The 106001-nt window shown below is 46.7% G+C and overlaps 1 protein-coding gene across 1 annotated transcript; it reads left to right on the top strand.

Moving 5' to 3' along the window:
* Positions 1-4309: 4309 nt before the first annotated feature.
* On the top strand, positions 4310-104574 carry LOC118123160 (glutamate receptor ionotropic, NMDA 2B). Its single transcript, XM_035180344.2, has 16 exons — positions 4310-4439; positions 5048-5155; positions 26431-27078; positions 57729-57872; positions 58927-59197; positions 64446-64638; positions 74403-74517; positions 78318-78526; positions 78908-79079; positions 83765-83918; positions 85124-85249; positions 88212-88441; positions 88539-88699; positions 89220-89407; positions 92973-93211; positions 97495-104574. Exons 2-16 carry the CDS (start codon positions 5129-5131, stop codon positions 99775-99777), a joined length of 5160 nt encoding a protein of 1719 aa, XP_035036235.1. The 5' UTR covers positions 4310-4439; positions 5048-5128; the 3' UTR covers positions 99778-104574.
* The last annotated feature ends 1427 nt before the right edge of the window (positions 104575-106001 follow it).

Here is a 106001-nt window from a genome sequence, read left to right as displayed (position 1 = left end):
TCTCTCTCTCTCTCTCTCTCTCTCTCTCTCTCTCTCTCTCTCTCTCTCTCTCTCTCTCTCTGTTGCTCTCTCCCTCCCTCGCTCTCTGTCTCTATCCTCTCATTCCCGCAGACTGACACACACAAGCACTCAAAGAGAATGGACTAGGACCACAAAAACAAAATACCTGGCTTCATCGTCCAGAGGATTTTTTCCCTCCTCTACCATAATTTTCCACTTTTTTTTTTATCACTCACTTTGCTTCAAGCTCTAATCTCTTCACATCACCTGTTTTTTCTCCATCACACCCCCCATTCTTAATCAATCCACTCATTGATGTATTTGTTGTTCAATTTTTAATTTGCCATCTAAAAAAAAAATGTCATGTCCTCACTTCACACGTCATTGACTCGCCTGCATCAGAGAGGAGTTGCTTTTTTATTTTGCGTCCTGGTGACGTAGTGATTTTCATCCCATTAGCTGGAATACGAGAGGCAGGTTGTTCATGAGCAATCTTTTGCATTTTAAGGAAAATAGAAGATAGGTTGAGTTGGAAGCAGATTGCAAAGTAACTGAGTAATTTGGAGTGTGTGTCTGTGTGTGTGTGTGTGTGTGTGTGTGTGTGTGTGTTGGCTGTAGAAAGGCACAACGATAGACAGATGCATAGCAAACCACACGACTCATTTTCCTTGCTCATCTCATCTTTTATATTTCCACGTTTTTTTCCTGAAGGAGATTTAATGCCTCTCCTCTTCATCACATGAAGATAATGGGAAGTGGGACTTTTGAGCAGCCGTCCCCCTGATAAAGCCACTCTGGATATAGCTGTTTTTCCTGTGGAATTACCCTTTAAATCCTGGATTTGGTTCCAAACGACAAAAATAATTAACAATTGTCAAAAACTGCTCTAAATTCGGGACCTTTTTTCTTTTTTTTTTCTCAACATTTTTTTTGTAACGGACTAATTTCAATATTTCTTTTCCAACCATTGAGTCTTAATGGGATTTTACTAACGCGGATTAAAGACTCAAGCAACATCTTTGTCTTAGTTGATGTAATATCCGTGATCTTTACAATTTCTCCAGCCCACAAAATTGATTACATTTAATATTTCTCAGTGTTAAGGGTTAAATAGGTGAGTACAGTGCTGTGCATCCATACATGCTGTTGCTGTTGCATTGATGATTATACTCATGCAGATATTCACTTTATTGTATTTGGTCATTGACATAGTTTTTACATGATGTGTGTGTGTGTGTGTGTGTATGTGTGTGGACCCGTCATGGACGTGTGTGTGAGGTCAGACAGAATTCAAATGGGAAAAATGACAGATTTTCACAACTCACTTCACCGTCATTCATCCTTTTGAGCTTTTAATTTCATTACATGCTCACATTTCATGCATTTGAAATAAAAAAAAAACCACGCTTGGATATCTTGAGCGTCCGATAATTTAGTTCACGTTAAAGGGAACTTCCACACTTCACCCTCAGCTTTGCACTGGAGCCAGTGTCCGGCTGATGTGAGGAGCCACTTCTGTCCATCACATCTGCTCAGTGCTGCTCCACGCTCTCTAGTTAATGCAGTGGAGTGTGTGTGAGAGGCATCTCTATGTGGATCAATAAAGTAATCTACATGAAGAGACGCTCTCTACGTTGCCCTCTTCACGGTGTAATTATTTTTATCTGCTGTTTTTCCAAAGATGCACAAAACGCTTCGCGGCGGGAGACTGACGGTAGAGCTCATCTCCTCGTGGAGTGTTGGAATTTGAGTGTGTGTGTCTGCAGCAAAATTCACACCCACTCTCCCTCTCTACTCTTTCTCTTTCTCTCTCACACACACACACATACACACTGACACTTGTCCATCTATCCATCATAGGTGCAGCAGCGATTGACCCCTTTTCTCTGATTAACTTTCGTATCATTTGGCTGACAGCGGTTTGAATTTATGTGTCCGTGTGTGTGTGTGTGCGCGCGGTGCACGGTCAAGGTTACGGCTCCGTACCTGCGAATTCCACCTGGGACCCGCTCTCGTAACCCAGAACCATTACCCGTTGTGCTCGGTGCTCTTGACACACACGTGACCCCTGCAGCCGATCCACTGATGAGCACTTAAACCCAGGTAGTCTGTCAAAAGCTGTCACAGCTGCCACGCTGCAAAATGGACGTCTCGGGTGCAAACCGCCTCTGACACATGGCTCGCCGCTGTTTTTTTTCTTTTTAACTTTAATGATCACAAAAATAGGACGTCAGGTGAAAGTCGCGTACATCTCGACTGTGTGGTGGAACGAGGCCGCGGCTGAGCGGACACTGATGTCAACCGTATGTGCCACTTAGCTGGGAAACGGCAGTGGATACAGGGGATTCGACTCCTGGAGGCTGGTCCTGATTTCACCGGTTCTCTCAAGCGTCGCTCGGGTGGAGAAGTGAGAAGTCACTGTGCAAATGAGCAGTTTGCAAGATGGATACAGTTGAGATTTGTTGGCGATCATGGTGGGACCCAAGCGCTGGGTTGTATCAGTTACCGACAAGAATACGTATATATTTTGAATCGCTTTTTCCAATTAACTCGCTTTACAGATTCCCCTTGGAAAGTAGAATCGTATTTAGTGTTTTGCTAAATGCTCGTTAATGCATTGCTCCATTTGTTCTTTACTCTAATTCTAAATTTAAAAACACACCTTCATTCAAAATCAACGATGTGTGTAGCAAATATTATAGAACAATAAATCAGCTGTTAGTTGATGACAGATCTCAAGCATCCAGTCTGTGAAAACGAAGCCTGATAAAAGTCTTCAGACATTTCACGTGTGTCTTCAGTCGCCATTGATGAACAGGAGAGGAGCCAGCAGGGGCCGAGCAGATTCATAATCCCATCCCTCCTTCCTCCGGACTCTCTCTGTCTGCCTCTCTCCCCATGTGCTACCTAATGAGACAACAGTACAACTCCCGCGTCTGGCTCTGAGCTCTGCATTAATGAAACCAGCAATAACACTCCATTAGCTGTTTTATCTCCAGCTAACGTCCCCTCCGTGCCGTCCAGGGTTCGTTGTATTCCTGCCGCACGTCGGTGTGTGTGTGTGTGTGTGTGTGTCAGAACCCTCAGACCCACATTGTGTCTGACGCCGCACGACAACCTCGTCCATCGTCTTGTTAAAGAGTGAATCAGTCTGCGGAGCTCCATCTAACGCTCGTAACGTTCTGCAGCGTGTGTGTCTGAATCCCGCTCGGCCATTAGAGAGCGAGCAGGACGCCTATGTGGGGCGACTTTAAAAAGTACATCTCAATTTTTATTGGCAGCACATTCACATCAAGCGAGCAGAATATGGGTCATGATCTGATATAAAAAGGCTATTCAATAATTCATAGGCGCTGATTAAGAGGACTCGTATCGACGCAGACACCGTCCATGACAGGGCCGAGCGCCGTGTGTGCAGGAAAAGCAACATTTAGGCCCTTTGTGGGATTAGTGGAGGCGAAGAAACAAGCTAAAAAGAGCCCGGGTGTTTCCACCGAGCAGCGTAGGCCTGCGTTTGATGTTTTAATCTACTGCTCGCTCAACCCGCCGGTTTCACGCGTCGACCGTGAAGTGGCGGGCGTACATGTGATCGGTGTGTTGGTCGGCCGTGTGTACATGTTGTGTGAGGCCCATCAATCTATTAAATATGAAAAGTACAATCTGTTACCCCCGCAGAGACTGGTTTATTATTCATCAACATATTTGAATTAATCATTTATCCACCTAAAGTGTGGCCCATGCTCTCCCCTTCAGTTTAGGCGTCATTATGGACCCGATGTGTTAATGATATATGATTTATGTATAATCAGGATTAATAGAAGCTATTTATTAGTCCTGTTGAGGCAGAGGCAGTTTAGCAGCACAGCACATTAGGAAAAAAGTACATTATTTATCATGTTGGGCTGGATTCTTTTGTTTTATCCTGGTACACACACACACACACACACACACACACACACACACACACACACACACACACACACACAGTTGACTAAAGGGAGCTGTGTGATGGATTTAAACAGATTAACGACGGTCACATTGTGTTTTTACGGAACAGAAATGGCCTTCGCAGTAGATTCGGATGATAAACAATTACACAGAGCGCCGCATATAGATCACCATTTTAAGCTCGGAGCTGTGCATTTTAAATTCCCCCTCATTTCATCTTATCTCACTAACTCCGCGGGAAGCGGGTCATGGGTTGCACACGGTGCCACAGCACAGTTTGCTTTTATCAGAGTGTAAGTGCCTGTGACCTGCTGCTAACCCTGTGTCCTCTCTGTTCCCTTTGCAACAACAGACTGGCAGACGTCAGAAAAACAAGAAGCGCCAAACATCTCTTCGGAGGAACAGAAGTGAAGCTGCTCCCGTGGAGCACAATTACCTCCAAACTGCTGCGTTACCCTCCTGACCTGTCGAGGATTTTACCTAAAACTGCTGTGAGTTCACCGTGCCCCCCCCCCCTCTCTCTCCAAAAAGGAAAAAACTCTCCTTGTTCCCAATCAACACAGAAAGGATTATGACGAGGGAAAGAGACACACGCTTCTCAATTCATGAACATCTGCATTTGCTTCAGTAAATCCCACACACCTAATGAGGTGGTGGAGTGAAATTCAATTAATCACCAAGGCCTAAAACGTGCCTATTCGATAAAGTGCGGCTGGTTGGAGCCAACGAAGCTGCTGGTGGAGTGACACCTGAAAATGATAAGGAATAGTTTACTTCCAGCACCATTTCATTCTGCTTTTTTGGACTTAATTAAACTCATCTGTCTTTTAATTGGCTAATTATGTTGCCGTGTGGTGTGATTCCAGGTGATTAGTCTTCTCTCCCTGTGGGAAAAAAAATTCCTCTAAATTTAAATTCTAAAGTTTCTATGCGATGTACGTGGACGTGATAATGGCATCGGTATAAGATCATCACCCTCAGGGACAATAACCGACACGAAAAACACGATTATTCAGTAAAGACGTGAAGAATCTCTTCATTTACAGCCGCTGCTAACGGATCAATAACCATGTTGTCTTTTGCCCGGTGCTGGTTGCAGTTCAGCCTCCCTCAGTCTGAGGCTATGAGAGGGAGAGAGGAGTCCCAGGCCGCACCATCATGCTACTTCTGAGAAGCTGGGATGAGTCTTTGGCTGCCGAAACACAAGGTAAGACAATGTGGACGCACGAGGCTTCTCTCCGGCCCGAGCTGTTCTTGGCTTTCTCTCTCGCTGTCCCTGTAGAGAGCAGCTCGCCTTATCTCACCTGTGTGTGTGTGTTTGTGTGTCTAAGTGTGCGCCGCTCCTAAAGCTCAGTGATGGATGATCTTAAACTTCCGCGGGCTCTTTTGCTTTGTATCTCACGTCGGGTTTGCTCAAGGGTCAGGATAATGGTTCAAGGTGGAGCCTGCAGACGAACGCTTTAATCCTGGAGTTTTTAGCGCAGTGTGCACTTTGATCAATGGCAGGTTCGACATGACCCGGCGCCCATCGACTATCGGCTTCATTTGCATGGATCTACAGGCATTGATCAGGCAATTAAAGGATCCGTTTGTGTCAGCCGCTCATCAGCTGTGTGTGAGTGTGTGTGTGTGAGTGTGTGTGTGTGTGTCTGTGATAAGATAAAAGAAGATATAATTCTCTCTATGTGTTCCAGGACCGAATTACACATAGAAATTGTATTTGCCACAAGGGTCCATGAGAAGCACATTCCATCGTTTTCTCACACACTCGTCTCCTCATTCGTCGGTTCTCGGCTTTTTAAATTGCTCATAAGTTGTTCACAACCTTTTTTTGACCACCTCCCTCCCTCTCTCCCTCCCTCCCTCTCTCCCTCTCTCCCTCTCTCCCTCTCTCTCTCCCTCTCTCCCTCCCTCCCTCCCTCTCTCCTCCTCTCTGCCCATGCACTATTAATCAGCCGTGACGTTTAAGAGACTCAGCCTCAGTGCAGAGGAGCAAGAGTGAGAAACTAAATTTTTTTGTGTGTGATAGGAGACGGTGGTTGTCGGGTGGTGGCGGTGGTGGTGTGTTGGGGAAGGGGGGGGTGGGGCTGTGTGCACGGTGTGTGAGCGCACTACAAATGCTTCCATTATACAGTTACTCCTGTTACTTGTGGGGGCGACGGTGCAGCTTGGTAATGAAGTGCCTCGGCCTCGGCCTTCTGTCGTTAGCTGAAAGTCACACGGCCGGGTCGGTGAACGCTGACGCTGCACCGCCCCTACTGTCGTCCTACGTCACACGGCATCACACCAATTAGCAGCGATGGTGAATCTCATTAACGACACGGCCTCGCCGTCATTGAGTGAAAAATTACCATTTATTAGTCTGTTTCCTGCTCTTACATAAACTGTTAAGAAACGAGACACAGAATGATGGTTAATATCGGAATAATAACGAGTTTCGTTTTCCTTCTCGAAAAGCTTTATCTCCCGCCCCTGTGTAACAAACCTTAATGTGATTTTGGCCGCTCATTACATCACCAGCGCTCAGCTCCATTAATTAAGGGCAACACGGCTTTTCCCTCAAATCCAATTAACACCAGACCCTCGCTTCAACTCTGTCATCGTTCAGGCTCAACGCACAAAACTGGTCAAATATATTGAGGCTGCAATCTTTGAAATACGGTGTGAAATATTTATCCGATGACTCTCGTCCTACAGAGCAGTAATTAACAGCAGATTTCTGTATCGCAGCACAACACTGGGATAGATGAGCACCTCTTTCTCCTCCAATAGCCAGAACGCTCATCAGCTTATTTGGGGATAATATTCATAATTGGCATTATTATTCTTTTTATGCATTTGTTTATTGGAAGTCAAAGGAAGTTTTTCTGTCTCTCTTTGTTTTTCCTTTCGACTAAATTAGAGCAAATTCAGGAGCTGGGGAGTTAGGAGGCATTTTGGTGAAGAGGAGGAGAGGAGAGAAGAAACAAGGAAAGGAGGTGAAGAGAGGAAGTGTTGTTGTTTCTGGGGACGTGAATTAAAAAGAGAGAGAGAGCAGCTGTGCGTTTTTTCTCCGGGAGACGATATAACTTCTGATGTCTCTCCTGTTTTCTCAGCACAGGCAAAATTACTCAGCAGAGTGTGGCCCCGTCTCATTAATACGACAACTCCAAAAGTCTTATTTAAAGAAACCTTTCAGGCGCGTTTCTCACATTGTTCGAGGCCGTCGCCGCTGCTGTTCAACTATCGTGTGATTGAATCGACTTGTAAGATGCAGAATCACAGTCACACACTCTGCTGCAACGGGGATCAGTTCATGTTTATCAAGTCCTGGGGCCTCATGTTCTGGGCTTGACCTGAAAACCCAGCGAGGATCTGCGTGCTGGCATTGATTGGCTCGCAAAGCAGCAGATCAATGCGCCTCCGTTCATCCTGGTCTCCGGCAGCGGAGCAGTAACATAAGTCACCTGGAAAAGGGCCCGCAGATCCAATCATTAGCTGAGCGCTGCACTTCCAACATTTGCTTTGGTGGCATCTGTTCTTTCCTGGCTCGTCCTCAGATGCTGCTGTGAGGAGGCTCCAGGTGCTGTCGCTGTTTGTGCTCCAGTTGTTAGATGGAGCCGACGCTCAGACAACGACGTGTCGGTTTTTTCTGTATTTTTTGCTGGTTTGTGTGTCTGTAAGCAAGATTCTACAAAAACAGCACAAAGGATTGTCACTAAACTTGGTGGAAGGATGTGGGATCGGTCAGAGAGGAAGCCAGAACATTTTGGTGCGTGTCCGGATCAGGGTTCGGTTCCAAGAACATTTTGCTTTTCAACATTTTCCTTGATTTATCAGAGAATTATTCATGGTTCTTGGTGCAGATCCAAATAAAAACTTGGATCTAGTGAATTTAAATGTGGTTTCATAAGGGGACTGTTGGCGGAGGTATGAACTTCTACTTCATACAGTATTTTTACACTTGTGTGGATGCTTTTCACGATTATTTCGTGTTTGTGGGTTTGAGTATTTGTGTTAACACGTAGCTCACCGTGTAAATTTGTGTGTTCGCACGTATCTGCACAACAACCCTCGACTGCAAGCGTGCACAGGGACGTGAGCGGCTGCCTGGGTGAGCAGCCGCGCGCTCCACTTCAGCTGACTTGTTGTTTTCCGGCCTCATCAGGAGGCTGTGTTGTTGTTGAAGCGGATGAATGATTTGTTTCAGTGTGTGCATGCTACAGGTCAGCATCTTTTTACGCAGCCGCGATCGACTGGAAACAGTGGCGCTCGTGCCTGGAGGACTAACAGAGTGTCAGAGGCTCTTAGTGTGACTGCAGCTGAATAATAAGAAATCAACACATTTCTCCATTTCTATACGCAATTTGTTCTGTAATCTGTTCTTCATTTAAATCAGCCGGATCACACTGTGTTGTTCAGAAGTGGCACAGACTTTATATACTTTATATGTACACCCGGGCGACTTGCTGCTGTCGTCCCTGATTTAACGGCAGCTCCTTGGATCCAGCTTCGGAAAAATAACACTTGTGTCATAGTGCATGATTAATTTTATACCTACAGAATCTGATTAATGTCTTGTTGCATAGAAGCTGCGACTGAGTAATGCTACTTAAACTTATTTTTGTTCATCTCCGCTCCACTAAGCTACATTTTTCTTTCCCATTATGAAAGCTGCGCTGGACTATAAATCAGTCCATACCATAAAAGGGATTGCTTTCCCTGATACCAGCAGCGAGCTACGCCCCCCTGCAAGGAGATTGGATGGCAGTGCATCATCAGCTGAGCCACACACACACAAACACAAACAAACACACATGAGCGCGCACACGCAAAATCTCCAAAAGTCTGTTTGTGATGTTGCAAAGATGAAATGGTCAAGCATGGGCAGTGACCCTCGACCATCCCCCGAGTGCACGTTCCTCCGAGTGGAGCTGGAGATAACCCGGACACGAGGCAGCGTCTCCTGGCTCTGCTGCCGCTGCTGAAATGTCAGAGCTAATGCTCACCTCGCTCCAGTGGCCCCAGCAACGCAGAGCATGCTCCACGGCCTGCTCTCGGCCTGCCTGCCGTCTCGCAGGCTCTCGTGCTGCCTCCCGCAGCCTTCTCCCGTGACGCTTGTTTGCCGGTAGATAATATTAAATGCTATTGATTGGGTTGTGTTAAGGAAAAATGCCCATGGGGAGTGTAGCAGAAGAAGTCCCAGCAGGGGGGCCCATGGCTCCCTGAGGGACCTCATTCACGTCCTGTCAGAATCTGTGATATGTGGCAGGGGAGCGAGGGAGAGAGAGGGAAGAGGAGAGCAGGTCAGTCTGTCTTGTATTGAACAGAAAGATGGAGCAGACAAAAGGAAGAGAAGGGAGAATGGGATGTGAGCTATTGTCAAGCGACTGTACGAACATAATAGGTTTGTCAAAGTCTGACCGATCCAACTCTCAGACTCGAATTCACTTTGTTCCTGTTTGCATCTCCCATTGATTTGCGACCGAACGGAACCAGAGCGGCTGAAAACTGCTGAGAACGATGTCGATGTGAGATTGTTCGTTTGTGAAATGTCCTGACAAACATTTCCGTGCTCAAGAGAGTTCATACTTATGGATTAATTTCCCCGACATTGTCTTTTGTGTCAGTGTCTGTCTGGAAATGCTGGAGAAACCTATAGTTTCGTTTGAGTGATCTCTGTTTCCTTTCACCGTACTTTGTTTACAGTCTGACGAGTTTCTTCTTTTGCACGAGTCAAATGTTTTTCCACACAAAACACACACGGACGACATTTTGGCTCATCTCCATTAACAGCTATCTGCATATGGATGAAGATAAATTTAAAAAGCCGATAGACGATGCTTTGCAATGTTTACTCGCTTTAACATAACTTGTCAAACTAGAAACGAAATCCAGAAGCTTTCCGGCCCCAAATTCTCATCCCTAACCTACAGATTCAGTTGTAGAATCTGTTTTATAGAGATTCGCCACCATGCTGCTGTGGAGAGAAGTTGTGAACACAGTGTTGACATATCATGACAAACTTGCTCTTTAGTTGCAGGAATATTTACTTGTAGCCCAAAATGAGGACGAGAGTGATGAAAGCAAAACAGCTGCAGGACAGAAAATAACCCTGAAAACGAGCTGGAACTGAATCAAGAGGCTGAGAGGAGCTGCACATTCAGGTGTCGCTCCGGAAGCTTCACGACTGAGTGACCGTTCTCACTTTGTCACGTCGTCGACACATTATAAATCTGCTCTCCCGTCAGAATAATGAATATCTCGACCCGTGTCGCTTGTTTTTCAAACAGTCGTTTAAAGGTGCTAAACACTTTGGACCCGCGCTCCTGTGTTCTGTGGTAAACACCGACAGGGTAACCGGGGGATCAGTGCACATTTCATTTATCATAAGCAGAACGATGGGGGTGTTGCTGGGTGACGGAGCAATACGGGAAAAGTATGAGAGGGTGCGGAGTGAGTATGTGTGGAGGGGTGAGTCCAGGGCAGGGAGAGAGTGAGAGAGTGAGAGAGTGAGTGAGTGTGTGTTTGGCAGCGATGGGACGGGGTGTAAATAACAGCAGCACTAGAGGAGGACTGGGTGTTAAATTAAACCTGAGCCCGAGAATGTGCCACCGCGAAAGATGAGACAATTAGAACAGACTCACACAGCCAGACACTGATAGCACCCTCATTAACTGTGTGTGTGTGTGTGTGTGTGTGTGTGTGTGTGTGTGTGTGTGTGTGTGTGTGTGTGTGTGTGTGTGTGTGTGTGTGTGTGTGTGGAGGTGTTTGTGAGAGAGAGGCTGCGACTTTTCAAGTGTTCATATTCTGTTTGGAAGCATCTTGAAACCGGTTCTTCTTATAGGATTTTCATTAAATCCCATGAAAACACAATAAATGTCAAAATGACAAAAAATACATTGATTTTATTTCTTTACTTGACAGAGCGATAACGATAATACGTCAGGTGACCTGAGCGAGACCTCAGGATATGTTGCGACTACGTGAAGTTGCACGTGGGAGCTCCGGGTCACCGGGATGCTCCATTAAACACGTAGTTAACAATAAGTCAGTGGAGGGGAGAGAGGAGGCAATCGGCCTTAAAATGAAATGTCCCGTGTTGGTATGTGTGTGGGACGTTTACAGACCATATTAATATATCCAGGACTGAGCGTTTAACACAGGATTCAAGCTGCTTGGGATCGCAGGCGCTCTTGATCTTTACATAAAACAATATACCCCCTAAGTCAAGTCAGTTTAAGTCAGTTTAAGATAAAACAAACAGCAATAAATCCAACAAAACATAGTAAAAATCAAATAAACCCACACAAATGTAAGTTTTGACCAGCAACTACTGCTTCAATCTGGTTCTGTGGACCTCAGCCATCGTGTGTGTGAGTGTAAAGTTCAAAGATTAGAGAGACAAGGAGGCGCTCGACCCTTCAGAGCTTTTCAAAACAAACAATATCATTTTCAAAATCAGTCCTGGAATGAACTGGGAACCAGCACAGGTGAGACATTACCTCGCTTCTGTGTGCCTGTTAAAATCTGGCTTTATATAAGTTGTGTTTATATATTTCATGGAAAGGTGGTAAAGATTGACACAGTCACGTCGTAGAACTTGTTGCGGCACCGTTTAACATGTAATAAGTGAAATGGAGAGTTGCTGGACATTAATGGGAGCTGAAAAGTCTCATATTTAAACCAGTGTTCAAACAAAAGGATAATGGCTTCTTCCTTCTTCCCAACGTGTGAAGGGCGAGCTCTGTTTTGACACCCACCCCATAATAATATATTTCATTTTAAGTCGGCCGGAATTATCATATCTGTCACGATGAAATTGCCTTCTGACATTATCTGTAACTGCTGCCCAAGCATCTGATTTCTATTATGAAGTGGGGAAACCCTCGGGGTGACATAAGATACCGTCTCCTCGGTTCCACAGCGGAGCGTTGGTTCTCGTGTGTGTGTGTGTGTGTGTGTGTGTGTGTGTGTGTGTGTGTGTGTGTGTGTGTGTGTGTGTGTGTGTGTGTGTGTGTGTGTGTGTGTGCGTGTGGTGTGACAACATGAGCATTTACGCGTGGAGAGAGTTAAAGACTTTTTATTTCACACATTTTTCTCGTTTCTTTCCTTGTTGCGTTTTCACCAGGGCTGGATTTCATGGGGATTATTGCGACAAAGATAATTTTACATTGTATAATAATATGCATTGAAAGCTCAAGCTCTTTTATTTTTTGAAAAGATTGAACCCCCTTTGCCTCACATGGTTTGGTCCACGTTCTCCGAAAATATTATAGATCTGCTTCTTCGATAACATTAAATCTAATGAGTGATATTATCTATAGTTCTATTAATAAGTGTTTATCTCTGTACTATCATGCAAATACTGGACTTATGAGTAATACATATTATAATTGTCATAACTCTATTAATAAAAGATAATGTCCCCAAACAACAAGATGGTTTTAACACGTTTAACACGAGCTACACTTTGCTGACTATGTGGTGCAGATACACGTCTGGGAAGCTTTTGTTAAATCTTCATAATTTCCCATTCTGCTGACACTGTAAGGAGATGTTATTAATTATAATTATTTATCTCCGGATTGGCATCTACATGCTCTTTTTTCCCCCTGCTACATCTTTGTATAAGTGTGCGTCTTTTGTGCCGCATCAGTTGTGTAATTGAAGAGCTGCCGTGGATGTGCTTGAACGGTCGAGAGACAGCGTCTGCATGTTCATTACTTTACACTGAGGCTGAGTGGGCCTTCTGCGTAAATGGATTATTTCATAGTAAGTGTATGCATCATTCAAACTGATGCAGGCTCCTCCAGTGTGTGTGTGAGTGAGAGCATGAGGTGGGTCTGTGTGTGTGTGTGTGTGTGTGTGTGTGTTGTGTGGTGTGTGTGTGGTGTGTGTGTGCCTTCACTTTGGTTTCTGTCGTGATTGCGAGTGAGCCAGACCACAAAAAATCAATCAACCAGAGTGACAGAGAATGGGAGCGCACAGAAGGAAGCAAAAACACATGCACAGATGCACATGCACCCACACACACACACACACACACACACACACACACACACACACACACACACACACACACACTGCTGTGAACATAAACTCCAGAAAAGTAGAGACACACTGTGCTTTTTTTCACTTTTCACTTCAATGCAGCTCAAACTCCAACTTTCCACTCATCTCACTCCTGTAATCACTCGTTCTCTTTCTCCATCTCCATCCCTCCTGTTTCTCTCTCTCTCTCTCTCTCTCACTTCATTCCCTGCATCATCTGATGCTCCCTCTCTCTCGCTCGTCCTGTTTTCTCTCCTGCTCTCTCTTCTTTTATCTCTCTCTCTGTCTCTGACACACACACACAGTTTTTTAATTAAAATCTCTCTGTATCAAGGGATTCTGTTATGGTGGTGATTTAAATGGAGGGGCTGACATAAGCTTAACATTACTGTCAGACCAACGCAAATTCCATCAGCCCTGGTTAAATTTGCAGCGCTGGCCATTTTCCAGAAGGCTTTTTATTCTTCAGCCAAAATCTATACCACCATCTATCTATCTATCTATCTATCTATCTATCTATCTATCTATCTATCTATCTATCTATCTATCTATCTATCTATCTATCTATCTATCTATCTATCTATCTATCTATCTATCTATCTATCTATCTATCTATCTATCTATCTATCTATCTATCTATCTATCTATCTATCTATCTATCTATCTATCTATCTATCTATCTATCCATCTTATCTTTCTATCTTATCTGTCCATCTTATCTGTCCATCCTTTTTCTCACAGATATTCCCATATGCTGTTTTTAAGTCTTTAGTGTCAGGTCAGCGGCATCATGACGTGTCGCGACTCGTGCACAGACTCCAGTGCACACGGCGGTCTGACTCATGTTCGGTCTTTTGAGGCTGATACTGATATAAAAAAAATGTGAGAGCAGAGGCATTGACATGCGAGTAACATGGGAAATAATTGTGAAAATTGTCAAAAGTATATTTTATTTACGGCGATTTTATCTGAATATAAAAGCTACCTGAAACCCCGATACTGAAATCAACCTGTGATATCGACCGTGTTGATATATTTGCTGGGTTTGTAGCAGACAGACCTGCACATATGCTCGTCACACACACACACACACACACACACACACACACACACACACACACACACACACACACACACACACACACACACACACACACACATGCCCTGACACACTCCACACAGAGATATGCCCCCAGTGCCAACCACCTTGCTGTGAGAAACGAGACACTTCCTCCCGAGTGTTAGCCCCCCCCCCGCTCCCATCCCCGGCCCGCCTCTTCCCTGGTGAACTCACTCTCACTGGTGGTTGGGGGCGGGGAGCCCATCGTTTCGGGTCTTCATAAATCAAGATGTTACCACCGGCACTATGAGGCTACTTTTTAATTAAAACTGTGAATCAGTCTGCCGTGATTATGAATTGTTCTCCGCTGCTGCTGAATAAAATATACAGGGCTCACTCCTCCCCCACTGACTCCTCTGTCTCACTTCCTCGCCGCTCAATTTTTCACCAGAAATTGAGAATGTCCACACAGGCCTCGGCCGTGCACGGATACTAACGGCTGACAGCGTTGTGAAATAGTCGAGGGGCTTAGCGGTTGCATAAATATAATAACTCCACACAGAGGGGTCTGGCGCCACTGGGGTCAACACCATTATATCACACAAAACAGCCCGGAGGTCAGGAACGCGCAGCCAAACGCCGCGAGGCCCGTGGACCCTGTTTACCACATTACCGCTCCTTTAATTGTGTCACAACAAGTGGAATGAGTGGCTGAGCTGGATGATCGTATCAGAGCAGTGATGAGTGAGGAGTCAGTGTTATGATGGCAACAAGAGAAAGCTTTTGTCCGATGGTCGGGTCGGGTGAGTGGCGGTTCAGATAAACAATGAAAATGGCTCCTGTTTTTGTGTCACTCATGGCGACGGCGGCTGGAAGAGGAGCGGCGCTGCTTCGTCCGCTTGTTACCGGCGACGACGGCAGCTCTATACTGTCAAATGAAATAAATAAAAACCCACATCTATGAATACATTTATATGCAAAACAGTGAGTTTTAAAAGCTGCTCTCAGGAGTCGCACCAGGTTTAAGCTTAAGAACTTGTCTCCTTCAAGGGGCCTATTGCTAATTTATGACCTTTGCGTGTCTTGCAAGCACAACTGACACCGTCCTGGTGGAGGCGGTGGGATGAGCCAGGCCTCGGCGGAGCAGAAATTAGCCCAATGGAGCGCGGCGTAGGTGGAACGGAGCACGGGGCCGTCGCTGTATCGCTGTAGCGCCGCCGCCGCCGCTGCTGATGCTTCCCTTTACGTTACATCAGCGTGCAGGTGCAAGGAGGACGGGCTAACTGGAATTCAATCTTACAGCTTTGCACAAACAAACTCATGAATGATAATGGGTGGCTAATTGAAGGTACTGGAGCGACTCGCTGGGAAAGAGTGCGGCGCTGCAAATGGAGTGTCTCCCCCCTGGTTGTCATGGCGACTGGCGCAGAGAGGCTCCTGACCCGAGCTGGAGTCAGATCATCTTTTACGCACGCTCCCTGTAATCAGTGCCACCGCTCGGTTTTATTTGCAGCCATGAATAATTATAAGTGAACTGTTGGCGGTCACCGCGTCACCGAGCATCACTGAGCTGTTTGAAAAGTTAGATGAAGTGTGGCCTCGTCGATACGTCTGCGTCTCACACAGGAAAACATTGTGATGACTTTATTTTTCATCCACATGACTTCAAGTGGATGCAACTGAACAATGTCAAGATTGAACATCAATGTTTTTGATGGTAAAACAATTCTGGACACGTGGACAGTTATTATCACTTCTGCAAAGGAGGTTGTGTTTTCACTCCTGTCCGTTTGTTTGTATCATTTGTTTGCAAAATTACACAAAAACAACTCAACGCATTTCCACAAAACTTGGTGGAAACTTGAGTTGTGGGTCCGGGAAGAAACCATAAAATGTTCCAGGCATTTTTATCCCTTTCTTTAACATTGTGTGAGACATTTTTATTCATTTCCTAGGAAAGAATTCATGGATCTAAAAATCAGGCACATTTAAGACATAACATAACTGATATTTTTAGCTTTTCCCTTCTAACATCCTAAAAAACATAATTTCTTTGCAATGAGGAAAAAATGACTCCCCAGCCGACGCAGGTTTTATTTGCCTCTGGCTCCGATTGTGGTGGAAACGAAACACCCGGGTGAAGGCGCTAATTTGGCCGGTGAGGTGAGAGAGCTCCTCGGCGTTTCGTGGGTTTGTGACGTCGGACATGATGCACCGGTGGAAAATCAAATTCTCCTCCACTGGCAATGGGAAAGATTGTATTTAAATAAACCTGCATGTACCTGCGTGTGTGAAATTTGCTGCAGCTTTGACTGAATTGAAGTGAGTGAGTAACATTCTACATTCATTGGTTTGTAGACCGTGTTTACGACGCCCTCGACCGTATATTGGCTGTTTTTATGTTTCCTCTGTAGTTTATCTGTATCGACGATCAGTATTGATGTGTACTCTAAACTATATTTCACCCCTGATGAGCATGTTAAAGTGACGTGACCCAGTAAATACTCTGTGTCCTCGAAGCATCGCTGAGTGTTTTGACCTGTGCTTCCTTGAGCGACAGCCGCTTGGAGGTTGTTAACGTGCAGCTGACCACTCGTGCTGACCTTGTTGTGGACGGAGCGATCCCTCCACTCGTAGCAGGTGCTTTTAAAAGCTGCTTTCATCCAGGCGACGGTTTATTATCAGCTCAAAGAGAACCTGCACCCGGCTTCACAGAGGAGGTGTAGTGTGTCTGCAGCAGACATCCTGTCATACTGCTCTGGGATTAGAGAAGCCGTCTCAGCTCGGAGGAGGCTGGTTTCTACTCCGGTGCCATCCACAATGCTGAAGTGTTCACCTGTGGCAGTGTTTTGTTCCCGTCTGCTTCTGTTGCAGCCGGTGAGCTGGCCAGACTGACTAACTGTCTCTTTGTGTTGCTCAGTGGCTGCCGCCTGTTGAACTGGCAAATCTGCCCGTCCGTCCGTGTCTGTGTGTAGCGCTGCTGCTGCTGCTGCTGCTGCTGCTGCTGCTTCTCCGGGGTGAGCGTTTGGAGGGATTAAATCGGGGGACATCCGTTGGAGAGACGCTCTTAGATGTCATTATCCCTGTGGGGAGTCTCATCATCATCCCGTAGCCGAGAGGCGCTCGGCACTGCGGCCCTGGGAAGGATGCAAGAGAGAGACAGCCGTGACAACCTTACGTCTGCAAGAAAATAGTGATGATCGTGCAAAATAAAATAAAAATAAAAAACGAGCATCCAAAAGAATACTGGAGATCCGTGTTTCCTCTGCTGTTAAAGCCAGTGGAACTGGCAGTTATCAAGGCGCGGGTAGTGAACTCCATCCATGCGCAGCTTCTAATCATAGCAAGGCCCATGCAAGAATACCTGGAGTTAATTGAAATGTGTAAAATTAGCAACAGAATTGATAGCTGAAAATGAAAGTCATCAGTCAATATTCCGCCTCAGGGGAGAGTGAGGAGATAGGTTTCCTGCAGCGTGTTCGCCGAGGTGCTTTGAATTCGAGGAGGTCTGTGAAAGATTATGGGCCGGATGATTTTATTTCACCTTTTTTTGTCATTTCCCGTGGACCCTTTAAATCAGGGGATTAAAGAATTTTGCCAGGGCAGTTATTGCTTACAAAATAATGAACATGTGGCCAGATGTGAGATGATGTACAGCATTTAACTGAAGCTGGATTAGACTGAAAAGTTCCTTAAATGGAATGGGATCTATTTGGTTTTTTCTGTTTTGGTCTGTGTCCCCCGTTGCAGCGGCTGTGACGTGTGCATTGTGCCGGCGGACACGGCGGACACAGAGCAGCAGCGGATTAGGCCGTGTTCTTGCTTAAGCATATTTCAGGGATCGGGTTTAGATTTATCCGAGCGTACCCATGAGATGCCGATTTCCACTTGAAGATGCAGATTCTGAGCGAGCAGCCACACTATCGTCTTTTTAAGAAACCGATCCTGCACCACAGCTGCTTGAGATTGCCCCCACAATGCAGCGTGGCAGATACCTTCCTCTGTGTTGTTTCTCACGAGTACGCACACATGCACACACACCCCCCACACAGAAAAACAAAACATCAACAACGACCAAAAAAACCAAAACTCTTGCACACCTACTAATCCAAAAAGGCAGAATCCTGGTGCCAAAAATAACAGCTTGGAATGAGATGGATGGAGGAGGACAGATTATTGCTGCTCTAATCTGTGAAAAGCTGACAATAAAACACATTTGAAGTGATTACAGCGCCGTTATTGGCACGGGGGTCACTCCATGCAGCGCGCTCCTCCTATCCCTCACTCTACCTTTCTGAAGACAATGTGGTCTCCAGCAGAACTGCACGCATATAAACACTCCTGTCTCTTACCGTGACTCACGGACTGATGCTGATGAAAGGCAGCTGAGGAGAGGCAGCGAGCAGACAAACTGAGGCAGGAGGAAAAGTAAGAGAACGGGAAGAAGAGTCAGGAAGGAGGAGAGAAAAGAAGAACGGAGGGGAGAGAGAGAGAGAGGGACTTTGCTGCAGAAGCCACAAATCAGGGAGAAGATTAAGCGTCTGTTCTGCGAGGCGGAGTAGGTGTAAATAGAAACGTGTCCCTAGGAGAGATCCTAGAGACCAAGTGCTTATCTCCTTGAGTGTTGTCAAAACACATTTGTCAATCTGAAGTGTTGAGGTGTCTTAGTGTCTATGGGAGACTTGATAAGCAAAAAACAACAGCTGACGGTTGATGGAGGACGGTTAGCGGGAAACACTGAGTCCACAAAGACACAACCCGAACACACACACAACACCTGAGACTAAAAAGAAAGACTGAGTGTGGACGAAACAAGCTGATTGTCCATTGTCCTCGTGTCTGACTCCTGCTGCAGGACCAGCACGTCATCAAACAGCTGCAGGCGGGTTTACCTGCTCAACAGCTGCCACATCTCAGGGAACCAGGAGAAAATGCCTCACACTGAAACCCCGACTGTAAATGAGCTGAGGCTGGGTTCGGGTGTGAGGGCTCGGAGGGGGGGGGGTCAGTGGCCGGGAACAGCTGCTCGGAGCTCGGGCAGCACATCTGCTTCGTGGATACTCAGATTATTGATATCATGCATGAAAGCAAGGACAACCAGTTTGTCTCCTGCACTTCCAGTTGTGGCTGTGACTGTCCGATACAAACCAGCAGCCCTCCATGAATGAGCAGAAGTGACTAACTGCTTGCAGATAGAAATTTGTTGCAGATCCAATTTATCATTGAAGCCATTTTCAGAAAGTATCTGACCTGTTATTCCACATCTGGACATTTTCCTGCTGTATTCTCACTCTGACATTCTTTGGACCTTTTGCTTTTAGAACGTAGATCCTTGTAAAAGAAATGTTTTCAAAACGATACTGAAAATACACTATCAACAACGTGCCTCAATAAAAAGAGGAAACTTTTGATTTCAAATTATCTAAAATCAATAGTTTGTTCCAGATGTTTGCCTGAAGCACGTTAGTCTTAAGTCTTAAGTTGGCTCACGCTGGACTCTTCATGTTCATCGTGGCTGCAACGATCCTCAAGAAGAGACACGGACAAGCAGGGGAGCTGTAGAGCGACACACACACACAGACACACACACACACACAAACTGACTCTCGACTTTTAAATAAAGTAGGAAATGTGTGCAGGGGCGTAATCATAGACCCTGTGCAAAAGGAAACTGACTTCGCCCCCCTGCCACTTTCCTCCTGCCATAATTATTCCATATATATAACAAACATCTGTACGTCTAATTATCCGCAGCCACATATTCATTTTCTGATCATCGTCTCCGAGTGTTGAGGGACACTTCTGCTTCGGTCTGTTTTATTGCTCGCAGCCTTTTTTTTGCATTTCAACTGCAGCCAATTTCAAAACCGTAAAAAAAAAGAGAACGAACCCTACAAATTATTTTTAAAAAGGCACTTGAAGGCAGCGGCAGCTCCGTTCCTGTGTGATCAAGATTTGTACGCTTCTCTGTGTTTCCCCTTCTCAGCCCCGTGTGACTCCGCTTGTTCTCTTTCTCTCTCGGTTACGCCAACACACACCCACAAAGTTATCGGACATATCTGTGAACTCAAACTGAGTCAAAACAACATGTTCTGGTCTTTGCAAACACAAGCGATGGTCGTGATTATCTCCATGTAGGGCAGGGAGGTGAAATCCGATCAGCAGATGTGACAGGAGACACATTCAGGATGTTTTTTAACGCCGGGTGTGAACACACAAACCTGACGCTGATCTCTCAGGACAGATGTTGATACCAGGTCTGAACGGGGCCACTGCCAAACAACAGCACATCCTGATCCTTGCAGATCACTTAAAGTCCACAGATGAAGTTTCTCCTTGTTTTCCGTTCATTCCATACAATGAAATCACAAGTATTTGACTCCCGAGAGGCCGTGAGTGTGTGAGTGGGTTTGACATTAGGGTTTTCAAACTCCTGGTACTTACTCTGCTGCTGTGAGCCTCCCATGACATTCTCATTTCAATTAAAGGGAGAAATGAAGCCACTGCAGCACGCCTGACTTAGCGGGTTAAGATAATGTACACGCGCCACAGATGTTTTGAAGTCATCCAGAGAGATATGGGCAGATTGTCTCTCTGGGCCATCTTCCGCTGTCCGCCTAAATATCAAACCGGGCAATGAATGTGAAAAATTGCCGGTCGCCTTTGTCCTCCCAGTTTTCATGCAAATAACACCATCGACCAACCTGACACTTACCACGTAATGAGAAGAGGGCGATGAGAGAGTGTGAGCGCGCGAGAGGGAGATAAGTGGGAGAATTTAGAGGAAGCATTGTTCCGAGAGACAAAATGATGAAACGGAGAATAAAAGAGATAAATAGAGTTAAAAATGGAAGAAAGAGAAGGGGGGGGGGGTAAGGGAGGAGGAGAGCGATGGATGGTCCCCTCGTTTTCTTGGGAGTAGACGCCGTCGTGACAGTAGATGGATCCTGGATCCTTTAGGAAAAACGTGGCCGCAGAGCCTGGCTGGTCTGCTCTGGTGAGGGGGCTGGTGAGTGGCTGATTCAGAACATCATGTACAGACACAGGTCCAAACACACACACACACTCACACACACTCACACACACTCACACACACACTCACACCACCTTCCACCTCCACAGCAGGCTGCACAGACAGGCTGCATGAATATGTATCAGAGCAGTTTATAACGACTTCTCACATCAGAGCGCCATTTCTTTCACGCTCTCGCGTATCGTAGGTTTGGCAGCGATTCCGGGATCCAGCTGATCTCTCTCCGCTCATCAGTATGCGGCGTAGTGACCCGCGATGTTGGCCCGGTCACATCCCGCAGGGCGGACAGAGGGGGGGGGGGGGGTGCTCGCCTCCTCAAAATGCAGCCGCGGACTGAAATATGTTTTTAATATTGTCGTGCGTCGTCCAGCGTTGAATCAATTTCAAATCAAAGCCGTCTCATCGCTGCAGATTAGCAGTAAGGTTACATATTTCTGCCGGCTTTCATCGGAACAACACACACACAACAAAAAAAGAGCCCATAAATGTCAGTTTCTAAAAATGCATTAGGGAGAGAAAGCCACTGCGAGTGCTGTTCACAACCTTTCAAACTATATTCATCAAATACACACACACACACACACGCACACACACACACATTTCCACTGCCCACAAGCACACAAACCGTTCCCAGCAGTAATGTTTCCTGTCCTGTGCGGATTTATTACCGTGAGAGCAGAATATGTTGTGATTGGAGCAAAGTGCTGCTCACTCACATACATTAAATACCAAACCTGGAACAATACGCTGCCTGTTGCTTCACCTCCAAGGCCACGGAAGGTATTTTTTGATGGACTGGAAAAGCGCAATTTGACCCAATCGTGCACGTGTGTTTTGCAGTTAGCGTTTAGACCACGGTGCGACCTGCCCTCTGACAGTTAGTGTGACGCGTGCACAGACCCGCGCTGGACCCCTTGCTTTGCTGTAATTGTGTGATTTATCGCTGACAAAAATAAAGAGGTGAGCCAATTGCAGAGCTGTGCCATGCCTCATATCTCCTGCTCTGTCAACTTTCCACCACAGCAATATGAGCCATGCCAGCCTCCATGTTCATTAACGACTATTACCCCATTTATAGTCCATTTGGGCCCACTTAGTACCTGGTTTTGTTTGGTCGGGGCGGGTAAGTAGCTGAAACACTTTGTTCTTACCTAATTGGCCGCTACCTTGTTGCATCTGTGCAGCAGCAGAGGCTGAAGCCGTCATAACCAGGGAGTGGGGACATTTAATCCTGCGGCATTAGTCAGAGTATTTTCTGCGTCTCAAAGTAAACACGGCTCCGTTCAGATCGCGTTGCCTTAATGGTCTCGTTTGAGAATTAGCCAGGCACCGACGTTCGGTCGTTAAAATACCGTCGTGCCAGCAGGAATAACGCGTGTGTTTAATACAGCGTCTTGCAATCAGTCGCGAGCAATAATTTCCAGAGCAGATCCAGGGCGACACAGAAAGAAAAAGGGGAAACGGTGCAACATGAAAAACTGGCAATAAAATGGCAAATAAAACAGCAATTGATCCAGTGGTTTGTTTTCTCAAACGATCAGTGAGCTGTTTGGTGGATTAAAACGTCGTTTAGCAGCACATGATGCTTTGTTGGCCCAGAAAATATGTTTTCTCATTTAACTTCTAACTTCTTAGCTTCTGGTCAGGTTTTGTCTCACTAGAGTTTAAGGTGGTCGGGGCTCAGTTGCAGAAAGGTGGTTGTATTAGGTCGCATTAAGAAATTGTCAAACATCATCCATCCATATCTTACTATGCACTGTAAATCATATCCTATGCTGTATATCTTACATATTTGACTTATTAGAAAGTTGTAATAACTGTCTTACTACATAGAAGAGTAAGAAACTAAAAAATAATGTTTCTCTTTACGAAGCTGGAACATTTTTGCTGATGATTAACCAAAATAGTTGATTCATTATTGATTAATCTGATTCAAATTCGACTGAAGCTTTACACAAAAGGATCGCATTCTTAAGTGTCCAAACAACACATTCAGTAACTGTCAATTATTGTGTCAAACGATCTGCGATGAATTAGCCTCTGGGGGCAACAATCAATATTTCTGGGTTTCCAGGGTAGACAGCAGAACTCTTCCGTTCACCGTTCACAGTCCGATGAGTTTCTTTTGTCACACGAGTCGAACGTTTAAGGTCCAGGCGACATTTTGGCTCGATAGCCAGATTCCAGTCAATGTGTTCTGCGTCTTCTGCTCTTCACACGAACTGTTCACCTGCAGTTGGTCGAAGCAGAAAACGGAAACCAGAAGCTTCCGGCCCCGAGGTGTCGTCCTTCTCTGATTCACATGTAGAATCCGTTTAAAGAGATAAGTGACTTCGTGTGTCAGTGTGTCAGTGTGTCAGTGTCCCGCAGATGAGCACACGATACTGACAATAATTGAATCGTGTACGTTCACATGGATTTCTTTGCATTTTCTCCGTCCACTTTCTAAAATACACACTTGCACAATTACAAACGTTCAATAATCCCTTGTTGAATATGTTTATAATTCACATTCAGTGTCATTTCTGAAAACCTTCACTCTTAACAGAAGCTTGAGAAGCAGCAGAACCGTGCGCGCGAGGACCTGCGGGTTCCCGGGCTGGAGGAGGCGATCTGCCGTCCACCCGTGTGTAACTGATACGGCTGCTGTGTGCGCTGGTGTGGCTAATAGAGCAAATGGTGGGTGAGACGCGGGGGGGCTGGCTGATGGGCAAACGGGGTCATTAATGTCATAACCTCGCTCGTGCAATCTACAGTCTAACACACGCCTTTTGTGTTTCTTTATGAGACGTGCCGCCGACTCACTGTGGGACTTTTTAATGGCCTCATCTTTCCCGAATGATCACTGGAGATACACAGTGCGTCGGCTAATATAATCTGTACCCTGGAGGCGTGTGTGTGTGTGTCTGTGTGTGTGTCGAGTGTGTGTGCATGTGTGTGTGTGCGTCTGCCGGCTGTGTGTGACGGGGTGAGATGGGGAGAGGTGGCAAGTTTCCTGGATGCATGAAAAAGAGTGTGTGTGTGTGTGTGTGTGTGTGTGTGTGTGTGTGTGTGTGTGTGTGTGTGTGTGTGTCTGTGTGTGTGTGTTCATGTGTAAAATGTGTCAGAGGTCTCTATGCTAATCTGTGCGTGAGAGGAATCGGTGTGTGAAGTACACCCACGTGAAGGATGCACAGCAGAGTGAGGCCTGTGTTAGACGACGACCCCGCATTAACTCGATCAATGCTTATTACAACGTGTGTGTGTGTGTGTGTGTGTGTGTGTGTGTGTGCGTGTGCGCTGGACTTTTTGTGGTACGAACACTGATCTTGTTGGGACGTCATGGCGACTAAAGCTGAGGTGAAGGTCAGTGTCGGCTCGTCCACGATGAACGCAGGTCAAAGCGACGTCCTAACAAGGGTAGTTGTGCGAACTATGGTTGTGTGTGTGTGTGTGTGTGTGTGTGTGCGTGAGTGTGTGTGTGTATCTCCGTGTCCATCAACAGTGTCTGTATGTGTGTGCATGTAGGCCTATTTTAATTGTTGCCATGGAAACAGAGTGCTGCCAGAGAAGTCCAGATTCAAAGAGGGCATCTCTCTCTCTCTCTCTCTCTCTCTCTCTCTCTCTCTCTCTCTCAGTCTGCGACTCGCTCTCCTCCTCCCTTTCGTCTTTCGTCCCGTTCTCCCTCTTCCCTCATCCCTCCCTCTCTCCTCCGTTTCCTTTCTTCCTCCTCTCCACGCGCTCTTTCATCTTCCTCTCCGCCTCACCGAGGTCCTCCTTGGTTTTACGCTCTCTCTCTCGTCTTTCTCCCGCTTCCTCCCACCCCTCCTTTTCCTTTTTCTGCCTCTTATCATCCCTCCCTCATTCCCTCTCCCTCCCACCTCTCTATCCTTCCTGGAGAGTGGTGTGCAATTGACTATTAACACAGGGACCTGTAATTAGAGCTGACGAACCTCCAGCAATTAGTTTTCCCTAAAGAAGTTGTTCTGTCATCTCTGCATTCGTCCCTTTATCCCTCTCTCAATCTCCTCCTGGCTTTTTCTCCCTCTCTGTCATTTCCTGTCTTATTAGCTGTCAGCTTCATCGGCTGGTTTATTGTTTTAGTGTTTTTCTTCTTCTTTGTACCTTCCATCTGCCTCGTTATAGGCGGCCACGTATGAGATATACGCACAATACACCACTCACAGCAAGTTTGTGAGCAACTACTCCCCCACCGTCCCGGGTATCTCTGCCCACAAAACCTGAGTGAACATCTATTCCCACTGAACGTACACCCACACCAGCTATATGCCGATAAACTGGAGAGGACACATGCCCTCCCACACACTCAGATGTAAACACACAGAGAACACACACGTCTCTCTCGGAGAAAGATGCGGCTTCTTCTTCATGTCTGCCGTCGTGGCTGTTGCTGCTGTCCCACCTTCGTCACCCTCCGTCGTCTCGCTGTCTTTTCCTTCATCTCGCTTTTTATCCCCCTCTCTCCCCTTATTCTCCGTCTTCACCGAACCCACCTGGCCCGTCCCTCCCCTCTGCGTTGCCATTAATGAAAAGCTCTATAAATAAGCACAGGGAGGAGGGAGTCGCGGAGAGAGTTATGGTCAAGTGGAGTGTGGGAGGCAGGTGGAAGGATGGAGGGATGGAGGGATGGAGGGATGGACAGCAAACGACTCCGAGTGCTAAACTAGGCCAACAGGGGTCGAGGGAGGAGGGCGGGAATCATATCAAAGTCTCGCCAATTGCTCCGAGCGGCTCCGCTGTCAATCACGTTATCAGTTTTGGCGTCAGTGCGTTTGTCTGCGTCTCAGGTCGGCGTGTCACTCATCTCACGCCAGACACTTTGTCAGTCATCCATCTTTTTCTTCCCTATGACTTCGCTCTTTCCGTCCCTCCCTCCTTGTTGCTCCCCGACCTCACCCCTCTCCCCCGGTCCTCCCCCGTCAAAGATGCCAGAACCTCATCTGGAGGGAGAGTTTATATTTCCTCTGTAATGCTGCTTCTGAGCGTTTCACATGAAAGATTTATCCGTGTGCGATAATATGTTAACCATCGTTCCATGTATCTGTGTGTTTATGCACTATTCATGTGTCAAGTGTGACCCCCTCCTCTCATCCCTCTTTGTGCGTTTAAACCCTCGTTTCCCACAAGGCCTCCCTCTCCCCCTCCGTTCGCTCCCTTCATTGCCCCATTTCTGTGGACAGACATTGATATGCACTGATTCATATGATGCATGTAGCCGCTTGGCAATTCAGTGCTGTGTTCAATCAATGTTGCATAGTGCTATGTTAACCTCGCTCTCTTTCTTCCCCTCTTTCTTTTCCCCTCCTGCTTTACCACCTACCCTCTTTCCTCTCTACCTCCTCCTCTATCTCTCCAGGTATTACTCTCCCACTCCTCCACCATGCCCGTCTGCGGCTGCCGCAGCCCCTCCCCGCCTCACGGCCACGCCGGGGCCTCCACCTCCATCCCCTCGGCCGCCCAGGAGCAAGAGAGGCCGGTCCGACCCCTGCACCCTCCTCCGCCTCCTTCGCTTCACCGCCGCTCCAGCGCCTCTCTCTGCCTCTCCCTCCTTCTCCTGCTGCTCTGCCTTCTCCACCTGCCCCCGGCCTGCCACTCGCGGCGAGAGAAGGGCGGTGGAGGTGGTGGTGGAGGCGGCGGCCACTACGTACCCATCCCCCAGCCCCCTCCGCACCACATGGCCCTGCCCAACATCCTCCGAGGCCTCAGCATCGCCGTGGTCCTGGTGGGCAACTCCAGCGAGGTGGCGCTGGCCGGGGCCCGGGAGAAGGATGACTTTCTCCACATGGCGCCCAATGTGGAGGTGCTGACCATGAATGAGACGGACCCTAAAAGCATCATCAAGAGCATCTGTGACCTAATGACCGAGCACTGGCTGCAGGGCGTGGTGTTCGGGGACGACACCGACCAGGAGGCCATCGCCCAGATCCTGGACTTCATCTCGGCCCAGACCCACATCCCCATCCTCGGAGTCCGCGGGGGCTCATCCATGATCATGGCTGCCAAGGTAGGAAAAGTCCAAATATGTTAGAGAGAAAGTTGGTCTCATTTTCAGTAAATGATCATTAAAATGAAAAGGGGACGGTGGAGGGAGAAGCATCACTCAAACACACGTCACTCCATGAAACATTTAATTTGATGAAACTTCAGCTCCACTTGAGTTGTGTAGTCTGGCTCCTCAAAGTTCAGCAGAGACACCGGACCTTCGTCTTCAGTCGCCGCCGTGGCGTTTGATGAAATGCCGTTCGGTTCGAGCGAGGCCGGTCTCCACCGCGACCTTAAATCTCTGCTGGATTCCATTTCGATTGGCTGCACTTTGCTGTCAATCATAGCTGTAGTGCTGTCACTGCTGTGAAATCCTGTCACGGATAGATTATGCCTCTATTCACAGAGATTTTTTCAATCAACAAAAGATAGATGTAAAGACTCTCGCCCTGTATCCACAGCTTCAACCACCGCACAAGGTTTGTTGTTTAATTGTGACTAATGAGTCACTTTAGTCCGATATTAGTGAAATGTAACTGCTGGTTAGATTTTGCATCGCTCTCCCTCACACTGAAGCCAGACACTCAACACTGTCACGGGCTGTGATACACTGGTGTGTACTCGAAGGTGAGAAAATGTTCTTTGGAAGTGCCCTGCGACCTTCAACTGCTCTCTGCTGCATCGTCCTCTTGAATGTCAGCTCGGCCCAAAGCAAGACACTTTGATCGGTTTGACGCTTCGGAGGTTTTTCTCAACTCTTTCCCTGCATCGGTAGTAACTCAGGAGACAGACAGAGACACAGAAGCTGCTCTGGACATTCTCCAGATGGGCTGTATCTGAACTCATGGGAGAAAACAGCAGGAGATGGCATGATGGTGACTGACGCAAAGCAGAAAAAAACTAAAAGAATGAAACTCGGGAGAAAGTCCAGACGCATAACGTTTGGACATTCTCTGGAGTTCATGTCTGAAAACGACTAGACAGACACAGACAGACACAGACAGGCACAGACAGACACAGACAGACACAGACAGACACAGACAGACGGGTTGAGCTGAACTCCAAAGACAAACAGAGCTGACGCCAGTAACAGGATAAGCCGAAGCTTGCACCAGAACAGAGAGCTGGATCTCTGACTGTTTCTTGCCTAATGAGATAAAGCAATCTGCTGCTGCTTTATCTGCGTCCGCCTGGGATCCGGGCTTGGACTCCTTTCCACAAAATCAGCCCATTCATTTGAAGCTTCATACACAAATCCAGCTGCATTAAATAATAACTGGCTGAGGACAAAGTCTATTTAATGAAACCTGTGTTCAAACACTTGAGGAGAGTTGCCCCTGCTGTCCGGGAACCTGCTGCTCGGCTGTTTGGGCTGCGGGGCCTCGGCGTGTTAGTCTTTTGTCAGCCGTCGCTGTCCCGGCGCCGTCGTCCTCCAGTTTGTCTGCTGACCCGCTGGTGCCAACAGGTCGTTGTACCAGCGGAGACATGAGTCGCACTGACACGGCGAAGCCAGCGGGCACCACAGACGCTCTTCTCTGTGTTCTTTCTCATTAGAGCGCTAAGGAGAGAAATGGCTGGGAACTGAAGACGTCTGTGCCACACACACACACACACACACACACACACACACACACACACACACACACACACGATGCTCATGCACCCACACAGCTGCCTTTTCTTAAATTTCCATTCTCTCTGCCCGACCCGGTGACCACATCTGTCTTACACCCCCCCAACCCCACTAATGGCAGTTCCTAAAAAACATATAAATCCCTGAAAGCACTTCAACTGCCCTCCTGACGCATGGGTGGCTGCATTACCTGTGAGAATTTATGTTTGTGTTTTATTGCATGGAAGAACGCAGGGATGTGAGAGGAAGAGGGAAGCAGTGGGGGGTAGTTGAGGAATTCATGCCACTGTGCATTTGTGTGTGTGCAGAGACGCTATCATTCATTAAGCACATGTGCCCTAAGTGCAGCAGGCAGCAGGAAAGAGCAGCGTTTTGAGGCGGAGGTTTAAATGGATTTCCCCCGGCCACAAGCCAGAGTCTGCCTCCCCCGAGAGCTTCCTCCTGGCTGCACCGGGGCCCAGGAGAGCGAGGACGGAGCTGCGCCGAGGCTCAGTCTCCAAACGGATTTGTGTCTGCTTAATGGGCTGAGACAATGGAGTGGAGAAAATACGATAGAGAGGGATCAGAGGGAGGGAGGGAGGGAGGGAGGGAAGGGGCGAGGGACCGGGGAGGGTGGAAAGTGGAGAAATCGAGATAGCGACGATGAGATCGCGCGGAAAGAAATTCTACTTTGAGTGGAAGCGGGAAGTGTTTGAAGGGTTTTGGCCGGATCGGGAGGCGTTGGGAGAGAGAGCTGTCTGTAGAGGTGATGGACAGATGAGGGTAGAGGACGAGGGCTCAGCAGCAGCAGAAGAGGAGACAGAGTTTGACACTGCTCTGACTGGGAGGAGAAAAACATCTGAAAGCGAGTGGGAGATACGGAGAGAGATAGAGAGGGAGCAGGAGGGAGAGCAAGACGGAGTATGGACAGCAGCGATGGAGGAGAAGTGATGGAGAGTAATTGTGTAAGATGGAAAGAAAGGTCGAGGTAAAGAGAGAGAGAAAGATTGGGCTGCACAATGTGCCTCTGAGCGAGCGTCCATGGAAATGCAGCGACAAAGACACGCAGGGAAATGGGGATTGCAATATGAGGTGTTTATCTTCCGCCCTCACTCCAACACACACAAAAGCATGCACCCATCAAGACTGAAGGCCGACCGCCGCTATTACAGTTGGCAAGACGACCCCCTCCTCTTTCATTACACATCCACGGAGCAGATGAGAACAGGGAGCGACACACAGAAGGCAGAGAATACAGCAGTTAGATTTTTAGTGCGGGCTGAGTAGGGAAGCATTGTGGAGGAACGGTACAAGATAACTCCATAAAATGTTCCCTCTGGAGTGGACGAGCGCCGTGCCGTGTGAAGAGTCGGGTTGAATCACGATCACAAAAGCTCCTTTCTCCTCACATATGCACGCACATGCAGTGTTACCGGGTATTAGGGTTGTAAAAACAAGCGTTATGCGCCGATGGCAGATTCATGCAGTCCCGGCGTCATCACCTGAGACCGCTGCAAACACACCTGTCTCTGGATCAGCCGCACACCTCCTGTCGCTTTCTGACGTCTGCAACAAAAACAAAACTGAATCATTTTAAATATTTCCCCTCGGGGACGGAGCGAACCTGCAGCGATGAAGAGGCCAGAGCTTCCACAGTGGTTGCATCTGTACGTAGACTTTATACGCCCGGGAAACACTGGTTCCTTGAGCGTCGCTGAACATCCTGCTTTTCATTTCAGGTGTTTCTTCATGTTGGTGAGCTGCGCTGCGTTAGCACATCCTCCCACCGTCCCGTAGGTTTCTGCGTAATCCTGCTAGCTAACAGACAAACACACGCAGACCTCGTTAAGGGAGGTACTTAGAGTTTCTGTTGACCGAATCCATTTATTTATCATAAGAAGGTTTTTATCGTTGTCATTGCAGCACTGGGAGATGCCAGGCTTCATATATAGGCCTGCTTTTATTCGAGGAATTACAGTAGTCATACTAGAAACCTCAGGTAACTGGTGGGAAGTGGCTATGTGCTGTACTTACTTCTAGTGCACTGAAGTAGTGAACTTGAAGATTGAAATTCAGCAGAATTAAACAGATGAAGGGGTGGAAGGAGGAAGTCGGGCAGCTCCACAATCCACGAGGAGTGAAGACGAGTGCAGAGGAGGAGGGAGGAAGAGAGAGATGGATGGAGGCAAAGGGCACTCGCATCTGTGTCAATGAATAAGATCAGTGAGGGAGGGCTGGGCAGTAAGTAAGAGGATGAGAGCAATGGGTGCACGGCTGAGAGAGAGAGGGGGGGGGAGAGAGAGAGAGAGAGAGAGAGGCAGAGTGACACCGAGCGTGTGTGTGCAGCAGCAGGTGTATCGTCATCTATCCAGTGCAGCCGACGTGGCATGAAGAGGAGAAGCTGCCTCCCTGCTCAGGAAGTCACAGCCTCAATGGAGGAGGACTGAAGGAGGAGAGGAAGATGGATAGAGCGCAGCTGTAGCCACATCTGTGAAAGACAGGACGTGATAAAGGAGGAGGAGGAGGAGGAGATGGAGAGGAGAGAGGGAAGGCGTCCAGCAGTTTAAGGGCGTGCATGTGTGTCTTTGTGCACGTGCGTTAATGTGAATTGGTGTTTCCTCGCCAACATGGTTGCCAGTCTTCTGTCAGTAGTGGTTTCCAGCGCCACCCTGCTGGTTGTCCCTGTGCAGTGTGTGTGTGTTGCGCTGCACTAATCACTGGGATCTAAAGCTCTGGCTAATGCTCATATTATCAAGACATGGCGAGTCGTCTTCCCGCGTCTTGTCTGGAAGGTATGGCTTTGTAGTGGTACAAATAGCTGTGGTTGTCGCCGATCACCCCAGGGCCGCCGCACAATACGCACAGCGAGCTAATGCGAGAGGAAGCTGCTGCAGCTGGAGATGAGCCGAGAGATAGCTTCCACTCGTTCGTAAGGATTTGAATGTGAGACTGTCGGCAATTAATGAAAAAGGGAAAAGCAGAAATCCCCGGTGACCTGAGGGAAACTATATGATACGAATAACGTGCAGAGATATGGAGGCAGACGCACAAATAACAACACCTGCCCACACGCGTTATCCTAAGTATCGGAAACCACATTTTATATTATAGTAGAAAGAATTGGATCCGCCCCCTGTTCTGGATCCGCACCACATCCTTCCACCAAGTTTCGTTGTAATCCCTCCTAAGAGACAGACAGACAAAATGAAATTTACTATTGAATTAACTATGGAAAGCTGATTTTGAATCTCACCATGTTAAAGAAAGTGGGGAAACAAAATCCTGGATCTGCTTCTTATCTGGATCCACATTAAAATTGCCAAATAACAAACAAGCGTAGACAATGCGGAACATTTGCACACATGCAGAGATATGCAGGCAGACACAAAACACACGTGTTATATCTGAAGTAGACAGGAACACATGCTGAATGTTACAAAGGTGATAACGCCTGAATATTAAATAGAAAATGAAGGAAATGAAGGAAAGGCACAGTGACCTGCTGCTGTTGCTTCACCGTCACAAACACACAAATATACAAACGTGGGGGCTGATTGCGCGCACGTGCAAACAGGATCTTTTGTGTCACCGGCAGGAACAAAATAACAGCAGGATGCGGGTCAATTAACTTTTGCCCAAATAATTCCAGGCTTTTTTAAAATGTGGTGGTTGTGCCTGTGGGTGTCCTCGCTTTGTGAGAAAAGAGGGAGGGTGATGTGTGTCTGAGCACGAGAGAGGAAACGGGCTCGGTGATGATGTACAATTGGTGTTGAACTGTGTCCAGGGATAATTATTGTTGTTTGTGTGTGTGAAGTGAGCCAGTTGAACTGTGTAATCACAGCACAGGGGTGAATTCAGTGGAATAATTGACGTCCATACCTCAATTTTCCAAAAGAAACACGCTCCTCTGTATTTCTATTGACCCTCGAACGTTGGGAGGAAATGGTCCTTAATTCATTTCTGGTCATTTCCTGTGTGAGGACCACGCACCGCGTCCTCTTGGGGGTTTTAGTCCAGTGGGTTGAACATGAATGTGCCTGCATTTATATTCCCAATTAATGTCCCACAGCAGCACCTATTGTTGTAGTAATCACTGAGGTCCTGTACTCGATTAATGTAATGTGCCGTTCAGCTTGGCAGCACCGCTCCGGCTAAAACACACACGCAATTAGGAGCATTTGGAAATGATAAGAGAATTAAAAGCGAGTGTTCCTGTGCCGAACGTCTCTCTCTGTGTGTGTTTGCCTTTTGTTTTGTTTTTATTTCTCTTCCCATTTCGCTGTTGCCTCCCTCTGTTCCTGTCTCCTTCACATCTCTCTCCCCCTAATTGTTCAGTTCATTCATGTATTTTGTTGTGTAGTAAAGCACAGCGAACCCGTCGTAACAGCGCTCTGATCCACCCTCTCATCCTGGATATGGGCTCTTTCCCTTTATCGTTGCCTCTGTTGTTCACTTTCATTCCCGCGTGCTTCTCTGTTTGCTGTTTGATTGTCTGTGGGTCTCTAGGAATTTATCATATGGCTATTTTCATTTCACGGACGTTTTATTAGGTGGAACTTTTTATAAAAGTTGCCTATATCCCGAGGTTAAGATCCTGTCGACACGACTGTGGTTATCTGATTTGTTGCCCCTCTGTTTTTAAAACACATTTCTGTTGAAGAAAAAGTAGTTTGAGACATTAATCATCATTTTACTACATATATTCAGAATGATCCTCTTGTCTCTGGTGTTGTTGGCGTCAAACACATGATGTAATTTAAGTTACTTGTCCTGGACCGACCCCGTTTCTCATCCAATCGATGGACCTGACAACAGCCTGCATGGTGCGTGCTCAGGTTCTGAAGCTTCCTGACTTCCAGAGATGCTTTATAAGAAATATAAACCCTGTTCCATCACCTTGAATCTACCTCTGTGTGTGAAAGGTGCTCTATTAACAAAATTGCCTGTCTTGCCTTTGTTCTGCGAGACGTACGACTGACTTGTTTGCACTTAGATTGTCTCTATATATATCGTGAACAGTACATTTTACTTTAACCCTTCAGCGTTTTGTGTGTGTCTGCATTTATTCAGTTTCACTTCACATCTCCATCCACGAGACCTTCGTTTTATAAGATATCGAGAACACAAAACCAACCACAACGTGCATCGTCATTACACAAAGCAGCAGTGGGCATGTGCAGTAAACTGTGACGTCATTGGTTCCCAAATGCTCCGTTTGACATGTACACACAATATGAGATGGCTTCATGTAAAGGGGTCGACTTTATGTCCAGAGAGATTCGTCCACATCTTTAGACACAATGTGGGTTTCATGGTGCCGCTAGAGTCTCCTCTTACCTTCTCATTGTCCTGGTTTAGAAAACGTGACAACCTGCTGTGTGTGTTCCCCTTTTATGGAGAGAGAGAGAGAGAGAGAGAGAGAGAGAGAGAGAGAGAGGGAGGGCAGGAAGAGGTAGCGAGAAATATCGAGAGCCCTAAATTTATGTGTCCTATTTTCCAACCCCGTTGGTCTCAATTTACTCCGGCCATTTAGAATGTGGCCATTTTTAAACTCACCCCATAACTTTTTCCTCTACCCTCCTCCCTCCCTCCCTCCCTCGCCCTCACTTTCCACTCTCTCCATCTCAAATTCTATTCCTCTCCTCCGCTCTCTCGCTTTTCATTACAGACAGATTCGGCAGATTAATGCGTGCGCGGTGCTTACGTGTACTTTGAGGGGACGAGGGAAACGATTAGAAACGAGACGAAGTTTCGGCTTTTACAAAATGATGGATTCAAGAAAACCAAAACAAATTGGTCCATTCTCGACATGTGGGATGATGAACTGTAAGGGCTTGTACTCTTCTTTTATTCATCCTGTCATCATTCTCTCTCTCTCTCTCTCTCTCTCTCTCTCTCTCTCTCTCTCTCTCTCTCTCTCCGTCTGCTCCCCTTTTGTTCTCCTGCGTTCCCCTGTTTTCTCTCTTTCACCTGTCACTCTCTCTCTATCTCTCTCTGGTTCATCCTGAGGCCGCCCACATGAGGCAGGCAGATTTACACCTCACATCCCCCCAAGCCTCACCCATTCATCCTCACCCCTGTCTTTGCTTTTTGTCGTCTCACTCCATCCCTCCCTTTCCAACCTGCTTGGCCTCTTCTCCGTCCCCCTGGCACACCAGGACCAGCCACACCTTCTCCTCCATCCCATCCCTCCATCCCCCTGATCCCTCTGGCCTTACACCTCCTCCTCCCTCCTTGACTTCATATCCACTTCAACTATTGCACCGCGCTGCCTCGTCTCCCCTCGCTCCCTCCTCGTCTCCTCCCTCCGGACACGAATAGTCTAGCCCTCCCTTTTCCCACTTCTCCTTACTTCACCACCACCACCGTGATCTACAAGCAACTCCTCCTCCCCCCCTCTGATATCCTTCCTCCCCTCTTATCCCCTGGTGGACCTAACACCAGCCCTTTGCCAGGACCCTTATTAGCCTTATCTCCGCCTGCCTCCGCCGTGATTCAGGGGTGGAGAGGGAGCGGACCTCTATCTATTCATAGGCTGAGATGAGTCAGTGCTTTTCTATGAAGCATACAGCACATATGGAGAGGAGAGGTACAAATGTAGGACTGGTTAATTACTCAGCCCTTTACAGTAACGGATCAAAAACAGGCTGCGGCCCCACCCTGCTCCACCCTCCTTCACCTTTAACACAACCATTTCCCCTCCAGCTGTTTGCATCTGTCCGTTTACAAACCTCCGTCTCTCGTGCCCCTTGGTGACGGGTCATTTGACGCTCTAGTAAACAGATCCGGGCCCGACAGCACCCGGTGTGCCCTTTCTTTTATTTTGGATAATCATTGTGTAATCGCTGTTAGAAATACTTAACTGAAGCTAAAAGCGAAGCTGGAAAACCTGTGGTTTGTGCCACAGGGTCAGATTGGGCCACATTTTATGGAGCAAATAACAGGAGTGATCTCTTCCTCCAGTTCAGATGATTACTGATCTGTTATTTCTTCTTCCTGTTTGACTTTTCTTGGTCCATGACGCACACGTGGCCTCCTGTGAAGAGCAACTCTTTGAAAGGCTACATCCACTCTACTGTGTTGTAGTTTTAAAACACATCACTGTTGCTACGTTTAGTTTTTCGAGCGGCTAATACAGAATTTTTCTGGGCCGCAAGAAAATAAATCCCCGCTCTTACTTTTCATCACTGCTGTTTTTCATTCGTAGTATTTTCTACACAACCAACTGCAGAGTCAACGACAACAATCTGCTTCCTGTTTACGTGGTCCTGGTCATGTGACATGTGTTTGCAGGTGTGTTGGTATAGACACACGTATTAGTAAGAATGTAGCCTCAGTGGAGGCAAAGAGAGAGGGAAGAAGGAAAGAAAAGAGGGAAGGAGACGGAAGGAGACGGAAGGAGACGGAAGGAGACGAAGTCAGGGAGAGGGAGTGAAGAGTGAGGGAGGCAGGGATGTGGAAGAAGGCAGGCGCGAGTGAGGACCACAATGTACTCGCTCAATTACTCACCAATGCTGTGCCAAGCCGGCCCACGTCAGAGCCACATGCTGTGACACACACACACACACACACACACACACACACACACACACACACACACACACACACACACACACACACACACACACACACCCAAATCACTATGTTCAGACTTGCTGACATACGGTATAAAAATCATTCAGCCTTTAAGTGCCTCGGCATCAAGCTAATTCTACCCAGGATCCTAAAATCACGTCCTCATCCAAGGTGTGTCAGAAAGAGATGAAGTGTGTAGTTCATGTAAACACACACACACACACACACACACACACATGCTGATGCTTGCGCTGCCCTTTTTTTCCAGAGACATCCAAACACACATAGAAAAATGTAAGTGTCAGTGCATCGACATGTAAAAACACACACTCATACATAAGTGACAGTCCAATCTACTCAGGTGTCAGAGGCTGTTTCCACCTGAGCTGACTGGATTGTTATAAAGGAGGAACAGCTGTGCAGGGAATTCAATCTTAACATGAAATATAAAAGATGTAAATCTGCATGTCGTCCACTTTATGCTGCAAATGAAGCATTTGTTCCAGAATTGCATAAACTAGTGCAGTGGCTGTTTATAACCCTGCCTGTCTCGAATGCTCCCTTTGTTTGGCTGCAGCTTCTTCTCTGAATCTGTTTTCTGAGTTTCCTGCAGTAATTCAGATGCAAACTGGACACACATGCGTCGAGGAACCTCTTGCTTTTTTAATTCGGTGCTTGTGTTATTAGGTCATAGAGCGACAGTGCTCCTGTGTGTGAGCCTGAGACGTGGGACTCTTCTAAAGAGTTGGCGTCTGGCGTATTTTCTCCGCTTTCACACCAACATGAATATTTGCAACTCTTCCTATTTCAAAGTAAAAAGCACTTCTGCTATCTTCAGATACCTGTTCCCCGATACAGACACTGAGACTTCTGGAGTTTGCTTTCTGGATTCATTTGGATAGATTGTGTGTTCGCTGTATTTGTCCTTTTCTGTTTTTATCTCAGTGCTCAGATCTTGTCTTTTTGAAAATCCAGGTCCTCCTGTTCATAGTCTCATTGCCACAGAAACGTTCCCGAGGTTGACGGAGAGAAAATAAAAAAAAGAAACACAGAAAGGATCTTTTTGCTCAACCCCATTCTGTCTCGTTGCATCTCTCCCTCTCTCTGTATTTTGTCTCAACTGCTCCGGCGCTCTCCTTTCTCCTCTCTCTCTCTCTCTCTCTCTCTCTCTCTCTCTCTCTCTCTCTCTTCTCACGTCATGTGAGTTGAGGCGAGGCGAGCGCCGGTGATGAATGTAAATGTTGCCCCTCCCCTCGCTTGTTCTCCTAAATTACAGCAAACACCACCTCCTCTTTAGTCTCCGCTCTCGCTGTCTGTCTGCATTTGCCCACAAGCCTGCGCTCCGTCCTCTGCTCTGCCGCCAGCATCCGCACAAACCCGTTTAGATACAGTACACAGATGCATGAGTCAGACGTGACAAACAGACAGTATACAGTGAGACGGAAAAAAAAATCCACCTCCAGCATGTGTGTGATGCTTATACTGTGCAGTGCGAAAGGCCTCGGCTGCAGACACAGCCAGAATACACCTGCTTCATTACCCTCATCCTCGTATCGGTCACCGGGGACAGGCAGGATTTATCTTTTAAAAATGCGCTGCACATTATTAGTTACTTTTTGTGGACAGGACAGAAATGACAAATGTGATTTATGGCGCTACAGCAAATTTATCTGAAATGTTTAAAATGTTGATTCAGGAATTGGGTGTCTGAGTGCAGACTGGAGGTGCAGGGGATTGAACCACCGACCTTCTGCTTGACCCTCTCTACCTCCAAAGTGGCCAGAGTGGTGTGAGTTCAAAATCCCATCTGCCCCCTGAAGCCTCACTTTCTCCCACACAAAGTTGCGGGTGCTCTTTTCGGTTGTTTTCCAACTTTGTGGCTTTCCACAATCCGACAGCACCTCCTCCGGTCGACCTCTCCCGGTAATAAATCTACATAGAGCGATCCGTGAGGCGTCCACGTCCGGAGCGCTGAGGAGTTTGATGTTGACGGTGCGAGCGCGGAGACATTTAAATAGAACACCTCGGCGCTGCTTGTTCCTCCTGCCAATCTTTGACCAAATCAGGCCCAGAACAATCGATACCCGTTGAATGAAAGGGCGGACAGGTGAGCCCGAGGTTCTCCGGCTGCGGATCTGCCATGTGCAGGACCTTTTGGCTCGGCTCTCAATTGCTGACAAGCTGGACAGTTGGAGCTTGATAGCCTGACGTCCGAGCAGAAATCCAGTACTGCCTTCCGTAGACTCAGCAAGAAAGAGAAAAGTGTCCTAACTTCTCCTTTTAAATTAGCTGTGAATGTTCTCTTTGGGGAATTAATGTGAAATATTCTCATTAAAACGTCACATATCGATCATTTTCACTACTGTCATCGTGCCATTGGACACGTTGTTGTCTTTCCTCCCATTATCTTTATCACCATCTTCAATATCATCAGACACTATCATCATTGTCAATAAAACAACCCCCTGCTGGGCATTTTGATCTTTGCAGTAGCTCCTGTATTTGTTCTCCGTCACATCAGCTACTCGTTTGGTCGACTGGAGCTCGGCCGCCCTGTTCTCCGTCAAAGACTGATTTGCATTTGCAAAGTCAAACAGGCTTAATAGACTTTTATTGGCATGAGGTGGCTGGGTGTTGGGGGTGTTTAAACAATGCAATATGCTAATAAACAGAACACAATGTACCAGGACGACAACAACAAAAACAGTCTCGTTCACATGGAAACGTCCGACCCCTGCATCAGTAAATCCATCTGCTTTTATTAAGAGCATATTAAACTTACATTAAAAGAGGTTCTGACTGTAAAGAGCAAAACAAAGATGGGAGCAATGGGGTTGTGGATGAAACCACATCCAATAATTCACAACATTTTAATATTTGCGATGCGCCTCCCAGCTCATTGTGAACTTTGGCACAGAGGCACAGCGGATCCTGTCGCAGGAGCGTCTCCGCACAGTCCCCCGAACTTGAGCCAAGGTTATTTTATTAGATAAGAATGTGGAAGTAATGGCCCCGGACCTGTGTTGTATTCTCACCTTGTTCTGGATAAGGGCCAGTGTGACAGGAGCACCTGTCGGCAGCGTGCTGCGCATCACATTCCATTAAGTAGATTACGCAACGTGCCGGAGCTGCACTTTTATCTCTCCTCAAGTGAGACAAAGATAAGTGATAAAAAAAAAAAGACTGGATGTGCTTTTGCTTGTTTTAGATCTCGGACTGTGACCACACAAATCAGAGGCTGAATTCGTGCAGGATAAAGATAAAAAAAAAAAATCAAGTTCCACATAAAGTAGACGAGGAGAAGAGTCACCTTTCTGCCCTCTGAATAGTTGTAGTTGTCCTTGGATCGCTGAAGTCCAGCTGCTGAATGGTGTGCGTTGGGTTTTAATATGAAGAGGAGACTGTGGCTGGTTTTGAGGGATGAAGGAAAGAGGTGGAAGTCGACTCCTCTCCCCGCACGCAGACGTTAAGGGATGTTGTGATGCTGTGATAGTAGAGAGCACGGAACCTGTCTGATTTTATCCTGTGTTTCATGAGACCAGGGCTGTGCAGGGGCTTTTTTTACCCCTTCTTGAAGTATAACAACATCCCGACAGAACCATGTTTCCTCATTGTGCTGCACAACAGGATCTATATACAGTACCTTGGCTGTTATGTGACCATACAGAGCCGTGATTGGACCGAATGACTCCGTCGAGAGGCCTAAACACGGCCTTTGCATCGTAATTTAGATCCACCATGAAGTTTAACAGCGTGCAGTAAAACCTGGAAGCTCAGGAATCAAGTTACAGATTCAGAGCCCTTTATCCTAATGTACTGTAGGAATTACATCTGTATTCGACAACCGGGCTCCTCGTGATTAACGTCCAGCACCGATGTTTAGAGGCAAAGCAGGAGGTCGTGAATGCTGCGTCGTGCACAGTGGGAAATCAGAGCGTGGAGGAGGTTATGTTCTCACCTCGTCCGTTTGTTGGTTTGTTTTGTAGATGTGATGTTTTTCTTAAATGTCATTAAATGGACGTTGTCGGTGTTTTTGATTATTTTTCGTCTCTCAAAAAAGCAGAGAAGTTGTGGGGAGCGTTTGATCCAAGGTCAGCAGGGGGACACACGAGGCTTCGGGCTCGTCCGACTTAACCACTCAGCTATCTCTGGGCCCGGGCATCGCTTTCCTCCGTGTTGCACCCTGCAGCAGTTTCTGTAATCAAGAAACCTATTCACCCGCATCTGTTTTATCTCTGCACTATTTTTCCAAAATAATTTCTCCCCTCACTTCTTCTCCGTGACTTATATGGCAGCGGAAAAAAAAAAGGCATCAACGGAATTGTTTGTGCCGAAGATGGATCGAGTCACAGAGTCCAGAAACACACACTCCGAACCCACCTCACCCAATAAAACACACACACACTGCTGCGACGCTGCTTCCCTCCATGCACAGACCTGCCGTTGTATGCACGGTACATTTGGTACATAGGGTCGCACCTGACCGATATATAACGTCTTTGCAGCTCTGCGTTGCTGTACGGGAGAAACGGTGTGTTTTCTATACGGAGAGGAACAACGTCTCCGTGGCCCCAGAGCGACGCTGAGGGACGGGGAATGTGCTGCTTCCTATACGAGTATTAACATCATGATTCTCGGTATCGGACGCCTGATAAATATTAAACCCCCTCAGATGACCTTATGGTCTCAGGCCAGAAGGGAGTCAGTGTGTTCAGGTGCATCCTCACATGTAATTTAGGCTGCAGCACGAGTATGTACGTGGATTTATCAACACTATCCCCCAATGTGCTTTATTTTCATACCGTTACTTTGAAAACAAAAAGAAAATGGTGAGTTCTTTCATTCTTTAATCTCTTGTTTTTGTGATAAGCAAGACAACGAATCACACGTTATTTTGAGTTGGAGTTTCAGTGACATGCAGTAGGTTGTGCACGAGCTGTGTTCGCCCGCTCGGCCCCTGCAGTGGAAAGTAGGTTATTGTCTGTGATGCCCCGGAGCAAAGCGCAGAGCGAGCAACATGCCTGCTGCCTACAGTAATATCAACTTGGATTGTGCAGCATTAGATTCTTTAACTTGTTAATTTCTGAGACAAACACCGATAGAACACTCTTTACCCGGTTTCGTGTGAGGACTCAGTTTCTCAAATAGAAAAGTAAGCAGCACGACTTCTGACTCGTTAACCTTCTGAATTAAAACTCAGAGACAATAAATACAAATTGATTTTCATTGGATGTTCCTCTCAGGCTCCTTCCTCCCGTCAGACCCATCACGATGCCGTTGAGCGTCGCTGAGTGCTGGAGGGTCGGCAGCCGGCCTCGTGGATAACAAACCTCCAGCGTGTCCTCGGAATACTAAAGAAACAACACTTTCTACCTCTGCAGTCCTGCTGCTCGGATGTAAACGTGTGCTCAGGGTCAGCGATACAAAAAGTTGTGTGAACGTTTGGTTCCAACAAGTCGTGCGCGAGACTGTCGGCAGAATAATGGAGGCTGCTCCCCGGTGACTGATCATCCCTTTGCTGCTCTGCTCAAACTGTGGAATTATTTCTCGGTGTATAGGCGCCGGGGCAGGAGCGACGGCAGGTGTGAAGCAGATCAGTGTGTGTGTGTGTCTGTTTGAGATCCTGTGTGGGCAGCGGGGAAGTGGCAGCAGGATGCGTGTTGAGTTGTGAGTTGAAAGGGGCAGAGAAGAGCGCTGTGTGGGTGGTGTGTGTGTGTGTGTGTGTGTATCGTGTCTGAGTGCCTGTGTGCGTTTGTTAGTGTATTAGAATGTGTAAATGCATGTAGGTGACTGTTGTGTTGTTGTGTGTGTGTGTGTGTGTGTGTGTGTGTGTGTGTGTGTGTGTGTGTGTGTGTGTGTGTGTGTGTGTGTGTGTGTGTGTGTGCAGTAAGTGGCATTCTCTTTTTGTTCCCCACTAATGGCATCCTTAGCAGGGCTGTTACGATGGAAACCACGTTGCCACGGAAACACAGCCTGTCTCCATGAATTAGAAGTATTTCACTCCCTCTCTTAGCCTCTCTCAACCACTCTCTCACTTTGTCACACTCTCTCTCTCTATCTCTCTCTCTCTCTATCTCTGTGCCTCCCTCATCCTGTCTGTCCTCCTTTCCCCTACTCCTCTCTCTCTCTATCTCTGTCTCTCTCTCTCTTTCTGTCTCTTCATCTCTGTTCCTCCTCTCCACTCGTCTCCCCTTAAACCTGACAGGGCAGCAGCTGACACCTGAGGAGAGGTGTGCATGTACATGAAGCAGCGAGGGACGGACTGACAAGGGAGACAGAGGGAGAGGGAGAGGGAGAGAGAGAGAGAGGAGAGAGAGAGAAAGAAAAAGAGGAGTGGGGGTGGATTATTTTGTGAGGCAAAAACTATCTCTGAGTGTGACGGAAAATGTGGGTGGAGGGACAGATAGAAGGATGTGACGGAAGGGAAAGTGGAGAATTTAAAAGCGCTGGTTATAAGGCAGGGACCAAAAGTCTGTGGACAGATGTAAGGGACAATTCCTGACAGCTCCAGATGTTTCATCCTAATATGGAACAAAGAAACTTATTGTCTCTGCTTGTGTGAAGGCCTCTTCCCAACAAAATCATATGTAATCAAATTAAAAAGATCAATTATTCACGTGCTTATATAACTAAAATAATCGTACTTTCCTGTTTTTAATATATAACATGTATAGTTCCCTGAAGCCACAGAAGTCTTGTTGCAAGCTAAACAGGAAGTGTGAGCTTGGAGTTTATTAAAAGTTTTGTAGTCAGGAGAGAAAGGTCTTGAACCATTAGGATAACGAATACAAAGGATGTTTACTCAAGGTCCAGGTATCGGAACATCTCTATCGCGTCCCTCCGTAAAAACACGTTCTCCGTAGAGCTGCTAATCGTGAAAAAACTCCACAGGGTTATTTGAAGAGTTTCCCGTAATTGAAAAGCGAGCGGCCGACTCAAACCCTGAAAAACCAGGTCATGTATAACGTGTGTATTGTCATGCTCACATTAAGAGAAGAGACACTTTTAGAGAGCAGGCATAAAATATTGAAATGAAAAAGGGGGCTTGATTAGAACGGAGTGTGGAGATAGAGAGAGTTAAAGGAGGCAGGGTCTTGTTCCACATATGGAGGGAATATAAAATTGGGTGAGAAAACGGAGAAGCAGAAAGAGAGAGAGAGAGAGAGAGAGATTGATTATGTGCTCCTAAGTGCTTTCGGCATTATTGGAACTGTACTGTCCTCCCTAACCAGGCGACTTGAATTAACATTGCAGGGAGCAGTGATTGAGAGCGGGGTGGGGGTGGGGGTGGGGGGGTGGGGGAATGGAGAGATAGTGGGAGAGAGTGAGAGATGGAAGGAGGGCAGGAGGGTAAGGGGATGAAGGGGGTGGGCTGGCAACGGCGGGAGAGAGCGAGGGTCTGGAGGGAGGATGGAGAGATGGATCGCATAACTGGGTTCAGAAGTAGGACAGAGCGAGAGACAAAGAGAAAAAGCGGCAGAGCGAGAGAGAGAGAGAAAGAGAGAAAGAGAGAAAGAGAAAGAGCATTCGGGTTGAGACGACTTGCAAGACAAAAGCCAAATTGAAAAAATCAACACGCTAAACTCTATAAATTCCGGCTGAGTGCTGTGCATAATAATCCATTAGGAGGATAATAACTTTAGAAATTTGACTTTAAATATTCATTTTAAACGCTGAATCGTCAGAACGGGAAAAAAAATCCATTTGGGGAATAATAATAATCCAATCAGGACGAGGAGGCAAAGATAAAAACAGGAGGGCGAGAGACAGAGACGTAAGTTGGAAGAGAACGGGCAGATGGGTTTGGATAAAGTTCAAATAAACGAGGGGAAGGGCGGCGGTTGTGTATCTCGCCAGGAAACAGGGGGAAAGGACAGTTAAGGACACGCAGGGAAGGGAAGGTTGAGCGTGGGAAAGGAGGACGTGTGTGTGTGTGTGTGTGTGTGGCGGACGGAGGCTGATGGAAAAGGAGGGATGGGAGTGACACGTGCAGACGGAGGAGGAGAGGAGGAGAGGAGGAGGAGAGGAGGAGAGGAGGAGAGGAGGAGGATGGAGGTGAAGCGACAAAGCTGGAGGAATAAAATGTTGTAACGAGAGAGTTAAAAAAAAAACTCATGCAAACTTAAAGAGGCGTTTGTCTGTTGTCCCTCCTGCCGTCGCTCCGAGCTCCCTCCGGCTCCTGACTCCTCCTCCTCCTCCTCCTCCTCCTCCTCAGATAAGCTGCTCATACACTGTTAAATGTTAAATTCCACCTCGCACTGTTCCACCAAACTGTCGGAGGTGAAGAGATGAAGCTCACGCTGCACGTTACCGTCGGCTGCTGCTCCGCACTCCAGTCAAAGAAGCGAAGTTCGTTTGCCTCGGCTTGGAAAATGTGGACATTTTGGTTTATCTGTTTTGCAGGAGGCACGTTTGAGACGCTGCTATATTTTAAAATTGATCACCACATACACTCTGATTGTGTTTTTTCCATTTTGCGCAGACGCACTAAGGGAAAAGTGCAGATTTTTTAGTGGAATCGACTTCGTAACTGTGCTTCGACTGAGCCTGACGGCAGCTAATCAGTGTTTCTGATATCCGATCTCCCCTCTGTTCGCTACACGACAAACCACCGAGGCTGAAAAACCTCAGAAATTGTATCAAAAATCAAACTCCCTCCGTCCCTCTCTCCGTTCACCCCCGTTCCCTCTCCCCCTCGTCTTTCCCCTGCCTCCTCCTGATTGGAGGGGAGTGACCCCTGCCCCGCCGCCTGCTCAGGCCAGACACACAAAGCAAACATCAACTCGTGCTTTACTCTGCATGCCGAGCGCATTACTCTGAGGGGGACAGGGTGGCGGCCTGATGGAAATGAAATTCCGGTGATGGAGCACCTGCCTCTTTAGTCTAATGAGAATTCTGGTCAGGTGATAATTTAATATCACTGAGGAGGCGGAGACGGAGCCGGGGATTTTTCAGGTTATTTCGGATTATAGCTTTTCTGCCAGGTGTGAGAATTCCATCGATGAGATAATCCTTATTATTTATGACGGTTGATCAAAGACCATGACGGGTATCACAACATGTTCGAACAACAAAGGAAGAAGTACACTCATCCTTAAGTACAACACTGTAAAAATACTCACAGTACAAAAGTATTATCAGCAAATTGTATTCAAAGAATCAGAATAAAAACATGTGATGTATTTATTATTATATAAGGCTTTTTGACACTAGCTGCATTTTGCAGGTTTAAATAAATGTAGAGCAGTAAAAAAGTACAATACTTGGGATTTAAAGTTTAAAAATATTTAATAAATAAGTATAACTACTTAACATATGAACTTAGTTACTGTCCGCAGTGGTTGGAAACAAAGGGACATGAATATATTATAATGCAAAATGTAATATTAATGTCACACTACTTCAAATCTCGTGGTCCTCCTGTACACGGTGTGTGTCCATCACGTCCCAGCTGGTCGGCTCCTGCTCTTTTTTTAAAAAAAGAAGCCCTAAATAGATTTGCTTTTTTCTCGACCAGTGAACCTGCAGTTTGGATATTTCAGATGTCTCATTTTGAAAGCGCACATATTAAAGTGCACGCTGGCCGACCTCTGTTACAGCTGACAAATGGTGCTAAGTGCCGTTGGACGTAATGTGACCTAACTTCGTCACAGTTATATTTATATATTTCTCTTTGTTTAGATCTTTGACGAAGGTGTTTTTTTGTGGGTTGTTGCCGATACACTTTGTGAAATTCATAATTACAAAAACCAGGTTTATCCGTTTTTCATTCATAACCACTTTGTTATATATGTTACATTTAATCCACTACGTTCTTATGTGAGGACAAATAAGTGTAATTTGCTAATTAACAAATCAATTAACGCATTTAATGCCCTAATCCACATACTGCAGGTGGTTATGTTTAATAAAACATCGCATAAGCTGCGACAGTGTTTTTGCACTTTGCTCCTTTATATATATATCCTGAAGCGAATGCACTCAGTATGCACACAGAGTATATGTGCATCTACATGAGTGTGTTATTGATACTATGTCGACTCACTTACTGGACTGAAGCCCAGCGTGTGTACCTGCACAGTAAATACTCTTACTCCACTCGTGCTCAGCCAGTGCTTGTGCAATGCATTACTGCCGCTTTCAGAGTTCATATCCTGAAAGTACTCCCGAGCCAACTCATCACGCAAACGCACTATAATGCAGAGCACACAGCGCCGCACCGTGCAGCACTGTTCCTCCATTACCTGCTGTGGGATTTGTCTGGCGAATGCAGCCTGCCTGACTCCATCTGATTCATGTTGTTGCAGGCGCTGCTCGGGTTTGCAGCTGCCACCAGTTTATACCTGCTCGTTCCCATGCTAGTTTCATGCTTGGAGAGAAGGTGCAACAATTTGTTTTACTGTATGTGTTGTGTGCTTTTTTTTTTGTGTGGCTACTAATGTATGTGTGTGTGTGTGTGTGTGTGTGTGGGTGTGTGTGTTAATGCACCACGGTTTTACCAGGTTCTGGAAGTTATTTATAGCATCTTTATTTCAAAGATTCATAGATTTTAATTAAGAATTCAGATTGTTTGGATGAAGCCAGAGACAGAGGAGAGCTGTGATGAAGGGAAGAGGGAGTGGAGCAGCTTTAACAAGGTGGGGGGGGAAGTAACAACACACACATTATGTTGTGTGGATGTAGATGAAATAATAGACGTTCTCTCTTTTAACTCTTTCTGACATGAAGCCTGGATGACGCAGCAGTACCAGTATGTCCAATAAGTACAGTAGCTGCCATTAAAGACATGCACAGTATTTAAACTGGGACCAGTGTGTGTGTGAGAGAGAGCTACATGCATGTGTAAGTGTGTAAGTGTGTATGTGCGGCTCCAGATGCATGATTCCACTTCTGTTGGGTGACACATCATGCAGGAAGGTGAAGAAAGTGGGTGTGACTGCCACATCTGGCGTGTGTCTGTGTCTGAATGTACACGCGTGTGGACATGTACACTTGCTTTCAATTGTGCACGTTTGTTGCAGCACTCAAGCTATACGTGTGTGCATTCATTCATGTGTGCATGCACACAAAGGCGCAGCGAGCGAGAGGAAGAATAGCTCGCACCTCCTCGGTGTGTATTCTGTGGCTGCTGTTGCAACCAACTGTCAGGCGGAGACAGGAGGGAGGGAGGAGAGGAGGGGGGGGGAGCAGGCGGACGAGGTGTGAAACCATAACCAGTGCTTATGGATGTAGAAAACCATACATCAGAGGCGTTGGTGCTCATGAAATCACATGTAAAGGGTTAATTGTCCGGTGAAGGGTTTATAGCCGATTTGAATCCATTATAACCCAGCTGTGAACCAGTGGCTGGAAGGAAGTGGGTGATTAAACCCTCCTCAGCACAATGTTTGCACATTCTAAGAAATCACAATATTTCGAAGGCTGTGAACTCTGTGTCGCTCCACGTTTACACTGAGTATGTGTTACTGGTTTCATTGGGGCAGACTGAGAAAGAGACAAGAGGCTCACAGAGACGGATTCAGTCTGTAGAGGAAACTCCACACAAGTCACACACACATCAACACAACCAAAGTGTCTCAGTAACTGTAGTTTAACCAAATCACCTATAGTTCCTGTCTTGAATATTTAAATTTAATAATTTGGAAATTGTGGTGAAGTAACACCAAATGTATAAAGTGCAGATGTAACAGTGGGTTGTAGGTGATCGAGATGTTCACCCTTTAAAGGACAATTTTTCATTAACATGTCTAAAAACTAGATCTTTGTGCATTTCTTTGGGTTTGAACATTGTTTGAAACAAAATATATAACAATGTTATTCAAGGTAACGTTTCAACTTGGTCGCTTGTTAATTGCGTCATATCCTCAAAGGGTGTAATACGAAGAATAAACACGTTGCTACCCAGTTAGCTTTAGTCGGCAGTAGATATAATAATATATAATTTTAGATAAGTGATATACAAATAAAGTTATTATTATTATATATATTGGATGAAGCTTTTTAATTGTGTAAATGTACCAGTGCACAAAATAGAATATGTCCTACTGAAATCTAGTTACATGAATAACTATAAAATAGAAATGGTCTGAGCACTGAAATTTAAATGTGTGAATCGCAGCTGTTCTTCATCCTGTCTCTGTCTCTGTCTCTGTCTCTGTCTCTCCTTTACTCCACTGTCCCGCTCCCCTTTCATTTTCATCCTCAGTTCAAAGGTTCCAGGCTGAGTTTTTTTTGGCCTGACAGACGAGTGCCGCTGCCAAATCCGCTCCTCTGTTGGATCAGCGGCACACCTCTGCAGAGCAGCCTCTCTTTTGTCTCCAGACCTGTTTCCGTGCCCCCCCACACACATCCATGTTCCGGAGCACTGCTACAGGTCTGGTGCGCCTCTGCTGCTACTGGACCCACTTACTTTTCAAACAGCGCCTGACAGCAGCTAAACCCTTTTCTCTCCCTCCTCCCTTTTATCCGGGCCCTGCTCCTTCTGTTCATTTCATCTGTGTAAATCCGTGTCCAGCGGTGTGAAATCTGTTAATCGATCGTGACACTGATTGCAGGGGCCGCTGTTGTACGGCGGCTGCGGCGACACGGGAGCCAGGAGGATAGAGAAAGGGAGTGGATTGATGTGAGGTGTAGTGCACGTGAGCGAGAGAGTGCACGTGCAGATTGAGAGGGTGAGAGGACGGGCGAAACAGAAGGAGAGGAAGAGATGAAAGAGAGGGGGGGGCACGTGCATGAGAGACAGGAAGAGAGAATAATGTCTGTGTGTGTGTGTGTGTGTGTGTGTGTGTGTGTGTGTGTGTGTGTGTCAGAGTGGGGGTGAATGAAATATTCCTAATTGACGGGCTGAAGGTTGGTGGTCGCTGGTTTAACGGCTTGATGACTCTAATGGGCTGTTGTGTGCCATTTAGATATTGTTGTGGTTAAAAAGCTTTGGCAGCTACAGGACTCCTGTCACGGAGAGAGAGAGAGAGAGAGAGAGAGAGAGAGAGAGAGAGAGAGAGAGAGAGAGAGAGAGCAACGCAGTGTTGAAATTATTTAATCCTTATTTACTCTCAGCGTTAAACATTTCCTGATATCTGGAGCAAATGGGTCACATCACTAATCTAAACATCTGGAAGTAAATGAACAGCTGTTGATGTGACCTCATGTCCTTTAGCTGAGGTTTGGTTTTACACCATGTGATTGGACAACAGGCCACAGCGTCACCCTTCATATCTCAATATACAGACTTGTCCACAAAAGCAAGCTCTGCAGATTTAAAAGAAAATGTTGGATTGAAAATGGTCAGGTAGCAAAAATCAATGGCCAAATAGAGAAAATGGAGAAAAGTAGCCTGTTGGTAATGAGTCCTCTTAAAGTGCACGGCCTCAGATCTACCGTATAATACCACATATTAAAGTATATTAAATATCAGGCTTTGGATAACGTCTGCAAAAACTCGAGGTAAACTCCAGTGCAAATGACATCACCACAGCGACGTCTCACTCCTCTTATCCGGGATGATGTGTCTTCAGTTTTGCACCGTGGGAGGAATTGCATCCGCGTCGTCCATCTTGTATCTACAGTGTACGATGCAGGGGAAGTGAGGGGAGTTCTGGGATAAGGAACGATACAGTTTGAAGTATTCATAAATCCAGCAGCTAGTTTTTGCCTCCGTCCGTCTGTCCTGAAGCAAAACAACCTCTCACATCTGTGGAACATGCAACTCTCGCTCGCTGCCGCCTTGTCTTTCTTCAAGCTTCACTGGCTCAACTTTGTTTTAATGAGGCCTCCCGCACAGACACATGCACACAGGTAACCACAAGTGCATAACAAGACGGGATCTGACGGTGACATAACGAGGGAGCGTCCCGACGCGTTAGCGTCACAGAGAGGCAGCGCCACAAGAGCCGGGTGGCGAGGGAGAGTGAGGTACGAGGAGAGGAGCATGCAGATTGGCTTATTGTCTTAGCCCGTCTTCTAACATGTTCTGTTGTGGAGACAAATCCTCGCCGCTGTCACGCCAATAAAGCAGATTTGAGTTTTAATTTTCCCCGCAGCCTCCCGAGCGAGGGATGGTGACGGAGACAGATAGAGGGTGGTCTGTTTGCAGGAGGAACCTCTCTCAGTTTTCATTTTATCGCGTGCCTCCGTGTAATTTCTTCCTCTCATCATTCCGGCGATGCGGAACATTTGTTACATCTGTCACGGAGCCACCGCGGCGTCGACCCCGGCGCCCTCCGCTTCTCGAGGTGCCGGAGAACGAGGACTCGAGGCTGATTCCGCAGTTGCGCTCGTTAAGTCAGCGTGGATGAGAGAACGCCGGCTAAATGCCTGAAATGTAAAATGCAGGGGACGGGCGGAGAGCAGAGGAGATAAAAGAGGAGTGAGATAGAGAGGGTAGTCTTTGCTTTGGGAAGTGGAGAGGCGAGGAAGAGGAGGAGGAGGAGGAGGAGGGAGATAGAGAGGGTGGTCTCAGCGCTGACAGTGACTGAGAGCAGGCCTTTATCGTGTTGCCAGGAAAAGAACACAGAAGCACATATCAACCGTACTCTCACTCTATTTCCTTTTGCTCTCCGCTCGCCCCCTCCTCCTCCTCCTCCTCCTCCTCCTCCTCCTCCTCCTCAGCCACTCTTTTCCATAGGCCGACAGTCTTGAGGGTAAACGTTGACCTCGGCCCTTGCTGTGATGCATACATATCACATGTTGGAGATGAAGAGTAGAATTGGGGCTGAGGTGAGGAAACCAAGTAGTGGATGTGGCAGAATTCAGTTATTGTGGTGGGAGGTGGCGAGAAGCAGCCCCAGCATGATGATGGCTCTGGGCCTACGACTGACAGCGCAGCCCAGGTGCACCCTGGGATGCATGATAGATGGAGAGAGGGAGGGAGGAAGGAACTGAAGAAGACGCCGTAGAGAAACGTAGCAGGGGAGGGCTGAGAAGAAGAAGAAGAAGGACGAGGTGGGGTGTCGAAGAACGAAGAGGAGGAGGAGGGAGAGCGGGAGATAATAGGAGGAGAGACGAAGAGTGGAGAGTTGAGGGCAAGCAAGAGCAGGAGATTGAAATCAGCAGATATGACAGGAGTGGAGGAGATAGCGGAGGACGGAGAGAGTGGAGGGGGAATAAATGGATGAATAACATCCCTTATCTGAAACTTAGCGTCTCCCTCACTCCCCACTGCCTCGTTTCCACCGCATTAAAACGCCCGCTGACATCTGGATTCTGTCTTCAGTGGGAAAGGTTACAATCAGCATTCACGCTTATTTATCGGCTCCGTCTCCGAGTGGCAGTGATGCCCCTCGCCCCCCGTTCCCGTTGTGACGCCACGACGCACATCATGGAGGCAATAAAGGCTCATTGCCTCCATCTGTAACTTCTGTGACTCTGCTCGGCCTCAGATTCCATCCGTCTGTGTTCAACCAGCTTCGGCATCGTTCGGTCGCCACTGAGACACGGTCACTGGCCCGTAGGCTGCTTTCTAGTGTTTACTAGAAAAGACGTGGGAAAGAGTTAATGGGCCTTTTACCTGCGTCTTCACTACAACAGGAAAATGTAATATTCAGGCAAAAGGTGGCGTCTGGGTGGAGCAGCAGAAGTCTGGACACGATGTAGAGATTGTTATTGTCGTTGTCTTTCTAAGTCCATAACGTCTCCTCCGTCTTCTACGTGTATCCTGAGATATTTGGATTATTCTCGCTGGGAATTTTCCGTACATCTTACTGGATGGAAAAGTTCCAGAAAATGTCCAGAGCAAGTGACTCAGACATGTGCTGCCTCATATTCAAACCCCTTCCGGAAAAGTTCGGTGAAATGTCTGCAGGTCTGACAGCAGCTATAGAGAGAGAAACATCCCACATCAATGAAAACAGCATGAAGTCTTATTAGGAAGCTCTCGAGTGTGAGGTTCATGTTTATTTACTACAGTGCTGAAAATACATGTGTGTCTTTTATCGTGTTAACGTGTTTTAAAACTTGATTTTCACCGGAGTGTGACTTTAACTGGGTTTCTAAAGTCACCTGAGCTGGAAACCACTCCACTGTCTCCAGTGGACTTTTTAATGTGACCCCTGTGAAATTCTTAAATATGCTTGAGAGCTATATTAGTCTGAAGCATCTGAAAGTCGACCTTCAGAGAGAAACGGGCACCGAATCTTATTTAATTAGTTAATTAAACTTTTCTGCTGAGTTTGGTTTGGGTTGTAAATCCAGTAAACACTATACAAGTATATTATATACTTACTTACTATAATACCACACAGTGAATGTGGCTTTTTGTGCATAACAAAATGATGTCAGTGAAAATAATGAACTGCTTGTGAAGTAATGGTCGGTTACCACAGTAGGAGTCAAACTCGTTATCCAGGCATGATGGTGCTTACGTTTTAAACAGTATATTAGAATAAATATTCCTAACACACTCAAAACAAAACCTCCAAACCAGTCACTGTTTTACAAAATCATTTCATCCATAGGTTCAACACCCACTTCTTTATTAAATATGATTTATACTGAGCTTACATTTTTAGACAAATTCCCAGATATAAAAGCTCGACTGGCTTCACATATGTTGGAGACTCAACCTTCCCTCCAGCCTCCATATTTAGTCTCTGAGGCACACACACACACACACACACACACACACACACACACACACACACACACACACACACACACACACACACACACACACACACACACACACACACACAGAAGGAACTATTACTAATCTACAAGGACCAGGGGACAAACAAGTGCAGCAGCAGGAAAAGCATCAGACTGCAGCGGCCCCTCAGTGGGTCGTCTGCTAAACTTAGAGCAGAAATGGGCCAGAAAGAAACGATCTGTGCCTGCATTAGTGTGTCTGTGTCTGTGTGTGTGTGTGTGCGTGCATTTGTGTGCGTGTCTTGAGTGTTAAGTGGTATTAACTTCCGTTCACACACACTCTGATTGTGTTAAGATGTGAAACAAAACACTCTCTCCTGCATTGTGTCTCTTACGCGGCTTAATTTGTTCCTTCCGGTTTCTTTTTGTACTTTTGTTCCCCGTCCCTCTTTTCCTCGTCTTTTCATCCTCTCTCTCGAATCCGCGGAGGCTCGGGCGGCCGCGACAGTGTCGTCGCATTCAAAGTCACGTCGAGTCAAAATTAGTCAAATATTTTAATGAAGACCCGTGCGTTTTTTTGATTTTAATTAAGGTTCAAAAGTACTTAAAATAAGGTCACTGTTAATTAGATGATGGTCTGACAAATGTGCGAGCTAATTAAGCTTGTATGTGTTTGATTAAAGATAAGTCGGCTTCCATGATAAGAAATGTGATGATGAGGCACGAGAAACGCCAAGTGGAGGGAAAAGAGAAGACGGGGACTGTGGGGGGGTTGAATTGAGGTAGAGATAATAAGTGTGTGTGTGTGTGTGTGTGTGTGTGTGTGTGTGTGTGCGACAGAGGGGGAGAGACAGGCGGGCTCGTCATCAATATGTAATTTTAACGCAAGTGGTGATGGTGGCTTGAGCTCAGAGGCTTTATCAGAAATGAACGCTCTACAGTGTGTGTGTGTGTGTGTGTGTGTGTGTGTGTGTGTGTGTGTGTGTGTGTGTGTGTGTGCGTGTGTGTGTGAGAATGCCGGTGGCTATGGTGAGTTTTTTATCTCCTGCCCACTGTCTTTTAAATTCACTATATTTAAGCGAGGGCCAGCTGTTCCCCCCTTCCTCCTGCCTCACCTCCTACTCTCCTGCTTTCTCTTCTTCATCCCTCCATCCATCCATCCTCTCTCTCTCTCTCTCTCTCTCTCTCTCTCTCTCTCTCTCTCTGGCCGCTTTTTCCATCAGGCAGTGCAGCAGCCGTCAATAGCAGCCCCCTGCTCAGGTTCAAAGGGGCCTTCATAGGCAGGATGGAAATATGCTTTGCCAAAAAACCTCCCAGCAACAGACACCATCATCCCCCTGCCTCTGAGTTGCTCTACCTTTCCATCTCTGTGTCTTTGTCTCTTGTTTCACTCACTCTCTTCCTCTGAGTCGCTGCTTCCTCACAAATAATACGGGAAAAAGAAATACCTGTACGCTGTAAAGTTAACTTCAGACCTTAAAATCAATATACTGTTGCAGGGGAAATGTCAACCCAGTGCTGTTACACGGGCTAATTGGGATGTAAGCCCTCGTTCCACATGATCTCACAGATTATCTCTGGTTCTTCTTGTGCAGTATTTTAGGATTGGTAACACATGACCCTCTTTTTTATTTATTTATTAGAGTTTAACAGATCCGATAGATCCAAAAGAATGCAACTGTGGAGAACCTTTCCCAAAATGCATACTTCCTATCTCTCCTTATCTAACACACTTACTCACCAGTGGCAGTGCAGCACGACTGCTAGTTGGGAGCGGGCAAAGACAAAAGGATTTCTAGGATAAGAACAGTTTCATCCGCGTGAACCCAAAATACTTAAAAGACGTGATATCGGATCCATAGATTCATGTACTCGCCGATGCCTGTAGTGAAAACCCACAGGAAACAGGGCGTCCGCAGCTGACACGGTGGAACAGCGGGTTGTATTATACTCACTGAATGTGACCACTGTACAACACACTTCTCTATTCATTGTGTGTGCGTGTGTGTTTGAGTGCACGTGCATATTCCGGAGCAAGATTGGAAGTGGGTGTATTTCTTTTGCAGCCACTGATGTGCCCCTATCTGTGTAATTGAAATACCTGAGTTATTGACTCTCTCTCTCCCTTCCCAAGTCAAATAAGTGCTCCAGGAGTGTGCACTCATTTGGAGGCTCTGGGGCAGAGCAGGCCGACCAAGGCCTTTCAACCATGGAACACACACACACACACAGACACACACCAAACACACACAAGTACATATAACGAGCAGCCCACAGGGGCCAAATCTGCACAAATGAAGCATCCAGGCACAATTAGACGCACAAACACACAAACAGGCATCGATACACTCACACGCAAACGGCATAAACTGACACATACGGACGCTGAATCACACATGACACGTCTTTATCTCACACACGTGTCACGTAGCAGAGGACACACGCACACACACACACACACACACACACACACACACACACACACACACACACACACACACACACGCACACGTGTCCCGTCTCTCTCTGCCTCTCTCTCTCTGACAGCAGCAGTCCTCTGTGGTTGAACAAGTCAGGCTTAGCCTCCTCCTGCCTAAATGGCTGGCTGACTGCCTGACGTGCACACACACACACACACACACACACACACACACACACACACAGACACACACCTCAGTTTGCCTGCTCCATCACTGACTCCTGGCTTCCTGCCCCTTCACTGCTCGCTCCATACAGGATCACAGCCGTCTGCCAGGCTGCCCGCTTCCCCTCCATTCATCCTATTGTCACCACGTTGTCCTCGGCCTCCGTCCCTCTGGAGGCTGCAGATCTTGGCCCCGTCCTCGCTGCTCTTTGTACATCTCTATCCTTTATTCTCGCTCGCTTAATTCCTTTTCTCTCTTGTTTTTTTCCCTCTTCCCTTATCTCCGCTCTCTTTCCCACAGTTTTATCTGCTCTTTCTCTGCATCTCCTCGTATCTCTGCATCTCTCTTGCCCACCCCCCCATCCCTGACCCCCCCATCCCCGCTGTATTGTGTGCCGTGGCGTATTGTTGTCTGTGTACAGTGGCCGGCGCTCACGTCAGCTGTGGATGCACAGGGAAGAAGACAGGAAGCATATTTAAAGCCTCGCTGGCCGGCGTCCCTCGCCTGGCTGGCTGACTCGCTGGCCTGGCTTCCCCCTCTGGGAGTTTTAATACTCACTAATCGATCACCTTGTGCCAACAGAGGTGGTAATGTGGCCAGACCCTAATTATTGTTGCTGTAAATGAAGAGAGGTGTTTTGCAGCACTTCATTCTGCTCAAGCTTTCCTATCATCCGGCCCACCGGCTACGTTTCCTCACCCCCGTATCTCTCACCCTCGCCGTGTCTTTCCCTGCTTCTGTCTTCTGCTTCTTTTAGCCTGTTTCTTCTTTCTCGAAGGCCAATGAAAATCCTGCAGACCTCTGGCACTCTGAATAAGTGCGTTGGACAGTACATTAATGCTGCTCTTGAGAAGAAGAGAGCGATAGAGAGAGAGAAAGCCAGAGGAAATTGTGGGGGGGGGGACAGGGTGACAGGGGGGGGGATGCTGTACGCAGGATAAAGGAGGAGGCGAGAGTGGCGCGAGTCTGGAAATTCAATTATAACTGTGCCCTGGCGGTAATTCCACTGGTATAAATGGGACGGCGGAGTGAGAGAAGAGATGGATGAAGGACGAGAGAGGAAGGAAGCAAGAGAGGAAGTTGAGGAAGGAATGGATTCAAGTTATCTGAGGAACATGACCACCAGCATCAGTATTTCACGCACGCAGCCTCGACGGCATCGAACCCGGCTTTAGATGCACATGTTTTCTTATTTCGCACAACATGGGGATAATGACATGTTTTCAACCTCGCGCTCGTGTATCGTAGCCGTCGGCGTGCCACCTCTACGGTACGGCCCTGATCTCATTAATACAACAACAAGGTAACGGATCAACCCGCGTGCGTCCCCTGGGAGGGGCAGGTTAGCGTTTGATGTCGAGCCAGAGAGAGAGAGAGAGAGAGAGAGAGAGAGAGAGAGAGAGAGAGAGAGAGAGAGAGAGAGAGAGAGAGAGAGAGAGAGAGTCCTAAGAAGCCGGAGAGATTTCAACACCCTGCCTGCCCGGCTGTCAGCTGCCACCGAGTTCAAATCCTTTCAAAATAAACTCTCATTCATGTTATTTACCACACAAATGTACCAGAACACCAACACAGTGCATTGTACCTACAGTCGTTCTCATCGGCTGACTCACACGTGCACAATAACCAGCTCAGGACTTGTCTAGACTCACATCTCTCACCTCCTCCTCCTCTCATTCTGTCCAGCTCAATATTTCTCCTCAACACTTTGTGGCCTGGACATCGGGGTGAGAGACGTTTATCTGAGGGTCGGCTGCACTGTCTCCATCTCTCGTGTTCAGATTGAGCTCCTCCAGTGGAAGGAAGTCCGTAAATGTTTAATACGAGGAGTGTTCAGGGGAGGTGTGTTTACAGCAGGAGGCTCTACACCGACACTGCATCGTTTCAATGAGCTTGTGATAAAACAAACGGCTGAAAACGACAGATGACATTGAGGACAGCGGCCTCGAGTCCCGTCCCACCCCACCCCCCCGCCCTCCAGCCACCCACGTGTACAAACTCATTAAAGGAGTCATAAAGGCAACTAATGAAAATCATGACCGGTATCATTACATTAGCCCACTGGTGTCCTCTCGCCTCTCTCCTCTGCGAGCGGGAGAGAATAAAAGCAGCTAAATTAATGCTCGCACCAGTAATGTCACAAACCCGCCGCCGTCCTTCAAGTAGCTGCTGTTCTCCTGTGTGTGTGTGTGAAGCCGAGCACATTAAAGTTCAGGACGATGCTGTTAGGTAACCGCTGTGTGTTTGTGTCTTCTCTCCCAGGACGACAACTCCATGTTCTTTCAGTTCGGCCCCTCCATCGAGCAGCAGGCTTCGGTCATACTCAACATCATGGAGGAATACGACTGGTACATCTTCTCCATCGTCACCACCTACTACCCGGGTTACCAGGACTTTGTCACCAAGGTAACCGCGCTCAGCCGAGACATGGACGTGAAGGAAATAAAACACAGACCACGTTATTATTAATGCGAGGGAGGGTGAGGGAATGAAGTTTTAGGCAGAAGTATTTATTCTCAATGCTGAAGCATCATCAGGGAGATGGTTAATTGTTATTAACTTTTCACAGCGGCCACATACCATCAGTCTTCATGTGGAGCTGTTCTATCGCACAAATATATCCAAACCTTGACTCCTCTCGCCAAACAAATGTGTCTGTGTCCTCTCCGTCTGTCTCCTAGGATCTAATGTTCACGTCTGTCTTCCTAGCTCAGCCTTGGGTCCTGCGAATACTGCAATAGAGAGAAGGGGACTCAGTATATAACATGGGGTGGAGAGTGATAGAGAGTCAAATAAAAAAAAGTCAATATCTTAATATCACAATGAAAATATTTCAGCCCTGCTCTGTGAAATGTATACTTCAAAAACCAGAAGGATGCTCAGAGAGTTCATACCTTTGCCAAGGCTGATTTTATTTCTTTGCGAAATTTACAAAAATGTGGATGAAACGTCCTAACTTGCCCACGTTAAAGAAATTGGAAAACAATTCCTGGATCGGCACGTTTATCCGGATCCGGTCCAAAATGTCACGAGTTCTTCCGTGAGTCACGTCCCACCCCTCCGCAAAAGTTCATGGAAATCGGTTCAGCTGCTTTTGAGAAATCCAGCTACAGACAAACAAACAGCAATAAAGACATAAGCTCGTTGGTGGAGCTAATTAACGAGCTTTTAACAGATGATGCTGATTAAACACAAGTTAGCGGAACATTCAGAGGTTGGTATGAACTGGACCTCCCCTCTGATAATCCCTGTTGTGTTTGTTCTATCTGCTTCACGCTCTTATAATGAATTCATCGGTTACTTACTGACTAGTGAGACAGAAACTAGTTTACATTTGTCAAATAAATTAAAGAAATACACAACAATAGTATCTAAGGACGAGTTTTCCTTGACAAAAATCCATTGTTTGAGATTCCCTGACATGACAACAAGCTAATCACCCTCTGTTTCCTTGGTTCAGATCCGTAGCACCATCGAGAACAGCTTCGTGGGCTGGGAACTGGAGGAAGTGATATTACTCGACATGTCCGTGGACGACGGAGATTCAAAGATCCAGAACCAGCTGAAGAAGCTGCAGAGCCCGGTCATCCTTCTCTACTGCACAAAGGAAGAGGCCAACACCATCTTCGAGGTGGCCCACTCGGTCGGGATCACGGGCTACGGCTACACGTGGATCGTGCCCTCTCTGGTAGCTGGGGACACTATCGTCGTGCCTGCGGAGTTCCCCACAGGTACGGAAACATGTCAGCGTCAAAATGAGGAGTAACAATGGGATTATAGTTTTTTATCTCGGCGTGGAAAACTACTTGCCTTGAGCTCGGATCCTAAACCCTTTGTAAGGACAACAATTAGATTTCATGCAGCGTTTGGTTGATGTTTATCAAAAAGAACCGTGAACGCATGTGTCTACGCAGGTGGCCTCGGTCTCTAGCTCTGCGCAGACAGAGAGGTCAGTGATGTACAATCTAATCTTTGTCACATCTCGCCTGTAAAGTGACAATCAGGAGGTAATGAGCTCGCGTCACGTTATCACACTGTTGGGCCACGTCACAGAATTCAACTTGAACTGTTGTAATCATTCATAAAGCTGTGAGAGATGAGAATAGAATAAGAATGTGATTTGTAAAACGAAATTGGCTGTGCATCTCCAAAGCGTTCACAAGAAAAGTGATAACAAAGACATAATAATCAAAATGTTGCTATTTATTACAGTTTAGATAAATATGGGGCTGGAGATGAGCTTTAAAACGACATGAGAACCATTTCTCTGTGATGTAAATTTAGGGAAATACAACCAGTCAGAGTCAAAGTCCCAACAAATAGTTCAACCTCTGTCAGCTTATATCTCCCCTAATTATGATCTGAGAAATTTCAGTCTGATGATTTGACTCAAAATTAAATTTGGACATCTCTTCTTTTTGTTAAATTCCTGTCCAATAAGCCTAAAATCTCAAAAACATCCTGATTCCATCACTCGGCACAAACGTTAAAATATTGTTTTTCCAAATTTAGTTTTTTTACTTTTCGTCTCTTTCGACTTTTTTCTCCTGCAAGACAAAAAAAAAAACAATAACCTGACCTTTCCTAACAAGTGAGGGAGCATCTCCCCCTCACAACACCACTGGAGGTCATTGTAACCTTTGAAGGTCAAACGTGGAACCAAAGTGACATCTAAGTTGGGGAGCACAAACCACTCAACCTGCTCGCACAGTCCGTCAGGCGCCACCTGTCACACCGCGTCATGTAACACCACTTTTCAGCCCTCGGGGGGGTGGGGTGGGGTGGACAGACACTTTTAGAAAGGCCAGCTCGTAGTCGGAATCAAACCTCTGTCAGTGATGCCGCCGCCGTCACCGCCACAACTAATGGAACTTTCCGTGACTTTGGTCAGTTTCACTCTCTGCGGCAGAGTGAACCGAGGAGCAGGTTGTATATTCGCTCTGGACGTATGAGCTCGACAATTTGTTGGTGTTTGGCGCGTTGATTTACGGCGAAGGCGAGATATTACACTCCCGCCTGTCCTCAGCAGTTTCTGGGAAATGGTTGCCAGGCCGAACCTGAAATCGTTTTTGCTGTTCACGCACCATAATTCAAACTTTTTTTTTACCTCTGCTCCCTTATTGGCATCCATGGATGATTTACTCTAAATTGGAGTAAGGTGTGCGCCTGTGTGTGTGTGTGTGTGTGTGTTTGGTGCCTTTTGTGTGTAATGTCGTTGTGCATTTGTCTGTGAAATGTGCGCTTGGTTCATGATTTAATTTCCATGAGAAAATAATGGGTGAGTGTAATCAAATGGGTGTGTGTGTGTGTTTGTGTGTACAAGGTGAGTGTTTACCTGCAGGACAGGGTGAACAAAACTAAGGGTGTGTGTGTGTGTTTGTGTCATTTGGCCTTTTCCAAATTAGGGTTCCACTCTATAAAGTTTGATATATCACCGTATCAGTTATGTAAATCAGCACAACAACTTCCCTCTTGATTTATGTTGCCACGGAGATAATCGTGACTCGCTCGTGATTACAGAGAGGAGCCGGCGCTGAGGCTGCGTTGATGGACACACACAAAGCTTTCTGAGCTCGCACTGAATTATCATGGGATTAATCATCATGAGTCGTGATGACAGATCACTGGCTAAATGTCAGTCACTCATTTAACGTGTGATGGACGTGAATCAGAATTCACCATTTCACAAGACACTCAGAGAAGCTCTGTAGTGTGAGTGTATATCTGGATATTATACATTAAAGCAGAATCAGCTCTTTCAATCTGGGCCCTGGGTTTATACATGTACCAGTGGCAGTGGCTGCAATGTAATCTAATGGGGCAACTGCAACAGTTTGTTATATGTCCACTAACAGGCAGCGAGGTAGTGAGAACGCCCTGCATACGGAGGATTGTGTCCTCTGCTGCATGGCTTCCTCCCTTCTCTCTCTCTCTCTCTCTCTCTCCATTACAAGCTTATACTTAAACACGAGTCGTCCACTTGTGGAACTCAATCATCCAGTCGACCCCTTCGCTCTGCGTCCCAACCTCAGCCGCAGGAAAGCCGCACGAAGCCTGTAGCGGCAGTCAACCACACCAACTTGTGAACCTGCACGCAGCCAAACGACGCCGCGGCCCAGCGTGCGACTGATGGCGTCGTGGCGCGTGCTCCGGGTGAATGCAGCGGGTTCAGGGTTCAGCGGAAGGTGCGCGCTGGCTGTGGGGCTAATTTGCTCACGAGGCGCGCTTGATAATTTTGCGCCGTGTGTGATGAAGAGCCTCCACTTTCTGCTGGGTGATGCCTTCCTTAAGTGGCGCTCTGGGGAACTAGCTCTCCTCCTTACTCCCTTCCTTCCTTCCTTCCCTTCCCTCCTCATTTCATGCCGTTGTTCCTTCGCTTCTCTGTGTTTTTTCTGCCTCCTCTGACTCTCTCTGCATCTTTGTGTCTGAGTTTCTGCTCGTTCTTTTCCTCGTCCTCCCTCTTTGCTCTCTCTCTCTCTCTCTCTGTCTCTGTCTCCTCCTGATCAGAGTTGCACATCACCGCTGCACCGACTGTGCCAACGTAACCTCCCAATCTGACATCACCGACAATAATAAGCTGTTTCCAAAAATACCCAGTCATACGTTAGTTCCGCTGTTACGATCTCCAATCAGGTCGCCTGCGTGTGGTCGCAGCGTTTGTGATTTTCTCTGCGTACGTGTGTTTGTATCAGTGACAGCGAGACAGCCGCCGTCTTTAAACAGAGACAGGAGACACTTTACTGGACAGAAAACCAAAAAACAACCCTGTACAGCTGCTGCAGAGCTGCTCAGCTATAAGGTTTCCAGCCGACATGTCTGTGTTATGACATTCAAACATGCCCCGAGAGACGGATGAATATTTACTCTGTTCCCAAGATGTAGAAAAAGAATAGACCATGCAGCACATGCACATCTGCAGCACATGCACATCTGCAGCACACACACACAGCGTATGATCCTTCCCATTAAGTAATAGGAGTTCTCTGTATGAAAGGGAAGCAGCGCTGGGAGTGAGTGAGTGTTGAGAACATGTCAACAGTGTGTGTGTGACATTAGATGTGGTCCTGGAGGGCCGGAGCTGTCAGCGCTGAGGCCCCCCCCGAGGACGGCAGGTTGCCAGGGCGCCTGTCTATTTCTGCCCACTGACATGGTGGTGGAGTGGCTGACGTGTGGTCATACGCTGTCAGATAAATGCAGATCAGCTGATGGACGGAGAGGGACGACACATTAAAAGGCAGACAGAGAGACAGAGAGACAAATTAATTGGATTGAAGGCAGGGGCGTGCTTCACCGGGAGCCACGTGACCTGAACCCCCGCGCTCGCCAAAGAAGAACGATCGTTTAACGTCCATTTTAAAGAAACACAAGGACACTTGTTGTTGAGAGACACGGTCAAGTTCTCCATCCAGAAGTAAACAAACGCCGGAGTCGTCTATTAATGATCAGCTCGTCTGAGTTAATCATCTTATCGATAATGTCAGTTTAATATCAGTGGGACTCATTATCTAAAATGTCAGCTCTGTTCTAATAGATGTATAATGGCTCGCGTTTCCAAAGGACTGAATAATAAAAAACACACATTGATGAATTAATCTGCGTCCTCGAGGGAACGTGAAGGTAAATCACTGTCATTTTTGTTTGTGTGAGTCTAAGAACGGAGGAAACATCCTCAGTCTGTCGTCCCTGGAGAAAGAAAAGTGAAGGCAGAGTCGAAAACTATCCAGGCACAGGTGCATCTCAGAAAGTTACAATATCATGATAAAGTTCAATATATAGTTATTTAATAAAGTGACTTATTTTGATAATTACAACCTACCCCTGAAATATAGAATATTTCATTTTGCATTTGAGGAAATTAACATTATACACATTATTATACACTATGAATACAGTGTGTACGTGGCTGTTTGCAGAATGTTGTATCGAAGCATATTAACGGAAAGTTGACGGAGGGGAAAATGTGCACAAGCAACAGGGATGACCGCAGCCTTGAGTAGGTTGTCGAGCCGCCAGTTGAAGAAGTTGGGAGAGCTTCAGAGACTCAGGCTGGAGTCAGCGCATCCAGAACCAGCAGAACAGGCGTGTGCAGGAAACGGGCCAAACACTCGTAGTGTCAAGCCGCTGCTGCACCAGCGACATCAGAGACGTCTTCCCCGGGCTGAGGGGAGAAAGAACTGGGCAGTTGCTCAGTGGTCCTCAAAGTCCTCTTTGCAAGATGAAAATATAATTTGCATTTCATTTGGAAAATCAAGGTCCCAGAGTCTGGAGGAAAAGGCTCAGAATCGAAAGTGTGAATTTTTTCCGCGGCTCTTTATGGAGATAGTGGATTTTAGATTTATCACGAGCTTTAAGCTTTAATCACTGAAATATGCACTTAACGTTTTTCACTTTTTGAATTTAATTACCAAAAAAATTACTTTTTCCACGATCTAAACAGCTGATTGAGCCGGTGAAAGGTCGTGGGGTCACCGGAGGAGACGAGATGACGGACAGACGGAGAAGAGAAAGAAAGAGAGATCGATTGAACGTTCATAAAGAGACAGATTGTCAAACGAGAGACGGACTCAGTCAGTCAGACGGACAGATAAACAGACACAGCTTAACACAGACAGATGGACAAACACTGCAAGGTGATAGACGCTCACTCAGTCAGGATGCGAGCGCCTCTCTCGTCTCTGAGTCATCGCACAGTGAGCGCTGTGTCTCTTGGAGTGTGTTCAAAACATGAAGTCTCTGTTGTACCTCCACAGAATCATCCCCGTCCCTCCTCGCCTCACTTTCCCTCCATCTGTCCCTCGTCTTCCTCCTTTGTCTCTCCGTCGCGTCACTTTCCCATCTAATCCAACTCACCTCTCTCGCTCTCGTACTTCCTACTTCCTGTGTTCTTACTAATCCGTCCGTCTAATCCTTCTACCTCAGCGTCTTTCCTCTTCTCCACGTCTCCTGATCTTTCTCTTCCCTTTGCTTTCGTCCGTCCAGGTCTGCTCTCCGTGTCCTACGACGAGTGGGACTACGGCCTCGAGGCCCGTGTCCGCGACGGCGTGGCGATAATCACCATGGCGACCTCCACCATGATGATGGACCGCGGACCTCACACCCTGCTGAAGTCCGAGTGCCACGGAGCCCCTGAAAAGAAGACCCCCATCTCAGGCAACCCCAACGAAGTGCTCAGGTGAGGGAAGCTGGACTGGGCCGTTCATGTCGATGTGTTAAATAAGAAGTGTGAAGTCATAGATGTGATGATACAGCTCTGTTCTCAACCTGCCTCTGTTCGGCCTGTGGTGATGCTGGTTGCAGCTTTATTAGCTGTTCACCTGTTTGTTCCAAGTTGAGGTGAAGCTCGACTCAGGACGCAGAACCCGAACTGGAGAACCTGTTGAATCTTATCTATGAACGAGATGTGCGTTCCACAGACGGAGAGATTTGTGGAATTATTAGATAGAGTTCAAGTTGTTGTTTGGTTGAAGGGTTCCTCCAGTGCTTCGGCATTACACCTCCATCAGATTGAAGCAGCAGAGGCAGATGTAGTCTCACGATCCTACATTTCCCATAATGCAGCTCAACAGTGTCTTTAATTGGACAAATGCTGTATCTTGCTTCATGTTCACCCTCTAACATGCTGCTGACAAACTGGTGTGTTGTTTGGTAATTGTTGACAGTTTATTATGCTCATAAATCGTAAATCATTTTCTCAGGGTCGAGTTCATCGAGACATCTCAGTGTATTTGGCCTCAAGCTGATTTGCGGATGCTTGTCCATCATCTCCCTCCCTGTGTTTTTAAACCAGCTCAGCATCTTTCCTCTGTGACAACGAACATGTTTCCTTGTTCACGAGCAGTAAAACAAGTTCACTTCCCTTTTGCCCTGAAGCTGCAGCTCTGTTGTGGACGATATAAACTCGAGAGCAGAGGCCATGCATCTCAGCAGCGCTCTCGTTTGTTCACCGTTATTTATTTACAATTACACTAATGTCTCCAAATTAATGTGGCAATGATTTATGAACGTTAAACTGCTGCACACGGCAGCTTCGAGCCGGGGTTCAGGTGCTGTTACATCAACGGCAGCTTACTGGCATACAGCGGATCAGTGTAACCATGACAACCGTGGATGCAGCAGAAGCTGGCACACACACACACACACACACACACACACACACACACACACACACACACCTTCATCCCCTGCATACTGTGATCACCCCTATGTAATAATATCTTACACACACCGACACCCCCTTCCTGGGGATAATCCGGCCCCACCCCCTCAGCTGTCCGGCCCAGCATCAGGCCTTTTGAACCGGGTGTGAAGCGGCGCAGCGCTCGGCGGCGCTTTTCTCTGCGCGCCACCTAATTGGTCCCAGTGGCGAGTCCCAGTCAGTCGGCGAACCCTGTCGTGATGAGCCTCGGAGCTCAGGACAATGTTATACTCAGGGGCCGTTTCACCACTCAGCCACTCGGTGTGTGTCTGCTGCAGAGCTGTGTGTGTGTGTGTGTCTGTGTGTGTGTACAGCTATGTTTTATCATTGTGAGATTATTTTACTTTTTCGAAGAATAATTCATGGATCTTGATTTAAAAAAATTAGGCGTATTTAGAGAACTGATATCTATATGTGTGTGTGTGTGTGTGTGTGGGATTCGGTGCAGCTTGATTGAATTGAAGGAACTGTTTGGCCTTGGCAGAGGATTGAGCTCTTATTGCCTTTCTTTAGTAGTTTACATTCATACCTGTGCTTTCTGAGCGTCGTGATGACCCTACAACTCATGCACAATAAACTTTTATACTTCAGTTCAACTTGTCAGTATTTAAATAAACTCTCATTTGATGGAATTGACATAAAGACGATGCATTCAGAAAATATCCACCACCCTGGAAGCCAATAAGCAAGTGAAACAATGCAGAATGAAAACTGAATATATTGTTGTAGCACATTCCTCCGGCACGACTCAACAGTCCAGTCAAGTTGAGCCAAATTTCACGTACTCATAAATATCACTCCTCTAAATATGTCATATTGTTTTTTAAGATCTACTAATTATTGAAAATGTTGGAAAACGCCCAATTTCATAATGTAAGAAGATGATGAGAACATGAAATCCTGGAACTGCAGCAAAACTTTATGTGTTTCTTGCCTGAACATCAGTAGTTTTTGTTTAATCTTCCTTTCAAACAGTCAGCGGTGAAAACATAACTTCCCTGGAAGAGGTCGAACATTTAGTGTTTTATTCTAAACCAAAATAAATAGGATATCACAAAGACGTTTCTCCCTTGGTTGTCTGTACTGTACAGTGTGTGTGTGTGTGTGTGTTTGTGTTTGTGTGTGTGTGTGTGTGTGTGTGTGTGTCTGCTGAGGAGATATTCAGCTTTCACAGCAGCCGTCACTGTCTTGTTTCCTACCTGCTCACGATCGGGTATAAAAGCAGCTGTATCCTCACAAGACTCAGTTACACAAGTGTGTGTCATTAATAACACGGACACACACACAGTCTCTCTGCCATATAGATGTGTTTCCCTCACAAACACACACACACAGCAGCTGGAGAACACAGGGGCCCTGCTATAGAAACCGGCAGCTCTTTGGACGCCTATGAGGGATGCGGATCAATTTTCTGCTCCAAACTTAACTGCGTCCTGCACTAAGGCAGCGCGGCTTTGTTGTCCGTTCCAGGGAAGTCTTTAGATGTCGTTTCAGCCCCTGTCTGCTGCGTGTTCGCTCCTTTTCCGAGGCTTTTTGCATTTGTTTCACCACTGCTTACCGCTCGGAGATAACAGTTTGGTTTATGGCAGCTTCTGTTGCCCCAGAATACAATTCCCCTGCTCGGCTGGTGTGTGACTTGCTGCGGTCGAATCTGCTCGTCTAAACTCGGCTGTCGGGTCCTGAGCTGCTCTCGGATCTGTGCTCCGTCGTGTTCTGCTCTTTCTTCTCCTGCCCTCTCTCCTTCATTCTGCCTCTTTTATACATCTGCTCCTCTCTTTGTGTTGTCCTGTCCTCTACTGTCCTCTTCTTCCCTGTCCTCTCTTCTTCTGTCCTCTCTTCTTCTGTCTCCTCTCCTCTTCTCCTCTGTCCTCTCCTCCTCTGTCCTCTCTTCTTCTCCCCTCTCTTCCTCTGTCCTCTCCTCCTCTGTCCTCTTCTCCTCTGTCCTCTCCTCCTCTGTCCTCTCTTCTTCTCCCCTCTCCTCCTCTGTCCTCTCCTCCTCTGTCCTCTCTTCTTCTCCCCTCTCTTCCTCTGTCCTCTCTTCCTCTGTCCTCTTCTCTTCTGTCCTCTCTTCTTCTCCCCTCTCTTCCTCTGTCCTCTCCTCCTCTGTCCTCTTCTCTTCTGTCCTCTCTTCTTCTGTCTTCTCTTCCTCTGTCCTCTCCTCTTCTGTCTCCTCTCCTTTCCACTTCTGTCCTCTCCTCCTCTGTCCTCTCTTTTTCTGTCCTCTTCTCTTCTTTTCTGTCCTCTCTTCTTCTCCCCTCTCCTCCTCTGTCCTCTCTTTTATGTCCTCTTCTCTTCTGTCCTCTCTTCTTCTCCCCTCTCTTCCATGGTCATCTCCTCCTCTGTCCTCTCCTCCTCTCTCCTCTCCTCTTCTGTCCTCTCCTTCATTCCGTTCTTCTCCTCTGGGTGAAGATGAACAGCTCATTATTAATTTCTTATGAGAGACTTTGTTTTTGACTTTTGACACTTTCTGTTTTATCGTAGTTGTATTTTTGTTGGTTTTGTTTTGTGTTTGACGGATGATGTAAAAGTGTTTGTTGTTGTTTTGTTAATGTCTCAATAAATATAATCTCCTCTCCTCTCCTCTCATCTCCTCTCCTCTCCTCTCCTCTCCTCCCCCTAACCATCGTCTGCGCTCCAGACCTCATAATCTTATAATCAACTTAGCCGTGTGTTGATTAGATCAGTTGTAGGCGCTGGTAAGATCTTCGCCCCCCCCCCGCTGCCTTAACTAAAGTTGTTTGGTGATAACCTTTGTCTTCGAGCGTTCAATCAGCAGATTAGCATTTGGCCTACAGTCCATACAGCAGCGAGGGAGTGAATGAGTGGCTGGCTGCCTGGTTTGCTGCTCGGTGGACTGGACGGCCGCCCCGCTGCTCGGCTGCTTCACCACCGAGTGAATCGATGGATGAGCAGATGAAAGATGGGCAGAGAGGGAAGCGACTCAAAGCTCTCGTGTAGGGTGGGGGGAAACTCTCTCTCCGGTGAATTCAAACACACCACTTGTAGATTTTTCAAACAGACCTTTAAAGGAATTCATTAATAAATCAGGTGGAGTCACAAGTGATTCTCATTAAAGGGTATTTGATAGCAGGCGCGTAAACAAAGAATTCGTCTCCAAGGCTACGAAGTGTCTAGTCTGGTCTGGTTTCACTAGAATCAGTGGAGAACAGGTTGGAACCCCCAGTTCTCACCCCTTGTATTTCCTGGAGCACCTCCTCTTTTTGCATTCTAAGTATGGGATGGAAATAAGATACCGTTGGTGCAGCACGTCCATCAAAGTGTGTGTGTGTGTCTGTCTGTGTGTGTGTGTGTCAGTAGAATAAATGAACTCTGTTTTCTATTCCATTTCCATTGATTTCAGTTCTTTCAACCACCATTTTTTCTGTTCAGCTTAACTATCGTTTGTTCCTCCATTACTTTCAGCCGCTCTGACATTTCAATCCATTTCCCTTCTAACGATTGTGATTGTTTATCCTCTGCTATTAGCTGTTTTAACAATTCACCTCTCAATGTCAGTTATCTGCTTCAGCTGTTGATACGTTTAACGAAATATCTCAACCAATTATCTGATACTTTCACTGTTTCTAACTGGTGGGCGGTTAAAGACCTGCAGATTGGGGTCAAGTTAACTGGAGGCTCCAGGTGTGAATGGTTGTTGTCTCTGTGCGTCGGCCCTGTGATATACCGGCGACCTGTCCAGGGTGTCGCCCGCCTCTCGCCCAGTGTCAGCTGGGGTTAGCTCCAGCTCCCCCCTGCGACCCTGGCAGGAGAAGCAGTATACACATGATGGACAGCTGGATTTCAACTCGTCCTCCTGCTTAGTAACTAGCCTTCATGGACTCTTATTTTGTCCTCCTAGTTTTTTATAAATCACATAAATTCTTCCCAACCGGCCGAGCTCCTCCTCAGTCTTTTCACGTACACATCTGCAGAAGAAGCCCCTGGGTGCAGGTTCCCCTGGTAGCATGACATGGGAAGAGCCGATTTTCTCCTTTCAGATTCATTCTGGGACGGATTTTGAACTACGACTTTAAAAAACGTTGACGTCAAAAATCCCTGAAAAAAAAAATCTCAAGCAGCAAAACAAATGGTGAAGGACGAGACGGGAGATTGGAGAGAACATATGACAATAATACATAATGTTGGATTTGATCACACATCATATGTTTTAAGGCTCAGGATGAGATGCACATCATCTACATGTCATTCTGCCGTATGGTCACGGTCATCTACTTGACTTCATGGCCGCTCCACATTTTGCTGATCCCTCTCTGCTCCCAGTTTTCTTGTCCAGCCCTCAGCGTCTTCATGCAGTACCACAAGAGAAGGACATGCCACTCCACGAAGTAAATTAAGTCCACTGTAGCCGGCGCTGTGACATTCCAGCTAATGCTACAGTATGAGCCTGACAAGTGAAGATAGCAAAGAAGAGGACGGAAGGGAGCAGAGCACAGAGAGCCAGGGGGTGAGGGGGTGGGGGCAGAGAGAGAGAGAGAGACCATGGGCGAGCGATACGCAGCAGTGTGAGAATCATGAGTTTGACAACAGCGGCCCTGACCTTGCCAGGCGTGGACAGGTTCCAAATGAGCTCGGAGTTGGAAAGGTGTCAAGTCCTTTTTTTTAAGCTCAGCGGAACATTTTTGAACTTCTGTTGCCTCAGTGAGGATTTTCAAAAGAGTGTCAACGTGTTTGTGTGTTTACGTGTGTTTACGTGTGTGTGTGTGTGTGTGTGTTTGTGTGTGTTTTGCTGTGTGCGTGCGGAACACTGTGAAGCAGCAGTTTCACTCTATTGAGCTGAGGGATGAGTGTGTGCCAGTTCGATGGATGGTGTGTGTCCACCTGTGTGTGTGTGTGTGTTTATACCTATTTCCGACCGAGTATATAAAGGCCATGTGAGTGTGTGTTTATGGGGCAGGCCAGCAGGAGGCGTTACACAGGTGCCTGCTTGTGATGGAGCTTGATTAGAAGTAGGTCAGGACGCTCCTGCTCTGTCTCTCCAGCTTCTTCCGTCTGTCTTCTTCTCCTTTTTCACTTCTCTCCTTCTTTTATCCTAAATCTTTCCATCTGTCTCTGTCGCCAAATCTGTTTTCCTCGGCTCAGTTTCTCTTCTGTGGTTCAAGCGCTCACGGAACTGGAAGCACGATGACGATGAACTATTATTTTTATTCCTATTATTATTATTATTATTATTGACTCAAAGTGTCTTTTTTGCAGAGACCATAAGTACGACAGAGACTAAACTTATCAACTGCTCAGGCACAAAATATAAAAAAATGACGTATCAATATTTCACACAAGTCGTCCATTATTCACATCAGAGCATGAGATAAAGCGTATCTGTGTCAGGTCACGGAGTTAGCATGGCATGTGTGTGTGTCTGTGTCTGTGTGTGTCTGTGTGTGTGTGTCTGTGTGTGTGTCTGTGTGTGTGTGTGTGTGTGTGTGTGACATTATTTTCTTTCTCTGGACCTTACAGCTTCCTTTACATTCTTAATTCCTTCATCTGTGGGCAACTATATATATATATATATTTATTAGTTTAGTTTGTCTCTTGCGGCTTTTGACATTTTATTCCAAAAATGCTCAGAAATAAGAAAACCAAGAGAAGAATAAAATCGTATTCATTATCTCCAAATTGTAGATTATCCGATTTGTTCAAGGGCTTCCACTTTGCTTTTATTCCATGATCATTAATTTGAATTAATTGTCTGTCTATCATTTGTCAAAAGTAAATCAAATCAAAAGCACATATCTACTACCCCCTTCCCTCTTCTCTGTGCCTCTTGTCCTCTTGTCCTCTGCTTTCTTTCCATTAGCACAATTTATTACACTCAACTCGTTCAGTTGCAACGTCTGAATACACTCGCAGATACCACATGATGCATGCATGAGCAGCAAGTCCCACCCCACATTCACGCCGCTCTACCCCAAGTGTGCACGCGGCAACGCTACAGTATGTTTGTCTGCCTCGACCGCACACCGCCATCTGGGGCATGTTATCATCCTCCGTATAGATTCCTCCTCTACAAATCCAATAAGTACATTGCACCACAGTAATTGCTAAGGAGTGTAATTCATGACTAATTCATGTCGGGGTTAATTTATTAAAAATGACTTATCAATATTTCACACAACTCGTCCATTATTCACAGGAGAACATGCGCTAAAACGTATCTGTGTCAGGCCGTGGAGTTAGCATGGCGTGTGTGTGTGTGTCCGTGTGTGTGTGTGTCTGGCACTGTGTTGTTCTGATTTGCAAAAGCAAGAATCTCCCTCGAAACAAAACTGTAAACGACAGATTATGTGAAATGTCTTTATTGCTCCACGCAAGCAGGATTCAGTGACTGAAGGGAGCAGTGTTAGATTCTGTTGGAGCGCTGCCTGACGGAGTCCGGTCGGTGTCACACCCGCTCTCCTTCGCCAGGTCGAAGACAGATGCTGCTGATGTTTGAGTTTGAATCCACCTGCTGTACGGTACAGATGTGGTATTCACCTCTGGACGGAGCTGGAAAGTGACGGGTGTGGGCGGATGTGTGCAGAGCGTTCCGAGCAATGGACGCAGCTCAATGGCGTCTAATGGTACAAACGGTTTTAGGAAACACAGGGAGGCCGTTGGAGTCTGTGTGTTGGCACATGAGGCAGCGACGCCGACTGTCAACCAGCGTCAAGCAACACACAACATCACCCAGTTCTCCCAGTAGCCCCACAGGATGACTGACGGAGAGGTTCCAGATGTGGATAAAGTGTGTAAATATATCTGTGAGGGTGTGAATGCTGAGTAACCCCTCGCTGTGCCTCCTCTAACCACAGCAGTCAGAGGGAACACAGCTTTGCGGTTCTAATACGTCCCACCTCTCTCTCTCTCCCTCTCTCTCTCTCTCTCTCCCTCTCTCTCTCTCTCTCTCTCTCTCTCACCGTCTCTTTTCCTCCCACCCTCTGCGAGATTACCGTTGCCATAGTTACGCAACAGATTGGCTTGGAAGTCACAGTGGTTGTGGGTGCCATGGCAACACACATATGCTTGTGTTTCGCTCGGTTTCTGCCGTCAACGTGTGTCGGACGCACACACACACACACACACACACACACACACACACACACACACACACACACAACACACACACACACACACACACAGACGTAGACTCACACAAAGGCCCCACATTGCAGCATGTAGCGGTAGCTTGCTCAGTAAAGATTAAAGGGGGGGGCACAGCGTCAAGTCATTTTGTAAATGGCTCATGATTTATGCAGCAGATTCTGTGCACTTTGTATCAGTGCCAGGGCTCGACAGGACGGGGCTGTTGGGAGAGCGCACGGGGCTGCATGCGATGATATGATGCCGGATGATTCCGCTCGTCACGGCCCATTGAAAAGATCTATATTTAATACAGGAAGTAGAAGAAAGGGAGCAGTAATTGCTCCGTTATTACATAAGTCACACCTGCAGAGATCAGTATGCATAGAAACAAAGAAAAACAGCACTTGTATTAGATTATTATGTTTGTGTGAGGCCTCCGTTAGGCTCGAGCGTCTGAGAGGAGGGACGGTGAAACGGTGCGAGTGTGTTAAAGTCGAGCTGCAGCGACGTCGAGCGTTATCGCTCTCTGGTGAAAACTCAAGACAAACAGATCCAGATTCACGACCCGGTCCGTTGTTCACGCGCCCCACAGACACCGAGGCAGCGTTACACACACACACACAGCTACACACCCGCTTGTCGTTTATTTATTCATCTACATATACTGTATATGGCGCGCATTGGTTTGGAGGCAGTGTTTCCATGGAAACAGCCACACAGCGAGCGAGCGAGAGAGAGAGATGGAAGGAGAGAGAGTGCAGCGCGAGGGAGTGAAAGAGTTAACAGATGGTGTGTGTGTGTGTGTGTGTGTGTGTGTGTGTGTGTGTGTGTGTGTGTGGGATGACAGAGAAGTGATCTGAGTTCACCTGACATAAACATTCCTGTTCTCATATACACACACTTACACACTCCCACGCGCATTCGCCATAATCACTGCAAGAGAAAGCAGTGTTTCGCATGGTGTGTGTCTGTGTGTGTGTGTTTGCGTTGTGTTTTTTTGAAGAGAGGTGAAATGATTTCACCTGACAGAAACAATGCTGCTTTCTCTCAGTTTCTCCTCTTACGGCACACAAGGCACTAAACACACACACACAGTATTTTTTGTTACATAAAAACTGCATCCTCCTTCCTCTGCCTCTTTTCTTCATCCCTCTCTTCTTCGTCGGCTTCAATGTTTCGACAGACGGACACGGCCAGACTTAAAAATCAATTGATCTTTTAGCTGATGTAAGCAAATGGTTGACATTTTCATCAATTCTTAACGAGTCGTCCTCGTGTCCGGTGAGATCATTTGTTCTACCGTAGTTACACAATAGTGTGAGACAGTAATTTAACTTGTACATAACAAAAGTTTTTGTCAAATCTTAAAATCATCACATTCACCTTGTAATAGAAAAGCAGGGCAGACATCATCCTCTCCCTGTGAAGCACGTTGAGTCTCTTTGAAAATCTGCTGTATAAATAAAATTGCCATCGCCCAAAATAAACCGACATATCACTGAAACTTTGATGTTCGGGGAATTGAGCCATTGAACAAGAAATGATGTGGATACACGGAGCAAATAAAGCGTTTGTGAGCTGCCGGTGCTGGAGACATTTTCTTCAGCGAGGACTCCACGTCTGAACGAGTCTCTCTCTCTCTTCGATGTCTCCCTCCACAGGTACCTGATGAATGTGACGTTCGAGGGACGTAATCTGTCGTTCAGCGAGGACGGATACCAGATGCACCCCAAGCTGGTCATCATTCTGCTCAACAAGGACAGACAGTGGGACCGGGTGAGAGAACATATGTGTGTGTGTGTGCACGTCTGTACTTCAAATTGCAAAGAAACACTCGTACGTGGCCTTTAAAATTCCTCTGGTGTTAAATAACACGTGAAGAATGAATGTCGGTGTTTTAGCGACTCAGCTTTATTCTGAAAGTTCAGTCCCTGATTGGTCCACGAGTCTGTGTCTCTCTATCTGCATCTCTTATCAAGTGATTTCCACTTTTTAAGCATTTTAAGCCTTAAGCTTTATGGGCGCTGCTCTGATTAGATATTATCAACGAGGCAAAGGTGCCTTTGAGCAATAAACCGCAGCACAGACTCCGGAGCGGCGATGTGCTGAGACTGCTGCAGGAGTCCACAGCTGTTCCTTTCAAAAGTTTGCAAAGCCCTTTCATATTAAACATGATTTATGTATTGTTCTTAAAAAATGTATGATTCTTGTTGGAGGTTTTTAATCGACCTAAAAAGGTATCAAAGGAATTCTGTTCATCAATTATCCACACCGCTTATCCTTTGAGGGGCTGGAGCCAATCCCAGCTGACATTGGGTGAGAGGCGGGTTTCACAGGTGGCCAGCGTAGCTCGGGGCCGATATCCAGAGACAACCACTCACATTAATACATAACTCAAATTATCCTAAAGGGAGGAAACCAGCGCAGACACAGAACATGCAAACTCCACAAAGAAAGACACCGGCTGGGTTCATGTTCATCTTTCCGTCTCATCGTGCTTTACAGGGCTACAGCAAAAAAGACATGCATTATAAGATATAAGGATTTCTGCTTGGAGAAGTTAAATATGCAGGCGAAGCTGCACGTCCTGTGTCTCACGTCCCCCGGTTGCCCAGGAGTCTCTCTGTGAGGACGACCTCTGTAATCAGAGACGCTGGAGGAGCTTGTGTTTGCTGAAATCTGCCACCGTTTGACTTTCAGCGACCGTGTGTGTGTGTGTGTGTGTGTGTGTGTGTGTGTGTGTAAGCTGCGGTGTGTGTTGACAAGGGGCCGATGCAGTTATCAGAGAATTTGTAGTCCGGTGAGACTCTGAAAAAGTTAATGTTGCAGGACCCCTCAGGTTTGGATGGCAGCTGAATCGTGATGAGCCGCGTCAGGGGCCTCGTTTATCAACTCATATACGCTGAGCAAGTTCTCACCTTCACGCAGACATCAATAACAAATCTTAGATATTTTTCATCCATCTGTTTGTGCACGTACAGGCTCACTTCAGAGATGGACCCAGATTCTCAAGTCTGGTCAGCTGTGTCCCTTTGAAAGTCCTAAAGTATGAAAGAGGAATGAGAAACGTCATGAAATGAATCATCTGGCTCTCCTGTTAGGAGCCACAGGTTCTCAGGGATGAAGGGTCAGGGCGACTTTACACACTAATGACCTAGATTAGCTCTAAAAGAAAAGATTGTTCCTCAAATGAAAAACTAATGTTTAAAATATGTTAACCTGCACATCACCTATGTAAGATGGTAATTTTCATAAATAACAATACAACAAAAGTCAAATATATATTGATGTAATGCTTCTACATTGTGTAAACACAGTGAAAAGTCGTCTTCAACAGCCCATTGTGTAGCCTGGTCCTGTTCCCTTTCCCAGGATTACCAACCCTTGCTTTAAATACACAACCGTCCAGATACACAACCGTCCAGACTTTATGAGCAGTAAACTTTCCTCTGATCAAGTGAAGGTTAAATAAATCAGGTTTGAAGACGGGAAACCGAGACGGTTGTCGTGCAAGATTGTTCAACAACCCTGAAACCAACAACCTTAAGTGAACCCGACGCTCGTCACCACCTGCACAGTCGCCTGGTCTGCATCTGTGTTTCCTGGCGCTCGCCCTCCATTGTGTGTGTGTCCTGCAGAACGACTCCTCCGACTCCCCCTGTTCTTTATTCTCAGTATTTCTCTCTTTCTTCTGCCTCTCTAATCTATATTCTGTCCTCTGATCAGAGAACAAGGTGAATCGCTCCCCTCCTGTCTCCTCTCTTTCTCTCTTTCTCTCTTTCTGCCCTCGCCGCCTGCACCACCTCCTCTCTCTCTCCCTCCCTCTCTCTCTCTCTCTCTCTCTCCTCCAGCTCCCTCGCTCATGTTTAATTCTTAGCTTGACTTCCAGCTGAACCACTTTTCTTGGATCCTAATGAGTTCCAGCTCCTACAACCATCCCTCCACCGCACCTTTGAAGTAGTGTGCAGACTCTGTAGTGTCCAGTCCCGTTTACTCCCCTCCAGGCTGATTTTTAACCCTTTACTCTCCACGCCTTCCCCCTACCTTTCTCTCTCTCTCTCTCTCTCTATCTCACCTTCACTCTCTCCCTCCATCCTTGTCCGTCTCTATCGCTTACTTACACTTGTGCAGCTCGAAGAAGGCTGCAGGCTGCATTTTGCCCAAGGGATACACAGGCTCAGCTTGTCCACTCCAGGCAGCTTTGCCAAGTTTGTGTTCCCTGGAGTGCTGTGTGTGTCTCTGTGTGTGTGTGTGTGTCTGTCTGTGTGCATTTACATATTTAACAAGTGTGCAAACCTGAGTTTACACACTTCAGCCACAGCTCCCCTATCCTCCATTATAGCGTGTCAGATGAACTCATGATCCATATCCATGTCGGCACGTGTCTTTCCCTGGGTGAAAGTGACGTGCCGGGCACCGGTGGAGGAAAAGACGCAGGCCGTCGTCTCCAGGTTTGGTTTCATGTGACCGGCACCGGGGGGGAAATTGATTAATTGATGACGCTCATTCAGTGGAGTAGAGCCACGAGGATCCTGAGGGTCCTCCAGACGTGCAGCTGGACGCTTCTCTCCAGAAGAGCCGGCATTTAGAATCTGAACGAGCTCCGTCTCTGCTTCTCTTCCTCCGTCGCACAGAAACTCACTTGACTCTTATGCTCCATTTATACTTCTGTGCGTCTCTCCCCCTCCGCCAATTGTTCTTCGTCTAGTTTCTCTTTTTTTTCCACCTCCTTTAATCTCTCCATCCACTTCTCTGTCGTGCCGTTTCTCTCCCCAACCCGCGCTCTCCTCCTGATCTGAATTCTGCTCTTTCCTCCGTTTCAGTCTCGTCCTTTACGTTAACCTTGCTCTCATTCTCCACACTGGGTCCCAGTCTCCTCTCTCCTCCTTTCCTCTCCCTCTCCTCCTCTTTCTCCCCTCTCCTCCTCGTCTTCCTCTTCTCTCCCTCCCTCCTCTCCTCTTGTCTCCTCTTCCTCTCCTCTCCTCTCCTCCTCGTCTTCCTCTTCTTCTCCCCTCCCCTCCTCTCCTCTTGTCTCCTCTTCCTCTCCTCTCCTCTCCTCCTCGTCTTCCTCTCCTTTCCTCTTTTTTCCTCTCCTCTCATCTCCTCCTCGTCTTCCTCTCCTCTCCTCTCCTCTTGTTTCCTCTCCTCTCATCTCTCTCATTCCTCTCTTCCTCTCTCCTTTCCTCTCCCTCCCTCCCCTCCTCTCCTCTCCTCTCCTCATCTTCCTCTTCTACTTACTCCCCTGTTGCTTTATTGGCAGACAGACGATTCACGACAAGAAAATGAAGCAAAAGCCAAATTTAAAAATGAGACGTTTTTTAAGCAAACAAATATACAAACGTTGGCAAATGTCTGCAGTTATTTCGATGTGGAATTCATTTAAGTGGATTCCTGCCCAGTGATTCATTTCATGTACGTTACTGTTGCGTTACGACTCATCACAGTCGATGAGCTACGTTCTCAGACTGACTGGATTTCAATCTAAGACAATAAGTCTCCATGTCTGCAGTTTAACAATTAAAAACACAACATACGAATAATATCTGTGTTTGCTTGTGTGTTGCGTCTCTCTGCAGGTGGGTAAATGGGAGAACGGCTCCCTGTCCATGAAGTACCACGTGTGGCCTCGCTATGAACTGTATGGGGGGGCAGCGAACAGGGAGGATGACCACCTGTCCATCGTGACATTGGAGGAGGCTCCGTTCGTCATTGTGGAAGACGTGGATCCGCTTAGCGGGACCTGCATGAGGAACACTGTGCCCTGCCGGAAACAGATCAAGACACTGTGAGGCCCAAAGCTCAGATTCTTACTGATCAACAACAACAACGATGAAAATAACCTAATTTCTCTTGAGTAAATTTAACAGTTCATATTGATAGAGGCAGTTTTTCTGTCTCTGGCCGTCTGCCACTCATAGATTTATCTACTATAGCGATGACTAGACGTAGGAATAGAAAGAAAAAACCTGGCAACCGCCTGAATTCTGCGTGTGAATGATGTTGATTTCCTGTGTCAGCTTAACGCAGCCAGAGGTAGAATCAGTTCCCACTTGGTCAGGAGGAGAGTGGCAGAGCCAGATTCACCGAGTCCCGATTACAATTAACAGCTCAGAAAGACGCACATATATTCTGATTGATATATTTATCTCTCCGTCCGTCTGTGCAGTAATCAGACGAAGGACTCGGGGATCTACATCAAGCGCTGCTGTAAAGGTTTCTGCATCGACATCTTGAAGAAGATCGCCAAGGCGGTCAAGTTCACCTACGACCTCTACCTGGTCACCAACGGCAAACATGGCAAGAAGATCAATGGGACGTGGAACGGCATGGTGGGGGAGGTGAGGAGACAAAACTGTGTCTGTGTCTGTGGCGTCCTCTTCTTGTGTCTTCGTTACTTGCAGATCACCTCCAGTAACCGTGGGTAATGTGTGTGTCGGATACAAAATAGAATCGAGTCGCACACGTTGACTGAAACCCTTACTCGGTGGGGGGGATGTAACAAAGTGCATTTTTCTTGTGTCTGTACTTTACTTTAAGATTTATTTGCAGGTACTTTTTTACTTTTACTCCACCACAGTGTATCTAGACTCGTCATATTCTAACTTGTCCTGCCACAGTTTCAAATTTAACCAAAACATTTTTTACACTTTACAAGTAAATAAAATTAAAATAAATATAACTCTAACTTGGTGTGTGTGTCGCTCTCAGACATATTGAGTTAGTAGACATTACATCGGGGAATAGGCTACACTCTGGAAGTACTTTTACCTTAAGTTTAAAACCAAGTACTAACTTACTGTTACTCAAGTAGAAAAGTTAATGTGATACTTTTGCTTTCACTTGGGTAGATTTTTGTCAAACCCCGTCCCTTATTGCCAGATTCCACAGGTTAACACAGGGTCATAAAAAAAAGAGTCAAAAATGAAGGTGTTAAATATGTAGAGATTCATTTAACGCTGCCATGTTAACGAGCTTTAAAATAATGCTTCAATGGAACCAATAACTCAGAAGTTATCTCAGTAAACTCCTACTTCTACTGATATTGCGTCATATATGTTGTTATTGACATAGGACTTAGATTTCAGTCACTAAGGTCTTAAAAAGTCTTCAATCTAACTTGTTGAAAGCTGCAGAAACGCTGTTCACAGATAATACCTCTCTACAAATGATTTGATCTCCTTTTGAAATTTGTTGGCAAATGAGGCCGACGCATGAATCATACTTTGCGGCTCCATCTTCTAATTACTGACGTTACTGCTGTTTAACGGGCGATTTAAAAACGTTTGAGGCCGTCAGAGCGGCTGCGTGACTCGCCTGAAGACATCTGCAAATTTGGCAAAACACCAGGTGAGGAGAGGAGAACGACTTCTTTCCTTCTGCTCGAGGTCAGGACAGAAAACCGAGCAAGCTTTCAGTGCACAGAGGTGTCGGGCTGCTGCAGATGTTGACAGTGAGTTTGTAAGAGATTCTCGTCCGTTAGTAATTAAACAAATTGTCTGAAAATGGCTTAAATCTGTATTTCTGCAATGTTTGAATAAACCCGCTGAGAGTAGAGTAGAGATCCAGTGTGCGTTCAGTGACCTGCGCTTCATCTAGCTTCTATAGGAGCTGCCCTGAAGGCGTCATTACCTCGCTGAAGTGTGTTTTTCGTACCTTATACTACGAGCTCTCGCACAACAGGCCCAACCCTCGTGTCACATGGGGCCACGCTCCTCACCCAAGGGTGTGCAGAGTTCAGTCGGATGCAACAATTCACTCTGGGGCTCTCAGCGCTCTCTAATCGACATTGGTCCCGGGATAAGGTCGTTGTCAGTTCTCATACTTCAGCCCGCGAGAGCGAGCTGCACTTGAGCTGTCTCACTTCGGCTCCTGGTTAATGAAGGCACAGGCAAACAGATCGATAAGCCCCTAAAGGTCACAGGTTGAAAACACGCCGCCTCTCTGTCGCTCTTAAACTCGCCGTGACTTCTCTGTGTGGACACTGAAGTTTGAACAACCTTCACGAGTCACAGGCAAGATCCTGTGACGCGTTATTTAGTTTTTTTTTCACTTTTGCCATTGAGTTTACATTAAACCGGCCCATTTAATCTATTTAGTAAAGGCATTTAAGTGATGTCAGCAGTGTCTTTAGCAGGCGGGGGGGGTGGTCACCTGTAAAAAAAAAAAAAAAACCTCTACCACTCTGACTAAAAGCTCCGTAATGTGCCGTCTCCTTTTCACCTTTACAGATGAATGGTCATTAGGAGGAAGAGAGAGGCATTCATACCCCCCTCTCTCTCTCTCTCTCTCTCTCTCTCACACACACACACACACACGCTTCATTGTAGTTTTTAAAGCTGCATCCAATAAAACCATCTCATGTTCCTCTGCGGTTGGATCTCTGCCCAAACTACAGTATATCTCACACTCTTAATGGAGCGAGATCACACACACACACACACACACACACACACACACACACACACACACACACACACCAGGACGTGCTTCGGCACACTCGTGGACACTCACCCAGATCACTGAGGGCCTTTTACGCAATTTGCCACAGCTCGGAATGACAAAAGATCAAGAAGAAGAAGAAGAAGAAAGAAAAATAAATCAATGAAGACTTTGAGAAGCTCTTTACATTTTATCCTAACTCAATTCTGACCGTGTCACATTTCATTGGCTGCTCTGACCCACGCTGCCCCTAACGCTCCTAATCCGAAATATTGGAGGCAATACGCTTGATTACATGAGTTTGGCCTCGCTAGCAGAGACACACACACACACGCTGAGACACACACACACGCTGAGACACACACACACGCACACAAACGCAGATCCTCGCACACTCATTCTCAGTAACACCCACATGGGTCACTTTCATAACACGGAGAGAACAAGTCGTAGGAGGGAGATGGAGAGAGCGAACGGGCAGAGAGAGATAGAGAGGAAGTGAGTACACTGCTGGATGGACTCGTTGTCTTCCCTGGGGAGACGTTCACACATACACACACACACAAACACACACACACATGCGCATCCGTACTTACATGCTGACGGAACAAACAAGACAGAGAAGTTACAAATGCACACACAATATACACACGCACGCACACGCACACGCAGACACAAACACTTGCGGATAATGTGCAGGGTAGATGTGTTATATTCTCTCTGCCTGTAAAGGTCCACTTCACAGGTGGAGAACAAAGGTTCGCTCGCTTCTCTTTCTCGCCGTCTTTCTCTCTGTATGACTCACTCGTATGCACACACACACACACACACACACACACACACACAAACACACTCTCTAACACTGAAGTACGTGCTGGCGCTTTGAGTCACACACCCCTTATTAACTCAGTGAGACAGTCTCGTCCCACTTTACCCCCGTGCTGTGCTGTAGGGCTGTAAAAATTGGGGATAAATATATTACCTGTGCCGAGGCGCTGAGGGGGGGCGGTAGGGGAGGGAGGGAGGCCGGTAGGGGAGGGAGAGCCATTGGGGTGACTATTTCGAGCAGCCATGACCCAGTGTGGTAACCCACTTTCCTTCTGTCTTTCTCGCTCTTTCGCTCCCCTGGCGAGCGTCACGAGTGTCCACTCCGAGCGGTGTGTGTGTGTGTGTGTGTGTGTGTAGAAAGTGTGTTGGCCTCCCGTCTCCACCTGTCCAGCTCCGTCTTTGTCTCCAATGTCTCCACGTTCAATTATTTCTCCACTTTTTTAAAAATGCATCCGTACTCCTTCAACCTGTCTCTGTGATTTCTGACATTTATACCCTCTGACAGCTGGTGAGTGAAGTGTCTGAATCAGCTGCATGTTACATACGTGTTAATGGAAACGTTTCCCCTCGACAGCCGTGTTGCTGAGGTGCATTGTGGTCAGTTGACAAGTTACTACTTATAACCAAAATCTGATATATACTCTCAATTAGGATTGTGATTTTACATTTATTCATCTACTGAACAACAGAATCAACTAGAAATGCAACAGTCTGCTTATAAAACCACATTTAAAACCACTAGACCCAGATCTTTATTTGGATCTGCATCAAATTGCACAAAACTAAAATTTCACAATGTTCACAATCCTGCTAACTTGTAGTCAAACAATCCAACAACACAACAGAACTGAAAACAGAAACTGACCCAGAAGTCCAGGGGACGTCACAGCCGCCATCCTCAGTTACGTTGAAGCGTTTGCACGTTGCCCTTTAGACGTTAAGGTCGAGCGTAAGAACGTCCATCTTTGTTCCCCGGAAATGCATCATGAAGAAACACCCACATTTAGAACGGTTGCACAATCACCTTCAAATAAACTGATGGCTGTGATATTCTATTTTTATGCTGTTGTGTTTTTTTGTTTTTCTTTCTATAATCTATTTTTAACTATGTTGACTCGATTTGTTGTTTTGAATGTTTTTGTTGCCACAGAGCAAAAGAAGTTCCCCCGCAGGGAAAAGCTTTTAGGACAAATCTGTCTTTAAAGTGCTTCATTACCATGAGCTGCTTTGGTAGCTTGATGGAGGGATGGAGGGAGGGAGGGAGGGAGGGAGGGATGGATGGAGGATGGAGGGGGATGGAGGGATGGAGGGATGGAGGGATGGAGGGATGGAAGGGAGGGATGGAGGGAGGGAGGGAGGGGAGGGATGGAGGGAGGGAGGGAGGGATGGATGGATGGAGGGATGGAGGGATGGAGGGATGGATGGAGGAGGGATGGATGGAGGGGGATGGAGGGATGGAGGGATGGAGGGATGGAGGGAGGTGGATGGAGGAGGGAGGGAGGGATGGATGAGGGAGGGATGGAGGGATGGAGGGATGGATGGAGGGATGGAGGGATGGAGGAGGGATGGATGGAGGGAGGGAGGGATGGAGGGATGGAGGGAGGGATGGATGGAGAGAGGGATGGATGGATGGAGGGATGGATGGAGGAGGGATGGATGGATGGATGGAGGGATGGATGGAGGGAGGGATGGAGGGATGTTTAAATGATGGGTGGATAATCAATGGTCTCTTTCTGTTTCCCACCTTTTGCCCCAGGTGGTGCTAAAAAACGCGCACATGGCCGTGGGCTCTTTGACCATCAACGAGGAGAGGTCAGAGGTCATCGACTTCTCCGTCCCCTTCATCGAGACGGGCATCAGCGTGATGGTCTCCCGTAGCAACGGCACTGTGTCGCCCTCGGCCTTCTTAGGTGAGGAACACGGGAGCGAGGGACGAGCCTCAAGGCCGTGATTTTACATTTTTATCAATATTTGAACTATGCAGGTAAAATAAAACGTGAAACGATGAAATCCGACACTGGGATATGACACCAGATGTTTGAGCTCATCCTGGTAGGAGGTGATGGTCTTTGGTTCGGAGTTTTATCGGGAGTTTGGACCCTGATGGCTGCAGGTCGAGTTATGATTATTATTGCAGCCTCATCATTACACAGTATTACTTAGGTTGGGTTTAAGTACAAACTGTATATTTTCAAATACATTTTTTACATTATTTTCCATTTTGACAATGAGTATTCGTGCCATATTGAAGAAGAAAGAAAGAAGATTTAATATTACAAGAATAAAGTTGTAATTTAATGAAGAGAAGTGATAATATTACGAGAATATAGTATAATATAAGAAAAGAATATGTATATCATATCAAAAATATTTCTTTTAGGAAATTAGCAGCAGGGAGAACCCATGCCCACTCCCTCGGGATCCAAAATCCTAATTACCAATCTGATTGTTTATTAAAAACTAAGAAACCTTATGATAATGTAGCAGTTATTTAAGTGTAAGTGTCTTTTCATCGAGTGTTGGACGGATGTTTGTCAGGTCGACGTCCACCTTCCCCCCCCCCCAGTGATTCAGTGGACACACGAGTGATCAGAGCCCAGTTTTGTGTTGTGTGTGTGTGTGTGTGTGTGTGTGTGTGTGTGTGTGTGTGTGTGTGTGTGTGTGTGTGTGTGTATTGGAGCAGGTTGTACATGATAATATGGCTAACTGTTTATTTATTCTCTCCTCTGCTCCCTGTCCCTTTGCCCTCTTCTATTTCCTACTCCCACTCCATTTCTGACTCTCCCTCCCTCCTCTCAATCTGGCACGCTGCATTTGCATATCTCTCTCTCTCTCTCTCTCTCTCTCTCTCTCTCTCTCTCTCTCTCTCTCTCTCTCTCTCTCTCGCTTCGTTTTCTCTTCCTCGCTCTCTCCCTGCCGCCCTCTCTCTTTTCCCCCCTCTTCCTCCCTCTATCCCGATGTCTCACCCCCATCTTCCTTCTCTCCTTCTTCCCCCCCCTCTCTCTCTCTTCTCTTTTGCTTATCTCTGTCCGTCCACGCTCCCCTCCCTCCGTCCCTCCATCCCTCGTCTCTCTTCATCTCTCCCTCTCCTCGCTTCCCTCTCTCTTCCCTCCAGAGCCCTTCAGTGCGGATGTGTGGGTGATGATGTTTGTGATGCTGTTGCTGGTGTCAGCAATGGCTGTGTTTATATTCGAGTACTTCAGCCCTGTGGGCTACAACCGCTGTCTGGCTGACGGCAGAGGTGAGAGGCCTTCGCTCAACACACACACACAGGCACACACACACAGACACACACACACACACAGGCACACACACAGACACACACATGGACACAGGCAGTGTACCTGCACCACTGTTTGAGGATATAGATGCAAATCCATGCAGACACTCTTCTCTCCTCCTGTAGCCATGCTGCCGCCCTCGTCTCTCTCGCTCTCTTTTTGCTCACACCAGATGTGAGGTGGAATTTAGAGGTGAAATTATACCACATGCTTGAAGTTTTACTTTTGGGAAACGATGAGTCAGACTCGCAGCTTTTTCGACGCCTTGTGTGGCTTCACTTTTTCAAAAATGTTCCAAACAGAAAAAAGTTTCTCAAGTAATTTGCATTTACCATTTTGAAGGAAACGTAAATTATGTTTTTCTACGTAACAGAAAAACGTCAGTCAGCTCGAGCTGCACTGCTCAAATAATTCGAAAGCTGCAAAGTTTTCCCGTCTCCTCCGCTGCGTTTCAATGCCTCTGCTGCCCTGCGTCAGTGTCTCTGCCCCGTGGATTCAGACCCTCCACCTCCACAGCACCCACCTGTAGCTCTGACCCGGGAGGTTAAAGAGATTTGCTCCTCACTCCTCATCGTGTTAATGTGATAAAGTGATGACGTCAAACGTGAGTTGTCTGATTTAAAACTTGTTTAATGATCCTCAGCTCAAGTGTTGGTGAATTATTAAAGTCTGGCGCCACCCACCATGTTTAATCCAAACACATTCGGCCAAACAAATCATGGAGTATTAGCATATTGTGTAGGAGACAGGATTGTTAAAGTTTAAGTTAGTAATTTACTCCAAACAATCAAATTAAAGTATTGAGGCTTTGCAGGTAAACGCAAACAATACGACTCTGGATCATTTCACACAAACTCTGTGTTCAGCCTCCATATAAAAACCAGTCGTCCTCACTGACCCAGTGACTTCATCCTCCTCCTCCTCCTCATCCTCCTCCTCCTCCACGCTGCTCTCTCTCTCTCTCTTTTATAACCTTTTACAGGTGTGTTTCTCTGCTTTAGTGCTGCTTCCGTCACACCAGTCATTTGCATTCATTTCCATATTTCCCAAAAACCACAAGTCAGCTCTGACAGCAAGACTCTGGTTTTCTGTTAGATCTCCGTAGCCAGAAAGATAAGATTTAAAAAAACTAAGAAAAATCAATCTCTTCCCTCAACTCTGACGTGGCTAAATATAGACAATGGCTATCTTGTTTTTTTCCTCTCCTCCTTCATCATGTTCTGAAGGAGATGCAGTCCTCTCTACAGCGCTGCTCTCTTCTGTGCGCCTCCTTGTTGTATCTGCTTGTAGCTCAGTGGGAGCTCGGTATCATGAAGAGTGCAGATCGAAGTTTGAACTCAAAGGATTCGGCGCAATAACGCATCAGTGACCTGACTGCAGTAGATTTGTGAATTCTTGATTCATTAAAACCGAGCTTCTTCTGCAAACTTCACACGCAGGAGATGTTTGGCTCGATAAAGTTGGTTCGTCCGAGGAAACAAAAGCCTCTTGCAACAACGCACGCCCACGCGCTCGCACACCCGCTCTCACACAGTCGCACGTACCCACACGAACATCGTCCACCAAATGCTAATCACAGCATAATGAACCAGTCTTCTGTCGGCTTGTGGACAAGTGAAATCCACGTAGTTCCAAAACTGATTAGAAAAAGCATTAATTAAAAAAAGGTTGTAATGTTGTGGGCAGTTGTGGCTCAGGAGGTAGAGCGAGTCGTCGGGTAACCAGGAGGTCGGGGGTTTGATCCCCGGTGCCTCTGTATTCCAGGCATTGCTCATTTACCATGATGTTCTTCTCCTTCTGTTTAAACTCTATGGTCCTTTTAGACGCTGCATTTTGCATTGTGTCAGGTGTTCCTATTAGTTTGTCCTCCCCACATATCACTGAGCGTGGGCTTGATAACAGAAACATTTGTCTGTATAATTCAATGGATTCCAAAGGCTGAAACAGTTGAATCAACATGTCTCTGCAGCAGTTCACACTAACCCTGAACATCAAGACGCCTCCGTGAAGGTCAGATTATTATTTTGCAGGACGGTTTGCACTAGACTACATCAGTGTTCGCTCGGTGAACCTGAAAATCTGGCAACTGGGCGTATGAATCGGATAAAAGTCACATAAAACAACAAGACAAGAGTGAACAGCGATGCCAGGAGCTCTAGATGCTAATGCTACAATACTATTTAACTATGTCTGGACGATGTGTCTCCACCTCCTCCCAATATCCAGAAATGAAGCCAAAATAAGATTATGAAAGCTTCCATTTTTCACTGAAGACATAATTTGAAGTTATAGTCAGTGTCACCTGTCAATCATGATGATTCATCCTGTTTTTATAGCATCAAATAACTTATTAAAACCAAACTTGCGAGAAAAATGAACATCTGAGTTTGTTATAAGTCATAAGAACGACTGAAATGACTGAAACCATCTTTGAGAACGATGTATTTGACCTTTAAATTGTGTCCATGTCCCACTTACTAACACAGAGGAGGCAGGGCTTGTGTCCTATACAGCCTCCAGCCACCAGGTGGCGATCGAGGCACTTTGGCTTCACTCTTGGGAAGCTGTAATGTCGTCCATCTTTATAAACGGTCTCTGGTGTGTCACCTACATTTAGTGTAATACCACAAAAAGACAAGAAGTACATCTGAGACGGGTCATTAGTTTTAGTATTGGACAAAAAATTGAAAAATGAAATTTAATGATGGTGTTTGAGAAAAGGTCAAGTGACGACCAAAGTTATTACAATTCATCCAAAGGGAGAAATGAATGTGGTGGAGCCAGACCAGGGTAACTTTCATGAGGACACATCAGTATGCTGCCACTAACAGAATTAAAGACTTTCCATGAAATAAAATCTCTGCTCACCTGGAGGAACCTGCTCCGTCTCGTGTTGTTTGACTGCGACTGCGTTTCTTTCAGAGCCTCACGGTCCATCCTTCACCATCGGTAAGGCCATCTGGCTGCTGTGGGGTCTGGTCTTCAACAACTCTGTGCCCGTGCAGAACCCCAAAGGGACCACCAGTAAGATCATGGTGTCGGTGTGGGCCTTCTTCGCTGTCATCTTCCTGGCCTCCTACACTGCCAACCTGGCCGCCTTCATGATCCAGGAGGAGTACGTGGACCAGGTGACTGGTCTCTCGGACAAAAAGGTACGACGAGCCGCTGGTCTCTCTTCTTATTCCTCTCATCTGTACCTCGCAGTTGTGAAGCAGATGTTTTCACACATCTCCCGTCTTCTGCATTTAGTTCCAGAGCCCCAACGACTTCTCGCCCCCGTTTCGGTTCGGCACCGTCCCGAACGGGAGCACAGAGAGGAACATCAGGAACAACTATCCAGAGATGCACGGCTACATGACCAAGTTCCACCAGAAAAACGTGAACGAGGCTCTGGGCAGTCTCAAGGCTGGGTGAGGACCTGCGCAGTGAAGTAGAGCTGCTGTTCATTCAGTTTAAAACCAAACTGAGCGAGCAAAACGATTTTCAGTATCAAAGTTTGAAACCTAAATCTGTAATTAACATCTCGTGATATTAAAAATGTAATTTGGAGCATGTTCCTGTCTTTGCTTCGGGCCGTGCTGAGCGTCTCGTTGCAGCAGCTCTGGGAGAAAAAAGGGTTTAAAATAGTTTACGATTTAAGATCCTTGTTTGTGTCTCTCCTACTTGTCTGAACATATTGTGGCTGAAAACCTCCAATAATACTTTTACTCCCCCTCTTCACTTTTCATGGAGTGTGTCTGTCTCTGTGTGCCAGCTCCGGCCTTTGGCAAACCAAGTGGAAGTCTATTACTCTTATCAGCAGCTTAGTGCTATTTAGCAGGTTAATTGGAATGTTGTAGCGGTGATGTCTGACTCCTAAGTGCTAATTAATTGTAACCTATCTCTCTCTCTCTTTCTCCCCCCCCCTCCCCTCTCTCTCTTTTTTATTAGCAAACTAGACGCTTTCATTTATGACGCGGCCGTGCTCAACTACATGGCCGGCAGGGACGAGGGCTGCAAGCTGGTGACCATTGGCAGCGGCTACATCTTCGCCACCACCGGGTACGGCATCGCCATCCAGAAGGAGTCGCTGTGGAAGAGACACGTGGACCTGGCCATCCTGATGCTTTTTGGAGACGGTGAGACGGTCGTCCTTGTTTCCTCCCCTGTTTTATTCATAGCTCCTGCACGGTGTAATGCACCCAGCGAGCACAGAGGCTGTTACGCGTACAGCCGTGTTGACGCAGTGAGTTGTATATTTAATTACTCAAAAGATGCACCGGATAGTCCCTGAGATACCACAGTGCTTCAGCAGGGAAGGAAACAGAGCAGAACTTCTGACTGACAGCCACAGCAAACAGTAAAGGACAAGCCCGACTTATTTCTGCTTTTATTTAACCTCTTTGCACAAACATTTGAAGATATACGCAGTTTCTTTTTTAAAATGCAGATAAACCTGCCAAAAAATAGGTGATTGACTCCTTTACCATTCAGTTCTGGTTCTTTTTTATTCTGCTGAGACATGTTCGATGTCATGAACACACCAAACATCAAGTCTTGCAATTGTTGCATGCTGCACAATAGGTAGAAAAAAATTGCTGATGTTTTTATAACCAAACTCCATCAAAAACAAGCACTTTGACTTTTTTAGTTTGGCCCATGTCCCATCCACTTACATGGAGGAGGCAGGGTTTATTAATAAGACAGCAACCAGCCATCAGGGGGTGATTGAGTTGCTTAGTTTCGTCCGTCTCTATAAGAGCTTGAGCAGCGTCAGTAAATACAGTGAAGAGACTCGTAATAACAGTTATGAATCAGACTATAACACAACGCCTGCTGTCCTCAGGGTTTCTGGACGTTATTTATAACACGGTCACAATCCCGCTTTGTCCTTTTCTGACCCGCTCCGCCCACAGCCCAAAAATATTGCCCATAAAACTGATCTGAACTCGTCCGACCTGCAGGTCAACCCACAGGACTGGTTGTTTATGGGTCGGCCCTCACATCACTCGAGTCTGGACCCACAGTTTTAGTGTTTAATTGGTTCTGTAGGTCAAACGTACAGTAATCGCACACTCCCATACATCAAGTGCTGAGAGAAAAGGGTGCTGCTCGGAATATAAGGGGAAATTTAGCTCCACCTTGGGGGCCCTATGCTTTATGTTCACGCTCGCCTTTTAATGGGAGACAGTCTACGCTCTCCAGGCTCTTTCTGAAATGCGTTTCCCTCCTGTCAGCTCTACAGCTGGAGCTTTGCAGGATCGCACAACGAGCCCGGGAATGAAATTAAAACGTGTTCAAAATGTGTCCAATCCTGAGCCGTGTAGTACGAGCTTTATGGTTTTCAAGCAAAAAACTCCTTTGTCGTAAATTAGTCAAAATAACACAGACAACAGCTTCTTTTATCGACCATAACAGTCTGATTTCACTACGTCCTGTTTTGATATACTGCTCAATTCAGAGTGGGAAGTGTAATGGAAGTTTGGTGTGTGTGCGCATGTCTAACGATAGTTATGAGGTTCCAATTTTGGTTCGATGCCATCCTTGAGAGGACATTTTGCCTGGTCCTCACAAATTCACAGGGCTGTTTGAGGGTTAAGACTTGGTTGCAGGGTTAGAATTAGATTTAGGCATTTAGTTGTGATGGTTAAGGTTAGGGTAAGGGGATACGAAATTAATTATGTCAATGAGTGTCCTCACAACTGAGGGACAAGTGTGTGTGTGTGTGTGTCTGTGTGAGGGAGTGTGTGTGTGTGTGTGAGTGTGTTTAGTTGAGAATGGTCCGGCCTGTTGTGAGCATCCTGAACCAAGGGCCCTCCGGGGGCCACTATAGTCTGTCCCAGTTAGAGGTGCCAGCATAGCTCCTGGTGTATTTCGACAGTGCGTGCATGAGTTCTTGGCTTTGTGTGTGTGTGTGTGTGGTTGTGTGTGTGTGCGGGTGAATATGGGTCAGGCCTATGTGTGTAAGCAAGAGGGGTTTGTGTGTGTGTGTGTGTGTGTGTGTGTGTGTGTGTGTGTGTGTGTGTGTGTGTGTGTGTGTGTGTGTGTGAGAGAGAGATGGGTGTAGAAACTCTGACTATGTGACACAGGTTTATTTTTATCAACCTACATACGATTCAGTCAGATTTCTGTGTGTGTGTGTGTGTATTGTTGACTTATTGATCATAAGTTTGATTCCTCTCGAATGTGGGTCGACTGTGAGACACTGCGCCACCGCGCCGCCCTGTCTCGCCCCTCTCAGCATGTCAATGTCACTTTGCCACGCCCCTTCCCGGTGGCCTAGAAAGTGATCAGACTCGAGCGGACGGCCCGTCGGTCTGAGACGGGGGCTGAGAGGAGGATTCTGGGTAGTTTGACGCAGGCGGGAGCAACAAATACATCACAGATAAAAAAATGGAACCACAGTTTTGATGAGTGGTTTTCTGATTGGCTGTTGGATCAAAACCATTTCTGCAGTAAATCACAGGTCTTCACACTTTTACACGTTAGGCTGCAAAGTGACGAGAGTTAAAAGAAGGGGAAACATGAAGGATGATTAAAGGTAATAAAGATGAATGGAATAGTGCTAAGAAAACCAGCTACTGGCTTTAGCTTCATTTTTAGCAGAACTACTTGGATTGAGTATCTATCATTTCATCTCCAAAACGTCAAAACCGTCGCTTTAAGGTCACAGAGTTGTAAAGAAAAGAAACACAGTCGGTCAAATGACTATTTCCGTTAATTCCCAAATTCCCTGATTGAACTTCATGAAACTTCTTTTCATTAACTTCATTAACATTCAGTTACTTTTCCCAAGTAAAAAAATATGTGACTCCGATGCCCTTGATTCAAATTCAGACAGGGACACGCGTCACATTTCTAATAAACCATTAAAATAGCTACAAGATAGTAGCAGTTACCATCTATCAGCAGATACGACCATTAAGCTGTTGTACGACTTTGTCTGTGTCTGTGTGCGTCTGTGTCTGTGTGTGTCTGTGTGTGTGTCTGTGTGTGTGTCTGTGTGTGTGTGTGTGTTCGGCACCTCCTTGCAGTTTGTATGCGGTGGCGCTCCGTGTTGTTGCTCAGCCACTGCCCCGGTGCAGGAGTCGCGCTGACACGCAGCGACAGCGGCTGAACGTATGATTAATTAACCGACGCTTGTCCTGCCTCAGTCGGCTTTGATAGAGAACAGCCCGCGATGAAACAGAAGGTGACCCACAAAGAGACCAGAAGCTCGGGGACCAGCACCAGACGCACGAGCAGCCACACAAACGCACACTCAAACACACACGTTTGCATAGATCCACACACACACGTTATTTACATGGCTGTTTTAAAAATTATTCAGAGAAATTAGTGCAAATCAGATCAGTGAAAATTAGCATGTGACCAATGGCATGTATGTGTGATGTGTTTCCTGTTTTTGCCGAATGTAACTTCCCTGACCCCTTCTTCCATCTCCCCTCCTCTCTTCTTCTCTTTCATCATCTCTCCATCCCTTGTCTCCTCCCTGTTCACATCACATCTTTCTACTTTATTTTACACACTCCTCTCTTCATTTCAATTGACATACAAATGATAAAAATCCCTTCTTCTGTCCATCCCTCCTTCCTGTCCTCTCGCTGCTTCCTCTTCTCTCCACACCATCTGTTTCTCTGCTCATCCTCTCGCTCTGTCACTATCTCCTCCCTCCTGCCGTGTCATTGCATTTCCTCCCTCTAGGTGAGATGGAGGAGCTGGAGTCCCTTTGGCTGACGGGGATCTGCCACCACGAGAAGAACGAGGTGATGTCCAGCCAGCTGGACGTGGACAACATGGCCGGCGTCTTCTACATGCTCGGTGCCGCCATGGCTCTGTCGCTCATCACCTTTATCTGCGAGCACTGGTTCTACTGGCAGCTTCGCTTCTGCTTCATGGGCGTCTGCTCCGGCCAGCCCGGCTTCGTCTTCAGCATTAGCAGGGTGAGAAATTACAAGAGAATCCACCTTTCGTGCACACTGGTACCATCAAAACGCACAAAAGAGCCACGACTTGTACTTTTTCTAATGTTCTGATTGAAAGATTCAGATCCTGAACATAATCTGCTCAAAACGGAGCCAGCACACTCAAGCTGACACATTTCACACCTTGCGTTTTGTTTCCAAGCACAGAAATACAGCATACGCTCAGTTGTATCACACTTTGCTACCTAACGCACCTTCCAAATTCTGCCGTGGATGATATTAATAAACAACAACTTTCTGTGTAAAATTCCTCACGGCCTCCGGCATCCACTCGGTCGTCTTTGCCAAAGTTAAAACCAAAGGTGACAACTTCCGGAAAGTTGTGAGTTTTCGCGTTAGCACCTGAGAAGAAATGCTGCCAAGAGGGGGGATCATTGTGTTTTTTACATGTTTGAATTGCTTCTAGTAGCACATGAAGAAATGTGCTAATTCCTGCTGCACACTAGAGGACAACTGGGCTGATTCCAGGTCTGATTCTGTCCTCCAGATGGCCGTCCTGATTCTAAATCGTGGTACACGTGTAGTATGAAAGAAACCGCGATTGGGCGAGTGAGCAGAATTAAGATGCTTCTCCAACCGGATATTGCGTACAGGGCTGCCTACAGCGTAAATAAGACGTTTCCTGTTTCCGTTGTTATTCTGAAGTCACGTTTAATCACGTGAGTTTCTGTGAGTTCCCAGGTCTCTGTTGGTTAAACGCAGAGTTTGTGCTTCTGCGTCTCGACTGGATCGTCCAGTGTGAGCGTTCTCACCGTTGACATATTAAAAATCGGTTTCATCTGCCATGTGTGTTGGGTCTGCCCTCCGTTCAGATTTGAAAATCATCTAGTGTGCACCAGGCATTACTCAAAATCCTGCGTTCTCTGACATGCATGTATGAAAACAAACAAACAGGCTTTGTGTTGTCTTGTGTCATTGAGTTTGTGTTGTCGGGTTTGTCTCATAAGAAAAGACAAGAACGTTTCTGCAGGGAGCAAAACATCCAAAAGGGTTTTAATTCTGCATTTGACCTCTGCATCACTGAGTTGTTCCATGTCTGTAAAGTCACCTTCATGACTTATCTCTTCACTCCTGCATCATCAGATTTATAGCCGCTAATGTCTCTGAATTGAAAGAGCTTTATTTCTTAAATGATGAAGACAACCTACAAACCAAATTCCAACCGCCAACCTAAATAAACCAGATATAGGAGCTCCCTCCTTTTCGTTCTGACGCTTCCTGACGTCCATCAGGTAAATATTTACAAAATGTTGAGCCGAAATCGATATTCCACTCAACTAAAATCAGCCAGAGAACCAGAGAGGGTAGATTACCGGATCCCAGGAGACCAAAGTCACCCCCGAGGTATTTGATTTGCATTCCAATTGTTTTGACATGGCTCCGGTGTAATTCACTGTGTGCCTCTGAAGGTGAACCGCTGCAGGCCAAACCGCGTGGCTAATTTACGGCACGGAGCCACACACTGCTGCTCGCTCCCTCCATTTGATGAGCTGCCGCGGCGCCGCGGAAAAAGCAAGGCCACGGAGAAAAGAAAAAAAAAAACACGACAACATCACATTTTCCCCTCTCTGCTCTAATGTTACGCCCCAGTGCCCCAACTTTGATTATTTTGTACGCTGTTAATTTAATGTCGTTGCTGTTGCCTTGTTTATGGTTGCGTGTGCGTGTCCGTGTCCGTTCGTGTAGAAGCAGCGTAAAGTACCAGTTGCTGAAATGTCAGCTGACTTCTCATTTGCAGGCTGCTTGGTGTTGTTTTTGATTATTACACCATTATAATTTGTATGGGAAATGGATCCGGGAGCAATTATGCTCCGTGCAACATTCACTGATTGCGCTCATTTACCAGAAATTACCTCTGTCTTTGCTGCGATGTGACAACATGAATGAACACACAAATAAAACCAGATGATGTTAAAATATTCATTCAGTGTTAATTTGCATGTGCGGCACAGGGCTCGGGCTTTATGGAACAACAGCAGCGGAAATTATCGTTTATTATCTTTCCCAGAATCCTCGGCCACACCAACACATTGTGTCCTTCTCATTTGCTCGAGTGCTTTTCTCTCCAGCTTCGGCCATTTTCTTCCTTTTCTTTTCTCGCTGCCACTCGGATTGATTCCACTTTTCTTTTCTTTCTTTTTTTAATTTCACAGCATAATCCAATAAACGTTATTGTTATTGCTGCAATTAACATTTGAGCCCGGCAGTGTAAAAAATGAGACATCTGTCACGGTTGGCGTCGGTCAAGTGACTTCGGTCACGGCCTTTCGGTCTCGGTGTTAGCGGCTCCGTCCCGGCTACCTGCTCCTCCAGGTCCCACCTGCACCACTGAAACAAATTAATTATACTGATTTAAAGCTTCTCGTGACTGAACAGTAAATGTATTCGAGGTATAATCTTCTCACATCTACGTTTGTTTACATTTAGCACCATAAACGGCACAGGAGCAGTTTTAAATCGCGAGCTGCTGCATGTACATTATGTGCAGTTGAACATGGGGCCTGTTTGTTGAATTCCTGCCTCTCTGCACCAGTGTAATCACTTATAGATTTTGCCGTGATCCCCGGGAGGATTAAAACATTCTTAGGAACCCTCGGGCCACAGTTACAGCTATTCACACATTATGCCCAAATAATCAGCCAGTGTAGCAGCGGGCCGGCAGCAATCTGCCAACTGTTACATTATGTGGGCGAAATCTGCTGCTGAATACGAAGCAGGAATCGCTTTGTGAAATGTCCCATATTTGATGCACTACAGTATCAACGTCTCGTTCCACCGGTCGTGCGTCTGCGTCCGAGGGGGAAGCGCTTAAAAGCTGCACAAACGCCCGCGCTGACCTTGCCCTTCAACGCCAACGTCACCGCTGAATACGACCCAGTCCTGGCGTCTGTGAAGGTGAAAACCTAATAAGGAAAGATTCTCCTCGTCGACAATCGAGACGCGATGATATCATCGATCTCCGGGGAGCGAGGATCAGCGACAGACTTCGGCAACAGGTGGAGTTTAATCAAGAAAATAAAAGAAGAAAAACAACAGAGATGAAGTGACGAAAACTTACGTAAACAGACAGATGGAAGAAAGGAACACGGATGAGACGGATAAGAAACAGACAAACATTGAGAGACGGTTCTAAGTGAAGTGTACGTTTGTCCTCCGCCTCACGATTTCCCTCCGTCATTTTGTATTTGTGTTAACCTCTCTCGCTTTTAGCCACACTCAAGCTTTACATACTTGGCTGTTAACAGACTGTGAAATTGAAAGAACTAACAACATTATCTATAAAACCCGGAGTGAGGGGTGGAGGCCTTTTTGCGGCGATGCAGTCGCTGTCCATGAAACCAATTAACACCCAGAGACGAGTGGCTTGGGAGAGACGAAGCCGGGGTCAACGAGACATATTAGTGGATAAAAGGAAGAGACGTCGAAGAGTCGCGGCTTAACAGGGGGAGAGGATCTGACGGCCGCTGACCCCCCCCCTGACCTCGTGGCAGAGTCGTGACCTCTGCAGTGGTGAACGGGTCGGAGGTCAGCCGCTCTCCGATCTTTAACAATGGAAGAGAATCCCTTTATTTCCACAGACGTCCAGAAAAACTGAGTAAAATCATTGTTAGCCATTGATCTGATGCCGTCCCCATCCATCATGCCTGGTTTGCTCTCCCTGCGTACATCCATTTTTATCTGAATACTGTATCGTACATCACTGAATGCAAATGGGCCAGTTTATCTTTCTGTCACTGAACCGCTCGGCCAGTGTCTCCTTGGCTCGGCCTTTGTCTTCGGAGGGGAGAACGCCTGGTGACCGGTGGCACCGGGGGGGCAGCAGAGCTGAGGTGTTTAATAACTGCCGGAGGATATTGTTCGGCTGAATTCTAATCACATTGATTAAAGGTATTGATCAGGGCCTTTTACAGCCTCTTTGTCAGCATCAGTCATTCACCATCCAGCTCCACTGTCCGCTCTCAGTCTTCATCCTGCGCGCCCACTGGCACCGTCTCGCTTTATCTCACACCGGCCAATACTTTGTCTATAAATCACATGTAGATCTGTTTTATTATTTTATGCCACATTTATTGGAATCTATTATTATTCATCAGCAGAAAGAGCTGCTCTCACTTCACCTCATCAGGTCCGGGAGCAATGTAAACGTATGCTTCTGTCAATTTAGAATACATAATGTTTTTAGATTTAAGATATTCATCATTAAATGCTGTTTCTTGTCTGTCTCCTCCCCCCCCCCACAGGGCATCTACAGCTGCATCCACGGCGTGCAGATCGAGGAGAAGAGCAGCTCGGCCCTGAACTCCCCATCAGCCACCATGAACAACACCCATTCCAACATTATGCGCCTCTTACGCACCGCCAAGAACATGGCCTCCCTGTCAGGGGTGAACGGCTCACCACACAGTGCCCTGGACTTCATCCGTCGAGAATCTTCTGTCTATGACATCTCTGAGCACCGGCGCAGCTTGGCAGGCCACTCGGACTGCAAGCCTCCTTACCTGCCGGAAGACAACATGTTCAGTGACTACATCAGTGAGGTGGAGAGGACGTTTGGCAACCTCCACCTGAAGGACAGCAACCTGTACCAGGATCACTACCTGCACCATCATGGCTCAACGCTGGGGCTCAGCGGACCTCCTCCCAACAGGCCCCAGAGTTTGGGCAGTGCGAGTTCACTGGAGGGCGGCATGTTCGACTGTGACAGCCTGGGTGGTGGGGTGGCTCCTATTTTCACCACCCAGCCCTGTTCTGCACTGACTCACAGGAACATGAGCAAGTTTGACCTCCTGTCTGGACAGACTCCCCCCTCAGGCCAGAGCTTCAAGGGAGGCCTGCCAGACGTGTATGGTAAGTTCTCTTTTAAAGGAGGTGCCTCAAGTTCCACCTTCATCCCTGGGCACAGCTATTGTCCCGGGAGAGGAGAGGAAGATGGGAATATACGCTCGGATGTCTCAGACATTTCCACGCACACCGTAACGTACGGGAACCTGGAGGGCAACGCCAAGAAGCGCAAAAAGTATCGCGATAGCCTGAAAAAGAGGCCGGCCTCTGCTAAGTCCAGACGGGAGCTGGACGAGATCGAGCTGGGCTACAGGAGGAAACCCTACCACATCAGCCACCACCACTACCACGGCCACCGCTCAGCCTCCCCACCTCTTTTGCCCCCTGAACGCAAAAGAGGAGGTGGTGGAAACAATGATGGGAACTCCTATGTCTTCAGAGAGAAGGAGAGTGTGAGGGATTTCTATTTGGACCAGTTTCGGCCAAAAGAAGGCGTCCCTCAGTGGGAGCATGTGGACCTGACAGAGGGCCCTGGGAATAGAGATGGGGTTGGGGGGCCCTGCACCTCGCTGGTCCCGGTGGATGACTTCCTTAAGAGCAAACCCAAAAAGGTTGATTCTAAGAGTGGGGGAGGATCTGGATTGGCAGGGGGAGAGTGGGAGTGCAGGAACTGTCGGGCCAGCGGGGGAGGAGGGGGCAAGCAGATGTCCATGCACGGAGGAGGGGGCGGTGGCGGGTACGGTGGTGGCATAAGCTGCGGGACCTCGGGAGGCGGCGGAAACAGCCGCCCCAGTTCGGCGACCTGCATGCGCTGCGAGGGCTGTAAAAAGACAGGAAACCTCTATGATATCAGCGAGGACAACAACCACCTCTTGGAACAGATGGGGGGAGGTGGGGGAGGAGGTATGGTTGCAGGCCCTCAGTCTCAATCTCAGGCCCAGCAGAGGAGGAAGAGCGGAGGATTCGGCAAGCCGCTCCGGCGGCAGCACTCGTACGATGCGTTTGTCGACCTTCAGAAAGAGGAGTCGGGTGGGATGGGAAGTTTGATGGGTCTAGGAGGAGGTGGAGGGATGGGTGGGGCAGGCATGGGAGGGATGCTGCCTCCACCCAGGAGTGTCAGCTTGAAGGAGAAAGAACGCTACATGGAGGGCACCAGCCCCTTCGCACACATATTTGAGCGTCACGGGGGCTCGGAGAGAGAAAGGGAAAGAGACAGGGACCCGCTGTTTTACGGAGGTGAGAGCCGGAAAGGAACCGGCTCACCGTTCGGCTTGTTCAGAGGCGGCGACGGCCTCCACCGCCGCTCCATCGGAGAGAGAGACACGAGAGACAGGGATAGGTCTCTGATGGAAGGAGGAGGCGGGGGAGGGTTCTCTTTATCCAAATCTCTTTACCCCGACCGGGTAAACCAAAACCCCTTTATACCCACCTTTGGGGACGACCAGTGTCTGATGCACGGAGCCAAACAATATTACATGAAAAAGCAACAGCAGCAGCAGCAACAACAAGTTGCCAAAAACAGCCGAAGTGACTTCAGGGCCCAGATGAGCACGACGTCATATCTGCCAGCGTCTGCCACGGCCGGGGTGGTGTCCAACGTGGCCCCCCGGTTCCCAAAAGAGCTCAGCCTCGGTGGGATGAACCACCACGGCTCCATGCTGGGGGTCGGCCCCCCACGTCAATTCAACGGAAGCAATGGCCATGTGTACGAGAAACTCTCCAGCATTGAGTCTGACGTGTGAGCGTAAATGGAGGGGGAGGAGCAGGTAATGGCAAGAGAGAAAGAAGGGGGAGAGGGTGTCAGGAGATCAGGGATGATTTCAAAGACGCTGTTCGCACACGGCAAACCTGAGACAGAGGAGGAAACGACCGTGAGATCGAAAAATTACATGTTCGATTTTTGCAAGAAAATCTGGGTAAAACAATCAGGACACCCTGAGGAGGTGTGGAATGTAAACCCCTCTCTCAGAAATGGCCAAAGCTTCTTTACTTGACGAGTAACATTCCCCCTCAAAACACTCGAGTCCATCAAATCCTCCACCAGTGCGGCAGAAGTCACTGTACTCGGTTCTTATCGCAAAGAGATGACACCTCATCTCGGTTTGATACTGGACATGTGTGGCCTGGTGCGGTGTGATGGCCGTCTGAGAGCTCCCGCCGAGCGCTGGTGAGGAAGGACTGCGAGAGCGGAGAGAGAGAGAGGCGAGCTGCCCATCTGCCCCTGTGTCACCACAGAAAGGAGACGTTGTCACTCTCTCTCTCTCTCTCTCTCTCTCTCTCTGTGGAAGGCCCGTCCATCTCTCTCTTCGTCCTCCGCTCTCTCCTCTTCTCTCGCGGCCGCCGCTCCTCCTCCTCATCCCTGACGCCAAAAGAGCCGATCTTGTTTGCTATGAGAAATACAATCATAAATGGTAATAACATATTCTTATAGAAAAAAAAAACAGGGTATCAGAACAACAATAATATTGATAACGTTGTGAATAACAAAGATGTTAGTATTGATGAAGATAACACAGCTTATGATATCACTAAGTTTTTTTCCTTGTTTCATGTTCTGTTGGTAGAATATTTCACTACTGTTTTAGTATCTGTAGTTGTGTTCTGTGACAGCGGGAAGGTCGTTCTCTTCTTCAACCAACAAGCCAGAAAGACTGAGTCCTTAACTCCTGATTTTATTTATTTATTTTCTTTCTGTAGAATATTTTGCTTCATGCTCATTCATTTATTTGCTCCTCGTGGGAAAAAAGACGGGATCTGGAGGACACGTTTGGAGCTGACAGATCCTGACTTGATGTTTCAAGACGTTACAAATCAAGTGCACACACACACACACACACACAAACTTTAACACACACATTTTGTTTTGTGAGTCTGAACTTGTGTTACTGTGAACAACACGTTTCGTCACAAGCTGAAGATACAGAGAGGAAGGACGTGCCTTAATGGTCTCCAGTGGATGTGTCCTCCAGTTCACACGCGGCGGCACCGGGACGGACCAGCGTGCTTTTAGGCTGCTGCTGCTGCGGCGGCGGCGGCGTTCTCTTCACGTTTATGAGCCAAAACTGCAGTAAACATTTACAGCAGGCTTGAGACGCTGCCGTCGAGATGTTTTATAACTTCGTAAAATAATTTCATATGTCAAAGTATGGGCAGTGCTTTATGAAGCGGTTGTATTCAGGATGTCCCACTGTCACGGATAGACCGACGGGTCTCACTTCACAACACGGCAGCCTTTAGACCACTTCTTTTATTCAGGTTACATAACAACAGTCACCAGGCACTTACTTTTTTTGGCCTCTCACTAGTATCTTCGCAGAAGGCATCACTCTTCACTCATGTGAGCGGTCTGAGAGGCGCACACGGAAAGCTTTGCTCAGACTATATATGCACTGTTCTTTATGTCGGCGAAATGCTACGAAACGTGTGGGAGAGGTGTTGTTGCCCCGTGACAATGATGCTGGGAAAAGCTTGAGCCGAGGAGGATGTCTATTTGGGAGAGAGAGGCCTCTCGAACGCCGTCCGTGGCGTCGGGAAAGGCGGCCATGTTGTGAAAACCTTTTTCAGGCACTTTGACTAATAGTCTTTTAAGCTGGAGAGGCCTCATTTATTGCACAGGACCTTTTCCTCGGTGTAGGTTCAGGCACTTGGTAGACATGCCTTATCATCCCATCTCCCCCGCTCCCCCCCCCCGAGCTGTCTGCTGATGACTCATCATATTACTGTACAGAATAAGGACGCCTCGATTAGTTATTTAAAGGTTTGATCTTCGATTAGCGGGCGGTGTCAGGAGTTCAAGGGCTGCAGGAGATTGCGCTGGAGTGCTGGCCTGAGATTGGAGAAGTGTGTAGAATGTGATCTCTGTCGTATACCCTGATGTAAATGCACCAGTGTAATAGTGTGTGTGTGCGTGTGTGTGTGTGTGTGTGTGTGGAGGGGTAGCAAATTTTTTTTTCTACCACTAACCTGCTGATAACTCCTCATAAATTCAACAGCCTCCGTTAACAATGTGAAAGTGAGACTGATAAAGTTAGCCTTAAATCAAACAGATTCACCCCCTGCTCCCCCGACCCATTAATGACTCTCCCGCTAAATACGTCGGGATCTCTGGAATTTTTATACGCACATATTTTTGAGCGTTCAGGTCAACCATTATCAGCGAGGGAGGGCGTGAGACGACGAGAGGGCAGGCGGAGAAACCACGAGGAAATAAGACGGAGCCGAGGCGCGACTCGGGAGTTGAGCATCAATCAGTGTCAGCGTTAGTTTGTTGAATCTTTTCCTTGTAAATAAACTATTTAAAAACTCTTTTCACTTTGTACAGTAAACAGACAGACAGGATGTAACTTTAAATATGTTTTACAGCAATTTAAGAAATAAAGAAAACGCAAATAAAAATTCACAAAAAACAGAAAAAAACACACAAACAAAAATATGCAAAATATAGTTAACACAAATATGACTAATCATAAGTGATATAATTGAACCTCATTTTCTTTCAATCTCATGTTTACTTAATTATGATAGTTTACCGATCAGTATACTGATTATGTTAAGAATTATGCTTTTTTCTTATTTTCACTCAAGTGTTGGAAATTGAGGATAATTTATTGTAGGTGTAGACGTTTGGTGATAAAAGGGGAAAGTTTAGTTTTAGGAGTCTTTGCTAAGTTTCCCTTGAATTGTGTTAGACTCTTTTTAAGGTAAGCTCTTCTTCATGCTTTTTGAGATAAATTCAATTATCTACACATTTATGTAATACAATATTACATGTATACATAGATGATATTTGCATATAGAGGCAGTATATTGTGATCCTTCATTTTTAAGCTGCAGTCCTTATTAAGAACCTACGAGACGTTTGTGTTTTTGTTGCCCGTTTTTTTGACCTGGGCTCTAATGATGATTGCACACAGAATTTAGAGCCATCGTCGGCCCGGCCTATCCCGTTCCCTTTCTATGTTTGGGATAGACATCACTGTGGTAAAGGAAATTACACACATGCACACACACACGTTTAAACACATGCACACACACACACACACACACATGCACACTGGAGATTTCCCAGTGTTGATTTTGTTAATATTGCTGAGAATTTCAGCAGAAGGACGAGTGTGGTTTCCTCTAATTGAGAATCCATTTGAAGCTGAAATGCATTTGTGCAACCCCTTATTAAAAAGGTGAAACATCCGTTCTGTCATGTTTCATTTGATGTGGAGTTTGACTTCAGCGGAATCGGCTGCTCTCGACACCGTTTGGCTCCGTGTTCCTGAACCGTGTTGTTCGACAGCTCAAATCACAAATGCTTCTGGATTCTGATTTAATTTTTGAGCGACTACTCTTTCCACTGCTTGTTTCTCTGATTGAGATGGAAAAGTATATAGTTTGTAATATGTTGTGTACATATGGAATTGTGGCCCCATGCACTTAAAACATTAACTCCTTGGTTCTTCTTCTGTATTTTTACTGTTTTCAATAATTCTCCACAATCTCCTCCCCGGCCCCCGAGAAAAAGAAATGTACCTTTCCTCTGTTTTTCTTCCCAACTGCATTCACGTCCAGAGGGTTGATTGAAAAGTGAAAAATGTATCTCTGTGCACATACGCTATATTAGGTTTGCAGGGTTTTTGTTTTTTTTCATACAAGCCACCACGTTTATTCAACTCATTTGCAATAAACAGCATGACCAAACAGAAAAATGTGCTTACTCTACACTGTATGTGCCAATACATCACGTCCCCTTGTTTCTTTTCTGGAAGGATAGCTAGGGCCAGTTTGCAGCTGCTCACTGGGAAGCGGAGCTGCACCTGACACTGTGGTAAACATGCTATCATCAGGCCTTTCCCGCCTCCAGCTGCTCTGCTCTGCAGCCAGCGTGCACAGGTCGGCCAGCGATGCAGAGTAAGCACGGGCTCGTCAGAAGTCTTTATTTCCCCGAAGGCCGAATCGGTCCCAGCCTCCTTCCTCTGCACACGAGCATGCCACAACACATTTGTTCAAACGATTCATGTAGAGCAAAACACTGTGTCACATCTTTTTTTTTTACAACACAAGAAGTGGTTGTGGCAAGTTAGTGGGCTGGAACATCCTGAAGGTGGAGGATGTAAATATCACCTCAGCTGACGTGTGTTTTTCTGTCAGGAGAACTGACACATGGGACCAAATAACAGCGTGACACGGTCAGCTGCAGGGTCGACGTTAACTGACTTGTGAAAGTGGGTTTTTGTTTGTGCTTTGGTATTTGAACGGTTATTTGACGTGTTTGTTCACGGTGACTGAGTCGAGCTGCTAATTTCTATCAATGAGTCACTGGTGTGATTTCATCTCATGCAGACAGGAGGAATTATACTGTGAATCTGATTGTTTTATTGTGAAGGGCAATGAAATTTTAGCGGCGTACAACTTTCCAGCTCACTATGATTCATTACGGAACTTGTTTACTAATATTTTAAAGGTTTTTCTGTGTGTTTGTGTATGGACATGTACCGATATCGCTTTATATTGATGCATTCAAACTTTTTATTAAATTGTGTACAGTTTTGTTTGTTAATATTTCTGTTTTCCATCTTTATCGTTCATAACTCCAGTGGATTGATGAGTTAACGACATAAGGGGTTGCTCCGAAATGTATTTCACAAGGTTGTGAAAACACATTTACACTGAAACAGCCTGATTCAATTTACTGTGGGTTGACAAAAATGTAACATATGAATAGTATGAATTGTATACATAATGATATACATAATATTATTCTTGGCCATTCTTTTCTCTTTTTGTGGCCCTTTTCTTTGAAATAATACCAAAATTTTTACACCATACAAACAGAAAACCACACAAAAACAAATAATTGTACAGGATGTGTAAATACTGAATATTGGCGACAACATTTACCTTCTTTTTTTTGTATGGAAACGATCAACGTAATCTCAATAACAAAATTAACCACGTCATGACAAAAATTGCAAAAAAATCCCATCGTTAAGGTACTTCTAATAAGGATAATACGGATATCTGCAATTATAAGTGCTCAAATAAGATTATTCTTTCTCTTTGTACATGATGAACAAGATGAAGTGTTGAGTATTAATAATAAAAAACTATAAGTTTCACGCCGATGGTATTCAGAGTCTTTTTAATGGTTTTGAATCTTTGACACACGTGTACACACTTTCTCTGGAAGGTGTGTTTATGTGTCGGAGAAGTTTCCTCCTTGAATCTCTTGTGCTTTTCTGCGTCTCAGTAGTTTTGATTGAGTGTCTGACTCTGAACCTCCTTTCTCATGTTTCTCTCTCTGAACACACACTCACACTCACACTCACACACACACACACACACACACACACACACACACACACACACACCTTTGTAGGGTCTTCACTCCTCTGTGTGTCAAACACGTCGATTGTCATACCCTCAAATACACGATCCGGCCGTCACACACGAGCTGCCTCCCTCCCTCCTGACTGGCAGGAATTCCTGGGGGAGGAAGAGGAGGAAGAGGAGGAAGAGGAGGAGAGGTCTGCCTGAGAAGCCAGGGCCATATGGCGACTGTATGGTGGAATGGTTGAGTCTGGGTCTGTCCCCTCTACAACCCACACTGCTGCTGGCGCTGTACGCTCAGCCTCATGGCGTCCGGCCCCCTCAGGGTTCTCTCAGGCTGCTCTCTGAGGTTCCCCCTCGCCACACACACACACACACACACACACACACACACACACACACACACACACACACACACACACACACACAGCACCTTTACGCATCATCGCCACTCCTGCTGGATTGTGCAGCAGTACAGTGAACCTGCCTGAGACCTTGTCAAGTGAGATATCCCATTAGACTCTTCTTCTGCTGCGCCCTCAAGCACAGCCGCTCCAAAATTGAAAAAGAGTGTTTGGATGGGCACTGTTTCCTGAGTTCAGCCGCGAGGCAGCGCTCACTGCTCTTTATTTAAATCTGCATTTAT

The sequence above is a fragment of the Hippoglossus stenolepis genome, chromosome 16 (genome assembly GCF_022539355.2).
Source record: "Hippoglossus stenolepis isolate QCI-W04-F060 chromosome 16, HSTE1.2, whole genome shotgun sequence".
Taxonomy (NCBI): domain Eukaryota; kingdom Metazoa; phylum Chordata; class Actinopteri; order Pleuronectiformes; family Pleuronectidae; genus Hippoglossus; species Hippoglossus stenolepis.
The sequence above is the reverse complement of the archived record's forward strand: the minus strand, read 5'-3'. Positions and strand labels throughout refer to the sequence as shown.

Excerpts from the sequence above, each read along its gene's own strand:
- LOC118123160 (XM_035180344.2), top strand. The coding sequence starts at position 5,129 with ATGAGTCTTTGGCTGCCGAAACACAAG. Across the intron at positions 5,156-26,430 it reads TTTGGCTGCCGAAACACAAG|GTATTACTCTCCCACTCCTC; the intron begins GTAAGACAATGT and ends CTATCTCTCCAG. Across the intron at positions 64,639-74,402 it reads AACCCCAACGAAGTGCTCAG|GTACCTGATGAATGTGACGT; the intron begins GTGAGGGAAGCT and ends CTCCCTCCACAG.